Source organism: Tyto alba, unplaced genomic scaffold (genome assembly GCF_018691265.1).
Source record: "Tyto alba isolate M040663 unplaced genomic scaffold, T.alba_DEE_v4.0 Super-Scaffold_12, whole genome shotgun sequence".
In the NCBI taxonomy this organism is placed as follows: domain Eukaryota; kingdom Metazoa; phylum Chordata; class Aves; order Strigiformes; family Tytonidae; genus Tyto; species Tyto alba.
In genome coordinates this window covers 7,228,022-7,360,184 of record NW_024881274.1, presented here as the reverse complement: position 1 = coordinate 7,360,184, position 132,163 = coordinate 7,228,022, and the positions used below count along the sequence as shown (strand labels likewise).

Below are 132,163 nucleotides of genomic sequence, written 5' to 3'. Positions count from 1 at the left end.
AAGCCGATCAGTATCGCTACGCTTGGCCCGAGACTCGCAACCGGCACGACCCCGGGCTGCTGCCATTGCCCTCGGGCACGCCGAGCTGCCCCACCTCAGCCCGGGACGGGCTGCTGCCATTGCCCTCGGGCACGCCGAGCTGCCCCACCTCAGCCCGGGACAGGCTGCTGCCATTGCCCTCGGGCACGCCGAGCTGCCCCACCTCAGCCCAGGACGGGCTGCTGCCATTGCCCTCGGGCACGCCGAGCTGCCCCACCTCAGCCCAGGACGGGCTGCTGCCATTGCCCTCGGGCACGCCGAGCTGCCCCACCTCAGCCCAGGACGGGCTGCTGCCATTGCCCTCGGGCACGCCGAGCTGCCCCACTTCAGCCCGGGACAGGCTGCTGCCATTGCCCTCGGCCACGCCGAGCTGCCCCACCTCAGCCCGGGACGGGCTGCTGCCATTGCCCTCGGGCACGCCGAGCTGCCCCACTTCAGCCCGGGACAGGCTGCTGCCATTGCCCTCGGGCACGCCGAGCTGCCCCACTTCAGCCCGGGACGGGCTGCTGCCATTGCCCTCGGGCACGCCGAGCTGCCCCACTTCAGCCCGGGACGGGCTGCTGCCATTGCCCTCGGGCACGCCGAGCTGCCCCACTTCAGCCCGGGACGGGCTGCTGCCATTGCCCTCGGGCACGCCGAGCTGCCCCACTTCAGCCCGGGACGGGCTGCTGCCATTGCCCTCGGGCACGCCGAGCTGCCCCACCTCAGCCCGGGACGGGCTGCTGCCATTGCCCTCGGGCACGCCGAGCTGCCCCACTTCAGCCCGGGACAGGCTGCTGCCATTGCCCTCGGGCACGCCGAGCTGCCCCACTTCAGCCCGGGACAGGCTGCTGCCATTGCCCTCGGGCACGCCGAGCTGCCCCACCTCAGCCCGGGACGGGCTGCTGCCATTGCCCTCGGGCACGCCGAGCTGCCCCACTTCAGCCCGGGACGGGCTGCTGCCATTGCCCTCGGGCACGCCGAGCTGCCCCACTTCAGCCCGGGACGGGCTGCCCGCTGCGCCGGGAGGCTCCGGCTGGTGCCAGCACGGCAGCCAGCCGCTGACCAGCACCAGTGGAAGGTAGCAGTAACACCCCTGTCCTGGCTGGTGTGCTGTCTTCGTTCACATCACTGGGTGGGCCTGCTGATGTATTTCGTACTATCACAGAAGCACTGGCAACTGAAAACTGGAACCAAAACACTGAGACAGTCCTTTTCTGGACTTCAAGGGAAAGGTGGTTCTTTTAGTATTTTCCTTCAAAGTGATTTAGTAATTCAGCAAAGGAATGATGTCCCTACCATTTATTCCCATTTTCTGGTCGTATCTCTCCTGGTGACTCATGCACTGTGCCTTTATAATCCAACAATTGTTTTCAATTTCCACATTGTGTCAAATTCAATTATATCTCTGGTGTTTAATCCAGTGATTTAACTCTTTCTCTTTGGAATCTCTATTTTCATTATTACTTAGAGGCAGATATAGATGTACAACGTGCATCACAGGTCTTTAATATTGAAGGCAATATCCATTATTTTTTATTTAGGGCTTCCTAATAAGCAGTTGGGCTGTAGATGTTAGCTAGAATTATGTGTTTCTCCTTATCATATCAACTGACACACTATTAGGATGTTTGGTGGTTCTGTGTGTCAGGAATAGAGCCTTAATCGTCCTTATGATCTTTTATTTACTAGTCCAAACTAGAGAGATCAAAACACCTCTTTGCTGATTGTTCATAACATCTTGCTATTTTTTCTGTAGGATAAAAATAGTTTTGTATTACTCTGAACCATATTGGTAGTCCGTTGGGGATTCTGCTGAACGAAGGATACTTTGAGAGCAAAGAAGGTACTCCTGGAAAAGGGCTTGCAGACACAATACATCTGTTGCTGCAGAAGCCTTACAGGCACAACTACAGACAAGGTAGCTGATTTCCTTGCTTTTCAATAGAGAGACTACTGTCTTTGGGAATTCCTAAAAAAAATATTCTGGTTTAGGCAGAAAACATTCAGCCCAGCATTGTCTGGAACTGAGATGATGATGATCATCAAAACATTTGTGAACCCATAGAAACCCTGTTGTCTGAGTTTCTAAGAAAATATCACCTGATTTTACAATTAAGATGTCTTGCAGCTGCTCTGACATATTTAATAGAGGTTGTCACATAGGTCCTCTGGGAGCTGTCATATGTCCTTCAAGTTCTTTTGGGGCCCTTGTGGGAATAGGTGGTTGCTAAAGGTAGCTTCAGAAAACTTATGTTAATGGGAAGGGTCAGAGTTAGACAAAATACCAGCCTAATGCTTAAGTGGACCTGCAAGTTTCTTAGTGGTTTGTGGAGGCTTAGGAGCTTCTCTTTTTAGAAGAAAAAAACCTTTTCTTCCTACATTCCCTGTTTTCAGTCTTTCTAGGAAGTGGAAATCCTATGGACACATGTAGATGTGCTTTCCTTGTGACCATGCCAGCTTCTGAATCTAATGGGAAACCTATATAGGTGATGGGATGCTTTATCAACCGTGCATCCTCAGAAGAGGCTAAATAAGCAGAATGCAGTTAGGGTAAATGAGAAACATATGTGGACAGGCTATAGCAGCCCTTCTGATGTCCAATAACAACTGGAGTGTCAACTGTAGTGGACTGACAAAGGGAAAATAAGGGGTAGAGGTTCCCCATTTTTATTGCTTATTGCAGTATATGTTTTGGGTCAAGTGCCTGGGGAGCAGCTCTGCTGCTTTGTGATCCCCTGTCACTGATGCACCAACAGCTTGTCCTAATCAACCTGCTTCTAGCAGGCACAGGGAGCTCCTGTGTTGTATCAGGGATATAAATCAAGGAAACCTGCACAAATGCAGAGAGAAAAGACCTTGTTCCCTGCTGGGGGCAGGCACACCACCGAGAAGCTGCTTTGCAGCCCTGGGTGACATTAGGGGTAGGGCAAGAATGCTGATTTCTACATGCTAATTAGCCACAACAGCCTGGGCTTAGGGGCTGCAGACAATAGCGCCGTTGTGAATGAACCCAGCACACACAAATGTGCTTTTCTCAGCATGTGAGATAACTTAGCAGCCATTGCTCAACCAGATGCCCCTCCCAGGCTGGAAGCCTGTTATCAGCTTTAGGGGGGTGCTCTCAGCCCTCTGTGCGGGAGGGACCAAAGCAGCTCTGTGCTGCCAACTTTCTCACATCAGGCTTCTCATTACTTTCAAGAATTAACTATTTATATACCTGCCAGTCTTATACCATGAAATGAGAGAAGCAACATGCTCTGTTCCTGGTAAAAGTGGTGAAGTCCTGGGAATTTGTGACTTCAGTGCTTCAAATGCTAGGTCTGTCTCTGGGGTGAGCCACTGCCTCAGGGCTTCCAGCTCCGCAGAACTGCGGCAGGAGGAGCGTTGCTACCCCAATGCTTGGTCCGTACTCTAGAGAACATCTGCAGGTATCTGAGTGGAGCTCAGGTCTCCCAGACAAGCACCACCACTGATCAGGCTAAAATTGATCTATCTCTCAGTCTGGTTTGCCTGACTGCATACCTGTACCTGCTGGAGTTTGGGCATACCATCAGGGGCCTCAGCTGTATGCGTGAGTAAGAAACTCCAGGGTGTTGTGCTAGACTGGGGAAGACTGACTCTGGGGACAGAGTGTCTTCTCCTGGCTCTGCCATACATACGCTTGTGACATGAAATCAGATTTTCTCTGTGCAACTACTTCATTTATCTTTACGTGCTGAAACTCACCTCCTTTGCTTTGCAGTGTTAAGCACCTTTGACTTACCCGTGTTCCAACAGCTCTGAGAACAAGTTAAAGGATCCATCTCTGTGCTGACACAAAAGACAGCAGAGGAGAACATTCACCCAGATTCATCAAGAAAGACTAGATCCTTGGGGTTCTGTTAACATAGCCTCAAATTCCTCCAAGCCACTATACATTTATAAAAGAGGATTGATTTTGGGGGAAGGATCTCTTTCCATCTATACAAATGCACACACTATTTCATTTACAGGCTTGGGTCTATGAAAATCCCAGAGGTCACTACTGATGCTCAGTAATATAAGGTAGTGATACATGATGAGGAGCAAGGAATCCATTTACATCTCAGCTGTTCTAAATAATGGGATATTAATAGTTACAGGACATTGGTTGGTATAGGCAGCCTCTCATTTCCTATAGCCAGGGTCTTGCCTTTTCTTTAGCAGACCTAATTGGCCTGTTTTTCTGAGATGTGACTATTCCTTGCAGTAAGATCCTGATGACAAGAGTAATGGGAGTTACATACATAGGCTATAAACATACTTTGTGAGGAAGGTAATTTACTCCTATATACTGTGGCTATCCAGAAATCACCCCAATAGGAAAACAGACCTCCTGTGGAACGGGCAGGTAGCCAAGGACACAGGTTACTAATGCAGGCTGGCAAGAAGCACCCATTCCTCCACGGCCCTGCAATTCCTGCAGTTAGTCATGGGTGTGCGGGATGCAGAAGCAGCTGCTTTGCCAGTTTTTGCACTTGTGCTTTGCCTCAGTCACTTGAGCCACCCCGCTGCTGACCCCCAGCCCAGCAGTCCATGCAGCCTTAGTGTCAGACCCCGTCTTTCCCAGGACTTCTCCTCCCTCAGTGGGGCATTGACTACAGGTACACGGACACCTGCATCCTTCCTCAGAAGCTGCAGCTCCTATGATGGGGCACCATCCTTGCAGAAGCAGCTGGTGCAGAGCTCTTCTGAGAGAGATCTGGGCTTTCAGAACATTGTCAAGTTACCACTGTCAGGAGCAGAATGTTTTCTGTCATGATCCAGATGCAAGGGGCTGTCTGTCCCAGTCAGCTAGCTGCTCTCCACACCCCACGGATATGGAATGTTTTTTTCAGGCAGGACACCTGCACTGGCAGTGTTGCTCATTAATTTTTCTGCAGGCACTGATTAGAGGCCTCAAGGTCTTCTTGCTTGCTGTGTCTTTCATGTGTCAGTTCCACTTCTTCCGTCTGCTTGTTTTTGCTTCTCTCTTTTCTGCTCTGACTCATCTGCCAAGGACAGCCTGTGCGTGGCGGGGGGTTGCTCAGGTGGCCGGTGGCGGTTGTCCTGCAGCGAGCTCTGGAGGCAGCCGCTCCTGCTGCTCTGCGCCCGAGCCGAAGATTTGTACCGTGTCAGAACAGGCAGACAAGGATGCGAAGCTGGCATTCAGGCAGACCAAGGAGAGCAGAGTACACACCGTGTAATCTAGAGCCAGCTTTCACAAGGTCCAGCACTCCCAAGTGCTCTCTAGGCTGTGATTTAGACCAGAAGCTAGCTTTGGTGATTTGAGTCATTCTTTCGGGAAACCCGATTCCCTCTGTTGGCAATGCAGCAGTCTAGGTTATTCAGTCTCCTCAGCTAACCCCCATCCCCACTCGACCGTGAGGTCGCCCAGCTTGTAGTCAGTACAGTTCCTGCCCTCCTCTTGCCTTCTGGATCCTCCTCTTGCACTCAAAAGAAGGTGGGAAGATGCGTCCCGTGCAGCTGTAAAGGTGGCATGGTTAGGTCCGTGGGGTTTCTCCTGTCTGCAGATGCTGAGAATTAGAACCCCACACTGTGGGATCCAGCTGCTCCATGCAGCTGGTGCACCATGTTGTCATCACTTATTGAGTTACCTGATGCTTTTTAACAGAAACACAGTGCCTGGTGCTCTGACTGCTGGGTAGTGAGGGCCACTGTGCACAAATGTATCCCTGTCTTTTATTTATTCAAAAATTAACTGCTGTTGACTTCAGCAGCTTCCTGGGAGCCATTCCCATGCTGAAAAGGGGACAAACTCACACACACACACTTTCATTGTCTACTTTTCCATCTACTCCCCTATATATATAAAAAAGAAATCTCCCAAACTGCTCCCAGGAAGGCTGCTGGGTTGGTTTGGATGAATAGGGACCCAATAATGGGTTTATTTGGTCTGTTCTCTGTCTGTGTCTCTCCTTTTCTCCTTTATAGTCTTTTTTTCCTTTTCTCTACTTCTTTTGAGTTTACTTCCTGTTTTATCTTGTTTATTCCTCTGTAGAGAAGGAGTGAGGGACAAGGAGAGGGACTCATTTGAAAAGTCTGGTTAAATGAACCACTGTAGGAGTCCAAATACTCTTTATAGTCAAGCAAACTGGTGGAGAAGTGAGTGCCAGAATATTAAGCTGCATGCTGAATGGTGACTGCAAAGAGCAGCCCTTATAGTCCTCTAAGAGGGGGAGAGAAGGGGATGGGGACACTCATTTTCCCAGAATTCACTCCCACCCTGAAGTCACAAGCCCAAACCTTCAAAGAAGGTTTCAAACTGTTGATGTCTGGATTGTATGTGAGTGTGGTAGATACCTGTTTTGGGTTCAGTTCAGCCACACTGGCATCCACATCTTCTGGTTTTCATTAGCTTCTAGTGGCCTCCACACTCCTGTATCTAGCTCCACTCCAGCAAGATCTGCATCTGAGCTCCGGTCCTGCTCACTCTGGCAGAATATACATTTTTTGGCTGCTACATGTTTTTTCATTTTAGTCCTTTTTTGGCTATTCTAGAAGCAGCTGGGCACAAATTACTTTCATTCCAATATAATTATTTTCATACCACAGGCTTCCAGCTAGTTAGAGCTATACGGGGGAGGGGGGGTCGGATAGCAATGACATTTCCCTTCGCTACAGAGAATAAACAAATTCACAAAACAAAAACCAGAAGCTTTCCATAAAGATCCTGTCACTTTTGTGTAACACCAAACACCAGCTGCTTTTCTGGCACTGCAGCTTCACCTGCAGTGCTGAGTGTTGAAAATGCCTGGGACGTGTCACCTGAATGTGTCTTGTGGAAAATAGCAGGAAGACCATATATAATAGAGCTGCCTCTTCATGGAGGCAATTTTGAGTTTCATGTCCTCCTTCCCTTACTTGAGGGGATCTTGTGGGAGTGGGCACTGTAGATTCCCCTGACTGTAACGAACCTTGTTCATGCAGCCAGCTACTTCTGAGCTGCAGGTCTTGATCAACACATTTGTCCTGTTTTCTCTAGTCTTGAGAGCACTGTAAGCCAGCACACCTACACTGGCACGGCATTCAGCATGGTCGAAACAGCTCTGTAAGTTGAAACAGGTATTGCTGCGGGTCCCATGTCTCCACAAAGTGTGCTCTGGGAGGTTTAGTCTGGTGTGCCGCACAAAAACTGCAGTGATGCCTGTGGTTAAAGCCTTCGTGGAGGGGAAGCTGTCCCTGCAGCCCCACTCTCAGCTGTGGCCCCTCATGATAGATCCTAGGAAGTGTCATGCTGTCCCTTTGTCTGTCTCACAGCTCACAGGGGATGGTAGCACATCCTCGTCCCTGCCAGAGCCTCACCACCACTTCCAACATGTGTAAGTAAGCCTGTATTTGTTCCTACTCAGGCTGCTTCAGAGCAGTGCCATGGTGGCTGCTGCCCCCTCCTCCCCACTCCAAGATGAGGCAAAGCACAGGGTAAGAACTGTATGGACAACCAGTAAGATTAATCCCCTCTGTCCAGTTTAACATATTCAGGCACTTGCCCCTACAACCTTTGCAGTGCTCTAAAAACACCGTGCCTGCAGACAACAGCAGTGCTGAGGGAGTTAAGGGGCTCAGTCTCCCAGATAAATGCCCTGTAAATGCCCTCTTGCCTGACTCCCTTGCTCTACAGCTCCACATTTCTCCTCCCTGATCCCTTCCACTTAGAGGGCAAATAAACACTAGATACACTGTAGAGGTAGCAGCAGAATACTGGCTGCTTGCTACTAGGTTGGAAGGACCATCAGCATCCTTTGTTCTCTGCATTTCTCAATGGCTGCAAAAAGACAGGCTGCAGTGTGAAAGCTGTGATTATTGCTGGCTCCCACCACTCTCTGCCCTCCCAGCCCCACTGCTGATTCACATAGGTCAGGCTCCTTCCCGTCTTGTGCTTTTGATCTATAAAGCTTTGCTTGTCAGCAGTGACCCAGCCACGTCTCTCAACATTTCCAGTATGCTGAGGGAGCCCTTCATGAATGTCAGTTTGCATTTGGTCCCAGGCCTGTTAACCTTGATCCCCTGGCCCCAGCACGGGCTATGGCCATTAAATCCCACTGTCCGGGCTTCCGTCCCCATGTAGGTTGTTTCCACCGCACCCTGGTGCTCGTGGCTTTCTGCTGGTGGGGATGGCGGGGGGCATGCAGGTCTGCACAGCAGCCGTGCACATCCTGGCACCACAAACCCACCGAAGCACCTCTGCTCCCCAAGCACCACTCACTTTCAGGTGTAGCTTTACTCCTCGCAGCCTACGCTGCAGCTATCTTTTTCTAGAGGGAAAAGTTGAGCTCAGAGCTTTTGCAGTGCCTTTTGGCAGCTCCCCTCACTGAGCAGGGTGTACCTTTCTCTTCTCTCATGGCTTCCAGTGCACATATCACTAGGAATCCTTGGGCTGCAGTAGCCTTCTCTGGGTTTGCCAGTCACAGTCTCTCGTCCTTCCATGTCTCCCAGCTCGGAGTGTGTCAAGCTGTCCCCTCTGAGGCAGGCATGAGGAAAGCCTTGGTCCCACATTAAGATGCTCCCAGCAGCACATGGCAAATGCCCCAAGTGTTTAGAGAGGTGTTGGGTACCGTGCAGAGGTAGGTGGATGTAGTAAATGCATTTACACAGCAGGACTGCAATGCTCCGTCCTCCTGGAAACCACTTCCTTAGAGGTCAGCACTCTAAAATACCTTCAGCTGTCCTGGGTACTGTACGTGGGCCACGAAGAGCTGCAGAATATTAATGTGTCTGCAAGAAAGGAGCCTGCTAGTGGAAACTAAGGATATAAGAGCTTAGTCCCATGGGCTTTAACATCTTTTACTTCACCCCGCCTGAGGATCCAGCTCAGATATTTCATGATAAATGGTCCTGGAGGCTGTTTCACTTGCCTTAGTCTCTTGAGAGGTTTTGGTTGCCATTAATTCTGACTGGTTCTTCCAGAGCTGCTGCTGGGATGTATGTCTTTACAGTGCTACAATCCATCCCCAAGGGCTGTTTGAGCAGCAAGAGCCTGGGAAGTTCAGTGTACAAAAAGAAAATCACCAGCAACAGCAAGGGAAACACCATCGTGGCTGCAGCAGAGCAAAGAGCCAGGGCCACTGGGGCCAGAGTTATCTTTCTGCACCAATGACCCAAGAAAACAGGGCAGCATTGAGGGGAGCTGCCAGGCAGCTCAGGCCTGTCCCCGCTGAGGACCAGCTCTGCACAAATGGGAGCGCTGCACCAGCAGCAGCAGCACCTCCTCCCGAAGGCAGGGATATGCCTGGCCAGTGCCAGGCACTTCAGTCCTGCTGCTTCCCAGCCCACTGTGTAGGCGACAGGATATGCTCTCTCCTGCCAAAATAGTCTGTTTAGCTTGTCACGGCCTCAGCCATTGCCCCTCATGCTTACCTCTGCTCTGGGTGAATAGCCGGCCACACGCAGTGGCCCTGCAGGCTCTGCTGGTTTCCTGCATGTCTCCAGACCTCTTTGCAGGAGTTGGAGGGGAACAGGCACCCAGCTGATCACCTCCTGTAGCAACAGCCTATTCCTTCATATATGGGGCCTATATCAGGCACAGCTCAGGTTTGACAATTGCTACTCACTACTGGTGATTTGCTTATAGGGTGAGCTAACAAGTTCATATTGAGCCACTGGGAATTTAAACTAATCAGTGGACTAGGAACTCCATTTGTAGAGACTGCGAGATTAAATTCAAACGCCTAAAAGGTACTACATGATAGAAAGAGAGAGATATGCTTGCCAAATATTACTGTACTTACGTGCAAAGAAGGAAAACACAGTGATTATATTACACAAGGATGAGGAGAACAAATGCATACAGGTTAGGAGGACTTGGTAGTGACACTTGTGAGCCACTGACTTCTACTGTTCAAGCAGGGACATGGTTTTGTTCACTAACGTTTGCAAAGGCTCTGGGGATCCTACCGAGTAAGAGAAAAGCATCGTGATGCTGAAGGCTGTTCCTGGCATAGCGCCTTGCTCAGTTTCTTTCCTCTCAGACTGCAGATGGGCATTTTCATGCTCTTCCAACCTGCACCCAGCACAACATTCAGTCATTGCTTGAGCTTTTCTTGTGCTGGTAACTCAGCTGCTCCAATTCCCCAGATAGCCTTCATGATGCAGCTGAAGTCTAAGACCCGAGTGGAAGAGTAGACACAAAATACTAAGTAAAAAGGTATCCTCACTTGCAGCTACTGATATAGTGAGAACAGGGGCAGCTTGTGTCAGCTCATACTGGCGGATCTGGCATAGACAACCTGCAAATGCTCCACAGTATTTAAGGATTCAGGATGGAGTGAGAGGTGATTCAAGCCAGGTGTTTCAGCTCCAAAATGAATATATGTAGCTAAGTCCTCTGCGTTTTTCACTCAAGTGTATGTGTGAGTGCATTTCAAGAGCTAGAGAGATACATTAGGACACAAATAGAAGTTAGGCAGTAAGACATTTTGAGAGGATGCCTGGTTTGTCTATTAAAAATGAACAGAGTCGAGCACTATGCATTTTCCACTTATGTTTATTTGTTTTCTGTAGCCCACTGACACAGCTGGATCTGGCAATGGAGCAGATTCTTTTTTCCTTAAAGTGTCTATGTGACATTAAGTCAAGGCTAACACTGTAGTCAGGCATTTAGAGAGGACAGCAGCAGAAGCAATGAGAGATGTTGGGAGGAGGCTGTACAGGAGGGCAAGAGGGGCAGGGAGCACCTTCCCTCCCACTGCCACAGTGGGGACAGGGTGCAGATAGGCATATCATCTTTCTGGTTATATGTACCAGACAAACACAGCACCATGCAACACAATCTGCAGCTGGAAATGGGTGGAGAGCAGGATATGGATAGCTACCGCAGTCTGCTTTTTCAGAAGTTATGTGCCTCGGAAATGCAGCTGCCCGTGGCAGGGAGCAGTCTGATGAGTAACCAGGCTGTCAGCAGCTGGGACACAAGCTCTCAAGTGGCATTTGCTTGCTGAAGGGAACCACAATTCTCAGGATGCATCTACTGGGATAAACCTCTCCCTTGGAGCCAGATCCACTCTGCTGCATTTCAAATGGAGTTCAAGTATCTAAAATACCATGTAAAGAGCCACCTAACTATTTGCTTTGCAGGAGGTGGACTACCGTGGCATCCTGACAGGTTAAGGTTCCTTCCCAGGGTGCCTTCCCTCCCAGCTCTGGCCCAGACCTGCACCTACCATGGCGACTTGCTGTTCAGCCTAGCTGAAGGCAACACCACCTCAAACATCATTTCTCTTCTAAAGAAAGATTGGAAAAATACCTTTTCCTGATCGCACTCTGCTGCTAGCAATTCCACCCACCTCCCACCCTTCAGCTCAGGTACCACACAGCCCACTGCCCCACGCGGCACACAGGTGTAAAGGCTGGACCATGGGTACAGGTGGCACACACAGGATCTCTCCCTTTAACTTTGTTTCACCCACTCACAGACCTTCCAGCACCTGAATACTCCTCTGCCAAGTGATTCCTTCACCCCAAGCAATCCGCACAGCAGCAGCCAACCCAGAAGTCTCCACAATGGGGGGTGACTTGTGCACCCCGGTTTGCTCTTTGCTCAGCCCTAGAGACTGAGAGAAAGGCTTTGGAAAGGCAGGCTGGCTCCTGCAGCCAGCACCATGCCCTTGTCTCAGCCAGTTACTGTACAAAATGGACAAAACACACACACATTATTTACAGCCTGTTTTTCACATGATGGAGCAGCTCTTGGCTCGGTCTTTCCTGATCTCTGTGTCATTCAGTAAGTCCGTCCTGCCAGGCATCTGTGATGCCCGCTTCAGTCCCCGTTTGGAGTTGCTGCGCTTCAAGTTCTTGTGCACCCTGTTGACCGAGGCAAGTGTGGTCACATGAAACACATCCCGTACGCTGTTCTCCGAGACCTTGGAGGAGCACTCCGCATAGGCCACTGCCCCAATCTGTCGTGCCAGCGCACTGCCCTGCGGTCCAGAGAGAGTGGGAGGAAGAGGGAAGAAGGTTAAGACACCAGTGCTCTGCAAGGAGCATCCATTCATATCACCATCAGCCCTGTCTTCGCTGGCACCCCTACCAAAGCACCGTGGCACAGCCGGGAGCGTCTCTCTCACAATGCTTACTCATTTTCTCTCTAAATAAAATGCAAGTGTCTGTGAGAGCACTGGACTCTGAATCACTTGCGCTTTCCAACTAACGTGGTGCCACCCCTAAAGCTGAGGGCCTGGACAGCCCTTCTCCCCATGACAGTCATCTGGAACCTGCTCTGCACAACATGGAGCCAGGCACAGAGCGCAGCCGCTACTGCACTGCACCACAGAGACCGGGTCCTCGGGCCATCCTGGAGACACTGCTGGGTCTGCTGGGGGCCACAGCAGCCCAGGAGCAGACCCTCAGGCCCCCCAGCTGTGGCTTGCCCCCCACCCCGACAGTGCTGCCTCAACACAGAACCCGGGCAAGAGAGCCACTTGGAGCAGAAAGAGCTGCACTGAGCTAGGAGATGCAGAAGCACAACACTTCTCTTTATCCAGTCTAACTTGTCAAATCAAGCATCTCCACCACCTTTGAGGAAAGACTTTTCAGCTACTAACCAGGAGGCTGTTCAGCAGAGCATCAGGAACAAGTCCAGGTCTGCCAGAGATGGGCAAAAGAGTGCTCTAAGCCAAGATCAAGCCAGCTTCAGACCAAGATCTGGGCACAGTAGGTCATTTGTTGCTGAGCTTCCTTGTACTGGTACGTCCTGTGGAAGAGTCCCCACCTCACCTCCACAAGCCCTACGGGAATGGCTGCTAAAACACACCTGCTCATGTGTCACGGGGATGAGACGCTGCTTGGAAAGCTCCCGGAGTGTGTTTAAGTCTGTCCGCATGTCCAGCTTGCAGCCAACCAGCACAATCTTCGCGTTGGGACAGAACTCCTGAGTTTCCCCTTGCCACTGCAAAGGAGACAAGAGGGAGAAGGTACTCAGGGGCTGCTGGTGTACGAGACACTTCAAGAGGCCCAGCAGCACATCCAGGTTAGGTTAATTTAGGCTGCAGGCAGCCTGCGAAAGGGTCAAGGTTGGAACAACAAAGGCAATCACAGAGTCTCGGCTCATTGCTCCCAGCGCCGTTCTAACAGGCCAGAAGTCCCAGCCAAGATCCACCTGGAGGGAAGGACAGGCCGGGAGAGTTGCGCCATCAGTTCCTACCAGACAGCATCACCCAGCCAAACGCCTCACCGCCACGGCAGAGCCCGCGACTCTGGCCCGTAGCTTCTGCTCCCACCAGCAAATGGCATCTCCCTCTCCCCCGCGGGAACGACGACTGCAGCAGCCGAGGGTCCCAGCACCTCCTGACCATCAGCGTGTGCTGCCAAGCTGCCCTGGCTCGTTTCTGCACAGGACCTGGAACCGGACCAGTCAGGGTACCAGGACTGCTACGGGTAGCCGCTGCAATGCCACTTCCAGGTCTCTTGCCTTGGACCTGCAGTGCCTGGTGCCAGCACTGAGGCTGGTTTTGGCCCTGCTGCAGCCCGTACGCCCGTATTTCGGGAAGGGGCACAGGCAGTGGTGGTCACTGCACAGGCAGAGGGGCTCTCGGAGAGGGGGCAGGCCAGGAGCGGCTCTGGAGACTGTGCTGAAGACAGGGAACACAGGGACAGGCAGCTTTCGGTGTTCTGAGCATAAAATGAGGCTGTAATGGGACTGAGTTTGGAAAGCAGACCTCAGAGGCCTAGACTATGCACTCTGGTGTGTGTGGCTTTTCCAAACAGGGGTCACAGCTGTTCGGAGACCGATCAGCTCATCAAGGCACTTTAATGACTGCCAGAGGCAAGGACAGGAATGGTCAGAGTGCTTCTCAGATAACTTTATGCTCACTTGTTCCAGATACGCCCTGCAAACCTGTTAAGTCTAAGCTGCAGTCCCCTGCACGATGCCACGGGAGACCACTCATGGGTATGACTGTGGAAAATTAATGACCACACAGTCTGGTGCACAGATCCAGGTCTCCAAAGGTAAACCTCACTGGACCTTTTGAACCACAGTCAGCAGGAAGCTCTTTGCACAACACACTCATTATTTGTTTATTATTGGGAGTCACATGTTAAAGACATTAAGATATTCAGAGCATAGCTACAGCCAGGGAAATAAAGAATTGAAGCAATGGAAGAAGGCCAGGGCAAACATCCACTTCCTTCACACTAATGGTCCCTTTCAGCGCTCCAAAAATGAATGCCCAATGTGCAGCTGAGTGTCCACATCAGTAAATAAAACCATCACCTGTGACCTCTCTGTGCAGGAGACCTGTACAGCCCCATCAGCATGTCAACACCCTGGTTACTTATCTAGTGTTTCTGAAGTAGGAGGCAGATGATAAATAGAGATTACCCACTGCTAAAGACATCACTTGGAATTAGCAACTGCCTGCTATGCTAACTGATGGTTAAGCATATACCCTAGGCAATTAGAAGGGGAAAGAAAAACAAGCCCACAACCCCGTGTTCTGGGAGATTTCTGGTGTCACAGCAGCACAGCGTCAAGGGCTAACACACCCACAAGAGAAGGATGATGCGGTTCTTTTGGAGCTGGAATTCAAACACCCTAATTTACATGAAGGATGAAAATCCTCAAAGGGATTGAGCTATAGGGTCTGCTCTTTACAGGCTGTCTATAATGACATAGGGCTCCCTGGTTTATGGAGAGAGGTACAACCCTCTTCTCACATGACTGGTGTCTTAGGGAGCCTAAGATCTGCTGCGCTATCAAGAATGGTCAGAATGAAGGTACCACCACACAAAAACCTGCTTTGTATGAAACGAAGTGCTGCTTGTTTGCATTCTCTCAGATGGTTCCTTCCCTTCAACTGTACATGGTATACAGGCAGCCCAGGAATCAGAAGGGCAGCAATAATAAAGATTTCCTCTGCTGAATTAGCATTTTTGCCTGAGGCTTGAATTGGGATTGTTATTTTCCTTATTCATCTGATATCAAAAGCTAAAACCCATTTCAACTTCATGGTGTTTTAGGAATTTTCATCACCTCCATAGGCTGCAAGCCTGCACCAAAGGAAACAAGGCATCTACTCAGAGGCACTCAAGAAACCCCCTGCGATTTAGGTAGGGTTTATTTTAAGTCACCGTATCAAAAAGACATTGCCTAACAGTACTCAAAGCATCTGTGAGGCTGCACAGATAGGGAAGACCGTGCACTGAGCAGTGTGGACTCACATGAAGAGTGTGCAGAGACACATAAATAAATCCCAACCCCAGCTAATTATTGATGGGTTTGCATCTCATTAAGTTACAAGTGATTTGCTTGCATTATTACTCTGCTGACTCCCAAGCTGAGCAGTGAATTCTTTCAGTCAACATGAAACACGTCTCCCACCACCCAGAACGGTTGGTACCCGGGACCTGCTTTGAAAACGAACACTGAGCCATTGACCAAGTTATCTGAAGGGTCTTTGTCCCCTCACCAGGACACTCATGAGACACAGACCCACTTCTCAGCCCTCCCAGCAGCTGAGTAAGAGGCACTTGCTTCAGCACAACATTTGGCAAAATGTGGTGAGGCCAAGAGGGCAGTCGGTACAATGGGACTTGTTCAGACAGTGGCCAGTCCAGCCCCGGCAGCCTAGGGCTCACAGGGGAGAGCAGCTACAGGAATCACTATTCTGTAGTGCTTTTCACGCCTCAGTGTCTCCGAGAGCTTCACAGCCAAGATGCCAGCCAAGACCTGCCGCTGGGACGGGATGTAGCCGCCAGCGAGCTCACTGCAGCTTTGCTGCACAGCGGCGAGATCTCACTGAAACCACAGCTCCCTGAATTTCATGGAGGGAGGCAGGCAACGGCCAGGGCCGAGGGATGTGAGTGGCCAGGAGACCATTCACCCTCTGCCCTGGGCAGCATCCTGAGTTGCTGGACTTCATGACACCTCAGAGCAAAGCCTCGCATGGGAACTGTTCCCTGGGTGTCCCCTCCTCCCCCGGAGTATGGCAGGCAGGAACCAGCCTGGAGGCCAGCCAGCGGTGCTCCACAGTGGATCCCCAGGCCTGGGGGGCTCTCCGGGACCTGCCAGCTGGAAACCTCTGCTTTGCTGACAGGCGCTAACCTGCAGATAGAAAACTCTCAGCTGCGAACACGAAGCATGGCCAGTCAGCTCTGCCAGGGCAGACAGTGTCCAGGGCCCTGCGCCTGCATGCTTTCCAGTCCAGTGGCGTTGCGCCATCTTATTTTATTCATTCATGGGCTTGAAATTCAGTGCCATAGCTCATTATTCTTGTTGTCAAGCTATAGGGAACTGACGCTGTCTTTCATACTGTGCAGATGCTGAACTGAGGGAACATCCAAAAACCCGAGCTCGCTAGTTGCATGGAAGCAGGCACCAAGGGCCACATCTCAGCTGCTGCAAACTATCCATAGCACACTCGTGGTGGTTATGCTAACAAGAGGTGCACAACACTTTCCAAGGCCTCAATGAAAAACAGAACAAATGTCCTACATTTCTCTCTGTCCCCACATTTGTACGTGTGCATACACAAAGACTCCCCACACATGTTGAAAGCTACTATGAGCTATACCATTCACTGGGCTCCTTCCAAATGGAAATATTTTGCTTTCTGCACAGACGATGTAGAGGAGATCGGCAATGGCTGACCATCCTCATCTGACCACGCAAACTTCAGCTAAAGCTTGGCCACAGGGCAGAGCTTTCAGCTCTGAGGACAGCCTCAGGGAGCAGGAGCCCCAGGGCAGCTCCACATGCTGCTGCAGAAGACCCGTCCCGCTGGCCAGAAGACATGCCAGGCACTCACCTTCTTGAGCACACTGTCGAGGGTCTCCGGGCGGCTGATGTCAAAGCAGATGAGCACTGCATCGGAGTCGGGGTAGGCCAAGGGACGGACATTATCATAATACGCTGAGCCTACAGAGAGGAGTGGGAGGAGAGTGGTGAGAAGAAAGTCTCAACCCACTGACTGCTTATTACTCAAACCGGCAGGCTAGAACCCCCAGCCCGCTCTGCCAGGCAGGGATCTTTAATTCCAGTAAGAACTGGAGACACTGCCACATGACACAAACTGCTCTGTTGGAGATAAAGGATGTTGACCCAAGCTTTTGAGCAGTGACCAGCCACCATTAAGTTCAGCAGAGTTTGGATTGCAGAGGACGTGGTCCCTTTGTTTAGGCATGGAAGTCAGAGGTTTTATCCGTATGCTCTTACATTTATCCCTTTGCAAAGTGGAAATAAATGCAAGTTTTGTATCCCTCTCCCTCCCTAGTAAGCATCTGGCAAGTAAGTGGCAGTGGAGCAGTGCTGCCAGGGCATGCTGGCTCACTGCAGAGCTTGGAAGGACTGTGATATTGTAGAGCTGCACATGCCTCTCTCCACCACTTGCGTATGTATCTTACTACTTGTCATGCAGTTGCTGTACCACTAATGGTGGAAAGGTGTGGCTGAGAGAAGACAGGGAATGCTGCTGCTATTTTTCATCCTCTCTTGCTATCTTTATACAGGAGAGCTCGCTCACATTGACTGTGAGAATTTAAGACAGGTAAAAAAAAGGATCGCCTTTTGGTTTAGATTTGTGCTGGAAAAAGTCAGACAGGTTCTTTTTGGCATGTAAAAGATATGACAGGATTTGGTGAACAAGCTATAAATTAGAGGGGATGGTTCTGTATTCTGCAGGATTTCTCAGCGTGCAGGCAGAGAGCCCAGCCTGAATCCTGCACAGCTTCTGCCACACAGGCACATGAGCACATGCATGCGCGTGCACACACCCCCCCCCTTCAATGCGAATTCCAGGCATTAAAGTCATTGTCCCACAATGTTTTTATTTGAAGTGCATTCTGTGTGTGATTGTAGATGCCTCAGTAAACAGTAATGGAGCAATCAGATCACTGCTACTTAAAAAAACTGTTTTGGTTTTATATTTCTTTACAATGGCCTAAACTTCCTGGAGGGATGAGAAGCAGATGTTTATTTATGAAAAGGGGAAGCAGAGACACCAGAGTCCTTGTTGAATCTGCCTCCTCCAAAAGAAGGGTCGCCCACCCCAAGGCTGAGGAAACCGGATCTGCTTCCTGCCCTGGCCCCTCGGGATGCCTGGACCCGGCACTTTCCCAGCCTGGGAGGAGGGTGCAGCACCCAGGCCGGCTGTCAGGTGGCTCCTTGGTGAAGTTCAGCACCTGATGAATTATGGATGATGGTGGCTTGTGTTTCCGGAAGGACGGGAATCTGCCTGGGATATGCATGAGAGGAGAACAGGCCGATTCTCTGCAGGGGCCCCCACCCCGGCTCTTGTCTGCACAGGGGCTCACAACTGATGTAGAGCACAGAGGGAGGTACAGCCCCTCCAGCACAGCTCTGCACACCAAGTGCTCTGCCGACACCCCAGATCCCTCGGCAAGACTCAGCCAGGAGAGCAGACCTGTCCGTGACTGCCCCTTCCTCTGCCCAGAGCCCACATAGGGCAGGCTGAGGGCTGACGTGCTGTCATCCCAAACCCTGCCCAGCTCCAGAGACTGGCCACCCGCTCCCCCCTTGACACCAGCTCACAGCAAGATACCAACAGCAGCACCACTGGGACCACCACAGCACAGAGCTCAGGGCATGCTCCAGCCAGCACAGCCCCAGCTGTGCCCATGCAGTCCCCACTGCCCTCACGGAGCCTGGGGCAGGCACACTGGGATTCGATGTGCATTTGGATTCACAGCATAATCAGCTACAGGTATCTCCAGCTCTTGCAGACAGCCATGCTGCTGCCAGCCTGAAGGAGCGAAGGCACTTGCATTCCCTGTGAGAGAAGTCGCAGCCTGGGTGTCTTCCTGCAATGTCACTGGTAAGAGAAGCCACTGGGATCCAGTACAGAAGAAACAAATCCTGATCTCTGCAGAGCCCAGCCCTCTTCCTAGAGAGAAAGTCATGTTCCCTGCATGGAAAGGAACCAGTCCGTGTGCTGCCTTGGCCAGGTCTGGGGACACAGGACACAGGCTGGTGCACAAGGAGGCACAGTGAGTCAGGGCAACCCAGACATGGAGATACCTGACCTCACTTCAGGCTCAAGCTGCTTCAGTTCACGACTGGCGGAGCTGGCACCAGTGAGTGATCCACTCCCTCCCACGCTCCTGCAGTGCAGCAAGGTGACCCAGTTCCACTGAGGACCAGGCTGCTTCCAAAGGCAGCACCAAGCTTAGCAGCGCTAAGCTCCCCTCTGAACTGTGTTTTCAGTCTCGTGCCCAGTATAAGCTTACCAGTTGGGATGCAAGATCCAGCACCCACCTGCATGCTTGGATTTCCTGGGTCCTTTATCTGAGCCGCGCGCTCTCCCTCATGCACGTAAGGGTACCAGCCTCCAGACAGGCTCCCAAGCACACGTGTGCTGGTGGAAAGTGTTCCCACACACATCCTCTCCCTGCAGGTCCTCAGCTTTACATAAACACTGCAGATAAATCTGCCCCCTCCCAGCCTGGGAACACTCCTTTTGCAAAGGTGGTTTTGGCTCCCTTCAGCACAGACATTGCCACAGCAAACTGTATCATAGCAACCTGCTGCTCCGCTCCACAGCCAGCCAGCTCCTTGGCGGAGGCCTGCAGCGCCGGCGTGCTCGGGGCACAGCCCCTGGGTTACCCTGCAGAGCCACCACAATCCCCACCCCAGCGCCAGGAATCATGCTCCCACCACCTGGGACCACAGAAGGAGAACCCCTGTGCTGGCGGGAAGAGCTGAGGGAAGGGATGCACTAGGTCACAAACTTCATTTTCTTAAGGAGATCAAAATTGCCTTTGAATTCATTAACTTTCTGCTCCAACTGCAAAGTGCAGGAGCAGCCCCTGGCACCTCCGTTGGTAGTTCAGCTCACCAGCGTTCAGCTCTGGCAGGGGGAGCAGCCAGCACCCATGGCCTTGGAAACCTCTGCCTCACCCCAGGAGACTGATGGAGACCCACGGTCAGTGCTGCCCCGCAGGGCAGGAGAGCTGCTCTGCTCCAAACTTAGGTCATCTCCAGCTTGCTTTGGAGATGTCTCTACTGAACCAGGAAATTCTATTTGGGGGATTATGCTATTTTTGCATCTATTACTTTCTCACTGAGTATGACAATTAAAAGAAAACAAAAAACAACAACAAACACAAAAGCCTCAGTTCCCTCAACTCCAGGTCTTCAGTTTTATTGATTCTGAGCACTTGACACCTTTCAGATACTCCAGCAAGACACCCCAGAGACCCACAGTCTGGCACTTCTGAACACACACATGCACACTCACACACCACACACATCCAAGGCTTGTGTGTCTGCAGATCCAGCCTTCCTTTACTGCATGAGTCATTCTCCCACTTGGCACTCAGGTTTGCAAGAAACAGGACCTATCTGTTTGTGATTAAAGAGAGAAAAATGGAGCAAGCCAAAAAGCAGCTTAAAAATAAAATCCACGTGGTGGTTGTCTGAAAGTCAGGGGCAGATACAGCCAGGAGTAGCTCTTCTTTCCTGTCAGCTGGCAGCCCCTCGAAATGCCTGGCACTGTGACTCACAGATGCCGCTCTCAGGCAGGGGACTGAAATGTGCTGTTTCATCTATACCAACATAGTGTTAATCTTCATTTGTTCCTTATTAGCTGTTCTGAGAGATAATGAGCCTCCTCACATGGGCACCCTCAATCCAACAATAGCACATTACAAACCAGGAAAGCAAATATGCATGCAGAGCCATGATCTGCTCTGCAAGGGGCTCCCTCAATCCCAGCCAGCTCTGGCTTGAAACAGAGACAAGCACTGCCAAGGCTTAAATTTTTCAATATCATACTTGTCTCGGAGGGCTCACTGTAAATTCTCCCCATAGATCCAGCAACCCTGTTGTGCATGCTGCTTTCTGCAGGGACAGCCAAGAACATCCTTCACGGAATGAAGCAGAAATTCATCCCAGCTTTCTGGAGTGCTGCATCCACAAGCCCAAAGAGTTTCGGGTTGCCTCCCCACACAGCGGTGCCAGACGAGCAGCAGCCTTTAGAGACCACAGAGAATGTCGTCTTTGCGAGACAAATCCCACCGCCAGTTCAGCCAAGCATTTGTCTGGAAGACATAGCTATCAAAACAGGACCAAGGTGCAGCTGCTGTCTCAGCATCCTCTCCCTGTGCATGGCAAGAAGCTGGTACCACCTCTCGGCCAGCATCAGACCTGAGGAGACGATCCCCTCCACTGCCACAGGTCCAAATCACCCTTCACCGAGCTTCACCAGCTGCGTGGACCTCCAGCGCTTCCCAGGGCAGGGGCTCAAACCCTCTGAAGCTGCTGTGTACCAGCACACACGTTCAGCATGTCCTGAGGTTAAGCAGGGCTTTCTGGAGCTGAATTCACAGCTCCAAGTGGCCTTTTGTTGCAAAGAAATTTATCTGAGTGATTGCTGACTAGAGGCAAAGGCCCTGGGTGTAGAGGCATGGCGCGGAGTCCCCTTCTCATCCCCCGGGCTGGGCAGGGATTCTTTCCTCCGCACAGCTGGAGCAGAGGTCTGGTGCGGGAGCAGGACGCTCACCTTCAGCCACCGCACGCTTTCCTCACATGAGTGCTCCATACCTGGTTAATACTACATGAGATGCCAGTGAATTAACAGCTTTCATGATTAGTCATTCCTCTGCCAGGCAGATGATGATGAAGGTGTTAATAATAATATATTTTATTTATATCACACCCTTATGACTGAAAGGGAAATCTCTGTACGATTCACAGACGTGCTGGGCAGGGAACAAGGCACCCAGCGCGGCGGGCGGGCTGGGCGCCCCCCACCCCTGCCCCTCACCCAGCTCCACCGGAGCTCCCGGGTAGGGCTTTGAACAAGCTCTCCCAGCTCAGGCAGCCATTTGCATGAAAAAGGCACACATCCCATGTAACAGCCCAGCTATTGTGTCCTCCCAGGGCCCATCAAGGGGAAAGCATAAAAATGCTGGATTGAAAACCTGGCCATGAAAGAAAGGCCAGAAGTGGCAGCTGTCCCAGACACCCCAGTACAGAGAGGCGAGGCCAGTCCCCATGGTGAGCCCGCAAAAATCTCGGCTGCTTTTCTGAGACATCCAGGGCACTCCAGAGCTGCCATTTCCTCTGCAGATGCAACGAGAGGGCATGGAGTCACCCTAAAATATTTCCCACTATTAGAAAAGGGGAAATCAGCCCAGAGAAACAATGGCAGAGTTTAACAGCAGAGAGTGAAGAGGAATGCAGCCTCAGGGAACACTGGAGAGCAGCAGTTAAACAGCCCCAAAGGTCGTGCCCAGTCCCTTTATCCTACTGGGGACAGACTAGGAAGGAAATTTTTCTTCTGTGGTCCTTTTATTCAACTTAGCTCGACCATACAGTGGCCCAGCCAGCACCTGTGGGAACAGGCAGGTCACAGACCCAGCCCAGGAGCACCCCGACCGAGCGCACAACCAGCTCAGATCTCCGTTTGAGAGGATGAAGCTGCCCATGCTGACACATCGCTCGTGGAACCCACAGCCACCTCTGCCTCCTGCGTGGCCTGTGACACGGCTCCAGCGGCAGCCTCTCTGGGGTTTCTGTGGGTGCATCCTCCTTGCAGGATCCCCCAAGACATCCCCTCCTGCAAGGCACCCCATTGGAGCCAGGGAGCTGGGCCTCCCAGAGCCCAGGAACAGGCATCTCCACCATAAAGGACTTCTCAGAGATGACTGCTCACTTAGAAGAAACCATGAGCTTAGTAAACTGCAGACACAGGTCCTTGCCTTCAAGATTTTAGTTGCCTTTACAAAGGCGGAAGACAATGTTTGAAGAGCAGTAGCTCAGTGTGCCTGGCATACAACAGAACAGAATATGCGAATGCCCTCCTCCTTCCCTGTATCGTAAGTGCTGATGTGCTTTATAAACAGGAGACCAGGCAATTAGCCATTGTAGCCTCCCAGACTGCAATAGTTGCACATCAGGGAGACAATGATCTGAACCATCATGAGTTCAGAGACCGACTTCATCCTCCCAGCATGAAATCAGACCCTCTTTCCTGACAGAAAATCAGAGGATTTTTCTGTTTGAAGATTGATAAACTACAGCAATATTCCCAAGTACCCCACAGGTCTCCACTCAGCTCAGAGACAGGTTAAGGATTCCCTGACCCTGCCTGGCTGATTATTGTCTGGAAGGGGAGGATAATGCAGATCCCACTGATACAAAAAACATGCTTCTGACACTAATACAGTGCTCATTAGAGTCCAGCCCAGAAGAGTGACAAGTGGCAGAGACAGGAATTAAAGCACTGGTGACAGACTCAGAGATACTGGTAACAATGGGCTCTGGCAGTATTGCTGTCCAAAGCCCAGAGCCAACAACTCCAGGGTCACAATTACAAAAGAAGCAGCAATTAGTGGCATTAGAGATTAAAGTGAGTGGCAGTAAGAGCAAAGCAGACCTGGTAAAATAGTCAGAGCCACCACCGTGGCAAGATCCACGCCACAGCAAAAACCTGATTGTCTGCATGGGAAATGCCAGGCTGGTAAACATGGACTGCTACCCCTGCCAGCACTGAGGTGCCCCGTGCTGCTCGGGGCTCCCTGGGTCTGCCCCAGCAACACCACAGCCAAGCAAAGCTGGCCACGGTTTCCCTCTGAGAGGCCATCCCCATCTCAGCCCAAGGGGCAGAGCATTTTGCATTTTACCACTGCATCCCCTGCATCTTCTCACAGAAGCCCCTCTGATGGCAGGCTCTGCCACAGAAGGAGATCCTGTCACCCTTCCAGGCAAGGTCTCAGAAAGGTTTTACCCAAGTGAAGGTCACAATTTGTTCTTCAGAAGTTCAGGTATGACAGCCCCCCATGATGTGGAGGGCCCCAACTATCAGACCCTGTCGGGCAGTAAGGTCAGGGTCAAAGAGTTGACTTGCAATGACACAAAGCCCTGTCTGCCAGAGAGAAAGTGGGCAAAACCAGGACAGATGAGGCATCCCACCAAAGCTGGAGGGAGACAGGGATCAGCAGAGGGAACTGCTGACCACTACTGCAACTACCCCTAGTCCAGCCCTCCGAGGGACACCGAACATGGCATGGACATTGTCCCCAGGACTTTTACAAGTTTCTCTCATGCCTGGACCGTGATGTTTCTCCTGCTTGTGCAACATCACTGCAACCCACTGAAGCATAGGAAAGGAGGAAACTTCCATGGTAGGGAACAAGCACTTGCCTGGAAAGTGCATGACAGAAACAACAGCTAATCAGCTTGGACAATTAACCTCTGCTCCTAATTCTTATGATGCACGTACAAAAGTGAGTAAATTACTAAACAGTCCAGCTGACATACCTTCAGGATGGACATGATCAGGATTAAGGGAATGGCATTTGTGTGGGCTGAGGTGGCATTTCTGGGCCCCTCTCCAGATCTTATTACTGGAAACCTGTCACTCAGGAGGAGGCTGTTCTGCTGGATATACCAGCAGATGAATCCCCACCTCATGCGGGCATAGGGTGCTTCTGCTTTATCCAGATCCTGTGCCATGTCTCACACATGCAGCTTACAGAGGTTCAGAGGAGCTTGCTCAGATGCAAACCTCACTCTGGCAATTGGGAGGCAGCTCTGGAAGCTCCTTGTAGAAGTCCCTGCTGGCATCTCTGGGGGAGCATCGTGTCTGGGGTTGGAGGGCTGGGGTTGCAGAGGCAGCCCGAGTAGGTCATTCAGGCTTCTCATAAGCGTGCTGGAAATCGTACCCGTGGCAGCTGACAAGGGAGACCAATGGGAGCCAAAACTCCCTTCCTGGCACTCTTGCCACATCACAAGGGCAGTTGGGATTGCCACAACCTGCCTGTCATCCTTTCTGTGGAGAACAACAAGGACTAGGAGTGGCAACAGATTCCCACGGCACAACCAGCACACTGTCTTTGGGGAACATGTCTGAGGGCTGAATGAACACAATTATCTTTATGCAATGTTGCACATTTCAGGTTTGCTGTGCATAAGCAGCAGATCCCTCCCTAACTGCTTGACTACCAGATAAGGTTTCTCCCCACAGGGAAGGCTGGGCCTGTACACTTGTGAAGTTTAATCAAGTGAAGATTTTATCTTCAGGATCTGGTGCAAAAGGAAAGCTGCACCCATGTCCTCACCACACATCCAGGGCCCAGGTTGACCAGCTCCTTCATCACTCTGCCTCCCTCACTCCCACAAAGACTCCTGCTGTCCCCCATCATCCACCCCAAAGCACACCAGCACTGTTTGGTGAGGCAAGGGAGGCATGCTCAGCACCACCCTGGGGGAGGGCTATTAGAAAGGCAAACCATCACAGACAGGGGATGGGGCATGACTGCTCTGCTCCAGGGTGTTTCTGCAGGTCTGTTTATGTGATCGCCTCGATAAGGAGCTTCCACTTGCCCTATCAGCATTAAAGCAGCATCGTGGGTGCCACAGAACAGCCAGACTAACAGAAGAAACAGGGAGAGCAGAGCGATGCTGTGCTTATCCACAGGAGAGAGTGGATCACATCAGTACCGTGGAAAAGGGTCGGCATCAGAGGTGGGAACAAACCCACCACACAGAAAGACCTTCCTTGCCTACAAGGTCGCAGCAGCCAACAGGGTCGGCTGGTTGTTGCTGATGGCACTGTTCCTACTCAGCACCCCCCATGACGCCCAGGACACCCCACAGCCCTGCAGAGGCTGAGAGTCCCGGGTCCGTAGGGGAGAAAGGACAGATGCTGCCACAGAGCATGCTGCCCTTGCTGCTGGGAGGTTCAGGAGAAGCAACCTCCATCCCTGAGCCACACAGCATCACAACAGCCCCGCACCATGCCCAGCCCAGTGAGATGATCCTCAGGGGACTGTCATGTCATGTCTTCTCAGGTCCATCCTCCACCCACTCCAGCATAAGCATTTCTGCTGCAGCTCTTTAAACTTATGTCTGACTGGTTGCTGACCTGCCTGAGAATGTGACCCAGCTGCACATATTTTTAGGCTTAACTACGTATTTGTGCTGAGGCAAAACACAAGTATGCTGGTTTCAGGCTCCAGCCTCAACAGGGAGCATGGGAGGAGCTATTTTGGTACGGAAAGGGCAGCTCCACATTTTTTTCTCTGCCTCAGAGTGCAAGTGCCATTGAACTCTTCCCAAGACAGAACTTGCTCTTGCACTTTGGAACTGGCAGCCATGGCAATCCTGGAGCTGAACGCTGGGAATCCAGGCACAGAGAGCCTCAGCATCCATGGAGATGCCATCACTAAACTCAGCCCCTTTCAGCTCCTTAATCTCATCAACATTCCTCAGTAGTTCCCCTAAAGAAGGATCTGTTATCACAGCCTGTAGGTTCCCACACAGGCCATACCAAGGCAGACTGTTTGCTGAGTACAGGCAAAGAGGGAGGCGGAGGGAGATTTGCAACTCATAATGTTATTCTTGTCTTGAAAGCACATCTGCGCAAGAGACAGAAGCCCCGGCGAAGGACTGGCAGGAGTGCAACTCCCCTGTTGTGAGCTGCGGCACAGAGGGAGGAAAGCAGCACTGCTGAACCTGTAGGCACTGATCTTCAGTGTTGCAGGTTGTGGTAGACACTGTGGCTCTCGGCAGCAGTGCATCCTGCAGGTCCACAAAGGACAGAAAAGTCCACTCCAGCAGCTTTGCAGGATGACAGTGATCATTTACAACGCACAGTGCCAGGCCTGGGCAGCCCCCTGAGCCACTGGCACAGCTGCCCCTACCAGAAACAGGCATCTCTACTCTGCACTGGGATCTGCACCAGCAAAAAGGGCACCAAGCACATAAATAGCCTCAGGTCACACCACTGCTTTGCCTGCCTGCACTCGGAGGCCACAGACACAGAAAGCAGGCAGAGCCTCCCAGCATAAAGGGGATGTGAACTAAAAGCAGACAACTGAGCCCAGACTGCCATTCACAGAGTAGCTTCCTCCTCATTATTATTGGAAACAAAACAAAAAAAAAATCCAACACCTAGGCACAGAGCAAAGCCCCAGACCTGCCAGCACCCCGGCGTTCTGAGGCATCGGGCAGCAGCATTGCCTGAGACCATCTCTCCCCCTGCTAGTACCCAGCACTGGGCAAGGGGCTCTGCGGGGTCACTGGGGTGGTGGATAGGCGTGTTGGGCCAGTCCAGAGGGGTGGGCAGCGGGTCCTGGCAATGCCCGAGTCACTGTGGGAATGCACCGAGAGCTGTTCCCTGAGGAGGACATCAGCCGGTGCTGAACTGGAGACCTGCTGAGCACCACAGCTGCTCCACTCCAGGCACAAGAGCTCCCAGCGTGGGGCAGACCCACGGACACTCCCTGGTCCCATGGGGAGCACAGCTACCGCACTGCTGAGGAAAACCTACCTGCCCAGTGCACACCTACTGGTAATTGCGCTCCCTTTCACTCCTCTGAAGCACAGAAATGAAACTCGCCTACTCTTTTGCAAAGCATTGCTAGTGATCACAAAACCATCCACCCTGCCTCCACCTGGCTGTGAGGAAGAAAACTCTTCCCGACAGGTCTGGGGCACTGGCACTGCGGGTCTGGGAGGCACCCAGCCCTTTGGGAACAGCACTCCTAAGCCACCAGGCATCCCGTCGAACAGGAGTTTCCCCCCGCCACAAGGTACTGGCGCCATGCAGAGGAGTTGTTTCTGTGCCGAGCACATTTGGCCAATAGGCAGCAAAAAAATAATTTACCAGAATGGGAGCAGAATAGCAGCAAAGCATCATCTTCTCCATAAGGCTCACGAGCAGAGGTGCCAGGGCATGGCAGGTCCCCAGAGCCAGAGCCCTGTCCACCCAGTACAGCAGGCAGAATCCACACCCCTTCCCTCACACACAAAGATGTCAAACTGCTTTTTAATGGAGGCTTTACAAAACAGCATGTAGTACAGGCTTTCAGGGGGACGGAAGGGACCGGACATCCTTGCTGTGCTGTAAAATGGCACCTGAAGCAATTTTACCAAAATAGTGTGCCAGAGGTGGGACTTAGAAACAAACACGAAATGCAGCCAGAACCTGCAGATGATGGACGAAGCGTCAAGCTCAAACTTGGTTCATTTTTTTCCCTGGTAGGTTCCTAGATCTAAGGCACTTCAAACGGTGCAGAGTCCTCACATTTGCCCTGAGTGGCACAGATTTCATCCTTGTGAAGGATTCTCAGTGCTGGAGAGTTTTCAGAGTCACCTTCCAGCCTCAGAAAAACTAGTCAATGGAAAAAGGGTTAAAAGACATTTAAAGGAAATCAGAAGTCCCAATACAATTTGGGAGCCATTCAGTTCTCCAACACCTCTGTCCACCCTATGGCAATATTTCTTGCTAACTAGATTTACTGCCTGCCAGCTGCTAATGTCACAGCCTGCATTTGCCACTTAGCAGGAGGGGCAAATTCAGCCCGAAAGGCTGCATTTTCCAATGCACTTGTATCAGCTGGTACTACGAGCCCCAGGGAGCAGACAGCATCCCCATTTGTACAGACATTATCAACGGGACTTCGGAGTGGCCAGGTAGGCTGTGGCCACTCTCGGTTGCAATAAAGGGAGTTTTCCAGGAAGACTGCTCTTGCCCCAACACCCATTGCTGGATGATGCTCAGCTTACCCTGTGCAGCTTCCAGAGTCTCCAACCACTTTCACAACTAACTATATGCAGTGGGGAATTAGGAAAAAAAAAAAAAAAGGAAAAAAAAAAGCCAACCAGGAAAAAAAAAAAAAAATCAAAAGTCAGTGTCTCTGTCCAGGTCTCTTCTGGTTTCTGGAGGAGACCTTCAGTTCCCATTACTTCTCTAAGAGATGGTGAATGTTTAAAATATAAAAGGCAATCCTGACAGGAGGAACAGAGAAGTTTCCCAGCACCTCTCCTCCTGCTCTTGCTGGGAGGGAATTTATCATGAACAATAAGGCCCTGCATGCGAAGCTGCTTAAAAGAGACAGGAGGTAGCACAGAGACAAGGGAAAGTGCACCCCAGTGCCTGTCATTCTTCATGAGGAGGGCAATTAGCCACTCAATCCCTTCAGCTCAGCTGGTTCAATTCACTATTGTTCAAAACTTCTTTTAACAAAGCTCCTGTTTACGAGTGACTCCAAAGTTGTAGTGAAAATTCAAGAGCAGCTTGCAGTCTACAGCTAAAAATATAATTTTGATTACTAGGGAAAATTGCCTTGTATTGCTTTGCAAGGACTGTTTATTGAAGAACTAGCTCCTGTGTATTTCAAATCAAAGCTGCAACAGAATGGAATGTATCTGGAAAACTATCTAGCAAATATCTACAACAAAGCTGTTAAAAAGGTCTTACATTTTTCATAAGAAGGGAGAAAGAATCAAAGTCCACTTGCTCTTGGCTATAGCGATAAACATTATACAAACTTCTCTTTTGTTGAAAAGGGTAAAAATGAATGCGTGACAGCATCAGATGCAAGTATCAGATACAGAGTGTCCTTTTCTTTCAACATTTGTAAGATCAAAGCCAAACATTCTGGAGAATTCCTAAAAAGCAGGCAATGTATCAAGCATGCTTCCGCACTCTCAAAAGGTGAAGTTTTTCATGTGAAGTACAGCCACTCAGAGCAAACCATTCGGTACCTAACAAAGATACCCCACCCAGTCCCTTTCCACAGGCGGCAGAAGTCCACGGTCTGGAAACCCCCACAGCCACAGGGATGATCAAGCTGCGGGCGTACACACAGGCGTGCCCTGGTGACATGCAGGGTCAGCCACCCCTCACTCCCAGCGCACCCCAGCCTGACTCACCCCATCGGAGCAGCTCCAGGGAACCCTCTGCAGAGAAGGCCCCCAGGTTGACCAGGATGGCTTCGCTGCTACCACGTCTGAGAGGCTTCAGGCAGACACGTCAGCCCAGCACCATCCACTATGCAATGACTTCCACGTCGTAGCCACCATTCTGTGCTTCAAGCACAGCTCCCAGTCAAACACTGAGAGCCAATCCTTCATCCACAGCTCCAGCACCACGAGCTGCCCTGAGAGCCAGCATCTTTGTGGCTCACATCATAGCACATATCATGCAGGCAAAGCAAAAGACCTCTTTTTGTTTCAGGGAATAAAAAGCAGAAAAAGCAAGGTCTTCTTTGTCGGGAGGCTCCAGAGCAGACTCAACAAACACATTTTACATGTTAGAGCTAATCCAAGACTCAGTAAAGGCACTATTATAGGTAGAGCTGTGCTGATCTTACATCTGCAAATTGAAGGCTGTAAAAGGAATTAGAATATACAAGAGCAAAGAAAGTCCTAAGTCACATTTCAATTTACTACTGCTCTTGGACACCGAGAAGACTTCATTTGTCATAAGGACTCCAGAAATTATGGGGAGAGAGCATCAGCAAGCCTGTGATGTAGGTACACCAACAGAGCACAGCATTCAGCTGCACCATGTGTATGCAGCAGTCCAAAAAGGTTGCCAGAGGTAAAGGAAAAGGTGCACACGAAGTTTGCTGGATGCCAATATTTTTATTAGCTCTGCATCAAGCACTTCACTTCCAACTTGCCACCTCCACAGAAAGGCAGCGTGAAGTTCAGGAAGGGTCTTGGTGGGCTGACAGCTGTGCCTGTGCCTTCCTGCAGAATCACAGCCGAGGACACAGAGGCAAAACCAAACCAAACAAAAAAGAACCCCCGACGCTCTGTCGCAGAGCCATGAAAGGACAGCGCATTCCCACAGCGCATTCCTCTCCAAGGTGAGGTCTCTCCCTTCTCAAGACGCGCCTCGCCTCTTCCCCGTTCCTCCCGGCCTCGCCCCGCACCCCCGAGCTGGTTCGGTCCTTACCGGGCTGCGTCCCCAGCCCGGCACGGATGGAGCGGGTCTAGCGCGGAGCCGCGCGGGGGGGCGCCCGGCGCGGCGGCGGGGGCTGCCCGGGACCCGGCCGGGGAGCTCGCGGGCGCTGGGCCGCGGGGCGCTGCCCCAGCCCGGGGGCTCCGGGGAAGGGGGGAGACCCTCGGCCAGAGCGACGAGCCCGGCCCCACCGCCCCCCCCCCCCGCCCCGCGCGGCCCCCGGCCCACCTGAGGTGTCCCACATGTTGAGCTCGGTGCGCTGCTTGTCGATCTCGAAGCTGGCCGTGTAGTTCTCGAAGACGGTGGGCACGTAGCTCTGGGGGGACGGAGGGGAGAGCAGAGGTGAGCCGAGCCCAGCCCCGGGGAGCCGCGCCCGCCCGCCCGCCGCCCGCCGCACCTCGGGGTAGCAGTCCTTGGCGAAGACGTGCAGCAGCGCCGTCTTGCCGCACTGCGTGTCCCCCACCACCACGATCTTGCAGCGCGCCAGGTGCCCCTCCATGGTGCGGGGCCGCGCCGCCCGCGCCGCCGCTTTACCGGGACGGCCCCGGCCTGGCCGCGCCCCCGGCCCCGACGGCACCAACCAGGCGCGGAGTGCGGCCGGCGCTGGGCAGGGCCGCGGCCCCGGGAGCCGCCCCCCCCCCCCGCCCCCTCGGGGCGTCCCCCCCGGCGGTAGCCGCGGCTTGTCGCGAACCCGCCGAACGCGGCGTGGGGGCCGGAGCGGGCCTCTCCCGGGACCGGGGCCGGGGCCGTGATGATCGGGACCGGGCACGGCCCCGCCGGGGGCTGCCACCGCCCGGCCGCCGTCCCCCCCCCCGCCCGGCTCCCGCCCCGCCGCCCGCCGCCTCCCACCGCTGATACCACGGCGAGAGGGCCCGATCCGGCGCGTCCCGGCACCGCTCCGGACCGGCGGGAGAGACAGCAGCCCGCAACGGCTGCCGGTGCCTGCACGGGAGCTGCCCTGCTTCCCACCGGGGCCCTCCAGCCCCGGCGTTGCTAAAGGAGCGGGGCTTGTTCCCCCGAGGAATTTGGCAGACACGGGAACACCCCGCATTTTCGCCAGCTCTACGCGAGCGTTAAGAATCCTGTATCACCGGTGTCCATGACCGTGTCATGCGGGTGGGGGCAGGAGACCGGGCTTACGTACAGGCTGCACCAGCCCAGGCCTGGCTGCCCAGCCTTCTGCAAAGAGGGCAGCAATTTCTGCTTTCCGTCCCTCCCCAAGTACAGACCGTGCATCTATAAATTACAGGCAGTGATTTTAATTAGAGGAATTATTGAAAAAGGAAAGGCCTTTCTGCTGCTAACATTTGCTGGCCACGCTGCAGAAAGATTTACCGTAACGGCAAACTTTCATTTGTCAGAAACAAGCTGTTTGTCACAAAATGCAGCAAAAATAGAGACAATGAAGACAAAGCAAGTCTGAAGAAGTGGAAATTAAAATGTTTTGGCAGCGAAACCAGATTTATTAATGGACTGAGGGGGCAGTTTGTTTTTGCTGAAATCGCAGTCATTTTTCATATATAAATAATGGTACTATGCGTGAAGTTGGAATGAGTAAAGAACGGAGACATAGTGCAAGGCATGTTGCCATACAGCTACCCAGTGGTTCTGAGTGCTGCTTTGCTTTCTGCTGGGACTGCCAGCCAAGCACTGGCTGGGATGTGTCAGCCTCCATCAGCGTGCACCTTGGAGAGGTCATGGGCCACACAGGTCCCGTGGCTTGGGATGCACCCCTGGGGCAGGAGCCAAGTGCAAACGGGGCTGAAGGTGCATCCTTAGCACATTCAGCTGGTCAAATCAGAATTCAGGTCCCCCCCTCATCGCGTACCAAACAAGACCTGAGAACCAAGAGGATGACGCTGTCCTGGAATCACTGTAGCATAGCTCAGGTCCTCACCTGGCCTGACTCCTGCATTACATGGGCCAGGAAACTGTTGTCAGTCAATTCCTCATTCTGTAGCTTTGCCATGTGTATTGCTGCAGCATCTCTCCATGCCTCCCAGTCTTGCCTTAAGCAATGCGATGAGTAACTGTCACATGCTTGTTTCCTTCCACCCTCCCCAAGGAAAGGAGCTTGTGCAGCACTGTGTCATGTTTTGTAAGCCCTGTAGGGTTTTTGGCCTTCTTAGATGTGTGCATGTTGCTCAGCTTTTATGTGAAGGAATGGAAGGAAAAGCTCATTCTACTTGCAACTGCAGGTAAAGGAGTGCTGGGTGGCCATAGGTGTCACCTGGAGCAAGCTGTTCCCATGGCCAACACCCTTTCTTCTTAAAGCTTTTCACCATATTTCTTAGTAGGACTTAGGTTTTTTGCTTCCAACCAACAGATTATTGTGACCCTAATTCAGAGGAAGCAGGGAACTTTCTGTAGTGAATACTCAAGACCTCTGCAAACCCGCCAGCCACATTTGACTTCCCACAGGGAGAAAAAGCAGCTGAGACTGCGTTTTGCTGAGAGCCACTTGGGGCACTGTCACTGCTGAGCCTTGTGCCCCATTTGGTGCAGTGCACCTTTTGGCAGGCAACACTTGCAAAATATGTCAGGCAACCTACAGTCACGGTGTAAATTTTCAGAATAGGATGCAGAGAGAGACATGCTGTGACTATCACCACGTATGGTGAGGCGACAGATGGCTCCCACACATTTGCTCCTGAAAATACTTCTCCAGTGGCTAGATCCTCCCTTGCTGATCCATGCTCACAGGGATTTTAATTGCTATTATGAATTAACTTTATTGTGTTATATTTCCCGTACAAAGAAGCTAGAAGGCATCCTCAGGACGTGTACTAGGGAAACGTACTGGGAGAAAACAGCCTTTACCAAAGGACCCACAACTTGGAGCCTGTGACATCTTGTTCTTGTGCCTGCACAGATCGTCAAAGACTGGTCATCTGCAGCCAGTCACAGGCTCTGGACCTAATTTTAGACATGATGAAGCAGATGAATGTAGCAAGTGAAGACTCTCCTGTACTCCGTTGTATGGTCATGACCCCTGAACAATGCATGCATGTACCTAATGAGAGGTGCACAAGCGTCACCCCTGAGGACACAGAGATCACGCCCATCACATTATGCAGTGACACTTTCTCTGTATTTTTATGGTGCATGCATTGTTAACTTCGTTTTCTATGCCATTTGTCTCAGTCTGCAACATCTTATTTCCACAGGTAAGCTTCTAAACTGGGACAGAAATATGGGACACAATTTCTCATCAGATATAGTCTTAAGTATGTTTTGGGGTTTGTCAAACATGTGAAAGAGCTAGAAACTTGTCAGGCAAACTGTAGAGTATTGTTAACTGTTAACACTCAGTAGTTAAATCATTTAGTCCCGAATGGTGTGTGATTTGATGGCTTCCCCTGGAAGGTGAATAGGTAGAGAAGCAGTAGAGTTTGAACACATGCAGCAAAAGATACAAATCAACAGCAATTAGGAAGGTTAAAAGAAAGAGAAAAAAAAATCCCAGTCAAATCCTTTCATGTGTCCAGCCTGTTTACATTCTGTGCTAGAATAACGTTGATCTGACTCACTGCTGGCATTAATGAAGTTTGCACCTCTGGGTGAGCAATTTAATTTATCTCAGCAAGCCAAAGCTCATTATAACAGTCCATAAATGCTATCAGATGAAAGCAGCATCCTTCAGCAATCCCAGGGATTAAAGCAAGGAGGCATTCAACTGACAAGGCTTCTGCTGGAAAGACTGCAGTCAGAGCATGTGTGTTACAGGCTGAGGAGGCACAATACCTCAATTACTGCTGCAGATTTCTCTGTGTTGAGAAAGTGATCTGGAGCTGCTGCAACACTCTTCTGGAAGTGAGCAGCTCCCTTTTCCCCCCTCTCTCTCTCAGGACACCGCTCCTTAGGATTCATCAGGCCCAGCAGCAGCTGGAGAGAATGTGGGGGTCTGGGAGACGCCACAGGTTGGCTGCTGGTTGATCGCTGTCCTGCAGGAAACAAGAGGCTCCTCGGAGGGGCAGGGACTTGCAGCACCGAAGGCACACAAAGAGGGTCAGGGTGGGAGGATGAAATGGCTGATTCTGTCCCTTTGAGTGTGGAAACCTCTTTGCCACACACGTCCCCTCCCACGCCAGATCCAGCTACTTGAAATGCAGCTTCCACAGCGGCACTGGCCTTCCCCTCGCCTTGCTCTGGGACGAGGCCGTGCAGCACGCACACGGCCCAGCGTGCCCCTTCTGTAAGGGCTGCCCGTGCCAGCACGGCTCCAGCGCCGGCTCCAGCACACAGCACCGGCTGTTGGGCTGACAGAGCGAGCCCAGATGGGCACTCCCTGACAGAGGTGCTCGGTGGAAATGGTTTCTCTAGCAGTAGGAGTGATTTCCATCACCTTCGTGTTTGAAATCACTCACCAAAATGAGGTATTTTCAGTTGTGCAATTCTTTATCACGTGGAGAGTGGTGGAGATGGGAAGGGCGGGGAATGAACAGAAACGAACCCTCAAAACTCCAGTTTCTTTCCCATTTAGTTTCAAATGTGAATTGCATATCCCAAACACAAATCAGGGAAAAACGGTTTTCCTTTTAAAGTCTTCCTTTAAGTAGGCCCAACACAGTGCAGTGGCATCCTTCAGCTGCGTGTGCCTGGGCTGGGTCGGGGCCATCCCTTACACCCAGCGGGGCCACAGGCCAGTGGGAAGGTCCCTGCTGTGGTCTGGGGAGTGGGGCTTCCCACGGGGGCTGCCCCAGCTGGGCTGGGTGCAGGAGGGTCCTGGGCTCTGCTGCCCTGCTGCTGCACACTTCTGTGTTTCAGTGCCACACTTACTTTTCCTCGCAAAGCAGCTTATGTGCCCGTGGTGAGCAAGGGGAAGGACAAGCAGCTGGCACTGGGGACGTGCCGAGCACTGAGGCCCTTGAGCAGCAGCAGAGTTTCCAGTGGTGCAGAGAAAACTGTCTCCCATTGCAAAGCATGCACCATGCTACCTGGTCCTGCATGACATATGATTACCCAATCCCTTGAAAGCCACGCTGAGGGGAAGTTTATGCGTTTTCAGCAAGGTAAGACTTGCTGACCAAATAATTGGCTTCTAATGGGTGCACAGCACGTGGCTTTGCTAAGCCTGTAGTTTTGGGACTATACTTGTCTGTAAATTATTGATACTGTGGTGTAAGGTTGAAGTTAAGGAGGAAGATTCTCATTTCACAGGATTTCTCTAGGGACCGCAGTACAGAAGGTGCCTGACTCCAGGGGAAGACACGGTGGGATGCTGTTCTGTGCACACTTGGAAACCGGCCTCGCACCGGCCGTGCCACTTGCTTGTGCTGCGCTTCCTCAGCCTCCGCTATCTGGGTTTGTGCGGGGGAAGATGCTGGAACAGCCTCAGCCCAGCTAAGGCAGTGTTCTTTGTGGGAATGATTTGCTGTGCTGGGAGGATTTCTTCAGTCTGCTGTCACCACAAGGAGTGAACTGATGTTCACTGAGCATTACTTACCACTTGACAATCACCTCCATTGTCTCTGTGATCAAAACAGCAGCACAGGGAAGTGTGGCTGTGAGTGGCAGGTACGTCTGAGGGGTTGTGCCAGGTATCTTCCACCCGCTGCTCTACCTGCCAAATCTAAATGCAATTTACTGTGATATGGACACAGTGTCATCCAGGAGGCACAGCATTCCCGATACATGCGCTACAGCTGGGAGATCTCGTCTGTGTCTACCTCTGTGCACATCCCAACACTCTGCAGACACAGGTGATGAAAAGGTAGAACAAAGGCAGGAGGAATCTTTCTCCTGAGTTCCCAACCAACCCAGACAGACAAATCAAAGTCAGCACTTGCTGTAGATCCAGGATACCCAAATATGCAGCCCTAAAAACATCACTGTGGGCCCCAGCAGCCCATGGGGTCTGCCTGCAGCCCCACATCCCCTTCCAGAGGCAACCCCCTGTGCTGGGCTGCAGCTGGGGGTGGCCTGGGAGCGGGTGGTCTCGGGAAGCAGGGGCAGCACCAGGAGATGGTGGCACCAGGTCAGGGCCTGGGCGGGAGCGGGAAACCTCAGCTCTGAGCGCTCCGCCTGCAGCTGGGTGTGGGGATGCCCCACGGCGGGCAGTCAGCCTCCAGCCCCGAGTGGGGTCTCAGGCAGCCTCACTGGGTGAGGGAAGGCTTTTGGGGGCCTGGCCCTCCTGGGGTCCATCCTGAGTGAGCCCTGCAGCCAGGGCTGAGCTCCCACAGGCAGCTGACTGCTGACCAGCAAACTGCTGCCAGGCTTTCTTATCTCCTGTCTGTTCATTGTTCCAGTGTCCTTGAGAGCAGAGGAGAGGGACTGTTAGAGCCCTGTGTGAAAATAAAGGGAGGTGGAACAAAGAGCTGGGCAGGATGGGCTGGCACTGCTCCTGCTGCAGGCACATCCTCCTCACCCCCCAGCCAGAGTCTCAGAGGGAGCAGCAGGGGCTGTGAAAAAGCAGCTGGGGAGCTCAGGGTGAGGTGCAGGGCTATTGGGAAGCTGAGTGCCTGGGAGAGGGATAATGGGAACAGTTTCCTCAGCAGCCTGTGCCTACCTCTGGCTGTAAATCACAAGTCAGCACCACACAGAAGGCCCCAGTGTGCTGGCTGCGTGCTCCTGTGCAGGAAACCCCCACATTTGGAGAGCTTGCTGAAAAATGGGCTGGAGGAGTGAGCACCAATTCCACTGGGAAAACTTGTTTTTTCTGGCTAATGCTTCCCGTTGCTAGCCCACACCAGTGAGTTCCACCCCAGTGAGCAGCAGCCAGCCACTGTGCTGCGCTGGGGATCGCAGAGCAGCAGCTCCGAGTGCGCCAGCCGCGAATGCCCAGCCCGAGCACGTGCACCAGCACCAACCCATCCGCTCCCCATAAATGGCAGCACTTCACCCACACCGACACTGGCAGAGCAGCGACTAGACAAAACTGTCCCTCTGAAATCTGCAGTTTAAATACAGAGGAAAAACTAGAACAGCAGAACAGAAACTGAACTGGATAAGGTAAGATTTACAGGGAAAACATTACTAAACTGAGCTGGTAAGGAAAGATTGACTCAGGAGCACAACAGAGACAAAGGCAGCAAGAGCAGCCTGTCCAATCAATCGGACCTGTCACTATGCAAAAACATCCCTATTTCAGAGCTGCATACAGCTGGAAAAGTCTAGCAGAAGGGGAATCTGACTCCCAAACCCCACTGCCTTCACCTACCACTCTCTGAGCCTTTGGGAGTCATCTCCTTATTTCAGGTACCTATGGGGGCTCTCTCCTGGCCAGCATGTTTCATCCACCACAGGAGCCCTAACTGTGAAAATAAATCACTCAAATGACAAATGCTAGGAAAGCTCCTAGGAAGAGCACTAGAAGACAGAGAATTGTGTTTTGGCAGCTTCTTCCTAATTTTGGGCGTGGGAGATGCCCAGACATCAGAAAGGGACATCTGTATTTCTTAGAGCTGAGCAAGAGCAAAGGAGTAAAGTAACTGTCCAAGCCAGGCTGCGGTCTTGTCGTGCAACTGGACATGAGCCTCCTCCTCGTTCCCACTGCAGCCATCCAAACGCCCGTAAATATGCCACACCACAGCGCCAGATGATGTGCAGCCTGCTCCAGGCCGCTGCCCTTCTGGCTGCTTTCCTGCCTTTGTGCTCCACTTCCCGAGCAGCCCCAGCCCGCCCGGCTTGCACCGCTCCAGGGCCAGCCCAGCCTGGAGCCACCCTGCAGGACAAGGCCACGTTCATGCAAAGCTCTTGCTGGCCTTGGTCAGCAGACTGCATTCGTGCAAGGAGCGGGACTGCTGTCACAAACAAAGCCCCTAGAAACGCTGGGGCTTGCTAATCCACCGGCTGGCCAGAGCCTTACATCAGATGCTGTCAGCAGTGCTGGGAGTGCCCTGCCCAAAGCAGGCATTGTGCCAGGTTTTGCTTGGCTTGGGAATACTGGAGTGACACAGAAACTTCCCCAGTACATGTTTTGATTATCCTTCAGGTGGTCTTTGCTTTCTGTTTGTGGGTGGATGTTTTTATTTTTCAGGGACTCTTTGTATCTTGGATTATTAGGGATGAGAACCAGTGAGGTGTGGATCTGACTGTGCTCTTCACACACAAAACTGCACTGAATTAGCAGTCTTGATGACAAGTGTGATACACAGGAGCTGGACAGAGATCTGGGTACTGAATTCATGGAGAGGGCTGCTGTCTGCTGGCAGATGCTTCACGAGCGGGAAGAGAGGCTGGAGCCATCGATCTGTCTACGCACCCTGCCTTATTTATCTGTCTTTAGTTATAGGACTAGAGCTCTACTCCTCCCTCTTGTCTGTGAGCCAGTCCATGCCTCATCTTCACTACATGCAGCCATTTCAGGGCTACGAGCAGAGATGTGTTTATTAAACCTCCCTGCAAGTGACATCAGTTACAATAAACGGGAAAAGTAAACGGTAAAAGTAACTCAGCAGGATGACACTTCAGCAAAACAGCCATTTCAAACGTGTCTCCAGAAAAGATGAGGCAGTTTGTTTGCTTGAAAGGACCGATCAGTCAGTCAGTCAGTCAGTGGTGGAAGGTGCAGGGCAGCGCGGCCGGGGGACGGCGGCTCTGCAGGGCTGCAGCCGCCGCACAAGCCACCCTGCGCCGCGCTCCCTGCCCCGGGACCGGCCCCAGCGCTGCCGCGGGGAGCGGCCCCTCGGCGGGGCCCCGGCGGGGCGGGCGGGGCGTCCCCCGGGACACCGGGCGGCGGGAGGGGCGCCCGCCGTCGCGCCGGGAGCGGGACGGGAAAGCGGCCCGCGGGCAGCACGGCCCCGCCTGCCGCGGCCCCGGCCCGTTCCGCCCCCCGCTCCGCCCCCCGGCCGCGCCCCGCGCCCCGGCTTTTCCCCGCCCGCCGCCGCCCCCCGCCCGCAGCCGCTCCCGCCGCTCCGCTCCGCTCCGCCATGTCCGCCGAGCCGGCCCCGGCCGCCGCCGCCGCCCCCGAGCCGGGCCCCGGCCCCGAGCCGCCGGCGGGCGGCGGGGAGGCGGCCGAGCACCGGGCGCTGGTGCTGACGGGCTTCGGCGGCTACGAGAAGGTGAAGGTGCAGGCGCGGCGCGGCGGCGCCCCGCGGCCCGGGGAGGTCTCGGTGCGCGTCCGCGCCTGCGGGCTCAACTTCGCCGACCTGATGGCGCGGCAGGGCCTGTACGACCGGCTGCCGCCGCCGCCCGTCTGCCCCGGCATGGAGTGCGCCGGCACCGTCCGCGCCGTCGGCGACGGCGTCCGCGACCGACAGGTGAGGGGCAGCGCGGTTCGGCCCGGCCCGGCCCGGCCCGGCCCCGGCGCGCTGCGGTGGTCCCGCCCGGCCGGCGCGGCCCCGCCCCGGCCCCTCCGCCGGGCTCCGAGCCCCGGCCGCTCGGGGGGGCCCGCCCGCTCCCCCGGCTGGGGTTCCCCGTCGGGGCGGGCCGGCCCCGGCAGAGCCGCGCTCCCCGCGCGGGACCGACCTGCGTGGTGCCGCCCGCGGGGGGCTCCGCCGCGGCCGGGCAGCAGACAAAGCCCCTGGACAAAGGGGCTGCGCGGGCAGTCGGGCCCCGGCGCGGCCCCGGCCTCCCGGGGCGGTGGCTGCCCTCCCCCCGTGGAATGCTGGCCCAGCCGCTCAGCTGCCCGCCCGCCCCGAGGGCCGGGGTCCCCGGGCTCTGGACCCGTGGGTGGAAAGCTGGAAGCGGCTGTGTTTCTTGGGGACTGCCAGGTGGTTTTGCGTGCCAGGTGGTGAGTGCTAGGAGGATGTTGGGCTGAAGCATGACTGTGCTGTTTCTGAACGCGTGTGTGACTCTCCTTTGAAACCCCGCGGACATGGAAGGGAACGGCTCCAGCTGCTGCAGGGCTGTCCAGAGCCATCCGAGGGTGTGAGCTGTGAGCACCAGCAGATTAGCTCCACTCGGTGCTGGGTCTGTGCCCTCGCTAGAAATGCAGCAGCCACAGGCTTGTCACTTGGGCTGCAGAGGAGTTGGCTCTGTGTATCCCAGAACTTTGGGTCCTAGGGCAGTTGCAATTACGGTGCTTTAAGATGATTCTCGGGTGTATAACCAGCAAAATAAAGTGTCTCAGAAAAGTAAACAAAACCCCCCAGTGTGTCAGAGATGATTCCCTCCCCTCCAGGAAAACATCTTGGTTTATTCAAGTGTAAATGCTAAACCCACACAGCAAGGAGCAGAGGAGACTTTTCTGCTCCAGGAGACTTTCTGCTCACTGTCTTAGCTCTGCCTCTTGTCTGCTTGCTGATACGACTGCTTGGCGTTTTGCTGTCTCCTTCCTGTTGTACTGCAAGCGGATATTTCTTGCCTAGTGGAATAAGAGCAGATTTTGGGGGATGTGTCAGACTTCAGGCCTGAGGCTTCGACCTGGGAGGCTTTCCTGGGGCTGGACGTGCTTTTTCCAGGGTTGATCGTGTTAAACGCTGCCCCAAGTCTCCTGCCTGTTGGCAGAATGATCCTTACAAGGGGCAGCAGTAATACTTCACAGTGTTCAGACTCCTGCTCCCAGCTTGGGCAGGGCTGGCAGGACATGGCCTCTATCCCTCTTACCTTGTTGGGGGTCTGTTTGGGCAGCTGGAGATCAGGCAGCGTGCTGGGTGCGAGCCAAAGCCTGGGGCGCTTGTGATCCCTCAGGCTCCGTGGTGAGAGGCGCAGCGGTGCGGTTTGCCTGATGCATGGAGCCCAGGCTGCAGGCTCCCGCCCAGCCCAGGAGTGCTGCAGTCCCTGCAGACCCACACAGAGAACAGGGCACGTGTGCCTGGCTCTGGCATGCAGAGGGCGAGGGTGTCATGACTTCTACTAGCATGGGGCTTGTTTCAGATCACCTTGTCCTTGGTTTGATTTTAGGTTGGTGATAAGGTGATGGTCCTGGCTAGGTCAGGGCTTTGGCAAGAAGTGGTGAATGTGCCAGCCAGTCAGACTTTCCTGATGCCTGAGGGGATGAGCTTTGAGGAAGCCGCTGCTCTTCTTGTCAACTACATCACTGCCTATATGATCCTGTTTGACTTCGGAAACCTGAGACCCAACCAGAGTGTCCTCATCCACATGGCTGCAGGTAAATAGTTCTTGCCAGGCAGTGCTGAGACTCTTGGCCTCGACGTGCAAGCTTCTGAATGGGTGGCACGGGTGAGGAAGCAATCAGAACTGGGCTGGACTGACAAAACATTGTCAGTCCAGCCAGAGATGCAGGCTTCACCTGGACCCAGCCGCTGGCAAATGCTGAACCCATTTCCCAGCAGCCAGGGTTGGTCTCCCCCGGCGTGTCACAAGCGTCAGCCTGCCCCAGGCAAAGCCTTTATTCCATACCCTCCCAGCGGTGTGTGATCAGTACAAACAGGGATAATTTACCTAACCAGAGGCTTTTCTGACTGCTGGGGCCGTTTGCTTCCAAGTCTTTCTCACTGCTGATTTTCAGGTGGTGTGGGAACTGCTGCCATCCAGCTGTGCAAAACTGTAGAGAATGTCACCATTTTTGGCACAGCATCTGCCTCCAAGCATGATTCACTCAAGGAGAGTGGAGTTGCTCACCCCATTGACTACAGAACGATGGATTATGCAGAGGAGGTCCGGAAAATCTCTCCCAAAGGTACTGTGTGGTGGAGGACTTCTACAACTGTCCTGCATTTCTCTCAAGTGCAAAGAAGCCTCTAGTTACTTTCAATTCCCTCTAGGTGTTGACATTGTCCTGGACCCCCTGGGAGGATCTGATACGTCCAAAGCATTTAACCTGTTAAAGCCAATGGGCAAACTCATCACTTACGGTAAGTGTGAGCAGCGTGCCCAAACCCCAGATCCTGGGTAGGGGGGACTGTGTGATGGCAGGGCGGGCATGGGAATGCTCCATGCTGCTCCGTGCCTGGACACACAGCTGTGAGGGAGCATCACTGTTGCTGTTTGCGTCGTAGTTCTGTTATTTCATGAAGACCTTCAGGATGCTTTGCCTGGGTGAGGCACGGAGGGGAGTGAGATTTGTGCCTTGTCCCAAGAGCTCTGGTCACAGGCTCCAAGGCTCCTCCCTCAGAAGGCAAGATCTCTCTTTGAGTACGAGCGGGTGCCTGCAGGGGAGGCTGGAATGTCCTCAGAGGAACACTGGCACAGCTGCTTTGTCCAGGCTGACTTAATGCATAGCACTAATAAAGCCTTGCTTTTCTTCTAGAGGATGTGTGGGTGATGAGGTTTGAGGCTACTGAATACTTATCTCTCCATTCCCCAGCCCTGAAACACTGTGATTTTTGTCCCGTAGACAAAGGCCTCACACAGCCCCCAGTGGGATTCCAGATACTTGCACCAGTGTGCTGCTTCTTTTGTCCCAGCCTGTTGCAGTGTGTGGCTCCCCTGAAGAAGCCTGGCTGTAGGAGAAGGGGAATGCTGTCCTGCCAGCCTGGCTGGATGTGACTTGTAACCTTCTCTTGCCTCTGCTAGCACTCCAGCATCCTGCTGTTGCCCTCCTAAGAGAGTTGTTCTGTATTTTTGCAATATATGGGCGTGATAATCTGAATTCTGCGTATCTTGAGGCCGAGGCAGGTACCTGTTTCCACTGAAGGTCGACTGGGCAAATCCTGATGTGATCCAGTTCTCACCTCTGTTCTCCATCACTGTGTGAGCGGCTGTTACCCTGCGTATTGTCTGAGCTGTTATATGGGATGCCCACTGCCTCTCCAGTTGTGTTGATTCCAGCTCATCTGTGGCTTGCCTTCTTTTTAGGGGTGGCAAACCTGCTCACTGGGCAGAAGAAGAACCTCATGGCTATGGCTAAAACCTGGTGGAACCAGTTCAGCATCAACGCCTTGCAGCTCCTACACCATAACAAGGCTGTGTGTGGCTACCACCTTGGATATATGGATGAAGAATTTGAGCTTGTTGGAGGTGTTGTAGCCAAGCTGGTTAACCTGTACAGTCAAGGCAAAATCAAGCCCAAAATAGACTCTGTATGGCCCTTTGATCAGGTGAGTCTGAGCTAACATATAGGCCGGCAGCACTCGGCAATTACTGGGCAATTGTCTTCTGCATGGTGAGCTCTGGTTCAGTGTAAGCACCTTGTTCACGGGGGCTGAACCGATGCAAATGTTTAATAACCATCTGTTCTCAGACATGCAGTGCCTTTTTCCTTCTAAGATATTAAGGGTGAGTAAAGTGGCTGGACTCTTCTGCTCTAGTGCACAGAGCTGGGCAATGCCAGACAGCATCCCTGTGGACCAGGGCAGGTGCTCAGCTGTGCTCTGTGGGCAGCACCAGCCCATGGAGGGACTGGGTTATGCATCAGACTGCAGACTGCGCTGAGTCTGCACCCTGTGATTAACCAGACAGCTGGGAAGATGGCTGCTGCCCTTCTACAAGTGGAAAAGAGCACAGGGAGTGAAGCAAAATGACGATGTTGGAAGGGAGTGGCAGCTTTTTCAGCAGCTCTGCTGCACTCAGTGTTGTTGCATCAGTGTATACAGGCAGAGTCAGGTTCTTCCCTTGGAAATCCTGTGCTGGGGTAGGACTTAGTGCAGGGGAGCAAAGGACTTGGTAATAATCTATCAGAGTTAGTACCGGAGAACTAGTGTGATGCAAGTGCTTAAGGAGAACTCTGTTGATTCCAGGCCTGGCTCAGGTGCTGTTTTGCTTAAAAATAATAATAATGGTATTTGTTCTGTGGTTATGTAGATGGTAGAAGCATTGTCCTTCTGGCTGTTGGCTGGATTTCTGCAGTGCTCCCCTCTATTTGGAAGGGAAGGCATGGTGGCATGCTCTTCACTCTTCCATGGTTTGCAGAGCATCATTTTGTATGTTACGGTTGTCCCGTGTGAATTCTTGAGGACAGTTGCCTACAGGCAGGCTGGGGTAGCTTCCCAACTCTGTCCAAAATGCATCTCTGCAGAGGCATCTGGATGCTTGGCACTTGCTTGGACTGCCAGGAAAGCTGCCTCCTGGGTGTCCCTCAGGCTATTCTGGGTGCACCAAGGGCCCGGGAAGGGCAGGACTGCACTGAGTGGTGGGTGTGAGTCTCATGAGATTCCTGTTGCTTCCAGGTGGCAGATGCCATGAGGCAGATGCAAGAGAAGAAGAATGTTGGAAAGGTCATCCTGGTTCCTGAAGCACCCAAGGAAGAATCCAAAAAAGAAGAGAACTAAGGAGAAAAGATGTGTGCAGATTGTGAAATCATGGTTTAACTCCCTGATCTCTTTGGGACCTGGAAATGGACAGATCAGTAGCTTCCATCTTCACCAGTACAAGAACATCGTGGTTAAAGTTCAGATGAGGTTTGCATGCTCTCATTGTGACTGACCCTTTGCCAGATATGCCTCCTGCCCTAGCTCTCTGTTTTGAAGCCTGTTTATTTTGTATGTTTTTCTAATCACTTGTTTCTCTACTGAATTTCCAAACTAACCTTAGTTTTCTCTGGCAGTGCAGCTGAAGCTCCCAGGCAGTTGCTGATTAACAACTGCATATAGCCTGTCACTGTAAAGTCAGGATACAACATACAGTATCAACTGCCAGGTATCTCCACAGAAAGTGAGGCCTGCTAGAGCATTTGTACTGTCACCTCTGAGAAGCTTGTTCAGCAGGAGAATGAGCCAAACTTGGGATATTTCCTCAACAGCTGGAGGAAAAGCACGGCTGGCATAGTTGAACTCTAGCTCAGGCTACATTTCTGTTTACACTAACCACCCCGCTCCCTCGCCTCCGCTTCTGTAGGCCTCTAACACCAGTCAGATAGTAACAGGTCATGTTGTCTTTGCCTTGTAAATAACCATCCTGGCATTTTGGAGTCTATGGCATATTGCACTTAATTCGCAGTCACTTCTCTGTGCAGTCGGCGAATAACCTGACTGGCTGGGCTGTGTCTGAATACAGAAGAAAAGTTTCAGCTGGGTATCTTGATCTTGTCCATTTTCTGATTCCAAAGTGTGTAGGGAGATCTAAACTGTGTCTGATTTTTAGAGACCATAAGGACTCAACTGTGTCTCAAACGACTGGAACAATTGATGTTGGCTGTGTGCTTCATTAATGTTGGGCTCCAAGCTGGTATTGTTAAGGCTAAACTTCACCCTCGTGTTTGTATTTCCAAGGGCTGCACTGCTGAATTGGACTTTAGCCAGATGGGAACAAAATAAGCCCCTGTTAATTGTAATGCTTGCTTTGTGCTGTGCCCTGTGCGCTGGGGAGGTGTTGCAGTTTGGGATGTAACTTGCAAGAAGCAATCCTGTAAACCTGCTTCCCAGGAGCCTGGGCTGGCTCTGTGTGTGGCACGCCACTCAGTAAAGCTATCACCAGGTTACCAGTGTAGATGGTAAACCGCTCAGTTCTGCATCAAGCCTCTTGGCCTGGGCATCTTGAGCAGTTTAAATTGTGCTTTCCATTCTCTTCTAGTTAGCTTGTTAGATACCCACTCAAACCAGCTCTTACCTCGTCAGTCAGTGCTGCAGTAGGGCTTGACTCTCCTTCCCCTGAAACTGCAAGTCTTGGGACCCTTGGGCTTTCTTCTAGCACTGAGGGTTTAGGAGCTACCTGGGTTGCTCCTCCCAGACCAGAACTCGTTTTTTCTTCCTCTTTTCTTCTGTGCATTGGGAAACGTAGCTGTGTAGAGACCCAAGCCTAGTTCTGTGAGCACTTAATGTCCTGGTTGGTGCCTCCCCTTCCTGCTGGACCCTGTTTTCAGGCCTGAGTGACTGTGGTGCTGTTTGTGCTTGCTTTGAGGCTTTGTCACAGACTGTAGGTGCTGTGGGCTTTTAGGCTTCATTTTGGATTTGAAAATGTAAACCTGAGGGTGCCAAGAAGAGCTGCCCATCATGGAAGAGCTCAGGCTCCAGGAGCAAAACCTTGCGACTAGGAGTCCTGCTTAACCAAACCCCGAGGAGGAGAAGCACCTGCCGGGCAAAGCCCCTCCGCTGCTCGAAAGCAGCCAAGCACTGTGCAGGGCTGGGGATTCCCGTGGAGGTGAGGAGTGTGGCTTCTTCCTCTGCCAGTTCTGTTCTCCGGTGGGGCAGCTTGTAATTCAGGTCCTTGGGCTCAGTCCTTAGTTCTGCCGCCTTCTAGAAGCGCGTAGGCACAGCCTCTGCGGGACTTGCCCTGGCTGCCTTTAAGTATTAAAACAAGCCCCTTCCTTAAGACCTCAGAGGAGGGCTGGAGCCCTGTCACAGATCCTTGTCAGTCCACCTCCTGCACTTGATAGGTGAACTTCATAAACATGGTCTGATGAAACTCACAAGCACAACTTTTAACCTTTCTGAATACAAAATCTTGCTGCTTCTCCTTTCAACCTACCCTGTCATGCTAATTTAGATTAAATCCAACAGTGTCTAATGCTGCTTTACCAGGTCTGGCAACAGAAGGACTGTCTAAATTGATGAAATGGGAAGTCTGGACCTGTTCCTCCGAGAAACTGGACTTCACCTTGATGAAAGAGCAGCGTGCTCACACGGCACACAACCCTGCACATCGTCAGGTTCTGCACACTTGTAAAGGGGAAAACTATCAAATTGTGTGTCAGAGTAACATCCTCTCCTTGCTTTACTCTCGGCCGCGCGCGTGCTCAGTGCCTTACTTGGATGGCCTTGGATCAGGCAGCGCAGCGAGGCTCTCGCAGTCTGTCCCTCGCGGTGCAGTGTGGAGGAAAGCGGGAGTCTTGCAGCTCCCCGTAGGACACCTCTGATGTGCTGCCTTGTGGTACGCCACAGAAAACAGTATCTCAGTGCCTTCTTCTGCATGCCTCTAAGGACTAGGAAGTCACTGGAGCCCTTTCCATTCTGGCCTTTCAAAGTATTGCCAAAAACCTGTTATAACTCTTGCTAGCTCTGTTTTGTGAACACTGGTGGTGTAGTCTGTGAATGACATACCCTTTCCATGTACTACAGCCTTTCCAGGGCTGTCCTGGTGGCTCTGTGCTCCGCAGTCCAGAAGAGCTACTGTAGAGCCCTTGTCTCCCCCAGGGCAGCTGTTTGGCTCCGGCCAGTCCTTGAGTGAGGCTTTATCTGCTGTGCCAGCCTTGGCTCTCCGGAAACAATCCCAGCCCCTGCCTCTCTTCAGGCAGCCGCTCATGTATCTTCTACCTACAAATTCCTGAAGCCCTTATCAGGGCACGAGTGCTAAGCAGTTACTCTCTGTTAGAGTTTAGCACTGACTGTTTTATGTCCTGTGGTAGCAATGACGTTTTCTACAGAAAGGCCAAGATTAAATGTAACCTTGCTCTCTGCTGCCTCACTGGCCAATGCTCTGCTCTAGGTGGTTGTAGTTGTTGGTTTTGTTTTTTTCCTTTTTTTTTTTTTTTTTTTTTTTTTAACAGACAAACATTTTATGGGCCAATAAGTATAGAACCAATGTAAAACAACTTCCAAGTGTCTTTAACTCCATGAGGTTAACCAGCAGGTTTGTATACTAAGGACCAAAGCAAAAAACAAACAAAAACCCTAGGATAAAAATCATTCCACTCAATGTTGCTTGACTGTTTAGGGCAAAGTTGTGCTATTAGGGAAATGGGAGATTACTGTGCTTAAATTGCCTGTGCCATTCCAGCTATCAGAAGTGCAATGTAATGTTTATTTTACTGATTGTCTGACCCAAAGGTTATGCTGTGCAGAGTCCAAGTGGAAAGCGTAAATTCGTGAGCAGAGGAGAGCCCAGCCCACTGCTGGGGGGGGGGCTGCTCAGCACAGGGATGCCTGTGTGAGTGCCACACCTGCGTCATTACTGCAGTCACCTTCCCAGACTGGTACTACTGGTCTTGGACAAAATGCAACTCCTCTGCGATCACCAGGCAGCTGTTGTCACGTTTTTGACTCTGGTTTCTCTGGAGCTCACTTGTGTTTCGTGCTAACCGCAGAAAGGGAAGGGAGTGGCAGCAGCCTCAGCTTGTGCAGAGGAGCACAACCCCTGCCAAGTACTTTGAGACAGGGGCAGGAGTTTAGCTGTACATTTCATTTTGGACACCTGTATTAAACTAGAATTGAATGACCAGGGAGAAGCAAGAAACATTGTGGGCCTCAGGCTTTAATTGGTGCAGGATCCTGGCCCACTTACAGCTGCTATCATAGGTGTAAAACCACTCTTGTTGCCTAGTGAAGTCTAGCGTGTTAAGCCCTGGTGATGGCAAAGTGCGACTGGCAAGTAGCATTTGAGCGTGATGTGAAATGCATTAGACTCTGAGCCTTTTACAACATATGGTCTGGTCTGTACTGTCTGAGTTGTGTTGATTTGCTGGTATGTGATATGAGTGATACTCATCCTACAGACATGGAAAATCTTTGTTTAAAAAAATATATTCTGCTTTGTGCGTGTAATCAAGTTGGACAGGAAGCAAACGTGCCAATGCTGTTTACATGACTATACTGTGTAATGCTCCTCTGTCTAATGTTACCATATGCCTTATGTGTTTCAAATGTTAATTAAAAGCATAACAAAACCCTCAGTGGCATGCTGCTCAATCATCTGTTGGAATGAACACCTCTGCCTGCAGCTCAGCTGCCGAGACACTTTTATTGCTTCTCCAGGCAGTCAGGGGCTGGACACATTCAGTTTGTAAGTTCTAACTCTCACAGGATGAGATGATGACTCTGCTCGCAAGGCCAACTGCTGATTGTTGCCTTGATCTACTGCCCTATTCTGGAGGGCAGCTATGAAGAATTTTGTTTGCAAAGCCCTCAGCTGGCCTCTGCAAGTCACTCGGTGTCTGGGTGGCTGTAGCCAGTCGAGATTGAAATGGGTGCCTGGGGTGATGGTAAGACAAGGCATGAACAACCACTGCTAAAAACATGGGGAAAAAGTCTTGTTTATTTGTGTTTCTCCCCTGAGAATATACAGGCAGGGACAGTTTCTCAGGGGAGGTGGCTGTCCTGGGCCCTGAAAGCTGTTAATGCTCTCCCCAAGAGATCATCAGGTTGCCTGCTGGCCCCAGAGCTGGGGCTGCAGCTGGGGGCTGTCTGCTCAAGGACAGAAATGTCTGAGTGAACAGCTGAAATTAACGGCAGCTCAACTCTGGCACAGGCTCTGGGGGTGGCTGGGCTGGAACCTGCCTGTAGTGGCTGGAGGTGGAAGAGCCTTCCAGAAGCTGGAGCTGGACTACATGCAGGTTTGCCCAGGTTTGGGTTACGCTGCTGAAAGCCACACCAGCGCTCAGCCTGGAGCCGGTGTTGAAACAAGCTGTGTCACTGGCTGGTGAGGACATACATCCAGGAGGAGCTGGAGTTCCAGGGAAGCTGTGATCTATGCTGGGGGTTGCAGGTGGGGTGGGGAGGGAGGTGCTACTGTCACTAAAGTGCAGACTTCTGGCTATCTCTGGGAGTACAGGAGCTCCTTGGACAAACACCTGCTTTTTCTTGAGCTGTCTGTGTTAAGCTGCAGTTTTGTCAGCTGGAAGGGAAGGTGAAGCAAAGGCATGGGCTGCGGCTGCTCAGGCAGGGAGTCTCACGCAATGCCCAGTTTCTTCAGTACAGTGCAAACCTCACGGAGATACTGGGCGTCTGGATAGCCGTTCCTGTGGGGCAGAGAGGGAAGTGGAGTAAGCCCTGCTGCTGGTGCTAAAACCACTGAGGGGAGCAGCAGTTTAATTTTGCCCCATTCCTTCAACAGGGGCTGAGGGTGGAAGTCCTGCTGCCAGGCAGCTGCTGCTGCCCACAGGCACAGCTTGCACCCAGAGCTGGCTGCAGAGCGCTGGCACAGGAAAAGGCAAGAAAGCTGTAAGTGAAGAGGGCCCAGAATTCTTGTTCATGGGGAGCTTATGGGGGTGGGGTTGAAAAGGGCTCTAGCTCCAGCTGGAGGGTGCCAGGGCTGGTCTGCCACACCACAGCTGCCCTGTGAATTGAAGCAAAGGGAGGCACCAACTCAGTCACTGTGGGAGCCTGGAAGAGCTACCCATGCCAGGATTTGGTGAGCTGACGCCCATGTTTCTCCTCCTCCAATTGCTAAAAAACCCCACACCTGGAAGCTTGGGAAAAGCTGGGCCATACCTGGCTTTGCCTCCATCCCAGGAGGTTTTGTGTGGGATAAGGCCCCATGTCACTCTTTCCTCTCCATTGCAGGACTTGATCTGGAAGGTTAGCCCATGCTCAAATGCTTTCTTCAGCAGCATTGCCATCTTCTGCCCTTCCCTGTTGTCAGGCAGGAAAGCATAGAAATTCCCTCCTTTGTAAGGCTGTCCTGGACGGGGGTCGCCAACCTTAGAGCAGGAAAAAAGCGTTTTAAACAACCACCTGAGTGCTGTTTCTCAGAGCTGGCTTCTGAGATTTTGTCCAGCCTGAAAACACACAGACGACTATGGCCCGCATGGGCTGGTAGTCACTTTGAGCTAAAAACAGAGGTCACATACTCTTCTAAAGCAGCAGGCTGCTCCCGAGCCTGGTGTGGAGCTTTTTGCCTTCCACAGGTCGATACCTCTGTTGCTTTGCATGTGGGGCATGGAGCTGTAGCTGCCTTCCCCACCACACACACGCACACTCCCCCAGCCACGCTGACAGAACCTATTGCGTATCCTGTAGCAGAATGGGGAAGCCCCCATGGTCAGTACCTACCCCTTGCACGCCATCAGGGACGTTATAGGCAACCTGGAGCGTTGGGTCTCGATAGTAGCCAGGCAGACTCTGAGACAGGCATGAGAGCTTGAATGTCCCTGAGATCCTGCAGCCTGGGGCAACGGAGGAGGAGCTGCAGCAAGCTGGCTGCCCACTGTCCACTGCGAAGCATGTCCTGCACAAGGCGTGACCGCAGGGGGCCTGGCAGGTCACACCTGAGCCCTGGCAGGCATCGCACCGGCCCAGAGGTGTCTTGCTGCTTTCCTGTCCAAGGCTGGGGCCTCTTGTCTGCCGTGACGAGAGGGCGGGCTGCCCCTGCACACTGCTCCTGCCCGCTGGGAGCAGGGCCCCTTCCCGGCCCCCGGGCTCTGCTGCAGGTGACTGTTGGGCTGCAGCCTCGGGTGGCTCGGCGGCCGCAGCCCTGTACAGCCAGGCGGGCAGGGAGTGAGGAGCCCCGTCTGCTGCAGACACGGGTGAGCGCAGCTGTCCCACCGCTTCCTTCTGGCCTCCCCGGCTCTTGTCTCTTGCGAACTGGAATCTGTCCACCAAAACCTGCTTCAGCCGTGCAATGTCAGGCTCCTCTGCAGACAATTTTGTCTTCGGCTGTTCCAGGGACTCCCTCAGACCAGCAGGACTTGGCTTATCCACTACGCCAGGGCTCTGAAGGCTGCTTCTTCCTTGCACAGCCCCAAAATCAGCATGGCCATTGTCCTCCTCCTGCCCCAGTGCCTGCTGGAACCTCCAAGAACTGGCGGACCTCTTTTCCTCAGCCTCTGGCAGCTGGAGAGCCCTGAGCGCATCCACGTGGTCTGCTTTGTCATTAATGTTCAGGTGCTGGAGGCCCATGTGTAGGGAATCCAGGCTGCTGGGAAGGGCAGCACCCAGAACCGTGTCCTGGCTTCTGCTTGGCTGGATCACACTTGAGTGCCCTGTACTCTCTTGTCCTGGAGACAAAGATGAAGACTTCAGGGCATGGAGCCTCTTGGAAGAAAACACGTGGAAAGCCTCAGTCACTCCTGGCAGCATCTCCTTGGGGCAGGCAAGATATAGCTTGTACTTGTCTTTGGTGAGTCCAACCTGGAGGGAGTTTCCTTGCAAGAGGCTGCACAGTTCACTCAGGGCACTGTCATCTGGACCATCTAGAGCAAGCTCCGAGTAGCTCATACTCTGACACACAAGGTCAGGACACTTTTGCACAAGAGCTTCCACCTTCCATTTAGCCTGGAAAAGCTTGCCCCTGTCTGCCGTCTGTAGAGTCAGCACAGTGCAGTCCCCAGTACGATGCTCTGAGATCTGCACACCTCCATCCCTGCACAGGTCATCAATAGCAGCGTGACAAACGTCTTTCAGGTAAGACCACTGCAGAGAGTCCAGGTTCATTTCTTCACTCACCCTCCTGCCTCCACCGCCTGCCCTGACACTGTCTTGGGGCTTATCGCTTTCCTTTGACCTTGGCAGGGAAAAGCTGTTGGAACGTCGCAGCAGAGGCCTGGATTCAGAGGGTTTAGTGTCTAAAGCAGAAGAGGTGCTTGTCACGTCAAAGGTACTAGATATGCTAGTGAGGGGGCGGTGCTTGATGGGACCTGAGCCTTTAGAGTCCCCAGGATGCTGCGAAGTGCTATTCTCTTTGCCCCCAAAGGGAGACAGAGCCTTGTGTTTTATAAGCCTGGCACCTCCTTTCACACGGTGCCATGCTTTGGGGTCCTTCTGCTGAGACTCTGCTGCTGACTCCAAAACCACATCTGTTCTAGAGTCATGAGGCTGGAACTGCTGGGTTGGTGCTGTTGGGTCACTTGGACCACTCAGGCCCCGGCTGGCCTGAGACCTCTCAGCTTTCAGTGTGCTGAAGCTGGCAGCTAGCTTGAGCTCACCTTTCAGCTCCGGCCTGCCTGGGCTGAGCCTTGAGGCTGAAGTGTCCACAGGTGCCTTGGGCTTGTGCAGTGCAGCCTCTGTGGGACAGGAGGTTGCTGGGCGTGAGAGCAGGGAGCTGCTGAACATGCCAACTGCGTGCGCAGCACCTCTGGTGCTGAAATCCTGAAGGTATTGCTTGGCCTGGGACACATCAACGAGGTTTCCAATAAGACAAAGCTGCTTCTCGTCCTCATGGCAGAGCAACTGGGGATACAGTTTCTTCAGCTCACGTGTCAGAGCCCCGAGTGCCTGGCTGTCCATATCCAGTCCTTCCTTGGCGATATTCTCCTTGCGCAAGCTCACCTCCAGGTGCTGGTAAAGCTGCTGCAGGGCCAGACGGGCCTGTCGCAAGGCGTCCATGTCCCCAGACACACCTACAGCTGGCTGGAGGTACAGTATAGCGATGCCATCGCTGCTAACATCCACCACATCCACACGATGCTGGTGTAGCACACCTTGGTACTCGGTGGCACAGAACCTCTGCATGTACAAGTAAATGTCCGAGTCCATCACTAGGGAAAAGTCCTCCAGCTGTTCCACAGCTTCCCCATCCACTGGGCCCCGAGGTGATGGGACTTCAGCTGCCTTTTCACTTGCCTGGTCCCAGTTCTGCAGCTTTGCTGTCTCTCGTGCTGACTGAGCAGAGTCAAGTGCTTGCTGGTGACCGTGCGTTCTGGTCTCTTTGGCCACGTGGCTGGAACCTGGCAGGAGGATCTCTCCAGCAGCTTGGCTCTCGAGGTTCAGGCTGCCCAGCAGGTCTCTGCTGAAGGCCTGCAGCTCCGTGAATGGTCCCTTGACTATGCAGTGTGTGTTCTTGGAGTCAAAGTCAAACTGCACATTGCTGTAGCCTTTATGCAAGTTCCTCAGGAGGGTTTTTTCCAGCAGGAAGCTTGCCATAGTCAACTATCATGCAAACACGTATGAAGATCTGCAAGTAGAGAGCAAGAGAGTGAGAGCAAGGAACAAAAATAAGCCCCCTCCAAGGCACAGGGGGAAGCAAATGCACCTGCCACCTGCCACAGCCCCTGCATTATTATGACAGGAGAGACCACAAGTTCCACCACCTCTCTCAGCATTCTGCTTTCAAATGAGATGGGAGCATAATGCAGGCAGGACTGAAAGACCCAGCCAGCCCAAGCAACTCTTGGACCTTGTACACATACTCAAAAGCTTTTTGCAAACAAGGAATGCAAGGAGCAAACTGCACAGAGATGCTGTCCCACTTCTACATTCCATGAGCTCTGCGAGCAGCCCAAACCCAAGAAATCCACTATTCCTTCTGCATATGAAATGCAGTTGCACTCTTACCCTCCCAGAGCTTCAGCTGTAGAACTTCAAGCAGTCTGGCACCACAGGCTTGCAGAAAGGTCTGCAATGCCGGGCTAACTCCCGTGCGTGCCCTTGTTTTCGGTGCTGAGACATGAAAGCAGGAGATGTAGCTACTGCCCCACTCTCCTGAAACAGGAAGAGGCAAGAACTCTCCAGTGCCTCCTAGACACCAGCAGGTCTGTCTCCTAAGCTCTCCTGAGAAGAAGCGTGTCCAGATAATGAGACGGAGTCCAGCTAACACCATGGCAGAGGCATTAACAGGATCCCCGCCATGTCACCAGACGGGCTGGGGAAAAGTGCCCCTTCCCTCCAGTCTGACTAGTCTTCCTCGCCTTAACAGGCACAAATACTGAGCAGCTGAGCGCACAGCTGGCCTGGCTGTCCCTGTGTTATTAGCACGCACACAAAAATATATTCCTCGTTTGAATGTGAATACAACCGGGTTTGCTTTAAGTCTACTAAAGGTTAAAGGAGAGCGCGAGGTCGCCCTTCCCACGCGTCTGCCAGGCCCAGAGCAGCTCCAGGAGCCGGCTGCTCGCCGTCACCTCGTCAGGGCTCGGCTCCGCGGCGTGCGCCGTCACGTCCAGCGGGTATTCCTTCCCTCCGATCGACAGCACGTGGTTCTTCGCCTTCAGGATCCTCTGGGCCACTGGGTGGGAAAAGCCGTCGGGCACCGCGTCAGCCCCGCCAGGTGCCCGGGAGCAGCAGCTCCGTCCCTGCCCCGCGGACACAGGGACGGGGGGGCGAGACAGGGGGACGCGGAGACAGGGTGGACGTGGGGGGCGAGACACGGGAACACGGCAAAGCCCAGGGGCCCGGCTGCAAGCGCGGCCCTTCGGGGCCCCCGCGGCCGTTACCTTCCAGCGCCTCGAAGGTGATGAGGGCGCAGGCCGGGGGGCCGGCCAGCACCCGGAGGTCGGCGATCTCCCCGCCGCCGTTGCGGGAGCGCAGGAAGTGGATGGTCAGCTTGTCGGCCACCCTGTCGGGGGGCAGGTCGGCGGGGAGGCCGCCCACCCGCACCGTGCGGCCCGCCATGCCCGCGCGGGGAGGCCGCGGGCCCGGGGAGCCCCGGCGGCAGCTGCCCCCGCCCGCCCCGCCCGCCGGGCCCCGCGCCCGCCCCGCCACCCCCGGCCCGGCCGCGGCCCCGCGGCAGCTCCCGGGCTCCCCCCGCCGCGCCCCGCGCCCCGCGCCCCGCTCCGGCCCCGCCGCCGGGAAACGAAAGCGAAAGCGGGGCGGCCCCGCCCCGGCCGGCCCCGCCCCGGGCCCCGCTCGGCGGGGCAGCGCCCGGCCCGCTCCCTCGCCCCGTCCCACCCCCAGCACGACAGACACGGCGCTCCCTGCAGACGCTTTAATTCCCGCTGTGACCGGCGGCCCCGCCGAGCTCCGCTGCGCCAGGGCTAGCCCGTGTCCTCCGTGAAAACGGCCACCCCTCGGCGTCCCCCCGGGACGTAGGCGAGGCTGTCCACCTCTCCCCCGCCGCGGCTGGCCTTCTGGAAGTGGATCTCCAGGGCGTCCCTCATGGGCTCCTCACCCAGCACGTCCGGGATCCCCGAGAGCAGGACGGTCCTGGGGCAGCGGGCGGGCTGGAACTGGGCAGAGCTGGTGGTGAGGCGCAGGGAGGGGGTCCCCGCACTGCTCCGATCGGGGCTGCCCGCAGGAACCACAGCCCGGGCTGTGGGTCTTCGGGACGCCCCTCCCCTGCTCCTCGCCCTGGGCGGGCAGGAGCTGCGTGGCACCGGGGCCGGTGCCCTCACCTGCAGGCTCGTGAGGTCCCCAGTCATGCACGGGGATATCTTGAGCTTGTAGTTTCCCTTCCCGATGTGCACCTGGATATGCCCTCTCGCAATTAGCGGCTCTGCCACTGCAGATGGAGAGGAACGCCCTGAGCATCCCAGCATGAGCTCTGGGGGAGGTTACGTCCCTGACACAGACACCAAGGCTGGCGCTGCCCAGCCCCAGCTCACCTGCACCAGCACAGTCTCAGGGGAGACAGGACAGCCTGGGCTCACTCTGCCTTCCCTGTTCCCCACAGACACAGCTCCATCTGCTCTCGGAGACGACTTGTGCCTGCCTCGGGCAGCCCCCCCCCCTTGCTGGCAGCCTGAGCTCCACACGCCCCACGCACCTCCGTCCTGCACGAAGGTCAGCACCACCTGGCCAGTGTCATCCAGGAACTCCCTGCTCTCCACCTCGCCACCCCCGTTCTTCGTCTTGCTGAAGAAGAGCTCCAGCTTGTCCAGCAGTGCCTCCTCAGGGATGCCCAGGCTGGGCAGGTCAGACACAAGGATGCTCCTGCTGCTCTGGGTCAGCCTAATCTGTGGGTGGCACAGGCTGGTCAGTGCCAGGGCAGGGCCAGCCCCAGAGCTTGGGGGAGCAGCGCAGAGCTGCAGCACTAATGTGCAGAGCTGGGCAGGTACCGGTGACCCGGCGGAGACAAGCCTGGGTAGCGGCAGAGCAGGGCACAGCAAAGCTGGTGCGTGCCCAGGGCAGCTTGGCGGTTCTCCACAGTTTGGGGAGCAGCAGGCCCTCGGGACCTACCTCCAAGGCAGACGGCAGCAGTATCTCCACCGGCGCTGCCTGCACTCGCGCTCTGCACCGGTCGAGCTCCTCCAGCTCCTCCCCATAGCTCAGCTCCACCGTGTGCTCCTTCACCTCTAGGATCTGCTGGGCCACTGCAAGCAGGGAGAGCCCCCAGCACAGGGGATTGACAGCCTGCTCCGAGCACACTGCAGGACAGGACACGGGGCAGCTAATGCTTTCGGGAGGGGGCATAACCCCGCACAATGCCAGCAGAGGGGACGGAGCTCCAAGTCCTGGCCCAGGGAGGGGATGCAGGGCAGGCCCCAAAGCCACTCAGCCAGGATGCCTGGCTGTGGCAGAGTCCTTCTCACTCTTACCCTCTGCCTTCTCAAAGGTGATGAGAGCTGAGCCCCCCAGCAGAGGGTAGCGGATCAGAGGGGTGAGCATCAGTTTGTTCATGGTCTCCTTGTTTGTCACGAGTCCCTTAAACACCATTTTCTTCTCCGGCAAGGCAGGCAGCATCTAGGTTCAAGTACACAGACAGCGCCTGGAGGAGACTGGACCCCACACAGAGCCTGTCCCTGCCAATCCACAGAGAAAAAACAAGTTCATGGCTCAAAATAAACAGCTGGAAAGCCTCAGCAGAGTCTCTCCTAGGGTCTGGCTGTGCCTGGAGTCCCAAAGCCATAACTGGAGCTTCTGGCCCTGGCAGAGGAGCCCCCCGCTAGCAGGAGCTGTGCCAGTCATCACACAGTGCCCAGCTGCATTCACCTGCAGCCTCTCAGCCAGGCTCGTGCTCCTTATCAGCACACCTAAGTGCCCCCACACACTCTGTTACCATCAGTGGATCCTCCCAGGGGATGCTCTTCCTCACTTGTTCCAGTTTCTCTTTCAGCACCTGTTTCTCCTGCTCCAGTCTGTTCTTCTCCTCCTTTGCTGAAAAAATGCCCACCTGGAAGGAAAGGAAGAGGGGAACCACCAGGACATGACGGGCTGCAGAACAGCACTATTCTTGGACACAGCTCCACCCACACCATTTTTCTGTTCTTGACTGCCTGCAGCCCTGCCCTGGCTCCCCAGCCCTTCCTCCACCGCCGCAGCATCAACACAGGCCTGATGTGACATCCCATGAAACTGCCCCTGGTCCAGAGCAAAGCAATCTCAAAGCAGTGAGCTGAGTGATGCAGCCCCACCACCCACTGCCACCCTTCCAAGCCCAAGACAAGTCCTCCGACCACCAACCTGGCAGGATCTCTCTTCATCTCTGTTTAAATACATTTGTTGCTCAAGATTTTTATGAAGAAGTTCTCTCTCTTTCCTCAACTCTTGTGTCCTTTGCTCTACAGCTTCCTTGGCCATTTGTAGCTTCACATGGTCTTGCTCCAGAGCGCTACAAAGTTCCTGTGAGAGGCACCATGAGACAGAGAGATGCTACAGACATTGTGCCACCCCCACTGGCTGTCCAGCCCCAGCACATGCTGCTCGTTTGGGAAGGAGGGGGGCTGCTCCCCATGCAGAGCCCCAGACCCCGGTACAGGCTCTCTTAACCGTGGGATACCCCTTCTCTGCCACTCCTGGCTCATAGTCCAAGAAAAAATAAGAAACTCATGCTCGCAGCCCAGGCTGGCTGGGGCAGATCCCAAGGTGGTTTGGATTGGACCCGATCCACTTCTCAGGGATGCGGTGGGACACACCTTGCAACGCTCGATCTCCTGCCGGACTTGCTCGGGGGTCCCCTCCGGGCAGCCGTCCTCCGGGCCCCCGGAGTGGGGCAGCCGGATGAAAGAGTCCTAAAAGCAGGGGGGGGTCCTCAGCCACGCTGCGCCAAGTGCCGCCCCGCTCCCCTCGCCCCCGGTCCTCAGCCCCTCACCTCCGAATCCATCGTCGCGGCGCTGGCGGCAGAACGGCGGCAGGTCAGGCGGGGGGCCGAGCACCGGGGCCGCGGGGGGGGAGCCGGGCCGAGCTCCGGGGCCGCCGGGGGGGAGCCGGGCCGAGCTCCGGGGCCGCCGGGGGGGAGCCGGGCCGAGCTCCGGGGCAGCCGGGGGGGAGCCGGGCCGAGCTCCGGGGCCGCCGGGGGGGAGCCGGGCCGAGCTCCGGGGCCGCCGGGGGGGAGCCGGGCCGAGCTCCGGGGCCGCCCTACTCACCCGCCGGGACCGCGCTGCCGGTGCGGCCCCGCTCCTCCTCCGCCCTTCCCTTTCGGTTTCGTTTCCGCGGCCCGGCCCCGCCCCGGCCCCCGAAAGCGGCAGCGGCCGCAGCTCGACGGCCCCGCGGCGGGAGCTGCAGCCCGGTCCGGCGCCGCGCCGGCCCGCGGGCGCTGCTGACCCGAAAACCTGATCTTTCCACTCATTCCCCACTGCCCCGCGGGGACGCCAGCGCCTGCCCAACCGCCTCGAACTCGCTTCCCCAAAGCACCCCAACCCTCCTCAGCCAGGAAATAACTCTTTCCCCTCCTGCCCCGTGCATCCGATTTACCACTCTAACCCTTCTTCTGCCAGGGAAGCCTGTCACTTGCACAATAAAGAACATTTGGAAAGGTAAGCAAAAATTTAACAGCCCCAGGTAGGTCCCTGGATGAGGCACTGTATTTCTCAGCCTGAGAACAGCAGACACCTGGAATGAACAATTCCTTTGTCGTCTCCCACCCCCCTTCTCTCATAGGGATCACCACAGAGATTTCTAGCAGAGGCAGGAGTGACAGAAATCACCCTTTGGCATCATGATGGGGAAAGAGCAGCCTTGGCCCCGCGGCAGAGCAGGAGGCACCCAAGGACAGTCCCACAGAGGCGGTACCTTCACTCACGGTGCAGGCCATACAACACTCCAGAGAAGCTTCAAAGCTCTGGACTGCAATGGTTTTCCCAGCTCTTTCAGACAGAGCAAGAACATCCACACCACAGAGAAAAAGGCCTAGCGCTGCTTTTTTAATACAACAGAACAAAGTGTTTTTTAATAAACATTTATTGATGCAACCTTGTTACACCTTTAGAATCGCAGCTTCTGGAAGAACCACTTATTCTTGCCAGTCTTATATCTGAAAGAGGAGGAACACAAAGGTTAGAGAACGCTCTGTAGCAGTAGACAACAGCACAAGACCCGCACCTGAGCCAACTGTATCTTCTCCCCACAGGCAGGACACTGCGCCCAGCTTACCCACAGGTAATTCAGCAGGTCTCTTCAGCCTGGGCGGCAACTAGACCCACTTTAAACATTTAAACTCCCGAGGGAAGCGAATGCCAGCTTCCAGATTTTCTCATTAAGCCATCTCACAAAGGACACCTGCACTACAGCAGTTTCCACCCCAAGAGCTAAGAGAGCAGCATGTGGCAGTCCCATTAGAGATCTCATGTGGAGCGCAGCCATCAGGAGGTGCCCTCGGAGAACTGCCTATGGTCATGGCAGAGCGCTTTAGAACAGCCACCACCCCAGGCTGCCTGCCTGGCACCCTGTGTCCCGCTGAGGCCACACAGCTCCTTCCACTGAAGGAGTTTCTGAACAGAAAATTGAAAAGAAGGACCATTAACCCAGACACTTCTGGGCAAAGCATCAGTGCTGCTCTGTCCCACTAAGCCCAGTGACAGACAGCAGATGAACTGGCAGTGAGATGCCAAGAGATCATCCAGCATTTGAAAATCCCCACTCCTGTGGCACGAGGCTACAGCACCATCACAAATGTCAGCCCAAGTCTATGGCTGTTGGTAAACTGATCCCCCTCTCAAACCATCAGCTCCCTGAACATACAGTTGTGTAAACACGCACAGGAGGTGAGAAGGAACACACTCAACCAAAAACGTATTCAAGAAAGTTGAGGAAAAGTGTCCAACCTGGGAATCAGCCAGGCTGTGGCACAACGGCGCCAAGTCCTGGCCCTGGGTGCCAACACCCCTGGAGAAACAAGCTTTCAACTCACCTCTCCTCAAATTTCACCTTGGCTTCACGTCTCGCTTTGCGTTTTAGAGCGGGATCCCTGAACACATCCTTATTGACCACTGTTTTGTCCAGCGGAATATCAACAGAATACCTGGGTGAGAGAGCAGCAAGGTTCAAAAGAGTCACGGGGACGAGAGCACAGCGGGTAGCCTGGACTGGGCAAATGCACGAACTAGGGCCAGGTTGAGGAACTACAGCTCTTAAAGGCTTCTCAGTTCAGGAAGTCACCAAACCATTACAGCATCCAAAGGCATTTAATCCAGCCTGTAAAGAAACAAGCTACACGCTTGGCAAGAGACAAGCAGCTCTGTCCAATATGGTGTACTGGGCAGCCTGCACCAGCCCCAGGGGCTGGGGAGAAACAACACCGGGCCACAACAGCTCTGCCAGCGCCCCAGGCCCCCCCACTCACCTCGACGCCTCCCCCTTCTGACACCTTATCACTGGGAGGAAAGCGAGTGTGGCTGAAGTAAAAGCCAGCTTATTTCAGAAGTGCACTAGTATTCCCCCTCAGGCCCACAGCCCCCACATCCCTGGTTTTTGCAGAGGGCACGTTCCTCACTCGTCCAACCATGTAATTAAGAACCTCCGTCGCTCCCAGCGTTCACCAGCGAGAACCCGCAAGAATTACAGTCTCCGAAAGCGAGGGAGACGTCCCCGGCCCTTCCAGCCGCAGGCCCCCGCCGCGCCGGCCGCACTCACCGGGTGGGCATCAGGTGGTTGTAGTTGTACACTTTCACGAACGACTTGATCTTGGACCTCTTGGCGATCTTCTTCTTGCCCATGGCGGCAGTCACCTTCCGCGGGTAGCGGTCGATGCCCGCCACCAGGGCGTGGCTGTACGGCCGGTCGGACGTGCCGTCGTCGATGTTCTGCAACACACCGGCCGTGGCCGGCGATGGCACGGCGGAGCGCGGCCCTCCCGGACCCCGCCGGTGCGGCCCCCCCCGGGCCCCCGCCCGTGCGGCCCTCCCCGGGACCCCGCCCGTGCGGCCCTCCCCGGGACCCCGCCCGTGCGGCCGCCCCCCCGCGCTCACCTTCACGATGACGGCCTTGCGCCCCGAGTACCGGCCGGCCAGCACCAGCACCACCTTCCCCGGTTTCATGAACTTCCCCATCTCTGCGGAGACAGGGCGCGGTGTCACGGCCGGGCCGCCGCCCCCGCGGATGACGGCGGATCCGCGCGGCACCCCCCCCGCCACTCACCGAGGCTCCCGCGGCGATGGCGCTCAGACCGGAAGAAGGAAGCAGCCGCCGCGCCTCCGACCCTTCCCTGCGCGTCACGCTTCGTAACTTCCGCTTCCGGGAGCGGGACGACGCCGCCGTTGCCGGGCAACAGCCGGCTGTGCTTGGTACCCGCCCCGCCCCCCCCGGGGCCCCCCCCCGGCCCCTCCCTCCCGCCCCCCGGGGACACACCGGGGCCCCCCCAGGCCCCTCCCTCCCGCTCCCCGGGGACACACCGGGGCCCCCCCCAGGCCCCTCCCTCCCGCCCCCCGGGGACACACCGGGGCCCCCCCCAGGCCCCTCCCTCCCGCCCCCCGGGGACACACCGGGGCCCCCCCCAGGCCCCTCCCTCCCGCCCCCCGGGGACACACCGGGGCCCCCCCCAGGCCCCTCCCTCCCGCCCCCCGGGGACACACCGGGGCCCCCCCCAGGCCCCTCCCTCCCGCCCCCCGGGGACACACCGGGGCCCCCCCCAGGCCCCTCCCTCCCGCCCCCCGGGGACACACCGGGGCCCCCCCCAGGCCCCTCCCTCCCGCCCCCCGGGGACACACCGGGCCCCCCCCCCCGGCCCCTCCCTCCCGCCCCCCCCGGGGACACACCGGGGCCCCGGCCGCAGCACGGGGGCACAGCGGGTCAGTGAATCGGGGCGTCATCCCGCACAGAGCCGGCAGCAGCGCCCCGCGGCGCAGATGAAAACGGGCACAGCAGAGGGCTTCTCCACACAGACACTCGGTCAAGCCGTTTAATGCACCCCGGTAAAACAGCAGGCTGCTGGCGCGCCGGCCCTTGCACACAAAAGCTTCAGAAAAGGATCTCGGGGACCGTGGGACAAAGCCGGGGGTGCGGGCCCCTCACCCAGCAGCCCTGAGGCGGCGGAAGGTGGCTGCTTCTGGGGACTGCTGAGCCTGGCGCTGGAGCAGCGCAGCCCCGGCACCCACAGCTCCGCAGATCTGCCCCCGATTTTTCCACGTCTTCACCCTGGGGAGGGCAAGGCACTCGCCCCTGGGCAACCCCCAAGGCAAGTAAACACCTGCCAGCTTGTCTGGCTCCTCCGTGAGAGGTGGCTTTGTAGGAACGCTATTTACAGCACAAACTCTGAGAGAACCACGAGGCTGCAGCACAGGAGACAAGCTGCACGTTCTAAGGGGCTCTCCCCCACTGCAGGCTCCGTGGCCAGGCCTCTACCGCGCTCAGGGCGGCCAGCCCCGCGCTCACCAGTGAAGCAGCTTTGCTCTTCAGAGCAGCATAGAAGGGGCAGGGTGAGGTGCTGTACAGCACACAACCTCCAGCAGCTTTGCAGTGGCAGCCTTGTAAAACACAGATTTCCAGCATCAAGACACCCTAAGATTTCCCTAAAAGCAAACATCAATTTCAAAGATCCAAATTTGGTCTTAAAAAAGCCAGGCATCTTAAGCCCAGCAGCTGCCTACTTGTGGAAAATGGATGATCTACAATAAAAATACATCAAAAAGCATCTTTGATGTTTTTCAGCTGCCGGACAGCCAGGTCAACCGGGAGGTTGAATTTCAAGTTGCTCAGGCGACTGAGAACATTGAGCGCACTCTCAAAGCCTGTGTTTGCCATGTAGCTCCATGGCTGGTAGTGAGACTGTACCAGAGCACCAGATTTGCAGATCAGATTTACCCAGGAGACCAGGCGCTGCTCATTCAGTGCCATACACACCAGAGCTTTCAGTTCAGAGTCTGCACTGCGCTTGAAGGGGTCGTGCTCCATGAGGACAGTGTGAATCGCAGTCAGCAGGCTCTGTTTGGGAGTAATGGCCAGTCCTCCAGTCACAGGCAAGGCAAAGGACTGAGAGAGCTTGCGAGCCGGGGATTCCACAAAAGCTTGTCCATTCTTAGCGTTGTAATACTTCACAAAGAGTTCCCAGGGGTGCATGGTCTGCGGCGACGAGGTGAACGCAGGAATCAAGCACGCGATGGGCGCCAACACCAGGCTCATTCCTTGAGAAGAGGCGTAGAGCCCGTGAGCCATCAGGTCTCGCAAAGCAATGGTCAACTCCTTCCGCACAGCTAGAGTCAGCTCATCTCTGCCTCCTAAGGGAATGTCCTGCAGAGTGGAGGAACTGATAATGTGGTCCTCCTGCTGGTGTTTCACAGCTAGCTGCCTCACCCGCTCCACGGACAACTCCAGTTTCTTAATTAAGGGGGAATAGTCCTTGTTGGCTTGGTCCTTCTGCCAGAGGGTGCGAGGAATCTGACCAGTAGCACAACCAAACTGACTGACAGCAAATATTTGTAGCACAGCAAGCATGCGACGCATGAGGTGCAGGCCTGTTTCTCGCATCTTTCTGGCATCTTCTGGGTTCACTGATCAGGTTAGAAAAGAAAAAAAATACTCTCATTAAAAAAACAATAAAAATCAACAGCTCTGCTCTTTCATACACACAAAGGGAGTGCAAATATCTGCTCTTCCTCTGCCATAGATTCTCCTCCTCCTCGGGAGTTTTTGTCACTAAGACTGATGCTACTTTTTCTAGTTTCAAAGGACTGAAGACAACCAGAAAATAAAATGTTTGCATGGCCTGTTGTTGACAATCAGGTCATCTTACAAAGAAGAAATCCTACAACAGCTTTCCCAGCAGGCACATATGCAGTGAGGAAAGACCATTCTTTAGGCACAACAATATCACATGGATAGTTAGGAGATACCAAAACCTTTGCTGAAGGAGATCACTGCTGACTTTCAAGAACCATCTTATCTCAGCAGGCTAACATACACTGCTTATTCCTGATGCCATTATTAAGTTCAGTTTGCAAGAGTAACCACACCGGGTAAGACCCAAATTCCACCTGGGCCAGTATTCAATCTCTGACTAGTGGCAGATGCCTCATCACAAAAAGTAAAAGTATTGTAGTATTTCCTCTAGTATACTATTCTAGCTCCGATAAGTAAACAAGTCTCAAATTATAAAGACCACTGGATCCATCCAGCTCACTGTATCTGCCTGCAGTGTTAAGTACTCAAAGAGCATTAATTACAGTGCAGCCCAACAGTGTGTACAAGACAAGGCTGCTCACTCTGTCTGCCCCTTGCACTAAGTATTAGAAGTCCCTTCCATTCCTGATCTCCAGAGGGCCAGTCCCACCCTCTGTGCCACACGTTTGGGTTCTGTGACTAATGATCCCATGGAGGAAGAGTAAAGGAACTGGACACAGGCCTTCTGTCAGTGGAAGTAGGAAAGCATAGAAACCAAGTGACAGGAAAAAAGCAAAGCAGCCTAGCACAACTGGATGCTGGTCCATGCTTGCAGAGCCTCAAGCAAGCGACAGCAGGAGCAGAGCCAGAATCTCCGAGCCAAGCAGTGCCCACCTCTATTTCCAGAAGGCCGTGTATTTGGTTTGTAGGAGCCACCACCATCTTTTCTGCCTGCACATTCACAGTGTCCATCTTCTGCTTTAGAAGAGCCTCCTACTTCATCTAAAACAAGAATTTTACATTATTATTTCGCACATGTGAATTTAAGCTGTGTATCCCAACCATTAAAGTCAATACTTCTTAGACCTCTCTGCACCTTTTTTGTCAGTCTCTCACTCTCCCCACCATCAGCTCAGAGATGTGTACTTCCCTGTGACCCAGAAACCCTTCCAGCATTCTCTGACACCTGTGGCCTCTCTCCTCATGACTTTGTCAGGGAATTACAAACCAATTCAACCTGCTCATCTAAAAACTCAGCACTGACCCTGAATGAAGTTGATGAACATTTCAAGGTCCCTTATCTGTGTCTTCAGTTGTTCCACCAGCTGCTCCTTCACCCTGGCTGGATTAACAATCTGTGCTATGGCAGCATCTACACGCTGTCGCAATTCCTCCGGAGAGAGTGTTGCAATATCTTCACTCAAGTCCATATCCAGCTTCTTTATCAACTCATTTATAATCATCTGCAAAACACAAGTTAGTAGCATGATCTCACCGTGTGGCCCACGAGCTTCAAAATACTTCTTTACGCACACGTTACCTTAGAAACAGGCCACCTTTGCTGCACACAGAAAATTACAAGAGAAGACACTGGACAGGTTTACATGTGCAGACAAACTACTGACACTCTATTACAGCTGCTAGCGAGAAATAAGGACTGACCAACTCCTGCAGCCTGTAAGAGGCTCAGAAATGCTAAGAAATACAGGCAGAAGGACTTTGCGGGCCTTACTTGTTGTCTTTCCATAACCACGGACTGTGGCAGGGAATCATAGCTGCCCTCTTGGTAAGCGAAAGTCTCCAGGTCATCCAGCTGTGTCTTAAGCTGCAGAATCAGCTCTCTCTGCTTCTCCTTCTGGACCTCAATTTGCTCCTTTTTCTCTTGCTCACTCTGAGAAAAAGTTATCAGTAAATACAATTGAAGATTTATTGTCATAGCCAACCCCCAGACAACAGGACCATGGTATGAGCAGTTTTTCCTTCAGCTCTTGTGCTTAACTGGCAAGCACAGCATGCCAGTCTGAGAAAGAGATGTGCCTGAACATCAAGGAGAGGTACCAGCCACATCACCTCATCTGACAAAGGAGGAGCCTCTCCAGACCTGCTGCACTCAAGCTCTGTCGCACAAAGCCAGGATCCACGAAGCACTGTGGCAAGTCGCCAAAGAACGTGCACATATCAAAGATTCTCTGAGTCAGCGCTCTATCTCGGAAGGCAGCGGTAACAGAGCGAGCAGGGCTCTAACACGTGTCCCTAGGAGCTGGCTTCGAGCCCTCGCGGACCTGCACGCTCCCGTAGCTGAGGCCCGTGCCAGCCCGCCGGCCGGTCTCCCCCGGGCCCCGGCTGGGGTGCAGCACCTCTGGGCCGTGCGAAGCCCTCGCCTCAGCACCCGAGCTGCCTCCCGCGGCGGAGAGGGGCCACCCCTGCCACTACCAGGCTTCAGCCAGGCCGGACACACGTACCGGCCGCGGTGTGGAACAGCAACCAATGCCAAAATCCTAGAGGAGACAGTGCTGTCCTCGCCGCAGCAACAGCCGCCTCCCCGCCGGCAGCGGGGCCCCGCCGAGCCGCGTCACCCGCTCCCCGGGGCCCCGCCGAGCCGCGTCACCCGCTCCCCGGGGCCCCGCCGCGCCGCTCCGCTCCCCGCCGCGCCGCTCCGCCCGCTCCCCGCCGCTCCCCGGGGCCCCGCCGCGCCGCTCCGCCCGCTCCCCGCCGCTCCCCGCCGCTCACCGGGGCCCCGCCGAGGCCGGGGGCCAGCGGCGCGGGGCAGCCACGGAAGGCGAACTCCTCCAGCTCCCGGAGCAGGCGCTGCTGCTCGGCCGGCCCGGCGCGCGCCACCTGCCGCAGCCGGAACTGCACCTGCGCGAAGTGCGAGGCCAGCGCCAGCAGCGCGCCGTGCAGCCGGCGCCGCTCGGCCCGCAGCCGCGGCACCGACCGCGGCGACTCGCCCGCCACCGCCTCCGCCTCGTCCTCCTCCTCGTCCTCCGCCGCTGACACGGCGCCCACCGGCGCCCAGCGCTCCCCCGGGCCCAGGGGGCCGCCCTCCGCCTCCATGACGGCAGCTACCGGCGCCGCCGCACCGCCGCCATCTTGTCACCGCGGCGCGGGGCGGGGCCTGGCGGGGGCGGGGCCTGCGAGGCGCTAGGGCGCCACCCCGCGGCGCGGCGGGACGGCTGCGGCGGGGGCCCCGGGGGGCCCCGGGGAGATCTCGGTGGGTCCCGGGGGGTCCCACGGGGTCTCCGTGATCCCAGGGGGACTCGGTGGCCCCGGGGGGGGGGGTTCTCGGGAGTCCCGGGAGGTCTCGGGGGTCCCGGGCAGTTCTCGGGGGTCCTGTGAGGTCTCGGGGGCACCAGGGGGTCCCGGGGATACCGGGGGGTCTCGGGCGCGCGCAGCGCGGGGCCGACGACCGGGCCGCCAGCTGGCCGGTCCCGCCCCGCCCCAGGCCGACCCCCGCTCCCGGCTCCCCGCCGGCGGCCGCGCCCCCGCCCCGAAATAGCGCGGGGCGGGGCTGCCACCGCCATGGCGAGGTGAGCGCGGCCGGTCGGGACGGGCAGCGCCCGGTGCCGGGGGGTCAGGGCCCGGAGCCGGAGGCACCATCGGGGAGGACCCTCCAGCGCGGCGCGGCGGGGAACGGCGCCGGGGCTGGCGGGGCAGAGCGGGGCCGGCCAGCTGCCGGGGGGTGCCGTGCGGGGGGCACCGCTGCCCTCCCTCGCTCGGGCCGGCCCGGCGCTCGGCCCGGGCAGGGTGCACTTTTGGGGCACCTTCCTTGCCCCAGCCGCCACCCCGCGCCTCGCACACGGTCCCTGGAGAGCGCTGCTGGGCGCCCGGGAAATGCCCGACGGTCTGCTCTTCCCCAAGGCAACCTGCGAAGACGCTGTGGTATGACCGCCCGAGGTACGTCTACCTGGAGTTCTGTGTCGAGGACAGCGTGGATGTTCAGGTCACCATTGAGAACCAGCGGCTGGTGTTTAGGTGAGCTACCACTGCCCTGCAGACCGGGGTCATGGCCCTGAACTGGGGGTGGTTTGAGGGACAGGGCACGCATGGCCTCGGCGCTCTCCTAAGCCATGCTGTTACGGTGTTTTGGCAGTTGCAAAAATGCAGACGGTGTGGAGTTCTACAATGAGATCAACCTGTATGCCAAGATCAACTCCAAGGTGAGGCTTTGCCCCAGCAAACTGCTCTCCGACAGCCTGCATCAGGCTCAGACTTAAACCCAGCCTGTGCAGTCTTGAGCAACACTGCTTAGCGTTGAATCCTGCCCATTTCCCAAGAGCCTGAGTGGGGTGAGCACGAGCCTGGAAGCCCTGACCCTGGGCCTGGCACTCACGCTGCTGTGTTGGGCCAGAAAAAACTCTCTGCTTCTCTGTCCCCCACAGCCTGAACATGGCTAAAATTTAATCCTATGCGTGTCTGCGGTGGATTACAGGGAGGAGTCCAGCAGACACTGAGGTGAGGCACCCCTGATCTCTTGGCAGGACTCACGGGAGAAGCGGTCTGACCGCTCCATCACATGTTTTATGAGAAAGTGGAAGGAGAAAGTGGCCTGGCCCCGCATCACCAAGGAGAACATCAAGGTGTGTGTGGCACCCGGAGGCCAGGACCAGCCTCAGCGCATGTGCTGTCCCCATGCAGCACCTCACGGCTCCCAGGGACAACCTGCCCCCCAGGACATACACTGAGGGCCCCACACAGGCATTCCCAACACAAGAGCTCCCAAAGAGCCCAACCTCATGGTCACCACCAGTCCCCGGGCCCCTGCCCCCCAGGAAGGATGCAGCACCCCTCTCCCCTGATGCAGGCAGGGTCAGAACCAGCACCCACAAAGGGGCACAATCCCCTTCCTGCCCTTCCCCAGCCCACCCAGTCCCCTCGCCTGTGCAGGAGCAGCCCCTCCTCACCCCCCAGAGCAATCCCTGGGCTGTTGGGATGGGGTTGCCTGCTCCCCTCCGTGCTGCTCCCTCCCTCAGAGAATGTTCTGTCTGCCCACAGCCAGCCTGGCTCTCCGTGGACTTTGACAACTGGCGGGACTGGGAAGGGGACGAGGAGGTGGAGAGGGCCACGGTGGAGCAGTATGCAGAGGTGGGCCAGGCCGCAGGCCTCGGTGTGCCGGGGCGTGTGTAGGGTGGGCGCTCGGGCGTTCGGAGTTCCCACAGCGGTTTTTTTTCCCCATCCAGCTCCTGGAGAAGGTGACGGACAAAGCCCCCCCCCCGGACATGGACGACCTGGACGTAAGTGCCGCCGGCGAGCTGCTTCCCCCAGACGCTGCCCCGTGCTGGAGCCGGCCCAGCCGAGCCCCCCGGGCACCGGCAGCAGCTCCAGCGGCTCTCCCGGGCAGCGCGTCCCGGGGCCGGCCCCCTCCCTGCCACCTCGCTCCTCCCTCCCGCAGGACGGCCTCTGAAGCCCGGGACCCCGGGGACGCCGCGGCCGCAGGAGACCTCCCGGTGTGCCGGCAGCGCGCCCTGAGAGCAGCGCGGGCCGGGCGCGCCGAGGAAGCGGAGCCGCCCCGCCCGGTTCGGCGCCGAGCGCGGCGGACCCCGGCTCAGGGCGGCGGGAGCCGTGCGGCCTCCCCGCGCCGGGCAATAAACGTGAGCTGCCGCCGCCGCCGCCGTCTGCTGTCTGCTCGGGGCCCCGCCGGTACCGGGAGCGCGCGTCCGCGGGGCACCGTGCAGGCCCCACCCACCTGCGGCACGGCGGCCGCGACCGCCAGCCCCGTGTCCCTCCGCGGCCGCCGTCGCCGCCAGCCCCGTGTCCCTCCGCGGCCGCCGTCGCCGCCAGCCCCGTGTCCCTCCGCGGCCGCCGTCGCCGCCAGCCCCGTGTCCCTCCGCGGCCACCGTCACCGCCAGCCCCGTGTCCCTCCCCGGCCGCCGTCGCCGCCAGCCCCGTGTCCCTCCGCGACCGCCAGCCCCGTGTCCCTCCGCGGCCGCCGTCGCCGCCAGCCCCGTGTCCCTCCGCGACCGCCAGCCCCGTGTCCCTCCGCGGCCGCCGTCGCCGCCAGCCCCGTGTCCCTCCGCGGCCACCGTCACCGCCAGCCCCGTGTCCCTCCCCGGCCGCCGTCGCCGCCAGCCCCGTGTCCCTCCGCGACCGCCAGCCCCGTGTCCCTCCGCGGCCGCCGTCGCCGCCAGCCCCGTGTCCCTCCGCGACCGCCAGCCCCGTGTCCCTCCGCGGCCGCCGTCGCCGCCAGCCCCGTGTCCCTCCGCGGCCGCCGTCGCCGCCAGCCCCGTGTCCCTCCGCGGCCGCCGTCACCGCCAGCCCCGTGTCGCTCCCGCCGCCGCCATGGTGTTCCAGTGCCAGCGGGACAGCTGGGCCCGGCAGGTAGCGGCGGGGCGGGCGGGGCGGGCGCGGCGCGGGGCGCGGGGCGCGGGCCGGTCCTCACGGCGCCGCCGCCTCTCCCGCAGTTCGCCACCACGGTGGTGTCGTGCCGGGCGGCGGAGCTGCGGCCCGAGGGCGGCGGGGAGCCGGTGCGCGGGTTCCAGGTGGTGCTGGAGGACACCATCCTCTTCCCCGAGGGCGGCGGGCAGGTACGGGCCGCGGCGGGCGGCGGGCCCGGGGCCGGGGCCGGGGCCGGGCTGGCGGAGCTGACGCCCCGTGTCTGCAGCCCGACGACCGCGGCCGCATCGGCGACGTGCCGGTGCTGCGCGTGACCCGGAGGGGCCCCGAGGCCGTGCACTTCGTGCAGGCGGCGCTGGAGCCCGGCGCCGAGGTGCTGGTGTCGCTGGACTGGGAGCGCCGCTTCGACCACATGCAGCAGCACTCAGGTCCGGGCGCGGGGTGCCCGGGAGCACCGGGCGCGGGGTGCCCGGGAGCACCGGCGGCGGGGCGGGGCGGGGCGGGGCGCGGGCGCCGCCCCCGCGGGCCCCCCCGGGTGGTGAGCCAGCCGGGTGCCGACGGGTGTGGGCGAGGTTCAGCCTGCTTTAGCGGGGGGCTCAGGGTCGGTGGGTGACCCCTCTGGCCGCTTCTAAGCGGCAGCAGAAGCCCCACGGTGCCGAGCGCATGCCTGGGCGTCGGCAAGTGTCGGGGGGCTCGCCAGCAGCAAAAATACAGTCTGACTGAAAATCTCTTTTCCTGTGCCCGGCGGCACTCACAGCACTTGCTTGCACATCTCTTCCAGGACAGCATCTCATCACTGCCATCGCAGAGCAGATGTTTGGATTCAAGACAACTTCATGGTGAGCAGGGAAAAGGCTCCTTTTGACCCCAGTCTTACCTTGTTTGGCATGTGCCGGCATGCTGGGCTGCAAGGAGCTGAACACTGATAAATCAAAAGCAGTTTGGACATTTCACTCGAGCTCAGAGTGCCTGGGAGAGGTGACTGAACTGGAGAGAAGCTGTGCAAAGTATTTGCTCTGTCTTGTCCTTCTCCAAGGGTTTGGTATGCATCTGGTGCTCTGTAAATAACAGGATGAAGAGGAAAGTATGTTTTGTTTCAGTCACCATGTTCCCAGCAGTGGGATGTCTCTTGGTGCTGCACAGAGGGACCTTCCAGCTGGTCTTAGCTACAGCAGCAGATGTTCTTCATCGGTGCAGGGAGCTGGGCCGTCAGCGAAGTGTCATTGAGTTGGACACCCCCTCCATGACAGCAGAGCAAATAGAGGCCCTGGAGAAGAGTGTGAATGAGAAAATCCGGGAGAGGATACCAGTGATGGTGAGGGAACTGGCTGCAGATGACCCTGAAATTGAAACAGTGAGTGGTGGGGACAGAATTGATGATATCCGTGGGACCAGAGTGACTGCGGCATGGATGTCACCTTGTTTGCCATTGTCCTTTTGCTAGGTGAGAAGCCGTGGTTTGCCCGATGACCACGCGGGGCCAGTGCGAGTTGTTGACATCGAAGGCATAGACTCCAACATGTGCTGTGGGACTCATGTCTCCAACCTGAGCGACTTGCAGGTGGGGGGCTGCAGCTGAGGACCCTCGCTCTGCATGTTCAGACCTAGCACAGCAGCAGTCCCTGAGGTCTGGGGTCTGCTGGAAACTGTCCTGATGGTAAAGGGGGTGGCAGGAGCCCTGTGCTGGATGAGCCCCAGCGGGGCCTCACACAGGTCAGCAGTCCTTGTCCAGTCAGTCAGGCTCCTTTGTAACAGAACTCGGCCCCTTGTCTGTAGCAATGGTATTTCTGAACTGCTGCTGCCTCAGCGAAGGGCACATGGTTTATTGCCAGTTCAGTCGTGCATTGACGGGTTGCTAGCAATTTGTTCCCTCTGCTTAAAGCTCTGATATTTTTGCGTGTTTATAATGAATGAGAAATCTTCTGTGCAGGGAGGTGGAGATAAAATTCTAGAGTTGCCTTTTAGTGATTCTGTCTTTTCAGTCATTTGTTGGAGTCTGTATCCCAGCAGAGACATCCAGATGCACTGCAGAGTGCAGCCCATGACTAACAATTTGCATTCATTCCCCTGTATTGCCATCTTTTTTTTTTTTTTTTTTTTTTTTGTATGTTGACCTTATGGCTGGTTTTAATCAGTTTATTTTCAATGGCAGGGCTAATATTCACAACAACATGTAGTCTAGGAGGAACTGGCCACCTGTGTGAGTATAAATAAAGTACTGTTCTGACCAGGGTGATTTTCTTTTTAAGGTTATTAAACTCCTTGGCACAGAAAAAGGGAAAAAGAACAAAACCAACTTGGTTTTCCTGTCGGGAAACAGAGTGCTGAAGTCAGTCGAACAAAGTTACAGTACTGAGAAGGCTCTAACCTCACTGCTCAAGTAATACACTTTCCACTTTGATTATTTCATCTTTATTATTCCCTCTGACAAATACCACATAAGCCTTGGGGTGCATCTACATGGTGCTTTTTATAATGCTATCTGCTTTTGCTCCTTTAAGAAATCCTTTCTTTGTCCTTCAGACTGATGATTCAAATTCTCCTTGTTCTTTCAGAAATGGACCAGGTGAGCACGTGGAGGCTGTGAAGAGGCTGCAGAGTTCTGTGAAACTGCTTCAAAAGGTGTGAGGATGGCTGAGAAAAGAAGATTGTGGTTGCTTCCTGCAGACCTGAGCTTTAGTCGTGATAACTGGGAATTGAATCAGTTTTTGTGGATATTATGAAAACTGCTCCCATCTCTGGGAACATAACTCAGTGTTCACACTGCCTTCTCCATCTGCAATACAGTTTATTTGCTTTTCTTTCAGAATAACTTGAACCTGCTTAGAGACATTGCTGTTTTGATAGCCCAGGACTTCAAGAGCAAACCTGTTCAAAGTCAGCTGTTTGTGTTACACAGGTATGGGGGAGTTCAGGGAAAAGTGTAAAATGGTATCTTACATGTTTTATGGCAGTTGCGTCTCTGACGCCTATTCAGGTTTGTTTCTCAAGGAAGAATGTAAACAAGGTGAAGAACAGAATATTAAACTGCCTCAGTCTGCTGGAAGGTTGTGTAATTAAAGGGATGTGTTAGTATTCAGTCACTGAATTCTTCTGGTTTTATAGCTAAGAAATAACTGCGTCTATCTGATATCTCTCTGCCCTTGATATTTTCAAATAAACCTGAGGAGCTCTGTTTCTTACATAATTGTAAATAATTCCTAATATGTCCATAGGAATGCACAATGAGGAATTAGATACACAGAAAAAAACCTAATCTCCCTCCTAACAGCAAGATGCCAAAACCCAAGGCCTGATCAAGCCTTTGGTTTCTGATCGATATTTTGGACCCTGGAGGGGATTTTTGGTTCTTTCTGAAGTGTTTTTTTTTATCCATACAGGAAAGAGGGTGACTCTGAATTTATGAATATCATCGCTAATGAGATTGGGACAGAGGTGAGTCACTGATGAACAAAGACTAACCTGACACGACTGACTTTTTCATTCAAGCTGTAGCACAGGCAGGGCCAGGCTTCTGTTTGTAGCATAGTCACAAGCTGCAGGTCTGTTTCCTTTCAAAAGCCACATGAAGTTATTGTCCCCAGCAGCCTCAGTCTGCAGGGGAGTCGTCAACAGTCAAGAAATACAACAGTGAAAATTCAGAGCACTGTAGAAGAGCCTGTCTCCCAAAGAGCTGTACAGAACCTCATTGTCTGTTTTAGAGCAAACTAGACTAGACTAGGACTAGACTATTTCAGTTGGAAGGGACCTACAGTGGTTATCTAGTCCAACTGCCAATCATATCCTTTTAACTTAGGATACCCCAGTACCCATTCTGTCCCCCACAACATATGATTGAGCATAAAAGGTTCAAAAGCGCTCCCCTCCCTTTTCCTTTCTTCAGATTGAGTCTCAGTAATGCACACAAACTTCTGAATTGTTTGCATGCTTGGATGCATCCTGTGGCCAGTGTCTCTGTCCTCTTCCTGGACAAGGAGGGCACTGGTTATGTTGGAGCAAGATCCGTCTGTCTGTCCTCAGGAAACTCTGCTGTTCCTGACTGTGGGAGATGAAAAAGAAGCAGGACTCTTTCTTCTAGCTGGACCTGTTGAAGCAGTTGAGAATTTAGGTCCCAGGTAACATGTTCTATGGTTCCTTTAAAATTAGTAAGAATTCTAATGTTGCAGACTAAGCATCTGAGCAGTATTGTAAGGGCATCCATCGCTCCTCGTTCGCTCTCGGGCAGGTTAGGCCAGGCCATTCTCTTCTCCGCAAGTGAGCGGCTGTCAGCCCGTACTGTTGTTCCTGCAGGGTGGCAGAGCTGTTGGGAGGCAAAGGAGCTGGGAAGCGAGGCCGCTTTCAGGGCAAGGCAACCAAGATGAGTCATCGAGGAGAAGTGCAAGCTCTGCTCCAGGAATTCGTCAGTCATTGAAGCCCTGAAGCGTAAGAAACAGTTCTCAAAGTAGGGCTGTCTTCCCTCCCTTGCGTAAACTCCACCAACTTCTCTCCCAGGGAATAAAGAAATAAAAACAACAGCTGGTGCGCATATGCTCTGTGTGAGCTGATTTGGTGCTCATGGAAAATTGGGGGAGGGGATCTGCCATCCACGCGTTGCTGCAAGGGTTCTTTCATTTCCCCAGACAAATGGTACGCATTCTTAAGTGATTAAAAGTAGTCATTAACCATTTTGTAGGCTTCGTAAAACAAAGAGAGGGGCCCTCCCATTCCCTGTACATTGTGGCTTTTTACTTTGTACCAGTTGCTGAGGAGTAACTGCTTCATGTGCATATTTATTTATAAGAAGTTGGATGCATTTAAAAAAATCAGAATACTGGTAAGAAGCAGAGGGTTTGAGTATGATATTTGCTAACAAGTGCAAAGAAAATGAATCAAGCTTTTGCTGCTAAAATTTTTTAGGCAGAAGAAGGAATGAAATGTGGCAGGAATTGGAGGAATGCTCAGATCAGTAAATTCCCCTTAAAAGACCAAACTAAGCTGGTCACCAGTTACAGCTGCCTGAGGTAGAGCTGGGGGGCAAGAAGATGAGATGCTGCTGTCAAGCCTGTGAGCAAGGAAAGGAGGAGGCACCAAAGAACAAGCCTCCTTGAGCCCTTTTCTGAAAAACAAAGCAACTGACTTTATTTCCTGGCTACTCAGAAATCTGCAAGTGCTGGAGGTCTGGAGATGTTTGTGCTGGTGCCGCTGCCAGGGCCCCTCACTGCTGGCCACCAGGCCGGGCTGCTGCTGGCCTCGGGGCTTGGCAGTTCCCTCAGGCAGCGGGCGCTGCTGACCCAGCTGTGACGCTGGTGGGAGCAGCTTTTGGGTCACACTGGCTTCATGGCTGCAGTCCCAGAGCTCTGCTGTGGGGCCATCAAGGATGTTATTGCAGAAAGGAAGTTCATCCCCTTGTAGCTGGCCTGGAAGAACCATGTTAACACGCACATGCTGACTGTACATGAGCATTAAATGCGGATAGAAGCAGCCACCTAGTGCTTTGTTTTGCAGGCACATAGAAAAACATATGAAAGCCCTTTGTTTGAGCTGTGCATTCGGCATTTCTTGTTTGTGTATGCCTGCACGTTTCCTTCGCTTCCGTTGCCATAAGCTTGAGCTTTCATTATCATGCTCTTCCCCCCAGCAGCGGCCTTCCCCTGTCTGCAGTAGTATCTTAGTTTGTCTCTTTCACACGATAAGAAATAGCTTTACAGACAATCAGGAGTCTGGCCCAAGCATTGCTCTGGGCAGGCATGGCTAGATTGTACTGTTACAGCTGTTGATGTAAGACTGGATCTTGGCGTACAGCTGACTCACGCCACTTTCTATGCAAGTCTGCAAGACGTGGCATTGTCCAGCTCGTGCCTACAGCTCCTGAGCATTCTCCTTTGGAGCAGCAGCTGTCTGTGGTCCCCTAAGCAGACACTGCAGCTTTCTGTGCACGGGCACACTGGCACCAGGCCGTGCTGGCAGTGCCTTGTCTCGACTGCTACTGGGAAGGCGTTTTCCCGGTGCAGCACAGCGCTCCTACACCTCTGCCACGGGGTAACTGGCAAGGACGTGAGCCCCGAGCTGGCCTCCCTCGGGGCAGCCCCCGCTGAGAAGAGCAAGGTCATGACCAGCCCTGCTCTCATCTCCCACCCGTCGCAGCTGTGTCAGTTCCCGTCCTCCTCGCAAACCCCCACCGCAAGAGCAGGATCTGAGTTCAGGAGTGTCCAGCCACCAAACTCACTTCCCAGTGAGTATCATCACTAATGCTCAGCAAAAGGAAGCTGTTCCCCACCTGACACCGTGGCCCGGGTAGTGGCAAGCTTTCCTCAGGCTTGATCAAGCACAGCAAAGGACACAGTCCTGAATTGGCTGGGACAGAGAGCGGCTGGAAGGGAGAGCAGGTCCCCCACGAGCAGGAAATCATTCAGCTTCGTGTATCAGTCCTTCCCTTTGTTGGAGTGCAGTTGTTACGGGCCCACTTTTGAACATCGGAGTTTCTCTGGCTAATACAGATGTAAACTCCCTTGGGATCAGCAGAGCTACCCCCCCGCCAGTGTTTCCTCTGCTTGCCTTTTCTGCCAGGGCGGATCCTGGAGCTGTTGCAATCTCGGCTGCAGGGACTAAAGGGCGCTGTGGAGCCACAGCGTGGAAAAGCATGACAGGTAATTCGGGAATTTTTTCCCTTCTTCCAAGAAATGGCATGAGAAGTTTGCTCCAGATGCTGATAATAAACAGAGAAATAGAAGAAAAGAAACCTCTCTCCTAGGGAGGTTTCTCTATCATGAGCACACATGGCGGGGTCCCAGAGAGGGGCCTTTTGCAGCTGCCTCCATGGGCACTAGCTGCCCGTCCCCATCCTTCCTGGTGGGGATAACCGCCGGGCCAAGCCTGCCTGCTCCTCAGCTGGAGGAAGCTGAGAGGAAGGGTAGGTGTGCAGGTCTAGGCGAGCTTTCTACAGAGAGTCAGCTCCACAGCTGAGCTCTGTACCAAGCGAGATTTACGGCAAACTTTGCCATGGAAGGTGTTGTAGCATGGATGGGTTTTAGCATGGGGTTCTGCTGCCATGCAGGTTGGTCAGGAGGAAGGTGCTCTCTTGCCTGATGTCTCCTGGTGTTGCGGCAGCAGGAAGGCTTCCATCAGGGCAGGGAAAGGCTGCAAAGCCTGCACACTCTGCTCCCATGTGCGGGAAAGGCCCGTGAGACGAGAGTGGACGTTACCATGGCTCTGCTGGGCACCAGCTCCCAAAGGCATGGCAAGATCCAGGCAGGGGAGATGGCATCTCTTAGGTGTGCCCCGGCAGAGAACACCGCTGATGCTTATAGCTGGGTATGGGGTAAATGCTGCAGGAGCTGGAGGAAATACTGCACGCACACACGTACAGTCTGGCAGGAAGAAAGTACCTGTACCTTCTTATCTATTTTAAACCATCCCAGACTGAGAGAGGATGTTTACTAACCGAGTTAACTGGCAGGCTGCACAGCCTGTACGGCTTTGAAGTCAGTGGGGCGAGCCTGCAGCCGGCTTCCCGCTAAGGAGCGCGGCGCCGAGGCAGGAGGGCCGGGACGGGGCTGCCCGGACAGCCAAGCCCGCGGCAGCGAAGCAGCTTGACCCCACACTGATGCAGCCCCTGCCTGCGCCCGGAGCAGACACGGAGGTCGGTGCCCAGAGGCTGAGACAGCGCTGACCGCCGGGCCCCAGTCCTGCAACACAGCCCGCAGCTGAACAGCAGCTCTGGCCCCGCAGCCTGGGGGGCTCGGCACAGCCCCAGCAAAGCCCTGCTAGTTCCTGTAAGCAGCGAGGTGACACAAGTGTGTCCCTGTTCCTGGCGCGAGGTGCACCCAGAAACCGTGGATAAACACCACAAAAAGCAGCTCATCCCCCCCGCCCCACTGTGCTGGCTGCGTCTGACTGCACCCGAGGGCGAAAGGCGACGATGACCGGGAGGGCCTGGCACTGCCTGTCCCAGTGATTTGCCCATGCCTTGCTGGTGATGGCAGGAGCAGTGCCCCAGGACAGACAGACACCCTTCCTCCAATACCAACAGCAGAACCCGCCGCAGTCCCTGTGTGCAGGAGCCAATCCCCCATCCCACCTCACCAGCCAGTGAGACATCCAAACTCACCAGCTAAACACACCTTCAGCTTTAATAAAATACCTCGTGTTTACAGACACCCCCATATGTATATGTGTATATAGCTATGCATTATACATACACGCACACACACATATGCATACGTGTACCCCATGCTGCTTCACACAGCAGTGAATACTGAACACCTTGGGGTTGAGGGGACTCCCGCAAGCCGGTGCTTTATCTCCAAATCACAGTGTCTGCCCGTTCCTGTAACAGAGCTGCTGTGCCAGCAGACCCTGAGCACCCATGGGTGAGCACCCTGCTCCTGGTGGTGCCATCCCCCGTCCTGCAGCATGGAGGCGGCACGTTCCCATGAGCTGCAGGGGAGCACAGAGCCTTCCCCCCTGCAGCTGCCAGGTCCTGGGCTGGTGACCCCCACCCGTGGGTGCGGGAAGGGCAGCAGGAGCCCTGGGAGCACGGGGCTAGCCACAGACTGCCCAAGCCTGCAGCACAAGTGGCACTGTGGGTCTGTGCCACGGGAGCCATCCGGCAGCCCAGCCTGTGCAGTCTGCTCCCGGTGTGGAGTCAGGCCACGCGGATTTAGTGGGGAGCAAACAGTGGCTGGGGTGCACCCACAGTCCAGTGACTGCTCCCACGCCCAGAGCTGGGGTGGCCATTACCTGCAGGGACACCCCTAGACAGCCTTCTTGTTCTGCGTGGCCAGGAGCTGGGAGACGCAGTAAGGGACGAGGCCGACAGTGGCCAGCGGCACAGCCGCGCTCTTGCAGAAGGAGAGGATGTAGAAGAGCAGCTGCATGTGGGAGGGCGGCTTGAAGGCATCGAAGAGGTGTAGGACGAGGAGAGAGGCGCCGACACAGCCCAGGCGTAAGGGCAGTGGCCAGCCCTGCTTCCTCCGGCAGCTGTCCAGGTACATGTGGGAGTTGAGGGCCAGCCCCAGCCCGAAGAGGATGCCCAGGTTACGGAGGAGGCTGGCGAAGGGAGTGGTGTCGATGTGGACCCACTCAGGATGAGCACACCACTTCTGCGCCTTCTCCAGCGTCCAGAGCAGGTCCACGCCGAGCACCCGCAGCAGCAGGTAGAATCCCAGGGCAAAGCTGAAGAGGAAGAAGGTGACGCCCACGTACCGGCGGAGGCTGGCATGGTAGATGCAGCGGACGTGCTGGAAGGTCTTGGCCACGGCCATCCCTGACGGTAACGAAGCGGGAGAGGAGACAGAGCTGATGAGGAAACAATTGCCTACCTCGGGGTGGTGGAGCTGAGCAGAGCCCACAGCCCTGGGTGCTCCGGCAGAGGACCTGTGCCATGGGGACTGTCCCGCCAGCCACCGCTGTGCCCTGTTGCTCACAGATGGACGATTCTGCTCCCTCGCCCAGCGACAGCCCTTTCACAGCCCAAGCGTGCCCTGCCTGTGCCTTCAGGCCACGTTCACTGTCCCTCAGAGCCCAGCAGTGTCTGGAAATGCTCCACCTGCCCGACTGGGACATGTGCCTCAGACGGGATAGGGACAAAGGCACGTCCTGGAGTTGCTGAGGGCAGTAACTGCAGAGCCACAGACACAGCTCTGCATCACCACCCCACACGTGTCCCTCAAGCTGTGCACTCTTTCTGGCCGGTGCTGCAGATGGGGACTGGGGGTCCGATGCACTCACCTGATATGACCCCTGCGATGACTTGATGGGGGAAGTGGGCGGCAATGAAGACTCGAGACAGACAGACGCAGACCTGAACTGCCCAGAACCCCGTCCAAAGCACGGTCCACAGCACCCTGCGAGGGGCAAGCGGCCACGTGGGTGCCAGGGCCGGCTCCTGCTGCCCAGGGCACCGCCACCGCGTACCCCGAGCAGTACCGGGCACCCGCTGAGCCTGTCCTCGTGCACACCCCACCTGGGGCGCCTGGGCCCGGCCGTCTGCCCCAGCTTGTGCCTTGATGGGCCCGGCTGCACCCACCCAGCACGGGTGGTTTTGGCATGCAGCTTACCAGTATTTGAGTGTCCTCGACTGCTTCTTCCCCATGGCAGTGGAGAGGAAGGCTGTCACCATGACGTAGTACACGCCTGCTGCCCCCATGGCGTGGCCGGAGGGGCTCCCTGGGCGAGAAGAGAGCCCCAGGTCAGACCCCCCTTCAGAACGGGCTGCGCCCTCATGTCCACAGGGCTCCTGGGCAGCACCCCAGGCTCCGGGGGCTGCGGCACTGGGTGGCACAGCACCCAGCACGTGCCCCGCAGTGGGGACCCCACAGCCCGCACCCAGCGCCGTCCCTGGGCACAGGCGGGGCTGGAGTGGGGAGCAGCACGGCAGGGACAGCGTGGCAGGGACAGAATGGTAGCACGGCTCTGGCTCCGCAGCCCATCGCCGGATAAGACTGGGCAGAGGGCACTGACCATCCTCCACGGCTTGCGCTGAGCAGGACGGGGATGCCTGCAGCCCTTCCCTGGCTCCCGTGGGAAGCTGCAGGCAAAGTACAGACGGAGCTGCTCCAGAGCCGGGCAAGCTCCTTCCCCATGGAGCGGCTGCCTGCATTTGGGGCCAGGGGGCAGAGCATGGCCCCGGCACGGGCCAAGGCTGTGGCTGAGCACGGGCAGGGGTTTGTGCTGAACTGCCACGTCTGCGCCAAGGGTCAAGGTCTGCCCTGCGCAGGGGCTGCCCTGCCTCCACCCGCTGCCGGCACGGCCGGTGTCCGGGAGCACGGCGGGGGCCGGTGCTGCAGCTCGGCGATAACGGCCCCCTCTCAAGAGCTATCTACGGCTGTGTGCCACCAGCGTGCTGCCAGACACGGCACCAGCCAGGCCAGCACGCCCTCCCTGCGGGGACCGAGACCCGGAGTGGGGAGCTGTGTGTGCAGGTCCCCCTGGGCCCACACCCCTGTCCCTGCCGGGGCTGGGGACCCTACCAGGGCCGGTCTCACAGGTGAGTGGGAACTGCTGGATCTCTGGTGCAGAGGTATTGCTGTAATAGTCTGTCTCGTGGACCCACCAGTACGGTCTCTCCCCAAAGAGGATCCTGAAAAGAAAGGAGAACGGGGGCTGTAGGGGTCCTGGGCACCAGAGCAGGTGGGCACAGCTGCAGCTTCAGCTCTGGCCTGGGAGCTGGAAGAGACAAAGGACCTATGAATGGTCCAGGGCATCTCAACAGACACAGCACCCGGCTGGTCACTTGGTCCTGACTGTATGTGTTCCCATCCCTGGCCCCTGAAAGGGAAGAGCAAGAACTTCCTGGGAGCAACTCAACATGCTGAGAAAGACAAGCGGTGTCTTCATCCTCTAAGTCTTTTTCAGGTCAAGAGCGACTGTCTCATGGTAGCATCGGAGGCAGAGGCCAGCCCTCCCTGTCCCACAAGCAGGCAGCATGGGCACCCCAGGAGGTTCAAGCTGCAGGGCAGATGCAGAGCCGGGGTGGCCAGCACACCCCCCGAGCACACTGCCGGGTCCTGCCGCAGGGCTGTGGGTGCAGCCCATGCACGTGGGCTGTGCCAGGCCACCCCCGTGGTGAGGGGCTCTGTGCAGCCCCCCCCCAAAACTGCAGCTGCCACTAACGGCAAAGAGGTCTGTTTGCAGGAGGCTCTGTCTCTCTGCCGGTCCTCTGGGAAGGGGTTAGAGCTGTTGCTGCACAGCTTGGGAAGGAGCAGCCCTCACCACTGCTAAGCAGGGGGCCGAGCTCTGGTCTTGATTTCACACCAGTGTATTCAAGGCTGAGAGTGCACATCTGGCCTGCATTAGTCCAGCTGTGCTGACACGCCCGGAGGGAGCCGTGGCACAGGGCCACTCACCATTTGAAGATGAGGTTGAGCCAGTCACCGATCACGGCCACCCAGATGAGCCTGATGCCCACTGACTTGCTGAAGTGGAACCAGATAGGGAAGAGGACAAAGAAAGCGTTCCTGAGATCAGCAGCGAAGGAGATGAAGAGGAACCAGTCCTGGGAGCCTTGGAAGTTCTCCTGCAGCCAGTGCGTTGCCCAGATGCCTGTGTCGTGCAGGAGGTTCATGGTGGCCTCCATCCTCCTCCACAGCTGCTGCCCCTCGGCGCACTGAGGTAACACCAGGGTTTTATACTCTGCAGGCTCTTGTTTGCTGCGGGCAGGTCGCTCGTCCCAGCACTGATCTTTGGACCCAAAACCACTTTTGCCAAAGGTGCATCAGCGGGGGGGTGTAACAAACATGTTTGGAACAACTTACGTAAAAGGGAAAAACAGGCTTTGAGGGCTCCCAGCAGAGCGTGGGGTGCTCCAGCACCAGCACCTTAACCCTTCCCGGCACCGTCCCCTCCCCGCAGCGCGCAGGCAGCTGTCTTGCTCAGGGGGATCCTGCAGCCCCTGCTCCTCCTGCTGCCCAGAGCAACAGTCCAGCTGCTCCCACTGAACCCCAGCTTTGCTCTGTTATCAGGGAGGAGAGTCAAGCATCCACACTCTGTGTGACCAACGCTGCAGAGCCGCTGCAGCCCCGAGCTGTGACATTTCTCCCGTCCCTCTGCCATCACCCCAAGCACCACCAGATCATCGCAGGGATTCCCAGAAACGTGGGCAGGGTCGTGTGCAGCATGGGGGGGGGGGGGGGGGGGGGGGGGCAGGCTGTCGACCACCCCCACATCTGCTGAAACCTCCAGCTGATGAAAAAACACCTTGCTGTCATGGCATCCAGCCGGCGGATTTAACCAGGATGCTGCATAATGGGAAACCTCCCAAGCCATTACTGGACCTCCCCGCAGCCTCAGACAGCAAACCTTGGGAAGCTCGTGGCTGCCAGAGATGCTTTTCTGATCCCTGGTGTGGGTTAAAGGACCTTTGCGAATGAGGTCCCCAGTGAGGGAAGGCATTCCTCCCAGCACAGCTCCCCTGGGTTAAACCCCTCCTGCACAAAACTGTCCCGTCAGGCCCCAGCTGTGGGGACAGAGCCGAACACACCCCTTGTCCGACCGGTGCCACGTCCCTGTCCATGGCCCTTCCCTGTCCCGGTCACTCTGTGCCATCACTGGCAGCAGTGCCGGCACCACAGCTTCATCGTCCTGTTCCTCCCCATGAGGTAACATTGACTAACACAGACAGCTATTTCCAGGAGCCCCAGGACACGGGGTCAGCCTGGCAGGAGAAACCTCCTTCCCCAGCTCTGGCTGGCCATCATGGGGGTGCCCAGGCAGGGCCCCATGCAGCAAAACAGGCAGCTGCCCATTCTTGGGGGAACAGGCAACGAGGCGTTAATGATTAGCAGCCAGTGAAAACGCATCACTTATCTCCCTCCTCGAGAAAGTTCAGGTCAAGATCCTTGAACCGCTACCCGTGTGCCGCAGCACAGAGCAGGCAGAGGTCTTGCCCAGCGCTGAGTCCTGCCCGCCAGCAGCAGGCTCTGCACAGCGGGGACCGTGGGCACCATCCTGCCCCCTCGCCTGCCTGTGGCCTGGGGAGCTGAGGGGTCTAACAGGCAAAACCACAGCAAACCTTCCTCCCTGGGGTGCTGGCACAGCCCGCTCTCAGAGCTGCCAGGTCGAGGAAGAGGGATTGTATTTGCAAACGCCTGCGCTGTGAAGGCAGTTGGACGATTAGAGATCTGCTGAGATCCACCTCGCAAGGCTGGGGCTGCCTGGGCAGATCTGCAGTTGCAGACCAGCAACGCGCCTGCTCTGTGGGCAGCTTGTCCTCGGCCCCACGGGGCTCCCGTCGGGCAGCAGCCGGGATCCCTCCCGGCGTCCTCGTGTCACACCAGGGCTGACGCTCCTGGGTGAAGGGAAATGAGGGCACAGCCAAAGCCTGACCCTGTGCTCAGCACCCTTGGCCCAGCCTGGCCTGATCCAACTCCATCCCTGGGGCCGGACCGCGACCAGAGCAGCTTCGCCAAACCAGGGAGCGGGGCCGGGGGAGCCCTGGGGTGGCCGGGGCTGCGTACGGTGGGGAGGCAGCACCAGGGGCTCACACTGGTCCTGCTGAGCAGCAATTTCACAGCTGCCATCAGTGAACTGGAAATGCATGTGAAGAAGAGGAAAGTCAAGCGCCCGGGGGAGAAGTGGTACAAACACTGCAGGATCAGCCCTGGCCACAGGGCTGCTCCTCCCTGTCCCTTCCAGCCCGGCCTCGCTCACAGGAGATGGACCCAGGAGCCCCAGTCCCTGGACTGAGCACCCGACCTACAAAGAAACCCCAGCAAAGCAGAAGTTTGTGCAGAAATGGAATTACTCTTGCAAAACAAATTCCCCAACGACTCATGCTAGGGTCCTCAACCAAGAACGGCGTTGGCCTGTGTGAAGGAATGCAACAGACTTGGCTTCTACGTCAAAAATATTTAGAAACAGCGATAAATTCTCCCTGAGAGATTTCACAGCAGAAAATGGGGGCAAAAGTTGTTGGGGGATGGGGACTAGCATGTTCCAGTTCCCTTGGAAAGAGTCACTGCAGGAGAACTGGGGCTGCAGAGCGGAGAGGCCAGGAAGAGGGACGGGAGCAGCCACCTCCTCCCTCCTGGCACAGGAGTGTGCATGAAGCGCTGGCAACGGAGCGGCAGGGTCCAGCAGCCCCTGTGCAGCAGCCAGGCTGCACGTGCCACAGGGCAGGACCCCCAGAGCTCGCACGGCAGAGGATCCCAGTGCTTCCAGTAAATCCCCGGCTTTGTAGCTGCTGCACGGAGCCCGAGCAGGCTGGGGTGGTGGAGGCTGCTGACCTGGGCACTGCGGGGCTTTGCATCCTGGCCAGTTTGGCTGCTGGGAGGGCTACGCCAGGCTCCAGCTTGGACCCTGCCCCGGGCAGCCGCTCTGGTAACACCACCAGCCAGGGATGCGCATCGCAAACTGCCCAGGGGAGGAACGGGGCCAGGCCTGGGGGTGCTTTATTTCCGCGCTGGGGTCCGTGCGCACAAAGCCCGGGATCAGCTGTGTGCCTGCGGAGGTGGTGGCTGGCTCCAGGACACCGCGTCCCTGCGATTCCCAAGGCACCGGACACGGCTACGGGAGCTGCAGCACACGCAGGTGCTGCAAGGTGACGTGCTGCATGCGGTGCCAGTGTTTCATCCAGAAGGTCCCCAGCCTGCTGCGAGGTGCGGGGCCGGGCAGCGAGCTGGGTCACCGCCAGCGTGGGAGCGTGTCCGGTCTCACCTGCGTCAGCAGGCGGGCAGAGTCCGGGCAGCGCTCGCAAACACGCGGGCACACAGCGGCAAGCAGGGAGCCGGCCGGCAGCGACCTTCCCCTCGTGGGGAGCATCCCACCGGCTTCCCCCAAGCCCCGGGATGTGCCTCTGGGGCACAGACCCGCTGTCACTTCAAGGCAGCCAGGGACCACTGCAGCCTCGCACTGAGCCATGCCCCCGAGCTGCCCACTCCTGCCCAACATCCCTTTCCCGGCACCGCAGTGAGCCGACTGGCTCGCAGGGGCACGTGCCGCTGCTGTTAGGGCTTCCTGAGCCCGCCGCAGCACAGCCCTGGGTAGACACAGCTCCCGCGATGAGGGGTCAGAGGGGATGGGTGCCCACCATGTCCCCAGGGACACACTGGCCAGCGCTTGGCATCTGCAGCCACGTGCCAGGGCCGGGCTGTGAGGCTGGAGCTGAACTGTCCTCACCAAACCCCTGTGTCCCCAGCACAGCCGGGCACGGCCGGGGTGGGCTCCGGAGGCTGCGGGATCCCGCAGCCCGGGGCTGTGCATGCAGCTGGGGGAGCGGGAGCAAGGGTCCCTGCGCCGGGCAGCAGCCAAGGCCAGAACCGATTAATGCGGCTCGGTACAGCTGTTACACATTAACTGCCTTGTTTGTCCCATATTCCCCGTCAGGAGCCTCCTGCCAGCACCCGGAGTCCAAGAGCATGGCCGGGGCACGCTCGCACAGCCAGTCTGGGCGCTGTACTGGCCTCATGGCCCTTGGACCCCTGCGAGCACCACAGGGCTGAGCCAGGACCGCCTGTTACAGGGCACCAGCGCCCACAGCACCAACAGTGCCAGGGCTCTGGCCAGGAGCCACAGCAGCATCCATGAGCTACACAGCAGTTTAGTCAGAAAAAGCACCCGAGTGCCTGTTTATTGGAGAAGGGTGCAGATGGGGCAGCTCGGCCCAGGGAGTGCCCGTCCCTCCGCCTTCCAGCGTGCTGCTCCTGCGGGCTCCCGGTGCAGCCCAGTGCACTGTTTCTGTCCCTGTCCCCAGGGCTTGGCACCCAGAGCTCAGTGTCGCTTGGGCCCCAGCAGCCCTGGGGCTGCAGTGGCTGTGGGATCGGGGTGGGTGTTTCAGGCACGCTGGAGCTGTTGGCTCCCCGCAGCCCAATGCCCCCAGGGCAGCGGCTGGGCCACGGTGGCCACCACGCCACCCACTCCCACCACCCTGAGCAAAACCTCAGCTCCAAGGGGAGCTGCAGCTTTGTGCAGTGCCCAGCCCTGGCCAGCACCATTGCCCTGTGTGCACCGACCTACCTTGGGGAGGCAGCAGGGGCCCCCATCCCAGGGGAGGAGAGCAGCCGTGGGCACCCCACAGCACTTTGGGTGGCGTCCTGGATGGAGTCTCCAAAAAAATCACTCCTAGGGGCTGTTTTTCAGAGGCTTTGAGTCCACCTTTGGCAGCGCTGCGGTGCCAAAATGAGAGCCGAGCTCCTCTGAGAGCCCGACCCTGAGCACGCGACATCCCAGGCGCGGGGGAGAAGGTCCTGGTGCGGCAGCAGAGCCCCTCCAAGGGTGCACCCGCCAGCCGGGCACGGGGGCAGCGGCGGCCCCGGCCCCAGCCCCCTCAGAGCCCGCCGGGCGACGGTGCCAGGCTGAGGTTGAGGAAGCCCCCATAGCGGAAGGGGGGCAGGTGGGGGGCACAGGCAGCGTCGGCGGGCAGGCAGGCGAGGGGGTTGGCCCTGCACGCCCCGGCATCCCGATCGCTGCTGAAGTAGACGCTGTCAGGAGAGTCCACTGAGGGATCCTCATCAAAGTAGTTGTAGGGCCTCAGGAAAAAGCCGACGCCGTTCCCCACGGTCACTGTGTTGGGGACGTCTTCGGCATGGGGGACATGCAGGAACCCCACAGAGATCCAAGCGACCAGATCCTGGGCAGGAGGGGAGCCGGGTGCCCCATCAGGCTGAGCCGGACACTTTCAGCCCAGCAGCCGCCCCGTTTGGCTGTGGGACGGGTGAAGCCTCTGGCTAGGCAGGAGCTGGGGCTGCGCCCGCAATGCTCAGCTCCCCTCCTCCCGGGAGACCCAGCTCACCTCGTTAGTGATGGTCTCATTGTCGATGAAGTCAGCGAAGGCGACGGTGGGTGTCCAGGGGTCGTTCTGGTTGTAGACGCTGGTGCTGGTGGGCTCCTCCTCCTTGCGCCGGGTGACGGCCAGCTGGTACCTGCCAGCAAGGGGAGCAGAGGGGCTCGTCTGCGCTGGCGCGGGGCAGGGCGGCCACAGCATCGCTGCCTGGGGATGCACGGGCAAACTGGGGCTGGGTGCGTCCCTGGTACGTGCTGCGGGACCCGGTCTGTCCTGGGCTGGGGGAGGAAAGGGCTGCCGGGGGCAGGCAGCAGCCCCGGCACCTTGGGGCTCGCAGGGGATCATTCACTGCCCACAGCTGCTCCAGCACAGCTGGGAAACACAAATGCATCCCCATGCAGACACTGCTGCTCACCGCCCGACGCCCTCACTTCAGCTACAGCCTCCCCAGAACGTGAGCCATTAAATTTCACCCTGGCAGTGACCCGGTTCTGTGTTCATCCCAAGCATTTTCCAAGAGATATCCTGTCGTCACTTGAAGATGCCAAGAGCTGGGGATGCCAGTGCTTCCCCTGGGAGTACAGCCTAGTCTCCCTCACAGGGAAAAACACATGTAATTGCTCTAAATTAATCTTATCTGGGGTCAGATTCCTGCCTGTGAACTAGTATGAACAGATGTTATTGAGAAACTTTTCAAGGGATTTTTCAGAGCACAAAAATATGCATGTTGCTGTTTAACCCTTCCCTGCATCCTGGTACAGGCTTGCCGGGAGGCAGGAGCAGCCGGGGATGCAGTGGCAGGCTGGGACCCACACACGCCCCAGCCCTGGCACCTACCTGCCCCAGCTGATGGACCTCTCCATGGGGCTGGTGGTGGGCAGGTGCTTCCCGGCGAAGCTGGTGATCTGGATCCGGTAGCTGCGCGGATGCCCCCACTTGTTGGAATTGGGACTGACGAAGGAGAGGTAGCGGGGCATGGGGTCGTTGAGCGGGAACGCCGCCTCATCCTCACTCTCCAGCCTTTCCCTGCGGAGGTACGGCCGCTCGATGGTGTTTGGCATGTTCCAGGGTTCAGTCACAAGCCTGTACTCCATGTCCTGGGTCTCCAGGGAGTTCAGCTGCCCTGTGAAGCAGAAGGGAAAACCCTCTCGAGCTCCGCGCTCCTGGCAGAGCCGCAGACCACAGTGAACTGCAGCCACGCACAAGGGCACCCAAACCTACCGTCAACATCCAGGTCCACCTTGTAGTGGATGTGGTGGAGGTGCATCGTCCCCAGCGTGTGGGGCCCAACTCTGTTGCCATAGTCAGTGCCTCGGCCGTGGAGGAAGGAGGAGCTGATGTAGCCGGTGGCATGCACCCGGACTTCCACGGCCCCGCTGCTGTGGAACATGAAGTCCCAGATGTAGTCGTAGTTGATGAGAGTGGAGACAGCACGGATGACCAGCGTGCGTTTCCGCAGCCCGCCGTAGTACGAGGAATGCGAGTCAGAGAAGTGGCGCCGCAGAGGGAGGGCAGCGTCATGCTCAAAAATGCAGAGCGAATTTTGGTTGGTTTTGGGGGTGTCTGACTCCACCAGGTAATGCCGGTCCACATAGGTGGCCGTGTAGGGGCAGTCGAGGCCCCGGACAAGCTCGTAGGCAAACCTGCCGATGCCGAAGCTGCCATCGAGGTAGCGGGTCACTGTGCCCGCGGGGCAGTTGGAGCCGTACAGGGCTAAAGCCTCCTGGAGACTCAGCTCGTAGACAATCCTCTCTCCACGGTACCTGATGTCAAAGAGGCGTGGGCCGGAGTTGGGGTTCATGCCAAAGGCGATGCTCCAGCCCTGGAAGGTGACGCGGTTGTCCCTGACGCTGTAGCGGGGACCCTGGGGCTCGTACTGCAGCGGGCCCAGGGAGCTGGGCGGGCGCCGAGGTCTCATCGAGCCCAGCACTGTGTCAGCCAGGGGCTTCTTGATCTGGACGACCTCCAGCAAGTTGGTCATAAACTTATTCTCCAGATCCCCCATGCTGGCAAAGAACTGGCCGTTGTAGAAGACTTGGCGCAGCTGCCAGTGGGAGACATGGAGCTCCTTATGCTCCACCAGCACCTCCAGCCCCACCGGCGAGAGGTAGTAGCCGGTGCCGGCCACGCTGTGGAAGAGGACGAACCAGGTCATGCGGTCGCCAGACTTGAAGCCCCGCGGGGCCGTCGTGAGGATGGCCAGGTCGGTCCCGTCGGACTCGCAGCACGCACAGAGGAAGCGTGGTGCCTTTCTCAGCTCCCGCTGGATGAGGGTGTTGATATCCAGGTACTCCTTACCGGTAACAGGCCTGCGGTGGTACGGCACCTTCCCGCCGTACTTCCGCACCGTGACATCCCGGTGATACACCGGCGCCGGCAGCGGACCCACCACGTACTCGGTGACGTTGGGGTCTGGCTGGTTCCCAAAGTACAGCACAGCCAGCGCCTCCCGGGGGGGGCGAGGCCCCCCCCCCGTCCAGGAACCGCAGCACCTCTGCCTTGGCGGGGACCTGCAGGTCGACGGAGGCGATGCAGTTGTCCGAGGGTTCGGCACGCGAGGCGTCGACCAGCTGCACCCCGAGGTTTCCCTGCAGGTACCGCACCACTTGCACCATCTCTTCGCCTGTCAGGTCGGCAAAGACCAGGCTCTGGCCAGCATCGGTGTCCTCCTGCTCCCGGGGCTGGTGCTGGCAGGTGCTGGGAGCCCTTCCTCTGGTCAGCAACACACAGACTAAGGCAAATATCGTGGCTAAAGCCAGAACGAGGAGGACGAGAACAGTTTTCATGTTCATGTCTGTGCAGGCTCTAAGAGCTCCTGCAGTCTGGCAGGGCGGGTTCCCAGCTGCAGAATCCTCCCAGCAACCCACCAACAGAAGGGGCTGGGTTTGGATGGGTTTATTTTTTTCTTTCATTTTTTCAACAGGGAACAGCCCAGAGGAGGTTGTAGGGGGATGTTCTCAGAAATGCCCAGGATTTACTGGGAACCATAAAAGGCAGCTTTGCTCTGCTTCCCCCAGTGGGTCATAAATTTTAAGTAAACTTAATGCTACTGCGTTCCCCTCTTGTCCCACATGCTGCCATGCAGACCTTGGAGAGAACAGGTATGGTCACTTGGGAGAAATACATGCATCTCCCAGCACCTCCTTTTCTTAACCCCACAGATGCAGACAGCAGCGGCTGCAAGGACAATGCTCCTCAGTGCAGAGCAGCACCAAGCGCAGCACCATGGCCCCATCCATCCCTGCCACGACCCCGCCATCACCAGCAACGCCTCTGCACCCTGCTCAGAGACACCGCAGCATCACACGCTGCTGCCACTGACCCCACGCGTGGGAAGGCACCGGTCCTGCAGCCAGGAGGGAGGGAGGGGACAGCAGCTCATCATCCCCCAAAGGTGGGTCCCAGTGCTGGGCTCTGTCCTGGCACAGACGGGGCTGCGAGGAGGGGGACGAGGGCTCCAGAGCCCACCCAGCATCCTGGCAAACGGGCAGCCCTGCCACTCCCACACCTTGGTCGAGCCTGGAGCAGGGCTCTCGTGGGAACCCGGCCAGCGTCAGGCTGCAAGGGGCTGAGCTGGCCCACGCGCTGCCCATGGGGCTGAGCTTTGGCTCTTTCGTGCAGAGACACCCATGGGGATGGTGCTGGGACGGCCAGACCCATCCCTGCAGCCGTCCCCTCCGCTCCCCTCACACCCAGTGGCGAGTGCCCGAGCGGGTCCTGGTTGTCCCCAGCGCCACCCCAAGCCCCTGCAGAGCTCGGTGCCAGCGCCCTGGGACTCCCCCCGCCTGTCCCTTCTGCTGGACTGTCTCCGTGTCTGGGCGGGTGCCCACAGCCTGGCTGATGGGCTGGTTTGTGGGTGCAGGGAACATGTCGGAGACATGGCATCACCCCCCCAGCAGACACTGCTGTAAGTCATAAGAACGAGACACTTGAGAGCCCACTGGACCAGAATCATTTTCATTTTTTTTAACCTGAGATAGGCACTACACAGCACTTGCTTCTACAGCAGAGGAACAGAACTTTCTCCTCACTTCCCTCCTGTGACAGACTCAAATTCAGCAATTAACAGAGATAATGTAGACTCCCATCTGGCATCATGCCAGGAAGATTATGCTTCCCTTTTAAAGAGCACTATTTAAAAGCAGTGATAAAAAGCGAAGTCATTGCACAATGGAAATTGAGACAACTTCACTAAAAAACTGAAAACTGAGACAGAACAGTCAACCTGGTATCTCTGATTGTGTCTCCTAACACTGTCCTGTAGCATTAAAGCCTGCTCGTATTTTGGAAACCATCATAGGTGAATGGAGGGAAGTTTGGCAAACAAGAGGCAGTTTTGGGCAGGCATGCAATCGGGTTGATTTCACAGGCCATGAAGTCCTGCTCACTGGTGAAAAATACGCCATCGTGTGAGAATATGGAGGGGTCCAGGTCATAGTAGTTGTAGGGTCTCAGGAGAAAGCCAACCGAGTTTCCCACTGTCACAGTGTTGGGAATATCCTCAGAGTGCGGGATATGAAGGAAACCAGTGGTTATCCAGGCAACCAGGTCCTAGGCAGGGAAGAGCCACAAGACCACAGTTATTTCAGAAGCCTGCAGCGGCAGTGACCAAAATCTGCACAGGGGCCATGGAAAATGACAGGAGAGCAGGAGGGGACCTCCACAGACACCAGCCCAGCCGCATTCCCACATGCCGAGCTCCCCCCTCCTGGGAAAGATCCCCTCCCTTCCCCAAAGACCTGCCCACAGCCATGGCCACAGATATCCAACCAGCAGCAGGGCCCTTGCCCTGAGCCTCGCGGTCAATCTCGTGCCTTGTAGAGATTTTCCTGACATTTTGCCAGCATTTCTCCATAGGGAGAAACGAGCTCCTGCTCTGCACTCTGATCTACATGCTCTGACCAAAGCACCAAGCAGATACACAGAAAGGGGATGCTCAAACCCACTTTCCCCATTCCCCAGAGCTGCTGCTCTCCCAGCTGAGCCCCCCGCCCCATGGGCAATGCCAGGGTCACTCAGCCCCTGGGGCAGCTCTGGGGCTCCTGCCACAGCTGGGTAGTACAGCTCCAGCCCAGGGGACCCCAGCCCACCTCGTTGGTGATGGTCTCATTGTTGATGAAGCTGGCGAAGGTGACAGTGGGTGTCCAGGGGTCGTTCTGGTTGTAGATGCTGGTGCTGGTGGGCTCCTCCTCCTTGCGCCGGGTGACGGCCAGCTGGTACCTGAGGACAAGAAGAAAGATGGGAGCACCCCCCTGGGTCAGGGCAGAGCTAAAACCCAGCTCCCCAGGGTCTGCAGAGCTCAAGCCTGCTCCTGCAGAGTAACCCCAGTCCCGGAAAGTGTTTTCCCTGTGCCTCCCCATCAAGGAACATCCAGGTGATGCCTCCCCAGCGGACAGGGCTGGGGGTGTCTCTGAGAACCTGCTGTCCCCCAGTCAGAGCAGCCTGACCTTGCCCAGCTGATGGCCTTCTCCATGGAGCTGGCTTCGGGGACATGGTCCCCTGCAAAACTGGTGATCTGGATCCTGTAACCACGCTGGTGGCCCCACTTGTTTTTGCTGTTGGCTGCGAAGTAGATGTATCTGGGCATCTTCGACTGGAGCCGGAAGGCAGCCTGGTCCTCCGTGTCCAGGACCTTCTTGGCGAGTCGCGGCCGCTCTATCTGCTGCTCTGGGCTCCAGGGAGCCCGCGCCATCTCAAACACCATGTCGTGGGCCACCAGGGAGTTTTTCACCCCTGCAAAGCAAGAGCAGAGACACTGAGGGGCATCCCTACAGTCCCCTGCTCCCCATGGACATCACTGCAGCCAGAGCTCACTCTCCCCGTCATCCCTTCCTGCACACCGGGCTCTGAGCACTGGCTTCTGCTTAGGAGAGCAGTTTACTGCTCTGCAGCTCCACACACTGCGACTGTACATCGTGTACATTTATCTATGGCTGTGTGACTGCAGGTTTATCTGCCCCAGGCAAGACCAAGCTGTGGCAGACACCACCATCCATGGGGACCCTCGCCCTCTGCAAGGGACAATAGGGGAGCTTCATCCCAGTGCAGAACAACAGCTTTGCTTTCTGGTGCAAACACAGTCTAATTAACTCAAGCTCCTGATGGCCCAGGCACCGTGCTTATGATCATCAGCATGCGTCTTGCGAGCTGGAAAGCACTAGGAAGAGCCCAGGCTCTGAGCACATTTGCACATCACAAAACTGGAGCAGCGCTGTGCAGTTCAGGTCTTCCCACCAAGAAGAGTCACGAGCCAGAGGCTCAGATCAACAGCAGGGGCACAAGAGCAAATAAATCCAGGGACAAGGCAAAGAGCTGGCTGAGAGCGCTCGATGGCCAGCATCAGCATTGCTCTGGCAGAGGGGCCAGGGCTCAGCACCCATTGCCTGGGCCAGCCAGTGCTTGGAGCACAAAGTCCTCCCATGCTCTGCTCCCCTCATCATCCCACCCCACATGCAGAAAAAAAAAATCTGTATAAGGCCCACAAATGTCAAGTATTGAGAGTCTATCAGTACTAAGGAAGGGCACAAAGGAGAGAAGACCCAGACCTACCTCCCACGTCCAAGTCCACTTTATAGTTGATGGAATGGGTGCGTATTGTACCCAGTGTGTGCTCCCAAACCCTGTTGCCGTATCTCAGACCATCCCCGTGGAGGAAGGATGAGGTCACGTACCCCGTGGCCTGGACCTTGCCTTCGATGGCCCCGTTCTGGTAGAAGATGAAGTCCCACACGTAGTCGTAGTTGCCCACAGTCGCGATGGACCGAACAACCAGAGCAGAGTTGACCAGCCCACCGTAGTAGAGCGACTGCAGGTTGGAGTAGTGGCGCCTCAGAGGGGAGCCCAGGTTCTGCTCAAAGATGCAGAGGGAAGCCTTTCTTTTCCTGGGACTCAGGGTCTCAGACAGAGAGTGTGTGTCGACGTACGTGGCTGAGTACGGGCAGTCGACCCCCCGCACCAAGGGGGAGGTGTAGCGCCCGATCCCAAAGCTCCCATCCATGTACCTCGTCGACATCCCTCCAGGGCAGTTGGAGCCGTACACCGACAACGCCTCTTGGATGCTGATTTCATAGGCAACCCTCTCCCCCTTGTGTCGGATGTCGAACAGGCGCAGGCCCGTCTGCACGCTCATCCCAAAGGCAAAGCTCCAGGCCTGGAAGAGGACGTGGTTGTTCCTGACGCTGTAGCGGGGACCCTGGGGCTCGTACTGCAAAGGGAGCAGCGCAGCCGAGGGTGCTCGGGGCTTCATGGATGAGAAGTCCCCGTCCCGCGGCGCTTTCCTCACTTTCTCCACGCTGATACGACCCTGGACGTAGGCGCTCTCCAGCTGAACCATGTCCTTGTAGTACTGGCCGTTGTAGAAGACCCTGCTCACCGCCCACTGGGAGACGTCCAGGCTGCTGTGGTCCACCAGCACCTCCAGCCCCACCGGGTGCACAAAGAACCCACTCACGTTCTGAAATACAATGAACCAGGACTTACGGTCTCCAGATTGGAATCCGTGAGGGGCTGCGGTCTGAAACGCCACATTGGTACCGTCGTACTCAAAGACTTCTTTCAGGAAGGTCGGGGCTGCAGCAAATGCCACCGTCTCCAGGAATGCTCCCACCTGCTCGTACTCGCTGCCCAGCATCGGCCTGCGGTGGTACGGCACCTTCCCGCCGTACTTCCGCACCGTGACATCCCGGTGATACACCGGCGCCGGCAGCGGACCCACCACGTACTCGGTGACGTTGGGGTCTGGCTGGTTCCCAAAGTACAGCACAGCCAGCGCCTCCCGGGGGGGGCGAGGCCCCCCCCCGTCCAGGAACCGCAGCACCTCTGCCTTGGCGGGGACCTGCAGGTCGACGGAGGCGATGCAGTTGTCCGAGGGTTCGGCACGCGAGGCGTCGACCAGCTGCACCCCGAGGTTTCCCTGCAGGTACCGCACCACTTGCACCATCTCTTCGCCTGTCAGGTCGGCAAAGACCAGGCTCTGGCTCGTGGTTCCCATCTTCTCCACGATGTGGGGCTGGGAATCACAGCTGGGCGATCGCCTGCCCCTGCTCAGTAGCATGCAGGAGAGGATGAAGATTATCACCGCAGCCCCAAACAGGAGAAGGTAGGAAAGTTTGGGGTTCATCTCTCCAAGCGCAGAGGCACTGTGCAGGGTTTGGCTGCAGCATCCAGAATGCGTCCCTCACCTGCAGACCAGGCTCTTTATTCATTTCCCGACTGTGGGCGTAAAGGCGTCGCTTGCGAGGTGGGGAGCGAGCCTGGAGCTTGCAGGGGACTCGGAGAGGAGATCACAGGTCCCAGCCAGTTCAGCCTGTTTCCTCCCCACCCCAGACACACTGAGGAAGCCAGCTGGGAGCCGGCATCTGAGTCACTCCCCAAGCTACTGCTGCCTGTCTCTGCTGCAGGGTGACACCACAAAGAGCCCTGGCCTCCGTCTGCCCAAGGGGCTTTTGCTTCTCCCAGCATCTCCCAGGACACCCCGTCCTGTCTCGTGGGAGCACAGTGATGCCACAGGAGCAGGCTCAGCCGGCCCGGTCCTTCTGCACCCCGGTGCCTGGGGACCAGCCCCGCTCCCCTGAAGGGCTGGGCTGGGCTGGCACTCCAGGAGAGCCCAAGACCTGCCGGTTCCCCCGCACCTCCACATGCCAGTTCTCCCTGTCGCCATTCTCTGTTGCCTCCAAGTCCCTCCCAACCTTGAGGGAAGCAACCTGGCAGCTCCAGCCTGGATTCAGCTGTGGGCAGACTAGCTGAGACAGGAGGACGGTCCCTGCCGAGAACAGGCAGCGCTTGCTGAACCTCTGGCAGCAACTGCAAACGACAGGCAGTCCCTGGAGCAGCTGCACCAGGAAGAGCAGAAGCTGCAGGATGGCGAACAGGACACATCTGTCCCCATTCAGCCATCCCAACCCCACTCCCGCAGATACAATCCTCGGAGCAGAGCTGTCACGGACAGAAATGGCTACTGTCAGGAAACTTTGTACTCCTGACTGCACGACGGACCTTCCCCGGCGAGGGGAGCAGCGAGCCAGGGCACCGGGGCCACCCCAGCGCGGTGCGAGGCAGCTGCTCGTGCACCTCCGGCCCCACGCGCCTGGCCCCGCACGGGGCGGCAGCGGCACACCGCCCGCTGAGGATGCCTTTCTGGAGATGGTGGTCTACTTCACACCCTTGTGGTGGGGACAGTTTGAGGCACAGGCAGGAGGGGCTGGGCAGGGGTTGAAACCACTACAGCACTGGATCAATTTATCACTCTTGCTATCATGTTAATTTAGGAACTTGCGTTCTCATTCTCACTTCCAGCCAGGGAATAATCGCCCTTTCTCCCTGCAGGTGCTACACCAGCCTCAGATCAGGATCCAAGAAACCTGTGTGGGAGATGACCCATTTTTGCTGTGCTGCGGTTTTCCCTTCCCTGCGCTCAGAAGGTGGGAGTCCCGCCGGGCACGGCTTGAGCAGCCCGCATGGCCCCAAGCCCTGCTGCTCAGGACAGGGCTCCCCTCCCTCGCTAAGGGGAACAAGTCTGGGATTTTACACAACTCTGCTCAAGAGCATTTTGCAGCAGCCAGGGCTCAGCTTCTGTAAACAGAGCAGGGAAACTGAGGGGTACAGCAGCTACAGAAAAGGACCTTGCTACCATGCAGGAACTGTAATTTAGCACGTTTCTGAGCCTCACTTGCAGGAAGGAAACCAGTACCAGCCCTGGTTTTGACAGTAATGACAGCAGCAGCAGCTTTCAGGGTCACACAAACCTCTGCATCGCAGGCAGGTACAAGAGAGGACACATGCCAGGACTGAACGCTTGCATTGGAGTCAGCTGCAGCTTGGCACCCGTTAGTTCTCCAACTGCTCCCCACAATCCAGGAGACAGCATGGGTTACAGGAGCTGCGCTCCTCCCCGGGCTGGTACAGATGCAGTCCGCTGCCTACCAGCAATCTCTTTGGTTCCGTGCAGATGTAAAACATTTTTTTCCCCTACGTTTTACAGGAGCGGGTTTCAATAACAGACACCTAATGCTTTCAGTCTGTGCTCCAGCATCACCACCGCCCTTGCACCTCCCTGGGCTGCAGTTACTGGAATGGCCTTTCAGGGGAAGCAAAGCTGTCGGTTCAGGCTGAGCATCCGTGCTCCTCCCAGGGTGGATGCCAGCGCTCCCCTGCTCAGCCTGCCAGACGGTGCAGCAAAGGGCTGCTCCTGGACTCAAATAACCCTCAGCAGGGATCCACCGCCAAAAACCGTGACTCTGTGCAAGAGTAGGGGAATTCACTGGCTCAGAGCAGTGGCTTTGCAGCCCAAGACTCAGGATCTAACTTACAAGTGTTTCCTCAAAAGAGAAGCAGGGATAGAGCTGTGCAAGCTCAGCCCTGCAGAGCACCAGCCCAGCTGCCCTGCTTTACGCTGGGCAGACAAAATACAGAAAGGACCTTCCCAGTTACAAGAAGCTTCATGACCAGCACCAGGAGCAGCAAGAGCAGGCTCACGCCTTCAGCCCTGCAGACAGGGCTGTCCCTCCCGTCTGCGGGGCCATGCCTATAGCAACACGCACTCTGCCAGACATGAGGCCTCAAGGAAACACAAACATTTTTCAGCTGCTACCTCTCATACTTTCCCTGGGCTGAACACGGAGCTCCCAGACAATTCCCACTGCCTTCAACTACATGGCCTTGAAGACTGCTTTATACACAGAAAAATAATTTTGAAGTGAAAGAAGGGGTTAGGAGAGCGAGAAAGCCGAATTCCGATGTCAGTTATCAGGGACTCTACGGACTGGGAGGCAATCTTGCCAAAGCTCTGGGGTTTACCTGTATAAGGGCAGATATGAAAGGAAGACCCAGACCTACCTCCCACGTCCAAGTCCACTTTATAGTTGATGGAATGAGTGTGTATCATGCCCAGTGTGTGCTCCCAAACCCTGTTGCCGTATCTCAGACCATCCCCGTGGAGGAAGGATGAGGTCACGTACCCCGTGGCCTGGACCTTGCCTTCGATGGCCCCGTTCTGGTAGAAGATGAAGTCCCACACGTAGTCGTAGTTGCCCACAGTCGCGATGGACCGAACAACCAGAGCAGAGTTGACCAGCCCACCGTAGTAGAGCGACTGCAGGTTGGAGTAGTGGCGCCTCAGAGGGGAGCCCAGGTTCTGCTCAAAGATGCAGAGGGAAGCCTTTCTTTTCCTGGGACTCAGGGTCTCAGACAGAGAGTGTGTGTCGACGTACGTGGCTGAGTACGGGCAGTCGACCCCCCGCACCAAGGGGGAGGTGTAGCGCCCGATCCCAAAGCTCCCATCCATGTACCTCGTCGACATCCCTCCAGGGCAGTTGGAGCCGTACACCGACAACGCCTCTTGGATGCTGATTTCATAGGCAACCCTCTCCCCCTTGTGTCGGATGTCGAACAGGCGCAGGCCCGTCTGCACGCTCATCCCAAAGGCAAAGCTCCAGGCCTGGAAGAGGACGTGGTTGTTCCTGACGCTGTAGCGGGGACCCTGGGGCTCGTACTGCAAAGGGAGCAGCGCAGCCGAGGGTGCTCGGGGCTTCATGGATGAGAAGTCCCCGTCCCGCGGCGCTTTCCTCACTTTCTCCACGCTGATACGACCCTGGACGTAGGCGCTCTCCAGCTGAACCATGTCCTTGTAGTACTGGCCGTTGTAGAAGACCCTGCTCACCGCCCACTGGGAGACGTCCAGGCTGCTGTGGTCCACCAGCACCTCCAGCCCCACCGGGTGCACAAAGAACCCACTCACGTTCTGAAACAAAGCGAACCAGGTGATCCGATCTCCAGACTGGAATCCACGGGGAGCGGCTGCCAGGGGTGCTAGACTGGCCCCGTCATACTCCATTACTTGACGCATGAAAGATGGAGCGGTGGCAAACACTTGGCCTTTTAAAAACCCCGCAATCTGTTTGTATTCAACAGCCAGCATCGGCCTGCGGTGGTACGGCACCTTCCCGCCGTACTTCCGCACCGTGACATCCCGGTGATACACCGGCGCCGGCAGCGGACCCACCACGTACTCGGTGACGTTGGGGTCTGGCTGGTTCCCAAAGTACAGCACAGCCAGCGCCTCCCGGGGGGGGCGAGGCCCCCCCCCGTCCAGGAACCGCAGCACCTCTGCCTTGGCGGGGACCTGCAGGTCGACGGAGGCGATGCAGTTGTCCGAGGGTTCGGCACGCGAGGCGTCGACCAGCTGCACCCCGAGGTTTCCCTGCAGGTACCGCACCACTTGCACCATCTCTTCGCCTGTCAGGTCGGCAAAGACCAGGCTCTGGCCAGCATCGGTGTCCTCCTGCTCCCGGGGCTGGTGCTGGCAGGTGCTGGGGGCCCTTCCTCTGGTCAGCAACACACAGACTAAGGCAAATATCGTGGCTAAAGCCAGAACGAGGAGGACGAGAACAGTTTTCATGTGCATACCTGCTGCTGGTCCCAAGGCACTCACAGCAGCTTTCAGAGCAAGGTTTCTAGCTGCTGCCTCCGTCAGTTTACGCTGCACTGGAAGGGTTAGCACAGAAAGCACAAAAGACTGGGAGAGGCTAGGGGAGGAGATCTGAAGTTCGTGGCGACCAGAAAGGGCAGATCTCCTCTCTGAGCTGCAGCCTTCTCTGTCCTCCTTCACGAGCAGTGCTGTGGAAGAACTAGTGGAGATGCAGGGTCAGTGACTCAGACAAGTTTCACATAATTCTGTTACTTTTTCAGTCCAACCTAGCTTCCTGAGGCTGCCTGTAAAAATGAAGATCTTTTAGTCAGCCTGAGGTGGCTGGGACTACTGTGAGGCTCTGACAAGCTGGGAATTGTTGCCATACTGTAGAATTTCACTTCTTTGCAACTCACCAAATTTCCTTGTTTACCAGGCTGCTTCCTTGTAAACACTCTCCCTGGCAGCAAGATTCCAAACCTGGAGTTACTTTTTATTTTTTTAAATCTTCCACATGGAAGACTTTGCTGAAAACACATCCATCTGTGTAGTAGTATAAAAAATTTGTCAGGCATGGAGAGATGTAGTTCAAGTTGAGATTCAGGACCCAATGGGCTGTGAACAACTACCTCTTGGTTTGCACCTCTGAACAGCTGTGAACTAATTAATCCCCCCGCATTCCACCGAAAAGGTCACACGGCTTTTGTTTCTGCCTCTGATTCAAAGATAAACTGGGGTGCAGCTTCTGAGAAGTTCCAAGGACAAAACCACCCCAACCCGCAGCATCTGAGCAGGCAGCCGAGGGCAGCGCCTGCCATCGCTGTGCTGCCAGGCTACCGCTGCCCAGGCTGAGCAGCCACCTCCAGGGTTTCTACCACAGGTTGAGACAACTCCTCTCTGCCGTTGCCACCGAAGGTCACTCTGCTGGTGTCACAGCACTGTTGAAAGGCCTTGGCAGAAGGAGGTGGCCAGCCAACAGGACGTGGTGCTCCGTCCTGCCACGGGGCAGATGCTTGGCATAGACAAGATGCACCGCCTGAGCCACCAGCCCTGCCTGTCCCGGAGCTGGTGCCGAGAAGCACAAGGCATCCAAGAGAACCACAGCTGGAGTGTCAACCCAGCATTTCCACTCCTGCTGCCAGCCTCACCTCACCTCACCCTGGCCTTCCCTTCCTCCTCCCGTCAAGGTTTCCTGGTGGGAGGCAGCCCCCCCGCAGCCTCAGCACTGCCTCCAGTTCCTCCTCTGCAGCAGGTCTTGCCCTGGCCTCAGCTCCTCTGCGGTCCTCCAGCCGTGCCCACCAGGCACCACACTGGCAGGCAGGAGGCCACGCTGCCGCAGGACGCTCTCCCTTATCCTCACCACACTGGCAGCCTCAGCCTCTCCGGCCCAGGGACACGCACGTCCACTCTGTGCCGGCACGCGTCACCTCCGCCTCGCCGGGTGCCGCGACAGCAAAGCCTGCAGAGCCACAGCAGCCGATTCACCTGGCTGCCGTGCCAGGAGAGGGGCTCACTCTGCAGCACGGGCACAAGCAATGGGGAGAGACGGGACAGACGAGAAGAAACAGGACCGATGAGAAGAGAGCCTTGGCTACACGGGACGCAACAGCTACGGCTTGCAGAGGTGCCCTGCTCACATTCAACTGGCCTCCAGTGGCAGAATCAGACGCCTCCTAGTAGCCCCAAATTAAGGAAAGAAGTGCTGACTTCCAAGTCAGTCTTTTAAGCCATGAAGTCAACGAGGCTTTAAGGATTACTTGGGGTTAGGCTTGAAAGGAAAAAAAAATCCCCTTTTGGTGTAAGCCCAGGAAGATGGTATCCGTTCCACTCCAAGTGCTGAGAGGATGCGCTGGTACCCCAGTTAAGGTTTAGAGCAGGGCCAAGACACACCCCCGGCCTCCCAGGTGGTTCTGTTCTGCTGCAACGTGCACCGACACAGCTGAGCTGAGACTACTGCACAAACCTCTGAGGCTGCGTGCGCAACACTCACACTGACATTTCCTTAAAGAAGGAGAAAAAGAGCAGATCATTCAGATTTGACTTTGCCTCTTGGTTTTGTATCCCAAGCCTCTAAAAGTCAAGGCATAGGCTGCAATTACAGATGGTCGTTTTCTAAGCAGCACAGCAGTAGTTTAAGAGAACTGGATAAACTCCACAGGCCTTACTGTCCCACAAATCACAACTCAACCCTGCAGCTTGCCTGGGAGAGGTCCGAAAATAAAGTGTGGGAACACTCTTGGTTCTGTGCATGTCATGTTTGGAAAAGAAGGAAAACGCTAACATGTAATGACATCCCCATGGCAAACCAACCCACAGCACACACCCCAGGTCTGCAGGACACAGATGACACAAACAAAGCTTTCTCTGCTGCCTCTGCCCCACTACAGGGTATGTGCCATGGATGCCATGTCTAATGCCACGTTATTTAATGCTGTCCATTTCTGCTGTACTTTTCAAGCTGAGGACTTTTAAAGCCTATTACAAGCAACACAGGAATCAGCCTGAACTTTCTGGGAACTCGGTTTCAGAATAAAGACAACAGCCCTAAATCCATCTCCATCTTGCAGCAGAAATTTCAGGAAGCAGAGTAATTAACTGAGCCTGCAGAGCCAGGAAACCTGTGTCAATACCTTACTGATGAAAACCAATCAGGGATCTTTAGGGGCCACACATACCCCTGAATTGCTTACGTACCTTCTCCAAAAGAAGCCTGAAGCAGCTTAAAGCTAACCTAGAATTTAAAAAATTACATGCCTCACTGACAGCAGCGTAACTTGTTTATGCTCTGTTTGGTGCACATACCTCTTCCCACAACTTAGCTCCCCAGTCTGATTACCCCATCACTCTGTCCCACACCTAATATGGAGAGCTCATATCCTACCAATGTTTACTTTGGCTACACGGCCATTTATAGGTACTGGACATCAGTACATCTTTTATTCGCTAAATTGCCCACGTCTCCCAGACAAAGCAAGGAAGAGAGGAGTTTGCTGTTTTTCACTTGCACAGAAAGGTAGAGGTGGCAAAAAATAGTCTCTGAAATTTATAGAAACCAAAACCAGAGACAGACAGCTTTTCATTCAGAAAAACTGAGTCAGTGACTGCCAGACAGCCTGGTAGAGAGTATAGTACAGAAAACTCCTTGCCAACTCCCTTAACGCAGGCAAGCCTTAAGCATACCCCAAGCCAGACCTCAGACTTCGGAAAACTCCCACTCTCATTCCCTCATCTCCTAGGGTCAGCTTGTGTAAAACGGAACAGTGGAAATTGCTTGACCCTTACCCATGCTGGCTGCGTTTCTGGCAGTGTTTGTGTCTGCACACAACTGCTGTGCCTTTATTCTCCTCTCAGAGTTTTAACGGTCACTGCATATAAGCTGGGATGTCTCAAGAACTTGTGAATTGGAGACCTGACAGCACGCTGCCACTTCTCCTGGAGAGCAAAGCAGAAACCACTGTGCTGAGACGGAGTGGTGAGGTTCACGGACAACAGACCCTCCTCTCTGCTGCGGGTGAACCACGCTCCCTGTCCCGGATGCTCCGTCCTTCACAGGACTGCTGGCACAGGCCTCCCGGGAGTTCAGTTTCTTCTGGCTGCAGCAAAGAGGAACCCCTCGTGCTCCGCCACATCGAGTCCTGCCAGCGACAGCCCTTCCCTTGAGCTCTGGCTCCAGCCTCCTCGGCAACCCGATTCCAGCTCGACTCCCACCGTCCCCAGAGCGGCTGGGGCACCCCCCAGCCTCTCCCCCTCCGCAGGCAGCGCCGTGGGGCAGGCGGCCCGGCGGGAGCCAGGAAGCCTCAGTCCGCAGGCGCCTGCTCCCGCTTCCCGGCGGCTGTGGCTGCCGGGGCTGGACGTGCCAGCCCAGAGCCCCGGTCTGCGCCAGCTGCTCCCCGGGCCGGGCAGGGCCCCACCTAGTGGCACCCCGGCTGGCACGGGAGGAAGCGCAACAACAAGGCTGGTGGCCCAGGGAGAAGCCGAGGACGCGTTGGCTGGGGGACCGCAGGGCGGCCTGCACGTCCTTTGGTACCGCAGGCACAGAGCGGTCAAGAGTTAACGGACCACGCACCGAACAGACCCTCCGGGCGCTCGGCAGAGGTGCGGGAGCAGCCACGGAGCTGGCTGCAGACCCTTGGGGAAACACCACGCAAGTCTCTTGCATCTCTTTTAACCGAGACGGTCCGAGTCCCACACGCTGGGTTGAGATGGGACAGATCACATTAAACCCAAGACCGCGGGCCAAATCTAAGGCATAAAGGAATAGAGCGAGCCTACAAAGCAGTGCATAGCAGTTTACAACACAGTCAAAACGAGGAATGAGGAGAATGCAGGAAAGGAGCGACTGGATGTGAGAAAGGCAGGACCAGAACAGACATTAACACTGCACAGCCTAAGAGCTCAGTATCACACACAAGGGGCTACCTTAAAAGAATTCCAAGTACCTTATTTTAATTTCTTGACATGGTAAAGTTTACATACTTTCATCTGGCAAAGCGAGCCGAACAAATTAAAAGGAATCAATACAAAGAAACACAAGGGGAAGTGCTGCTCCCAGACAGCAGCTAGAACGCAGTTGGTTTGTTACTGAATATTTATTAGCGGGAAGACTAAGAGTTGACTTACTACAAACAACAACAGAAGAGTCTATAGCAAGGGCCAGCAGCCCTCCACACTCTGGGCAAATCCCTGGGAAACCAGCAAGAGACAACATGGCTCTTAGATGTGGAAGCAGAAGAAACAAAAACAAAGTAAAAAAGAAAGGGAGAAAGTTCATTCCATTTGTCACTGTTGTTACAATGAGGTTAACACAACTATTAAGGCTACTGCACAATAAGAATATACAGGTGTAACAGCGAGACCCGGGAAACAGCAAGGTTCCTGAAACAAATGATTTAACGTTCCCTGAATAGGGGACTGAAGTAGAAATACTATAAATAAGAAGATTCTGGAGCCTGCAGCGTTACGGGCCCACTTGCCACACAGAAAAACTGACGCAACACAACCAGTCATTTCCAAAGGGGTTTGTAATGGACCATGAAACGTTCCAGTGGCTTAGAGGAGTCAGCAGGCACACAAGCGTGCCCTTTGCAGGGGAAAGACTACAAGGTCTGCACTGGTACTGGGTGGGCATTGGCCATCCTCACCCCAAGCACCAGCTGCCGCAGCCAGCCTGCTCTGCCCAGGCAGCGGGCAGCACTGCCGGGAGACGGCGGGTCTGTCTGACCATGTGCGGAGACTATCAGGACTTCAGCATCAGCACTTCCCTTCTCCCAGCCTGGGCAAAAGCATCTCATGCTGGAGGGGCACTAGGACACAGGTGAAGTAACTGGTTTTAGCCAAGAAAGCGGCTCTAGTCAAATCGCAGACAGGAGCAGAAGCCACCTGAGCTCGCAGCCAGCCCGTTCCGAGCACCACCTCGCGCCCTGCACTGATCTAGCCGGAACGGACGAGGCAGAGGCAGACGGGGCAGGCTCTGCTGAGTCAGAACAGAGGCAGAAGGGGAGTGCAGGCCGCTCAGCGGCACTGGGGCGAGGCGGCTGCCCCCAGCCCCGAAGGGGCAGGTTCCCCTGTCTTCACGAGGGGTCAGTGCAGAGCACCAGCAGCAGAGAGGCCCAGCTACAGCCGGCAGTGGGGAGCGAGCTTCCCTGCCGCTACACCACCATGTCAGCCTGCTCTCGTGCTGAAGACTGTCTGCCCCATTCCCAGAGACCCCAGTGAAGCCTACAGCCAAGAGACGGGACAGGGCAAGGGCTTGGTCTCTAGGGTCATTCCTACTCAGGTAGGGAGGAAGGCATGAAGGAATGTTCCTGCCTGGCTGGTGCTGTCACTCTGCAGTAGCCTCTAGGGCACCCCAAAGCAGCACGGCCTTCTCATTACCAGTTACTAGAGGGAGGAGAGCTCCTGAGACCTGAACAAAACCAATCACAAAACTAGGCAAGAATTTCTTTAGAGTTTAACTAAGAATGCAATACTATTTCCAGCCAGTTTCCCATCTCGATAGTCACGTAACAAACCAAGGCAATGACGGTCTTTAGTTGACTGAACAGTTCTCAAGTTCAAATGTTGACACTTAATAGAGGGTCTCAGCATTGCTGCTCCGAGGCCTCTTAATCTTCTCAATGTTTTTAAGGATCATGTCATGCAAAGTGACCTGCAAAAAGGAAGAACAGGGCTCAGATAAGAAGGATGAAGTCACCCAGTGTTCAGCTTTCACAGCGAGCACTGGTTAACACCAGGCAGAGCACACCTTGGCGCTACCCTCAACCCCTGCGTACAATCACACATCCAGTAAAGGTAAGGGCTTCCTTCAGCCAGACTTTACAGAAGCCACTGCATGTAACACCACAAAGAGATTTCTTTACAGACCCCAGCAATGGCTTGTACTGAGTGAAGAGCTTAGGATCACAGGCTCCCACAAAGGTGGAATATTTTGTGCAAGACGCCTGTGAACGCTCAGCTGGAAGCATCTGCATCTCTAGGAGATGGTGGAGAGGCAACAGGTGGCTCTTCTCATTAGAGCCAAAGCGGAGCGGGAAAGAACCCGGCTTCCTGCCAGGACTGGGTGTACTCACAGGGAAAGGGGAGAGCAGCAGCAGGATCAAAAGGGTGATCTCCACTGCTGTGCAGGGAGCCAGCGCGAGCTCCCATTTTTCACTTACATATTGATTCCTCAGCTCTGAAATGATCAGGCGCAGACTAATGTACTCCTTCTCATCGATCTCTGTCACCGTGCGGCGGTAGTCCTCCTGCAGAGAGCAGACACACAGCTGAGTGGCCTGAGCTCAGCTGTGCCTCCCATACACCAAGTGAAGCTCCTACCTTTTACAAAGGAATCCCCCCTTCAGCTTGCTCTCCTCTAACGCAGGTGTCCTGCATCCTCATATGATCCCCCCTTTTCCCCCAGGACCCTCAGCTCAAGAGGGACAGTGATGAAGTGGCCCAGACTCCCAAAAAGCAGCAGCATGTAACATGTAAATCTCCACTTGCCCGTTTACTTACCACATGAGGGTACTTAGCTATTTTGGAAACCAACTTTGCTCTTGTGATATAGTATCTGGAAGGAAAAGGGAGCGATTAAAGGTCAGATAAATAGCACCAAGATTTTTTTCAGGCCCAAACTGCCCTAGAAAAGCTGGGGGACCTTCCCCAGGCACTTTCCTTTTCCCAAGGGGATCCCCAAAAAAAGAGGTCTGTTCTTGCATGCCTACCTAGAAATCTGGTCCAGGTAGGATGCTGCCTCACTCTCCACAGTTCGAAGCTCAGCAACTGTTTCCTCCTGCAGGGAAGACAAGGAAACCATCAGCTTCAGGAGGCTGCAGCTGGCCTTCAGGGCTCTGAAAGCAACACGTCTCAGCAGTGCCATGTCAAGCTCAGGTTTGGGTTTTAAAACCTGAACCAACCCCGTAACTGCAGCTGCTGGACACCACCAAACGCAGGATTCAGCAGAACCCAAGAGATTCCTGGAACACAGCACAGAGCCAGGGCATAGAGCCAGTGGTGCTTTACCTGAATAGAAACACCAAAGTTGTTTCCATCTTCTATCCTGGGGATGAGAAGCTGCACCCACATTTTGACCTGCGGTGGAGAGATCAAAACTCTGATCAATGCCAACATCTCCACAGAGACCTCGCTCAAAAAGTTTGACCAAAAGCCCCCCTGGACCCTGCCTTTGCCAAGCAATTCATTATAAACTCCTGCAGTCCTTCATGCTCGTGCAACACTTCTGAGGAGACCATTTCCCACATGGCTCGGACGCCACACAAGGCAGCACACGCACAGCTTCCTGTGGGAAGCTTCCTGACTGTGCCACAGAAGCTCTTGGCAGGTGTCTGACTGTGCAAAAGGAGGGTGAAGAAAACTCTCAGGGAAGAAGCCTGTATGACAGACATCACCCTCCTTTAGGAGGCGAATTAGAGAGCTCCCCGAGGGCTCACAAAAACATTATCTCCCTACACCTACCTCCTAGCCACTTTTGGACAGTGCAATATGAATCCTGTCTTCCCTCATCTACAGAATACAGAGGAGCCTGCTCCTTCCACTCAGAGCAGCTTTGCCTCTCCAGGAGCAAAAGCATCCCACTGTCTCCACTTGCTCCAGTGCTCATACCCACCGTGTTACACTTCTCAATAAGCAGCCTGATTTCTGGTTTCACTTTCTCAATGATGTCCACCAGCTGCTGGTTGCTCTTCAGCATCCCGTTGGGCATCACGAACACTTTGGTACCTAGCGGCAGAGGAGAAGAGCACCTCACGTCAGCGACATGAGGAACAGCCGTGCCAGGGGATCTGACTGAAGGTCCACCTGCACGTCTCATCTCCCACAAAGACTAGTGGGCACTGAGCTAACCTGTGGGGAACGGGAAATTTGACCTAGGATAACAGCAGTTACCACAGAGGAAGGAAAAGAGAAAGCACAGAGCAGAGACAAGAGCTGAAGCGCTCTAGGCTGCTGAAGCTAGGCACAAAGGTTTTTCCTGATGCACGTGTATGAGATGTTTCTGCTTCAACTTAACCCAAAGCCTGGTACCTTCCTCCAGACAAGGAGAGCTTTCAGCACAGAGCCACAGGGAGATCAGCTGCCCCTGTCAGCAGGCCAAGCTCAAGCAAGTACTACATATGTCTATCAGAGAAGTCCTAATTATGCTTCTAAGAGCTGGAACCTGACTCCTCCGCAACAGAACATCCATAGGTCAGGCTCTAAGATGTTTCGGGGACAGGCCTGCACGAGCAGCAGCTGCTGCCAGGACAGGGCAAGTGGGGTTCACCATATTTCGTATCCCTAAGGCACAGTGCACTGGTTCAGGGGGCAGGCAGCAACACAAGAGACTTGGGGACTCTTACCCTGAAAGGTCTCTTCGCGGTCTTCCAGCTTCCTCTTTTTCATATTTGGCTAAAATATATAAAATGTTTTACTCACAAACTAGTCGTAAGCCGTAACAGTGTTGCAAAGGAAATAAGGAAAACTTTAGAGCCTCTGCTACGCTCCTGGTTTCTAAACATCCTTCTTTAAAAACAAAAGAGGACTGCAGAGAACAGCATTACCTCCAGCAGACTTCCCAGGCTTGAGAGACCAATTCCTAAAAGCCTTTGGGAGAGCCATAGCCTGTTATTAAATAAGAATATCCTACTCCAGCACCGAGCAAGCCATGCAGTTTTAATTAACAGAAGTAGGGACCACAGCCAAGAGAGTAACCTTACCCCGTCCAGTCCATCATGGCTGTTCGTGAGAAGAATTGGGTCAGGCACTGGGAGGTTCATGTCCGAATGGATCTGAGTGAGATCATGAATATTCAGGATAGGCTCCTGGAAAATAAAGCAGATTTGTTATTTAATTATGAACTAACAAGTTCTGCCACACCAAATACAATGAGAAGACAAAAGATTCAGACCTCCCTCTTATCCAACTATAAAATAAGGATGCATGAAAAAAAAAAGCTTAACAATAGGCCTGTGACGAGACCTCCCTCCACCCAAGAACGACATGCCAGCTCCAGACTGTGATCAAAGCTATCAACTGTCTGCAACGCTGGAGTCCCTGCGAGACCACAGCATCGTGATGGACAGCCCCGAGCTGCCGAATGCGTAAGAAAGATAAATGTGGTGATCACACAAAGAAAAATTGGAAAAGGAAGCACCCCCTCTAGAGCTAACAGCACTCAAATGCCTGAAAGCAAGGGAGCCACTGCTCTGTGCTTTTGCAACAGGGTGAAACGCAAAAAAATACACAGGACAAGACCTGCCCCATGCTTTCAACACGTAGCTTGAAAATGAAAAAGGAGAGAGCGCAACGCACACCTTACCTTAAGGAACCCATCAAGTTCTAACAGCTTCTTTGGGAAAAAGTTTGCCACCAGGTCTTCAGCCTGAGAGAGAAAGAACAGACAACGACGTGAAACAATGCCGCGAGGTTCCCACCAGCAGGCAAGAACACCAAGGAAATCAACTGTCCAAAGGCAGGAAACAGGAAAGAACACAAGTTCTGCCTGCTGCCAACCGCCACGCTGTGCCAAGGTGAGAAGACGCCAGGGGAGCCGTGAGGCTGCGTAACCTCACCCCAGCTGGTGCCTGACCCTCTGAGCACCCCTGAGCTCCCGGGAGAGGTCAAACGGCAATCGAGCCTGTCGGAAAGATACGGTCGAGCAGCCTCTGTCCTGCCCTATCACATCCTGGGGCAGCGGCAGAGGGAAACTCACCTCGCTCGTGATCCGCTCCCTGAAGGAGTCAACCTGCGGAAGGAAAACAGCAGCAGCTCAGAGCCGCTCCCGAGAAGCGGGGCGCAGCGCAAGCCGAGCCCCGCGCCCGGCAGCCGCGGTGCCCGGGACCCGCCCCGGCGCAGCCCTCGTCCCGCCGAGACCTGCGGGAGCGGGGGGAGGCGGCGCACAGCGAGCGGCGGCTGCCGGAAGGCGCTGGGCGCCCCGGCCCTGCCCGTGCCCCTGCCCGTGCCCCTGCCCGTCCTGCCGGCGCGGGCTGGACGCGAAGGCGCGGGCGGCGCAGGGCCGGGCCCGCACCGGGCCGGGCCCGCACCGGGGGCCGAGCGGGTCCCGGCCGGCCTCCGCCACGGCCCGGCTCGGGGGCGGCCCCGGCGCTACGGGGGGGGGGGGGGCGGATGGACCGAACGGGCCGCGCTCGGCGGACACGCGACCAACGGCCGGGCCGGAACGGGCGAGGGCGCCGGGCCCGCCCCGCCCCAGGCCGGGCCGCCCCGGCGGGGGGGGGGGGGGGGGGGGGGGGGGCGGCGGTCGCACCTTGAGCTTCACCTCCGGGTCCACCTTGAGCAGCGAGGCCATGGCGGCGGCGGGCGGGTCCGGGTCTCGCGCTGCCGCCTGCCCCACCACCGGCGTCGCCGCCACCGGAACTGACCTCACGCCGCGCGCCCGCCAATACCGCGCGCGCCCGCCGCCCGCGTGACCCGCCCGCCCACCGCCCCCTCCGCGCGCACGCGCCGCCGTGTCCCCGGGGCGGGGGAAGATGGCGGCCGCCGTCCCCGCAGCCCCACCAGGGCGCGCGCCCGGCCGCTGCGTCACGTCCGGCGCGCGGCCATGGCGGGGCGGGCGCGGGGCTGAGCGGCGCCATGGAGGGCGGCCGCCCGCCCGCCTGCACCACGCAGGTCAGCTTCGTCTGCCAGCGCTGCAGCCAGCCGCTGAAGCTCGACACCTCCTTCAAGATCCTCGACCGCCTCACCATCCAGGAGCTCACCGGTACCGGCGGGGCGGGCGGCGGGCGGGGGCGGGCGCGCAGGCCTGGGCCCGGGCCCGGGTGACGCCTCCTCTCCCGCAGCCCCGCTGCTGACCGCCGCCCCTGCCCGGCCCGGGGACGCGCACGAAGAGGAGAGCGCCGTGGCGGAGGTACGGCGGGGCGGGGCGGGCGCTGGTGACGGTGCCCCCCCCCTCCGGTAACGGCGTGTGTGTACGTCCCGGTGACGGCATGTGTCTGTCCGTGTGTCCCTTCCCGCCCCCCCCCCCCCCCCCCCCCGGTAACGGCGTGCCCCTGCCCCGCAGGAAACCTTCGCGGAGAACCGGCAGGATGGCGTGTCCAGGAGGTTCATCCCGCCAGCCAGGTACGGCCGCCACCGTGCTCCCCCCGGGCCCGGCCCGGCCGCGGGTGGGTCCCACAGCAGCTTCCCCCACGGGGCACCCCTCAGCGGGGTGCCAGACCCCCTTAGAGCCTCCCCCCAGGGATCCCTGGGGCCCTTGGGCTCCTCAGCAGCCATCCAAAAATACCTAAGCGCGCAGTATTTAGGATGCTGCTTATTAGCTACGGGTTAGCACAAAACGCTGTCCTGAGAGAGCTCTGATGAAACGCAGGCTCCCCCACCCTTCTGCAAGTACGTCTTGTATGTTCTTCCTTTCTGACTCTTGAACAAGTCTTAGATTTAAGTCTAGCACTAGGCCTGGCTCCTCTGGACCCTCAGCGCTCAACTTTCCATAAAATTCTTTCCAAGAATGATGTCTACAGAGAGCGCCAACAGTTTCACGCTGATTGGAGAGGCGTCAGATGGCGGCACGATGGAAAACCTCAGCCGGAGACTGAAGGCAAGTCAGTGGTGGTAAACTCGGATACTTTTGAGCAGAGCATCGGTTTTTCTGGATGCTCTGTAAGGCTAAACTGCAGAGTTTCCCATAGCACCAGCCTTCCAGGATCTTTGTTGGTGAGTAGTTCAGTAAAGCTGGTGCATTTTCAATCAAGATTTGACCTGCAGAAAATACTCTGCCAGTGGAAGCAGCACAAGCCTGTCTGTTGAGAACCGGCCGGCAGCAGCTGCGGCTTCCCCCAAACTAACGGTGAGCTCTTCCTGCAGGTCACCGGCGACCTCTTCGACATTATGTCTGGGCAGACAGATGTGGATCACCCTCTGTGTGAGGAATGCACAGACACTCTGCTAGACCAACTAGACACACAGCTTAACATCACGGAGAACGAATGCCAGAACTACAAGTGAGTGATCCAGAGGTGACCTGAGGCTGAGCTGCTTTAGGTTGAAGCCTCGGGAAAGAAAACATCCTTGATCTGGCTTTCCATGATCAGGAAGAGACACCCCTGACTTCAGCGCTTGGGGTTTCCCTTCTCGAAGGAGATGAAAAAAAAGTTTTTAAGAGTTCTGTGGTATACAGGTGCAGCTGAAGTCTGTAAGCCCATCAGAACGACTGGCCACAGTGGCAGCATTCCTGTGCAGTCAGGGGCCTCACAGAAATGGTTACTGACAGGCAGCAACAGATCCTCGGTCACCATCTCACTCCCCTGTTCTCCTGTGTGCAGGATCAGCATGGAGAGCTGAGGATTAACGAGCGGTGCACAGGAGATCAGAGTCCCTGTTTGCACTTCTGCTCCCGTGCCCAGGCTGTCAAGGAACTGGGGGCTGTTAGTGGGGGGGCTTCCAAGGATCCCTGTTTTGGTAATCCTGTTGCTCTCATGTAGGAGATGTTTGGAGATACTGGAACAAATGAATGAGGATGATAAGGAGAAACTGCAAGCAGAACTGAAAGAACTCGCACTGGAGGAAGAGCAACTGATTCAGGAGCTGGAGGACGTTGAGAAGAACCGCAAGATCGTGGCTGAAGACTTCGAGAGAGTCAGGGCAGAGGCAGAGCAGCTGGAGCAGGAAGAAGCTCAGTGAGTGAACTACAACTGCATTTTATCGCAGGGATTTTAGGTAACAATAAATGAGATTATAGGGTGGAGAAACTGGTAAATAATGCCCAAATGCAAGTAGCTTGTTCTCTGCAAAATTGAAGTTGGCTAGACCAAAAAAACCTAGTGTACTGTGTGAGCAATCACTTTTCTGTAAAAGCCTGTGCTTAGCACTTCTTGTCTTGCTTTTATTAAAAGGTATCAGAAGGAATACTGTGAATTCAAGAGGCAACAACTGGAGCTAGATGATGAGCTGAAAAGTGTGGACAACCAAATGCGCTATGCTCAGATGCAATTGGATAAACTAAAGAAAACCAACGTTTTCAATGCAACCTTTCATATCTGGTAACGTAGACACTGGAATATTGCGTCAGTTTGCTAAGAATCTGCAACGTGGGGCAGTTCAAGTAATACTGCATTTGACAGGAAAGGTGCTAGTCAAGTCATAGTTACCCCACAACAAAGCAACTGGTCACAGCTCCCAAGTGTCACCGACAGGTGCGTGACCATGTGCAGGTGTCAGAGTAGACTCTGAAGTGACTCTTTCACTAACCCCACTAATGAACCGGGACCTGCTGTGCTAGCCAACATAATGCTCTAATGTCAGGCTTTGCAGAGCAGGTAGCTCGGGGGTTTGGGTGTTTGGTTGGTTCTTGTGAGCTCTGTCATAAAAAGAGAACAAGTGGTTGTATTTACGTATACTTTTTAAGCAGAGCCCCAAACCCTCCTTTTACTTGTTTAGCACTGTGTGTTCTGCAGCTGCTGGTACGTGGCCCTTGTTTGGTTAGTACGCTAGAAACTGTTCCTGCCTCAGTGCGCTTATTTATAATTCCTCTTATCACAGGCACAGTGGTCAGTTTGGCACAATAAATAACTTCAGGCTTGGCCGTCTCCCCAGCGTTCCTGTAGAATGGAATGAGATCAATGCTGCCTGGGGGCAGACTGTGCTGTTGCTACACGCCCTTGCTAACAAAATGGGCCTGAAGTTTCAAAGGTAAACGCAATACAACACACATTTCACTCGTGACCCAGATACAGACAGTTAGATACATCTGGTGAATCATATCTCCTTTCAGATACCGTCTTGTACCATATGGCAACCACTCATATTTAGAGTCCCTCACAGACAAATCAAAGGTAAGAGATCCTACACAAATCAGAGGACATTGACCTTGAATCTCACAGAGCCTTGGTCACGCTGGGGGATGCAGAAGACCAGTTCTTTATGAATTTATGGTACAGGAGGCCTAGCTGCCCCAACTCCTCCAACATAATAATATCTCCCTCCATATCCTGTATCAAGCCACTCATTCTGCCATCCAGTAGCATTAGAAACAACAGGACTCCTGAACTATGCACCACACTAGGAACCCAGCCTGTGTGCGGTAGGCACTTACCACAAAACAAGTCATACTTATTACGTGCCACCAACCATTTCTAAGCATCCTGTGACAAATTTAAGCCTCACACAAGACTAAAGAGCTGTGATGACCATATCTAAAATGGAGTGCTTGGGGTGCCTGAAACAAATCTCTTTTCCAGGAGCTCCCCTTGTACTGTTCTGGAGGCCTGAGGTTCTTCTGGGACAATAAGTTTGATCATGCAATGGTGGCTTTCCTGGACTGCGTGCAGCAGTTTAAAGAGGAAGTGGAAAAAGGCGAAACTCGGTTTTGTTTGCCTTACAGGTGAGTGTTGCTATAACATGTCAGATTACCACCTCAAATGCTGTCCTGCACAGCACTAACTGACCTATGGAGCAGCCTACAGCACTGCTTGCTGTTTCAGTCCTGTCTTTCTGGAATCATCCACTGTTCTTTTAAGTGTGCATGATTACTACATTTGCTCTCAATTGAAATTTAAAGCTAGTTCCTCAGGTGAAGACCTGAGGCTTGCTAGATTTCCTTTAAAAAAAGTATTCTTACATAGAATAATAGGAATATCAGATTCAAATTTTAGTGCTTGATGGCGTACTGAGATTAAATGCTTGCAATAGTAATGCACTAATAAAACTTTGTGTGTGATGCAGGATGGACGTGGAGAAAGGAAAGATTGAAGATACAGGTGGCAGTGGTGGCTCTTACTCTATTAAAACACAGTTTAACTCTGAGGAGCAATGGACAAAAGCACTAAAATTCATGTTAACTAACCTGAAGTGGGGTCTGGCCTGGGTCTCATCCCAATTCTATAACAAGTAACCATGTAAAGAACTCATCCTGGCAGCTGTAGAGTGTTTGCATTTTGTTGGAGAAAGTCAAATTAAGATGTCTGTTAATATTAGCCAGTACAAAATGTTTACAATACCAAAAATCCACAAGACACTTTATTTAAAATACCATTATTACAAGTAGTATGTAGTAAAGCAATATGTAAAGTTATATCATTGAGCTGAACAGAATGAAAAAAAATCAGCTATTAAAGAGATGCTAAACTGGTACTTTGCGGTTTGTAGAAATGTGTATAAATTATTGTTGAACTTCACAACACCAGTGAATTTGATACTACTCTGTTACAGCTTAACACCGGTTAGAAAAGCTAAATGTTACAAACACAGGGCAGAACGTGGAAGAACTCACAGAAGCCCTGTTTGTTCATTAAAGAGTTAACTACAGCTTGAAATAAAATATTTTCTAAGACATATCAGCACTTCTTTGTGCCACAGAACTTAACAAGGTTTGATACTGTTTAAAATAGTGTTAGCTATGATGATATTGTTTGTAATAGTTCCTGCAGCCTGTTTTTGCAGAGCTGCACTGATTAAGTAACAAAACACTGTTGTATGGGCAGCGTGCTTTCGTCTGGCGTGGGCCAGACCCAGCATGAGCAGCCCCTGGCCCGTACGTGGCCGGGCTGAACAGGCACCTGCTCTTGCAACAACCCCATCGCTTTCAAAACCGGTGGGGTTCTGTGCTTTTCACAACAGCGCCCAACTGTCTGGCTTTATTTGGGTAAGAGCAAACAGGCTCTGAGCACTGGCAGAGAGGAAAACAGGAACAAGCAGGCTGCCTGAGACGGTAATTTTTTAAAAAGCAGGTAGTGGAGAAAGCACAGCCCTGGTTGTAGTGACTGGACTGCTTATAGCAATACAAAGTACCAGGCAGAATACCCTGCACATTAATGCCTTTTCAAAACATGACTTTTAGAGTTTTCTCTTTACTCAAAGGAAACTTAGATTCCTAACTTAGAAGATGTAGCTCTTACCTCTTTCAGCACCAAAAGCTTTATTGTATTTCTGAATGCTACTTTGCTCCTGTGTGCCTCCCTTCTCCACACTAGAGCATTGCCTGAAAGGATGAGCTTTTCTAATTAGCACGTAACATGTGAAATGTTACAGAACACCTGCTGTTCAAAAGTAAAACCAAACTGTGCTGGGTGCCCTGTGCATCACAGATGAACTATCACCAGCAGCGTAACAGTTTGCTACTGATACACTAGTGACTGCTGTAGAAGATGGTTCTATTTAAGAGGTAGAATTCTGTTCTCTGGAGCTTTTGTTCCACAGTTCCTATAGTGCTGCTTTGGAGTGGTACTGCCAATGATGTGTTTCAGTACTGCGTAAGAAAGTTCTAAGATACTTTGTGAAGTAATACCAGTGATAGAGTTTAAATGCTCCACAACCTTAAAAAAAAAAAAAAGGTACTTGCTGAAACGAATGTCTCTTAGGCACTGTACAGATACACTTTTTAATCCTCCAAATCTAACGACAATAATAGTGCTCCATGGGTGCACTGCTCAGTATGTTTTTTATTTGGTTGGGTTTTTGTTTGCTTTCTTGCTTGCTTTGGGTTTTCTGTTGTGTTTTGGTTTTTTTCTTTTTTAATTTAATTGCTTCTACTAAAGAAGAAAAATGAAAAAGCTACTATCTGCAATAGGCTGTTTGTTATAGTATTCAGTAGCAGTTTGGGCAGAAAGTTGTCCCATGGGATTGCTTCTCCACCTATCAACCAAACGATGGCTGTGAAGAAGCTGAAGCGTGAGGATATGCTCACACTAGTGCAAGCACAAGCCTTCCTGCAGAACTGCCTGTGTATCGTCGTAACGCTCTTACAAAAACACACATGCTTCCTGCTTAAAAAACCTGAAAGACATCACCTCCCCCACGCTACTCCCAGTAGACTCTACCTGTCTCCTCGCTGTGCTTAGACATAGAAACAATTCATTTTTTTTTCACGTAGAGCTAATGCATTTAGAATCGACTGTACCTGCTTCCAGTGCTCAGGGTTTAGTACGAACACACTTGTACTGATGATTCCAACAGCCAGGAGCATGAAATCTTCCTTTACTGTCAAAAACTTTGCTCTGCAGAAGTAGAAGTGTCTTCTAGTGTAGAACGATGCTAGCTTTACAGTTCAAAAGGACCTACTTCTGTAATTGCTATACAGCCTATGGACATGTTCGCTTATTCACTCCAAATAAAGCCTGATACTGTTAACTTTAATTGACAGGATTTTTACAATGAAGTTAAAACACTTGCCTAGCTTGCCCCTAAGGCAAATGTGGTGAAGCATAGTGCTTTGAACTGGTCTATTAAGATCAATAAGCAATGCTGAAAGCCCCTAAAATTAAAATCTTAAAACATGCCCCAAAAATGGCATAGTGGGAATTATGCTACTATTTTTTAGCTTTTTTTTTTGAGAGTTTTAATTTCAATTAACAGTCACATCAGTACTTACACCTGCAGTTTGCTTGGTGTTGAATTTTCGATGGCAATCTTCAACAAAGTGTTGTAGATGGTATCTCTTGTAAGATAGGAGAAGTCTAATAGTTGCATACACATCTGATGTAATGGTTTTGCAGGAAGCAAGCAGCCGTTGTGTCCTAGCACAGAGATCATACACAATCAGCCATACACTTTGAGTCATTAAACTGAATTAGAAAGAAGTGTTAGTTGCTGTAAGCGAGGGATGAAGATTTCTGGTGACAACTGCCCTTTGTTTCTTAATGCCACAGGCCTTCTCATGCCATAGGCTCTTTCAATCTCAGTATAATTTCACTCATTCTGAAATCCAGGTTGTCATGCCTGGGCAAAAAAAAAGGGTAAGTCATTGTAGAAAATGTGGCCTTACATTAGATTTTGGGGGTTTTAAACACTTCATCTTTTACTGAATGAGTCATGATGACTGCCCAAGAACAATATCAGGTTTTATTAAGAACTACATACAAAAAATAAAGCCCTGGCCAATCTGAAAAGTTTCATGTGCCTTCACGGTATGCAAAGCTCTGTAACATGAGACATTTTGTTTCAGATCAGTAATAGCTCTATTATGCTTTAAAAAAAATTCTTTACCATTCTCTCTTATTAATACTCTTACCTAAAACCTCTAGAAGCAATTCCACGTAAGCCAAAGGAGTTGACACGTTGATCTGGAAGTGCAGAGTTTTTAGAACTGCAAGCTCCGACTCAAGCAATTCCTGCTTAGTGTAGCAGTACTTTAAGGATTGCAGAAATTTTAAAGCCATGTCACTGTTAACTATCTGAAGAGGAAAAAAGATTATCTTCTAGGCAATAAGGCACATGCTAAGAACAAAGCACTTTCTTGCTTTACTCCTCCCACTGAATTTAAGGAGGAGCCACTGCAGCGATGCTGCCCGCTAACCCAGCTGTCTAACTCGTATTTTGAGCTGGCATCTCAAATCCAGCTCAGACCTCTGCCGCAGGTTTCCTCTACTCCACAAACCTTCCCCAGACAGGTGTGGACCCTCTGCAGCCATACAATTTTCAACAACCACAGGCCGAGTTTTCCCACTGCCTGTACTTTTTTCCCCCAGTATACAGGGAACATTTCCTGACAGGTTGTTACTTGACAAGTGACGATTAACCTGCCCCAAGTGGAAGAGATTTAGGTCTCCATTACAATATCCTTTGCATTTCATTATAACTACTATTTTTCAAAGAGGATATCTATTTTTTAATGGAGATTAATATGCTGTGTAATTTACTACACTGCTAAATAATGTTATAAGAAAAGGTTTAGCTGGCTTACATTATAGTGTAAGGAAACTTTGCTTGCAAGCTGAACGCACGACACAAGTCGCAGGACAAACGTGTCATATATCTGATTGCTCAGAGAGCTCCAGCTGCTCCCTTGTCCTTGTTCATGGTTCCCTCTGGAGGACTTACAGATTTGTTCTACTTGCTTGATCATAAACCTACAAAACCCACAACTGCTCAGAAAACAGATCTCTTCTGCTAAGAAAAAGGAAGAAAAGCAATTCTCCATGCACTCACAATATACGGATAGCTGTTAATTTGAATTAAATTAGTAAAGTGACAAAGCTCTAGACACACAAAAAGCCATTATTCGTTGTTTGGATGAGCTGTACAGAGCGCGCACAGCGTAACCGCGTGAGAGAAACGAGAGATGCACTAAGCGCTCAGAGCACCCGTTACCTTTCAAGTAACTCCACTGCTTGGTACCTTGCGGAGTGGTCCAAGTGCCATTTTTCAGACAAAAGGAATATAAATTCTGGAAAAACAACAAACAAAAAAACCCCCCCAACAAATAATTGCGATAGTCGTTCACTTCAGCCAAGTGACGCTCCTCACGGAGCTGTTAACCTCCCTGGGAGGCGGCGGCGGCCTCACCCACGATCCGCGTCTCCTTGAAGAACCCGGCCCGGCCCGGCAGCTCGCTCAGGTGCCGCTCGTTCTCCGTGGCCAGGCGGATCAGCGCGTCCTCGATGATCTCGGGAGCGACCCCGCCGAACACGGGCCCCGAGTCCCGGCCCCGGGACGCTGCCCGCGCCTGGGGCCCCATTCAGCCGCGCGGGCGGTAACCGCCGCACCGGCAGCACGGCGCTGCGCTGCCGCCGGTCCCGCGGAACCCCCCGCGAGCCGCGGAGGCGGCACTGGGCTCCCGCAACCGCCCCCCCCACCGGCGACGGGGCCGGTTCCGCGGGGCCGCAGCCGCGAACCCGGTTCCCGCCGCCACTCCGCGAGGCTCCGCCCCGAGGCCTTCCCGGTCACGGGACCCCGCCCCACCAATCAGAGCGCGCTCCCGCCACCGCCCCGCTCCCACTGCGCCTGCGCGCGGCGAGCTGATTGGCCCGCCTCCCCGCCGGCCGCGACGTAGCTCCGCGCCGTGCGGACAGGGAAGATGGCGGCGGCGCGGGGCCCGGGCGGCGAGGCGCCCTTCGCGCGGCGCATCGACCCGGGGCGGGAGCCGGGGCTGAGCCCCGAGCAGCGGCTGCTCATGGCGCGGGTGGAGCGCGCCCAGCGCCACCGCGCGCTGCAACGGCGGCTCCGCGGCCGCAACGCGCTGCTGGCGCTCGGCATCGGCGCGGCGGTGGTCGGGATCTGTATCCTGCGGGGGCCGGGCCGGGGGGGCCGCGCCGGGCGGGCCGCGCCGCTGCTTTCCTTAACCCGCCGGCACAGACGGCTACACCTTCTACTCGGTGTCGCAGGAGCGGTTCCTGGACGAGCTGGAGCAAGAGGCGGAGGCGGCGCGGGAACGGGCGCGGGAGCGGGCCGCTGGCGCGGCGAGCTGAGCGCGGAGGGCCCCGCCCGGCCCCGGCGAGCCCCGTGAGTCAGCCGCGGCCCCCGCGGGGCTGGACGGGCCGCCGGCACCGGGGGATCGCCGGGGCACGGGCTGGGTGGGCTCCCCGGGCGCAGAGCTCCCTCCTTACAGCAGCGCCCTCGCTCCCCACAATAAACGCCCCGTCCGGAGGCTGCGGCAGCGCCCGGTGTTCGAGCAGCGGGCGGCCGGCGCCCAGCTCGGGGTCCTGCCCAGGTGTCGGCCGGGATGGGGCAATTCGCATTCTGCCTTTTATCGTCTGGCGCAGTTTGTGCTCTTGCCAAGGGCAGCGTCCACGAGTCCCGCCAAACAAGACACAGACAGACCCCACTTGTATTTAATTCGTATTTATGAAAACACTTTCCGGACGTCGGTTCGTAGGGAAACACGCTGCGGCCACTCCCCGTGCTGCAGCTCCGTCACCCGGCGGGAGCTTCGTCCCACCCCGCAGCCGGCTCGGCTGTGCAGGACGAGATGGGGCAGCCCCGGGGCGTGGGGCTGGGGGTGGGGTGAGGGGGACGCGGTTTGGGGGGGCGGGGGGGGGGGTGTTCTGCTCGGGGCAAGGCACCGGTGGGGACTGGTTCTGCCAGCACGGGTCCAGCTCGGGGTAAAGCTGTGAAGGATGGTGGCACCTCGCCTGCATCCTGCCACTGGGGCTGGGCTTGAGCAAAGGGGCTGGGAACGGCGGGGAGGGGTTGTGGGGCACAAGGAGGTGGGAGGAGAAGCGTGGGCCAGGCCTGCCTTCCTCTGATACAGAGGTACCCTGCTGGGGGTGGGTGGGTGGGGGGGCCGGGCTGCCCCCAGGGCCAGCGCTGTCCTCCCGGGAGGTGCAGGGGCTCTCGCCCACCCCCAGGGCAGCAGGCACTTGGTTGAGGTAGTTCCTGAAGTCACTCCTGGCCAGCTGGCTACTGGGGAGAGAAGTAGTGGTGAGCTGGGGCCGGCTGGGAGTTCCACAGGGCCCCCAGCAGCGGGACCAGCCCCCCACCCCTTACCATCCGGGCCAGGTCCTCGGCGAAGGTCACACCCTTGCTCAGCCGCTGCTCCTGCGAGCCGGTGCTGCTGCCGCTCAGCGAGTTGCGGCGCATGATGCCTGCCGGGACAGAGCGGCCCTGAGCGGGGGCGCCGGTGGGGCCCCGACAACCCGTGGGCCCAGGGTCGGTGTCCCACAGCCCCCCCAGCCGCGGGGGCTGGTACCTGGGGGCTGCGCCAGCTCCAGGCGCTGGAGGCTGTTGCGGCGGGAGGGGTTGAAACTGCCCTTGGAGAGGCGGCGCTGGCGGCTGGAGAGCACGGCGGCTGGGGAGACGATGCCCAGCGGCGGCTGCTTCCCCATCCGCAGGTACAGCTCCTCAATCTCCTTCTTCTGGGCGCTCTGCAGCAGCTGCACCTCGGCCAGGTGCCTGGGGGGAACCGGGAGGGGCTGAGCCATGCACCGCACCCGGCCGGGCCCTCTGGGGACAGGGCACCGAGACCTGCCCCGGCCCCTGTGCAGCCCCCCCGGGTGCAGCCCAACTGCCCCGCTCCCCCCCATGCTGCAGGGCTGCTCACTTCTGGCGCAGGTTCTGCAGCTCCTCCCAGATCTCCTCGTCCTCGCTCTCGGTATCGTCACTGCTCAGGTAGGACAGGCTGCGGGAGTAGCTCAGCCAGACCTGGCTCAGCACGGCTTGCGGCGCGCTCTCCGCACTCTCCTCCCCGGGGCCCTCCCGGTCGCTCTCCACTGGTGCCGCCGTGCTCTCCTTGGCCAGCGCCTCTCCAGCCTCAGGGTCCTGCTCCGCCGTCTCCAGCGCCGAGTCCGAGTCGCTGCTTGAGCTGCCGCCTGTGTCGGGGGCCGTGGGCAGGGGGGAGCCGCTCGCTGGCGGCTCCGTGTCGCGCTGCTCACCCTCGCTGCTGCCTGGCACTGGGGAGGACGCAGCCGGGTCCTTGGTCGGCGTCACTTGGAACCGGCCCAGGATCTGGGGCTTGGCTTCTGCGGAGGACAGGGGGCAGTTGGTGGGGTTCAGGGCATGTGGGCTGGCAGGGATGGCACGGGGTCCCGGCACAGCCATGGCTGCGTGGCACAGCCATGGCCCTTCCCCACCTCACCTTCGTTGATGGGCGAGAGCCGGGCCTTGGGCGCGCCAGGGGCTGGCGACTCTGAGATGATGAGGGGGTGGCTGGGCTTGGGGGAGCCGGGTGGCACCTGCGGACACCTGAGTGCCATCAGCCACCCCACCCCGGGTCCCCCCACATCTCCTGACCCCCCCCCCCACTGCTGCTCCCATGCCACGGGACCCACTGCCCGCTCAGCCCCTCCCTGTGTCCCAGGGACTCTGTCCCATCCCAGGGCATCATCCACAGCAACAACCCAGCTCCACTGGTGCTGAGCCCCGCCACAGGCAGCCCCCGCCACCTCGACACTCACCGTGCTGCTCTCTGGGCTCCCCGGTGTGGACGTGCTCAGTGATGGCGGGGGGCTCCCCACGGCCCCGCTGCCTGCAGGGCATGGCGGGGACGGTGGTGCCAAGGGAGGGAATGGTGTGGGCCCCCCAGCAGCGGGGTCGGCAGCCCCCCCTGACTGCAGCGTCCCACCGCCGGCCGGGGCTGGCTTGGCCATGCTGGTGGGGTCGGGTAGACGAAGCGCGGGGGCCCCAGGACGAGGGTCTGCGGCCGTGGCAGCAGCGGGGGGTAGAGGTGCCCACCCGAGCTGGCAATGGAGGAGACGGCGGGCAGCAGCGTGTGGGCCACGCTCATCACCGCCAGGGAGAAGACATTGGCCAGGGACAGGAGTGGGGAAGTGGGGGACCAGGGTGTGCTGGTCACAGGGGGGCTCAGGGGGCTGCTGGGCTCACTGGGGACGGGGGATGTGGGGAGCGGTAGTGGGGACAGGAGGGCTTGGGGCAGGGCTGGTGGGACAGGCCCCCCCGGGGTGCTTGGGGGGGTCTGTGGGAACGCTGGCGATGTCGTCAGCCAGGAGGGAGCCATCGAGACGAGGGGCCAGGTCTGGACAGAGCCTGTGGAGAGGGGAGCATCAGGAGCGGTCCCTAGCACGCCCCGGGCAGCTCAGGGCCTCACAGCAGTGAGCCGCACAGGCTGGGGCCAGCAGCCCCGCTGGGACGGAGGTGCCTGGCCTCGCAGCGCTGGTACCTGCGGGGGAGCCCGGCAGCACTGGCCGCAGCTCACGGGCCGGGGCTGCCGGCGGCTCTGCAGGGCTGGTGAGGTCGTTCTCTGACGGGGAGCTGCTCAGCGACGGCAGGACGGGGGACTGGACCGAGAGGCTGGGACTGGTGCAGCCCAGGTCTGTGGCAGAGGGGTGACAGCCGGCGCTTAGCTGGGGCAGGATGTACTCCACAGGACCCCCGGCCTCGGGCAGGACCGTCACCCACCCTGCCCAGGGCTGGGGTGGGGACGGGAAGGGCCCACACTGGGACAGAGACGTACCGCTGAGTGAGGATGAGGAGGAGATGGAGCGTGAGAGCTCCTGCAGCTGCAGGTCCGCCTGCCAAGGGGGATGCAGCTGAGCCCCCGCTGGCCCCCACCCCAGTCCCACCGCCTGCGGGGACAGGAGCTGGCAGCCCAGGGGGCAGGGGGGCTCCACGACCCGTTGCAGGAGCGGGAGGTGACCTGCAGCTGCAGGCATGGGGCAGCTCCCACGCAGGGCTGGAGCACTCTGCACCCCAGCCCCCTCCCCACGGGGCTCCCCAGGGCCAGGCAGCACCCCCAGCCGTGCTCAGCACCGGCGGCGTCCCCAGCGCTTCCCGGGCCGGGCGCTCACCGGGCTGCCCACGCTGTGCTCGGCCTCAGGGCTCTCGGGCAGCTCAGCGGCGCTGCGCCCATCCTTGCGGAGCAGGGTCTCCACGCGGTGGATGATGTCCCGGATGCGGTGGACGAAGCCGTCCTGCTCCGACTTGAGGATGAACTCATTGTGGAACTGAGGGCGGGGGGGCCGGTCAGCACCCGGCACGGCCAGGCAGGCCCCTGCCCTCACCCCTGCCCGTGCTCACCATGACGGCTGCGATTTCCTCCGGGTTGTCCCCGTCCAGGTCAAACTTGAAGGTCACCATCTTGTTGTTGTAGGTCTGCAGCTGGCACTCCACCACCCGGTCGTTCTTGTCGGAGATCTGTGGGCGGCAGGGTGGGCTCAGCCCAGGGACCACCCACCCACCCACCCAGCCCCCCCCCCCCGGCACTCACGTTGGTGATGCGCAGCCTGGACCGGGCTCTGCGCCGCAGCAGCTTCCCCGCGGCACGCTTGGGCGGCAGCTTGGCGCTCCGCTCGCCGGCCGAGAGCCCCTCGCAACCGTCGCTCATGCCGGATGCCACGTCTGAGGCGTAGCTGCAGGAAGCCCCAGCGCCGGAGCATCAGCACGGCCGTTCCCCAGCGGAGATCCCAGGGGAGCATCAGCACGGCCACGCTCCCCGGCCCCTGCCCGGCCCTGCGGCCTTACCTGTCCACCGGCGAGGAGAAGCCGCTGGCGGGGGGCAGCTGCACCGCGATGCTCTGCGGGGAGAGGATGGCGTGAGCCGGTGCCGCAGCCACCCTGACCCCCAGCCCCACGGGGTCCCACTCACCGTGGGGAAGCAGCGCACGGGGCGGGCGGGTGGTGGGCTGGCGGGGTCCCCCACCGAGAAGCTGCGGTGGGCCAGGTCCGGGGAGTCCAAGAAGCCGGAGGAGCTCAGGTAGCCGTCTGTCTCACAGTCGGCTGCAGAGGAGCGCTTGGGTGAGCACGGCCGGAGTGAGTCCCCTCCCTGGCTTGTGCCCCTGGGAACTGGCTGTGGGGCTGGGTGCACGGCGTGGCTGGAGGTGGGGAGAGACACCCCCCGGCAGGGACCCCCCTCCCCAGGCTGCCCCGCTGTGCCCCCTGCCCCGGTTTGCCCCGCCGTCCCCCCGCCCGGTGCCTACGCACAGGTGGCCGAGGAGTAGCTGGTGTGCCGGTACGCAAAGTGCTGGTGCTGGTCGGCCTCGGGCTCCTCGGGCTCTGGGGGGAAGGTGCTACTGAAGACGGAGTCCCCGGAGCCAGGGGTGGCGGGGGCGGGCGCGGAGGCCCCGGCGGCAGTGGGGACTTGAGCTCCTCCAGCAGCCGCAGGACGCCGGGCGGCTGCTCCGGCTCTGCAGGCGACAGCACGTCCTGGGCGCGCTTCAGCTTCTCCCGCTTGCGCTTGATGGCGACCACGCGGTCCCGCACCGCCTTGGCCACCAGCTTGTAGTCGGCCTCGCAGACAAAGCCCAGGACCACCTGCACGGGAGGGGGCTCGTCGCGTCGGGGAACAGGAGCCCCGTGGTGCCCAGGGTCCCTCCGTCCCTGCACCCACCATCTCCTGGGCCACCTCCTCCGCCACGTCCTTGTAGAGCTCGAAGAGGAACTCGATGGCGTTGTTGTCCTTGTACTTGCCGTGCAGCTTCTTCGTGTCATCCATGCGCAGCCAGAGCTTGAGCCCAGACTTGATGCCGTCGTCCTCCTCAGCCAGCTCCACGTGCACCCCAGTGTCCTCCTGGAAGAAGGAGTGCTCCAGCAGGTCCTGGATGGTGTACCTGGGGGGAGCACGGCTCAGTGCAGGGCCGGGGGCCGGGGTGGGGCTCTGCCGCCCAGGCCCCCCCTCCCCACCCACCTCTCATTCTTGTCCATACGGATGCAGCCCTCGATGATCTCTTTCAGCTCCGGCACCTTCACCTTGTAGAAGCTGCTGGGCTTCAGGCCCTGGGGGCAACAGGCATCAGTGCCCCGTGTGCCAGACCCCACCACGGTGCCGGGTTCCCAGGGCTCAGGGCTGAACCCAGGCTCTGCGGGGCCACGGTGCTGCCAGACGCTCCCCAGGCAGCCGTGGCCCCACAGCCCCCCATGCCCCCCGGCACAGCACCACCGGCAGCAGGGGACATGTGGGGACAGGGCTCCCAGCCTGGGGCTCCACCGGCCCGGCCGCGGCTCCCGCGGTGGGGCCACACGTGCCTGCACGGGCAGCCGGGGCCAGGACGCCCCGCGGCTCCGGGTTTCCAGCCCAGCAGGCAGGAGCTGGTCGGGACCGGCTGGGGCAGCCAAGCAGACCCACTCCCGTTCCGCCCCATTAACACACTGGCACTGCCTGGCATGGGGCGAGGAACACAGGGTCTGGCCAAGCCGCAGCCCCTCCACCCCCCACAGGCCCCATGCCCCGGCATGGCACCCTCTTACTGCCCGGACTATTTTTAGCTGTTTGCACAACCTGCACGGTGACATGCTTCAGGGAGCAGCGAGGCCCAACAGCTCCGTCTGACCGGCCCCCCAGCCCCCTCGCCCTGGCTCCCAGGCCAGCAGCATCGCCCCAGCCCGGGGCCGCTCACCGAGGTGACCTTGCGGTAGATCTGGGCAGCGTTCTGGCACTCGGAGTAGGGGTACTCCGAGGTGGCCATCTCCAGCATGCACATCCCAAAGGCGTAGACGTCCACTGCCTCATCGTACTTCTCCTCATACATCTCCGGCGCCATGAACTCGGGGGTGCCTGGAGGTGGCAGTGGGGCTCAGCACCCTGGGGGCACCGACGTGGGGCAGCCACGAGCCCAGCCCACCGGGGCCGCGTTGGGACCTCACCTATGACGCTCTTGGCGAAGGAAGCTCGCTTGAGCGTGGCCAGGCCCAGGTCCCCGATCTTGACCGAGCCGGTGGGGCCCGTGATGAAGATGTTGTCGCACTTGAGGTCACGGTGGATGATGGGGGGTGAGCGGGTGTGCAGGAAATGCAGCCCCTTGAGGATCTGCCGGCTCCAGCGCTGCAGCACCTTCAGCTTCATCTCCTTGAACCGCTTCAGATAGCTGTGGGGAGACCCACAGGGCTCAGCCCCCAGCCCCAGCCCCCCCTCCTGCTGCTGCACGAGCCTGTCCGGATACAGGTGCCCACACAGGGCGAGTGGCAAAGAGCATCGTGGAGTCAGGGGCTCCTGGTGCCCTCCCCAGCTGGGCTCTGCAGAGGTGGCAAGAAAACTGGAAGAGCCAAAAGGAAGAGCTGAGCTCCCTGCGCTGCCTGTGCCAACACCCAGCCAGGGCAAGCGGCCAGTGCTGCCGCCCTGCGTGGCACTGGGGTGCCCAGGCCGCACCGTCCCCATGCAGGAGGGTGCCAGTGAAGTTCCTGGGTCGCCAAACATCCAGCAGCAACCCCTGATTTCTGTCTCCAGCTCCTAGCCCTGCCCCGCCATCCACTCACATCCCACCCAAGCCCAACACAGCCTGTCGTCCCCACGCGAACACCCACATCAAGTGCCCAGGCTGGGGGTGCAGGCCCATCCCTCGCCTCCCCGCCACTGGAGGGACCCCGTCCCCTCCCCTGCACACCCCGACCTGGCAGTCCCTGCTCACGTTTTCAGGGTGCCGGATGTCATGAGCTCTGTGACCAGCACGATGCAGATCTGGCCTTTGACGGATGACTTCCAGGAGTCGTAGAAGCGGACGATGTTGGGATGCTGCAGCCCCTTCAGCATCTCCACCTCCTCACTGAACCGCTGCCGCTCTGTCTTCGACAGCTTCCGCATCTGCGGGAGCCGGCGGGGAGGTGAGGGGGGTACATGGGGGGATGCTGCATCTTACAAGAGCCCCTCGCATGCGTGTCCCTATGTCCCTACGTCCGAGGCAGCACGGGCAGCTGTGGCCCCAGCACAGAGCGGGGCCAGCCCTGCTGTCCCCCAGCACAGGGGCTCACGCAGGGCTGGGGCCACCCCAGACCATGGTGTCACCCCTCCTGGCCAGTCCCGCACCCCAGCACCTGCAGTGCTGCTCTGGATGAAGCCGCTCTCCCCTGGTCTGGGGAGGGATGGCCAAAGCCTCCCACGGCAGATGGTGTGTCGAGAAGCCCGTGTGCTTCCCTGCCATGGAAGCTGCCCTGCACTGGGGCTGCCTGGCCCCACTCCTGTTGCTCGTAGCCCCCAGCCAGCGCCCACCACCCCACCACAGGATGGGGAGCCCCAGCCTGCAGTCACCCAGCCCAGGACATGCAGGGACTCTGCAGCAGACCCGATGGCCGCAGCCCCCCCCGCCCCCCACCAGGACAGCACCGGCTCCCAGCACCGGGCACCAGCATGGCAGGGTGCCGGGCCAGCCTCAATGAGGCCTTTGTTGGGGAAAGCAGTCAGGGGAGGCTCCAGCCCAGGTTTTTCCATGTTCCTACTGCTCGAGTTAATTAAAGTGGAAATCGAAGCCGAGCGCTGACACGGGCACTGAGCGGAGCTGGGGCCGAGGCCAGCGGGGAGGACACAGACCCCTCATCCTGGAGGGACAGAGCCCCAGAGCGCAGGGGGGGGGAGGCGGCCGGGTAAGACCCCAAAGGAGCCGGGTGCTGCCCCGAGCCCGCGCAGGAGCCGGAGAGGAGCAGGGACGCCTCCGCCACAGCCCGCAATGTCGAAGGGCTCAGCCGCCGCCGAGCCTGGGGCCCCCCAGCCAGGACCCCCATCCAGCCCACGCTCGCGGGGCCGAGGAAACCCGAGCTGCCGCGGGCGGCCACCGCGCTCCCACCACCGGGCACTGCCGGAGCCGTGCTCGGCTCCTTGGCCAGCGGCCGCCAACCAGCAGCCCAGGCAGTTTCGTAATATTTTCATTGCATCACAGCCGGCCCCTCGGCCAGGCTGGAGCCGCTCCATAATCCCCTCTGCTTTTAACACACGCTCAGGGACCCGGCTCAGCCCAGATGAGAACCTGAGCCCGGCTGCAGCGGGATGAATGGGACCTTTCATACTGGAGAGGAAAACAGCAACCAAAGCCCCTGCGTGGCACGGCGGCACACCAGCTGCCCTGCCCAGCGCCACGGCCACCCCCAGACCCCCTGGCCCCCCACTCCCCACTGAGGAGCCTGGAGGCTTCACTGCACCCCCCGCAAACCTGCAAGGGCATGGGGGAAGCCAACATGGGCTGCAAACAGCGTCAGGGAGGGAGTCACAGGCAGACACAGCCCTCCCAGATCAGCCAGAGGGGACCTCGCTTGAAGCAGTCATGCTGGCGCAGCCCCCGCTGTGCCACCCCCAGCCCCAAGCAGAACCCCCGGCACGAGGCCACATCCCCCAGGGTACCAAGCTTGTCCCCCCACGCCTGTGCCAGGACTGCTGGGCTTGCCCAGCACCATTCCTCCCGCAGCCAGTCCCATGGCTGAGCACCCCAACACTCTCCCCACCGAGTGCTGGCAGTGGGGAGCAGAGCCCAGCCTGGCCAGTGAGGAGCTGCTCATCCAGGGACTGGGCAGCGGGGAGGGCCCCGCAGGCTGAGATGCCAGCAGAGCCCGAGCGGCACGCAGGGACAGCGTGTCCTTCCCTGGCAGCACCTCGCGCCGGGCAGAGCGGGGCCGGCGGCGCGGGGCCGGGCGATGAGCTGGCTGGCGGGGGTCCAGCCCCATCCCATCAGCCAGGAGCTGGCTGCCGGGGAGCCCGGCACGGCCAGCGGCGGGAGCCAAGGCCAGCACGGGAGGAGGGAGGGCCAGGCACGGGGGCCGGGGATGGCTCTCGCCTCTGTGGCAGGAGGCTCTCCCCAGCACACGGAGGTGCCGGTGCTCGGCGCAGCGTCCAGAGCCCTGGCAGGGCCCTGTCCCTGTGATGCCGCGGGCAGGGGGTCCTGGCAGCCTGCAAAAGCCCCATGTGCGGGGCTGAGAGTCGCGCCCAGAAAAGGGGGTCGCTCGCGCACTGGAGGGACGTTCACAGCAACACCGTGACCAGGCACGGAGTGGGTGCTAGAGACCAGCCAGTACCCACAGCAGCAGGGAGGTCCTGAGCCCCCCGGCCCCCCAGCCCAGGGGTCGGCACTACAGCAGCAGCGGGTGCCCGCACCCCACTGCCCATCCCCACGGGTCTGCCCCCCACCACGTGGCAAGCGGTGACCTCCTGCACGCTCGCACGAGCACGCACACACTCATGTTCCCAAGTCCACAGGACCCCCCATCCAGAAATCCCCCCGGTCTCCTCAGTTCGTCTCCTGGACAGACAGCTGAGTCCCAGGTGCTGCCCCAAGGCCTCGCCAGGCTCAGTCGCAGCACGATTCCCCACCACAGTGCAGGCAGGATGGGCCGGGCCTCTGAGGGACAGGATCTTGCAAAGATGCAGGAATTTAGGAAGAAATCCCCTGGGCCGAGGTTACCTGCCCAACCTGGGCACAGGGGCTGGGGGAGGCACGGCAGCAGCCGCTGCCCTGGCTGCTCTCGCCTGCAGGGAGCCCGAGGGGACCCACAGGAAAACCGCTCACAGCCAGGTATTTACAGCTTGATCCCGCTCCGGGCCTCCGGTTTCCTCCCTGCTTCCTCCTTCCCTGCTGCCCGCAGCACCTATCAACAGAAATAGTCCCCAGTCTAAAGCTGGAAAGCACAAACAGGTCACGGAAGGGGCTGCGGAACACAGGCAGGAGGCAAAGACAGACACTGCGTTCAGGACTGGGGGGCAGCGGCACGGGGAAGGGGACGGGCAGGTCCCCAGAGGGGTCCCACGGGAAGGCAGGGGACAGGCAAAAACAGCCTCCAGGTCATCAGGCACCGGGGAGGGAAGGGCAGGGCGAGGATGGCCCAGAGAGCTGGGATTTGGGATCAGGAGCCATCACAGCAGCTGGACAAGGCTCCCTGGACCGGAACAGGTCAGGGCTGAGGTTAGGTATTCATTTAGAATTGAAAGGCAATAAAAGGAGAACTGTGAAAGACACAGGACAAAGCTATTTTTAAAAGGGCAGAACCACAACCATTTTTATTTGCGGTTCCAAATCCCGTATTTGTGTCACAGTGTCTGATTCTTTGCATGATTGCTGAAAACCCAAACTTTTTAAAGTCTGCTTCTGTGCTTTCAGCCCCTCGTGGGACGTGGATTTTGGGACAAGAGACACTGGATAAAGAGCAGTCAGTGGGCCAGAGCTGAATAGTGGGTGGGGAAGGGTGGGGGCTGGGGCGGAGGAATGGGGGGGCCAGGCTCCAGGGCTGCGTGGGACAGGAGTGGGGCCGGGGCTGCCCACGCCGGCTGGCCCTCCAGGGACTCTCAGCTACAGCCCGGCTGCACTCCGCCAGGAAGGGGGTGCTGGGCAGCGGAGGGGAGCCAGGGCTGCCAGGTCCCGCAGGCACCGTGGGATGCTGACGGGACGGCCCTTGGCAGGAGCTCGGCCTCTCCGCACACATCCCCCACCGGCGTTCCATGGGCCAAGCGAGCGGCTCCCGCAGCTCCAGCCACGCCGGCCCGGCA

General features: G+C 56.5%; 15 protein-coding genes and 1 pseudogene across 23 annotated transcripts in view; 5 read left to right on the top strand and 11 right to left on the bottom strand.

Annotated features, from left to right (window-relative positions):
• Positions 1-10,504: 10,504 nt before the first annotated feature.
• Positions 10,505-31,240, bottom strand: RND2 (Rho family GTPase 2). Its single transcript, XM_042787489.1, has 5 exons — positions 31,087-31,240; positions 30,918-31,005; positions 16,782-16,891; positions 12,788-12,922; positions 10,505-11,954 (listed from the first exon to the last, which is right to left on the bottom strand). Exons 1-5 carry the CDS (start codon positions 31,186-31,188, stop codon positions 11,706-11,708), a joined length of 684 nt encoding a protein of 227 aa, XP_042643423.1. The 5' UTR covers positions 31,189-31,240; the 3' UTR covers positions 10,505-11,705.
• Positions 31,241-39,530: 8,290 nt separating this feature from the next.
• VAT1 (vesicle amine transport 1) lies at positions 39,531-45,597 on the top strand. Its single transcript, XM_042787325.1, has 6 exons — positions 39,531-39,889; positions 41,475-41,682; positions 42,043-42,213; positions 42,299-42,388; positions 43,332-43,573; positions 44,642-45,597. The coding sequence occupies exons 1-6, from the start codon at positions 39,560-39,562 to the stop codon at positions 44,741-44,743; spliced, it is 1,143 nt and encodes a 380-aa protein (XP_042643259.1). The 5' UTR covers positions 39,531-39,559; the 3' UTR covers positions 44,744-45,597.
• A 3,763-nt stretch (positions 45,598-49,360) lies between these two features.
• LOC116959978 lies at positions 49,361-55,439 on the bottom strand. Its single transcript, XM_032985959.2, has 5 exons — positions 55,213-55,439; positions 54,901-55,004; positions 51,116-53,954; positions 50,555-50,763; positions 49,361-50,082 (listed from the first exon to the last, which is right to left on the bottom strand). The coding sequence occupies exons 3-5, from the start codon at positions 53,921-53,923 to the stop codon at positions 50,013-50,015; spliced, it is 3,087 nt and encodes a 1,028-aa protein (XP_032841850.2). The 5' UTR covers positions 53,924-53,954; positions 54,901-55,004; positions 55,213-55,439; the 3' UTR covers positions 49,361-50,012.
• Positions 55,440-55,689: 250 nt separating this feature from the next.
• IFI35 (interferon induced protein 35) lies at positions 55,690-58,869 on the bottom strand. 2 transcript variants are annotated; one of them, XM_042787369.1, is made up of 9 exons: positions 58,746-58,869; positions 58,570-58,665; positions 58,118-58,276; positions 57,714-57,827; positions 57,253-57,397; positions 56,894-57,027; positions 56,481-56,670; positions 56,110-56,216; positions 55,690-55,954 (listed from the first exon to the last, which is right to left on the bottom strand). In XM_042787369.1, the coding sequence occupies exons 1-9, from the start codon at positions 58,755-58,757 to the stop codon at positions 55,883-55,885; spliced, it is 1,029 nt and encodes a 342-aa protein (XP_042643303.1). In that variant the 5' UTR covers positions 58,758-58,869; the 3' UTR covers positions 55,690-55,882. The 2 variants fall into 2 exon arrangements, with proteins under 2 accessions (XP_042643303.1, XP_042643302.1); XM_042787368.1 differs by having other exon boundaries at positions 55,690-55,944.
• A 906-nt stretch (positions 58,870-59,775) lies between these two features.
• RPL27 (ribosomal protein L27) lies at positions 59,776-62,102 on the bottom strand. The gene is made up of 5 exons (XM_042787519.1): positions 62,009-62,102; positions 61,840-61,922; positions 61,505-61,674; positions 60,783-60,893; positions 59,776-59,906 (listed from the first exon to the last, which is right to left on the bottom strand). Exons 2-5 carry the CDS (start codon positions 61,918-61,920, stop codon positions 59,858-59,860), a joined length of 411 nt encoding a protein of 136 aa, XP_042643453.1. The 5' UTR covers positions 61,921-61,922; positions 62,009-62,102; the 3' UTR covers positions 59,776-59,857.
• Positions 62,103-62,739: 637 nt separating this feature from the next.
• Positions 62,740-67,583, bottom strand: RUNDC1 (RUN domain containing 1). The gene is made up of 5 exons (XM_042787331.1): positions 67,196-67,583; positions 66,198-66,356; positions 65,730-65,928; positions 65,360-65,467; positions 62,740-64,356 (listed from the first exon to the last, which is right to left on the bottom strand). Exons 1-5 carry the CDS (start codon positions 67,517-67,519, stop codon positions 63,491-63,493), a joined length of 1,656 nt encoding a protein of 551 aa, XP_042643265.1. The 5' UTR covers positions 67,520-67,583; the 3' UTR covers positions 62,740-63,490.
• Positions 67,584-67,870: 287 nt separating this feature from the next.
• On the top strand, positions 67,871-70,069 carry PTGES3L (prostaglandin E synthase 3 like). The gene is made up of 7 exons (XM_042787336.1): positions 67,871-67,992; positions 68,324-68,437; positions 68,556-68,622; positions 68,944-69,042; positions 69,458-69,547; positions 69,643-69,696; positions 69,855-70,069. The coding sequence occupies exons 1-7, from the start codon at positions 67,985-67,987 to the stop codon at positions 69,864-69,866; spliced, it is 444 nt and encodes a 147-aa protein (XP_042643270.1). The 5' UTR covers positions 67,871-67,984; the 3' UTR covers positions 69,867-70,069.
• Positions 70,070-70,628: 559 nt separating this feature from the next.
• Positions 70,629-76,306, top strand: LOC122152844 (alanyl-tRNA editing protein Aarsd1-like). Of its 3 annotated transcripts, XM_042787333.1 has the most exons (13): positions 70,630-70,780; positions 70,864-70,986; positions 71,064-71,223; positions 71,577-71,634; positions 71,993-72,149; positions 72,240-72,356; positions 73,045-73,175; positions 73,351-73,417; positions 73,603-73,694; positions 74,176-74,230; positions 74,816-74,910; positions 75,086-75,217; positions 75,692-76,306. In XM_042787333.1, the coding sequence occupies exons 1-12, from the start codon at positions 70,742-70,744 to the stop codon at positions 75,204-75,206; spliced, it is 1,215 nt and encodes a 404-aa protein (XP_042643267.1). In that variant the 5' UTR covers positions 70,630-70,741; the 3' UTR covers positions 75,207-75,217; positions 75,692-76,306. The 3 variants fall into 3 exon arrangements, with proteins under 3 accessions (XP_042643268.1, XP_042643267.1, XP_042643266.1); XM_042787334.1 differs by lacking the exon at positions 75,692-76,306 and having other exon boundaries at positions 70,629-70,780; positions 71,993-72,110; positions 75,086-75,320; XM_042787332.1 differs by lacking the exon at positions 75,692-76,306 and having other exon boundaries at positions 75,086-75,320.
• A 2,804-nt stretch (positions 76,307-79,110) lies between these two features.
• Positions 79,111-82,952, bottom strand: G6PC1 (glucose-6-phosphatase catalytic subunit 1). Its single transcript, XM_032985978.2, has 5 exons — positions 82,621-82,952; positions 81,745-81,854; positions 80,833-80,941; positions 80,504-80,619; positions 79,111-80,039 (listed from the first exon to the last, which is right to left on the bottom strand). Exons 1-5 carry the CDS (start codon positions 82,848-82,850, stop codon positions 79,528-79,530), a joined length of 1,077 nt encoding a protein of 358 aa, XP_032841869.2. The 5' UTR covers positions 82,851-82,952; the 3' UTR covers positions 79,111-79,527.
• Positions 82,953-86,809: 3,857 nt separating this feature from the next.
• On the bottom strand, positions 86,810-90,828 carry LOC122152387 (annotated as a pseudogene).
• Positions 90,829-91,933: 1,105 nt separating this feature from the next.
• On the bottom strand, positions 91,934-100,503 carry LOC116959951 (membrane primary amine oxidase-like). 5 transcript variants are annotated; one of them, XM_042787453.1, is made up of 5 exons: positions 99,911-100,503; positions 94,542-95,626; positions 93,440-93,725; positions 93,083-93,212; positions 91,934-92,543 (listed from the first exon to the last, which is right to left on the bottom strand). In XM_042787453.1, exons 1-5 carry the CDS (start codon positions 100,390-100,392, stop codon positions 92,259-92,261), a joined length of 2,268 nt encoding a protein of 755 aa, XP_042643387.1. In that variant the 5' UTR covers positions 100,393-100,503; the 3' UTR covers positions 91,934-92,258. The 5 variants fall into 5 exon arrangements, with proteins under 5 accessions (XP_042643387.1, XP_042643386.1, XP_042643388.1 ...); XM_042787452.1 differs by having other exon boundaries at positions 94,542-95,643; positions 99,928-100,409; XM_042787454.1 differs by lacking the exons at positions 94,542-95,626; positions 99,911-100,503 and adding an exon at positions 98,826-99,874.
• A 4,462-nt stretch (positions 100,504-104,965) lies between these two features.
• Positions 104,966-111,270, bottom strand: LOC104368572 (proteasome activator complex subunit 3). The gene is made up of 11 exons (XM_042787478.1): positions 111,137-111,270; positions 110,585-110,617; positions 110,192-110,254; positions 109,590-109,694; positions 109,233-109,281; positions 108,503-108,615; positions 107,899-107,967; positions 107,601-107,668; positions 107,392-107,446; positions 107,052-107,138; positions 104,966-106,543 (listed from the first exon to the last, which is right to left on the bottom strand). Exons 1-11 carry the CDS (start codon positions 111,176-111,178, stop codon positions 106,463-106,465), a joined length of 765 nt encoding a protein of 254 aa, XP_042643412.1. The 5' UTR covers positions 111,179-111,270; the 3' UTR covers positions 104,966-106,462.
• A 144-nt stretch (positions 111,271-111,414) lies between these two features.
• On the top strand, positions 111,415-116,154 carry LOC104356322 (beclin-1). Its single transcript, XM_042787435.1, has 11 exons — positions 111,415-111,589; positions 111,669-111,736; positions 111,890-111,948; positions 112,333-112,423; positions 112,690-112,826; positions 113,307-113,501; positions 113,718-113,864; positions 114,364-114,513; positions 114,596-114,656; positions 115,062-115,204; positions 115,546-116,154. Exons 1-11 carry the CDS (start codon positions 111,463-111,465, stop codon positions 115,712-115,714), a joined length of 1,347 nt encoding a protein of 448 aa, XP_042643369.1. The 5' UTR covers positions 111,415-111,462; the 3' UTR covers positions 115,715-116,154.
• An 807-nt stretch (positions 116,155-116,961) lies between these two features.
• Positions 116,962-120,452, bottom strand: LOC122152854 (cyclin N-terminal domain-containing protein 1-like). Of its 2 annotated transcripts, none has more exons than XM_042787437.1 (7): positions 120,103-120,452; positions 119,908-119,983; positions 119,501-119,666; positions 118,829-118,991; positions 118,190-118,334; positions 117,719-117,815; positions 116,962-117,134 (listed from the first exon to the last, which is right to left on the bottom strand). In XM_042787437.1, exons 1-7 carry the CDS (start codon positions 120,272-120,274, stop codon positions 116,973-116,975), a joined length of 981 nt encoding a protein of 326 aa, XP_042643371.1. In that variant the 5' UTR covers positions 120,275-120,452; the 3' UTR covers positions 116,962-116,972. The 2 variants fall into 2 exon arrangements, with proteins under 2 accessions (XP_042643371.1, XP_042643370.1); XM_042787436.1 differs by having other exon boundaries at positions 119,501-119,706; positions 120,107-120,452.
• Positions 120,453-120,611: 159 nt separating this feature from the next.
• Positions 120,612-121,273, top strand: LOC122152838 (cytochrome c oxidase assembly factor 3 homolog, mitochondrial-like). The gene is made up of 2 exons (XM_042787216.1): positions 120,612-120,815; positions 120,892-121,273. The coding sequence occupies exons 1-2, from the start codon at positions 120,614-120,616 to the stop codon at positions 121,002-121,004; spliced, it is 315 nt and encodes a 104-aa protein (XP_042643150.1). The 5' UTR covers positions 120,612-120,613; the 3' UTR covers positions 121,005-121,273.
• An 88-nt stretch (positions 121,274-121,361) lies between these two features.
• Positions 121,362-132,163, bottom strand: part of LOC122152824 (serine/threonine-protein kinase WNK4-like) — a 13,443-nt gene continuing 2,641 nt past the window's right edge. The window contains 21 exon segments of the mRNA XM_042787185.1: positions 121,362-121,935; positions 122,023-122,120; positions 122,225-122,427; positions 122,576-122,993; positions 123,110-123,206; positions 123,429-123,631; positions 123,634-124,017; positions 124,151-124,303; positions 124,445-124,502; positions 124,779-124,934; positions 125,008-125,124; positions 125,198-125,339; positions 125,452-125,504; positions 125,576-125,706; positions 125,911-126,042; positions 126,045-126,240; positions 126,317-126,536; positions 126,614-126,702; positions 127,323-127,480; positions 127,570-127,790; positions 128,331-128,503. Of these exon segments, the coding sequence (XP_042643119.1) occupies positions 121,918-121,935; positions 122,023-122,120; positions 122,225-122,427; positions 122,576-122,993; positions 123,110-123,206; positions 123,429-123,631; positions 123,634-124,017; positions 124,151-124,303; positions 124,445-124,502; positions 124,779-124,934; positions 125,008-125,124; positions 125,198-125,339; positions 125,452-125,504; positions 125,576-125,706; positions 125,911-126,042; positions 126,045-126,240; positions 126,317-126,536; positions 126,614-126,702; positions 127,323-127,480; positions 127,570-127,790; positions 128,331-128,503 (3,420 nt within the window). The 3' untranslated portion in view covers positions 121,362-121,917.

Bases quoted from the DNA above. Each gene is read 5' to 3' on its own strand.
- PTGES3L (XM_042787336.1), top strand. The intron at 68,623-68,943 runs GTGAGGCTTTGC...ATCTCTTGGCAG, and splicing joins ATGCCAAGATCAACTCCAAG to GACTCACGGGAGAAGCGGTC. The intron at 69,548-69,642 runs GTGGGCCAGGCC...TTCCCCATCCAG, and splicing joins CGGTGGAGCAGTATGCAGAG to CTCCTGGAGAAGGTGACGGA.
- LOC104356322 (XM_042787435.1), top strand. From the start codon at position 111,463: ATGGAGGGCGGCCGCCCGCCCGCCTGCACCACGCAGGTCAGCTTCGTC. The intron at 113,865-114,363 runs GTAACGTAGACA...CTCTTATCACAG, and splicing joins AATGCAACCTTTCATATCTG to GCACAGTGGTCAGTTTGGCA. The intron at 115,205-115,545 runs GTGAGTGTTGCT...TGTGTGATGCAG, and splicing joins CGGTTTTGTTTGCCTTACAG to GATGGACGTGGAGAAAGGAA.
- LOC116959978 (XM_032985959.2), bottom strand. From the start codon at position 53,923: ATGGCAAGCTTCCTGCTGGAAAAAACCCTCCTGAGGAACTTGCATAAA. The intron at 50,764-51,115 runs GTAGGTACTGAC...TCCTGCTCTAAG, and splicing joins TCCCTGATGGCGTGCAAGGG to GTTGGCGACCCCCGTCCAGG. The intron at 50,083-50,554 runs GTATGGCCCAGC...TCTGCCCCACAG, and splicing joins TGGGATGGAGGCAAAGCCAG to GAACGGCTATCCAGACGCCC.
- IFI35 (XM_042787368.1), bottom strand. The intron at 57,828-58,117 runs GTTGGTGGTCGG...CTTTCCTTCCAG, and splicing joins ATGAAGAGAGATCCTGCCAG to GTGGGCATTTTTTCAGCAAA. The intron at 57,028-57,252 runs GTAAGAGTGAGA...CCCTGCTTGCAG, and splicing joins CACCTTTGAGAAGGCAGAGG to TGGCCCAGCAGATCCTAGAG.
- LOC122152838 (XM_042787216.1), top strand. From the start codon at position 120,614: ATGGCGGCGGCGCGGGGCCCGGGCGGCGAGGCGCCCTTCGCGCGGCGC. The intron at 120,816-120,891 runs GTATCCTGCGGG...CCGCCGGCACAG, and splicing joins CGCGGCGGTGGTCGGGATCT to ACGGCTACACCTTCTACTCG.
- LOC116959951 (XM_042787451.1), bottom strand. From the start codon at position 96,111: ATGAACCCCAAACTTTCCTACCTTCTCCTGTTTGGGGCTGCGGTGATA. The intron at 93,213-93,439 runs GTCAGGCTGCTC...TCTTGTCCTCAG, and splicing joins AAGGCCATCAGCTGGGCAAG to GTACCAGCTGGCCGTCACCC. The intron at 92,544-93,082 runs GTGGGCTGGGGT...TTCCCTGCCTAG, and splicing joins ATGAGACCATCACCAACGAG to GACCTGGTTGCCTGGATAAC.
- RUNDC1 (XM_042787331.1), bottom strand. From the start codon at position 67,519: ATGGAGGCGGAGGGCGGCCCCCTGGGCCCGGGGGAGCGCTGGGCGCCG. The intron at 65,929-66,197 runs GTAAGGCCCGCA...TGTGTTTTGCAG, and splicing joins TGGTTATGGAAAGACAACAA to ATGATTATAAATGAGTTGAT. The intron at 64,357-65,359 runs GTGGGCACTGCT...TAACCTGATCAG, and splicing joins ACGGCCTTCTGGAAATAGAG to TGAACCCAGAAGATGCCAGA.
- G6PC1 (XM_032985978.2), bottom strand. From the start codon at position 82,850: ATGGAGGCCACCATGAACCTCCTGCACGACACAGGCATCTGGGCAACG. The intron at 80,942-81,744 runs GTAGGGTCCCCA...CTTCTCGCCCAG, and splicing joins CACCTGTGAGACCGGCCCTG to GGAGCCCCTCCGGCCACGCC. The intron at 80,040-80,503 runs GTGAGTGCATCG...CGTTACCGTCAG, and splicing joins CATCGCAGGGGTCATATCAG to GGATGGCCGTGGCCAAGACC.
- LOC122152854 (XM_042787436.1), bottom strand. From the start codon at position 120,274: ATGGGGCCCCAGGCGCGGGCAGCGTCCCGGGGCCGGGACTCGGGGCCC. The intron at 119,707-119,907 runs GTAACGGGTGCT...CCTTTTTCTTAG, and splicing joins GCAGTGGAGTTACTTGAAAG to CAGAAGAGATCTGTTTTCTG. The intron at 117,135-117,718 runs GTACAGTCGATT...TTTTTTTTTAAG, and splicing joins ACCCTGAGCACTGGAAGCAG to GTTGTGGAGCATTTAAACTC.
- VAT1 (XM_042787325.1), top strand. From the start codon at position 39,560: ATGTCCGCCGAGCCGGCCCCGGCCGCCGCCGCCGCCCCCGAGCCGGGC. The intron at 42,389-43,331 runs GTAAGTGTGAGC...CCTTCTTTTTAG, and splicing joins GGGCAAACTCATCACTTACG to GGGTGGCAAACCTGCTCACT. The intron at 43,574-44,641 runs GTGAGTCTGAGC...TGTTGCTTCCAG, and splicing joins CTGTATGGCCCTTTGATCAG to GTGGCAGATGCCATGAGGCA.
- LOC122152844 (XM_042787333.1), top strand. From the start codon at position 70,742: ATGGTGTTCCAGTGCCAGCGGGACAGCTGGGCCCGGCAG. The intron at 71,635-71,992 runs GTGAGCAGGGAA...TCATCGGTGCAG, and splicing joins GGATTCAAGACAACTTCATG to GGAGCTGGGCCGTCAGCGAA. The intron at 72,357-73,044 runs GTGGGGGGCTGC...TTTCTTTTTAAG, and splicing joins CCAACCTGAGCGACTTGCAG to GTTATTAAACTCCTTGGCAC.
- RPL27 (XM_042787519.1), bottom strand. From the start codon at position 61,920: ATGGGGAAGTTCATGAAACCGGGGAAGGTGGTGCTGGTGCTGGCCGGC. The intron at 61,675-61,839 runs GTGAGCGCGGGG...GGTGTGTTGCAG, and splicing joins GCAAGGCCGTCATCGTGAAG to AACATCGACGACGGCACGTC. The intron at 60,894-61,504 runs GTGAGTGCGGCC...TCTCTCACCCAG, and splicing joins AACCACCTGATGCCCACCCG to GTATTCTGTTGATATTCCGC.
- LOC104368572 (XM_042787478.1), bottom strand. From the start codon at position 111,178: ATGGCCTCGCTGCTCAAGGTGGACCCGGAGGTGAAGCTCAAG. The intron at 110,255-110,584 runs GTGAGTTTCCCT...TTTCTCTCTCAG, and splicing joins GGGAGCGGATCACGAGCGAG to GCTGAAGACCTGGTGGCAAA. The intron at 107,447-107,600 runs GTAGGCATGCAA...TTTTCCTTCCAG, and splicing joins TACCTGGACCAGATTTCTAG to ATACTATATCACAAGAGCAA.
- RND2 (XM_042787489.1), bottom strand. From the start codon at position 31,188: ATGGAGGGGCACCTGGCGCGCTGCAAGATCGTGGTGGTGGGGGACACG. The intron at 16,892-30,917 runs GTGGGCCGGGGG...TCCTCTCTGTAG, and splicing joins CAACATGTGGGACACCTCAG to GCTCAGCGTATTATGATAAT. The intron at 12,923-16,781 runs GTGAGTGCCTGG...TCTCCTTTGCAG, and splicing joins TCGACAGTGTGCTCAAGAAG to TGGCAAGGGGAAACTCAGGA.